At 40.2% G+C, this 144,179-nt stretch overlaps 1 protein-coding gene across 1 annotated transcript; it reads right to left on the bottom strand.

Moving 5' to 3' along the window:
* Nucleotides 1-35,058: 35,058 nt before the first annotated feature.
* LOC126470024 (succinate--CoA ligase [GDP-forming] subunit beta, mitochondrial) lies at nt 35,059-138,500 on the bottom strand. The gene is given in 11 exon segments (XM_050097508.1): nt 35,059-35,358; nt 43,522-43,650; nt 45,522-45,656; nt 57,884-58,142; nt 59,616-59,796; nt 77,929-78,081; nt 87,785-87,809; nt 87,812-87,883; nt 104,294-104,432; nt 132,250-132,317; nt 138,442-138,500. Coding segments are annotated over 11 exon segments (1,293 nt in total). The 5' UTR covers nt 138,467-138,500; the 3' UTR covers nt 35,059-35,251.
* Nucleotides 138,501-144,179: the final 5,679 nt, after the last annotated feature.

The following is a 144,179-nucleotide window of genomic DNA, read 5'->3' as shown; positions in this document are numbered from 1 at the left end:
GTGCTGTTAGCAAAGGCATTCGCGCCGGTCGTCTGCTGCCATAGCCCATTAACGCGTTATTTCACCGCTCTGTCCAGACATACGTTCGTCGTAAGTGCCACGTTGATTTCTGTGGTTATTTCAAGCTGTGTTGTTTGTCAGTTAACACTCACAACTCTACACAAATGTCGCTGCTCTCTGTCGTTAAGTGAAGGACGTCGGCCACTGCGTTGTCTATAGTGAGAGGTGTACCAGAAATTTGGTATTATAGGCACAATCTTGACACTGTGGATCTCGGAATATTGGATTCCCTAACGATTTCCGAAATGTAATGTCCCATGAGTCTAGCTCCAACTACCACACCGCCTTCGAAGTCTGTTAACTCCCGTCATGCGGCCATAATCACGTCGGAAACCTTTTCACAGGAATCATATCAGTACAAATGACAGCTCCGTCAATGTACTACCCTTTTATACCTTGTGTACGCGGTACAACCGCCATCTGTACACGTATGTATCGCTGTCCTGTGACTGTCACCTCGGTGTAAGTAACCATCCTCTTAAAATAACACCTACCTCCACAGTCGTCGTTGTTGTTTAGGAATACGTAACAGCAAATATTTTCGTCAATGTTAGCAGAACTGGTTCGCTACATCTAAATAACAAAGTGCCATTCCTTGTCCATTTTCTCTCCGAATATGAACATTGAGTTGAGCTAGAATGAGATTTTCACTCTGCAGCGGAGTGTGCGCTGATATGAAACTTCCTGACAGATTAAAACTGTGTGCCGGACCGAGACTCGAACTCGGGACCTTCGCCTTTCGCGGGCAAGTGCTCTACCAACTGAGCTTCCCAAGCACGACTCACGCCCCGTCCTCACAGATTTACTTCTGTCAGTATCTCGTCTCCTACCTTCCAGACTTTACAGAAGCTCTCCTGCAGAGAGTTTGGAACGTAGGAGACGAGATACTGCCAGAAGTAAAGCTGTGAGGATGGGGCGTGAGTTGTGCTTGGGTAGCTCAGTTGGTAGAGCACTTGCCCGCGAAAGGCAAAGGTCCCGAGTTCGAGTCTCGGTCCGGCACACAGTTTTAATCCGTCAGGAAGTTTCATTGAGTTGAGCTGGTTATCTCATATGAACTGCAGAGCTGCACATTGGTTTTAATTCAATGTTAGATTCATTCACATACTGAAGGAAGGTAAGAGCATGCTCAAACTATCGCGTGCGGCTTTGACCCGCATTTTGCGCGGGGTTGGCATGGTTAAATCGGATTTGGCATGTTAATATGAAGGGTGGCCAGATGCCCTTCCTGCCGCCACCCCGTACCCCCCGGGACGGAATCAGAGTACCCCATCTGTCTGCGTCTTGTGGAAATCATGGAAAAGTGCGGATGTGTTTCAAATGTCTGTGACTCGTGTAACTGAGGCGGGACGTGGGGACCAGCCCGGTATTCACCTAGAGGGATATGAAAAACCGCCTAAAAACCACATCCAGGCTGGCCGGCACACCGGCCCTCGTCGTTAATCCGGCGGGCGGATTCGATCCGTGGCTGGCGCGCCTACCCCAGTCCAGGAAGCAGCGCATTAGCGCTCTCGGCTAACCTGGCGGGTCTAAGACCATGCTCAAACAATGCCTAGTAAAGAAATATGTTGTTAAAAACAACATTTGGATCGATGAAAGCTTTACTCTGTACTTCATCTACAAATGTTTGCGAGTCAGCATTCTCGACTTCACCAAACAAATTGACTACAATCGTCGGTGCACGATCGTACTGCATTGTGAACTAAAAGCCATGCTGCGGAACAGCCACTGTGTGTTCTTCACAAGAGCAAGTCAAGAAGTGGATGAACCACGTACCTGTAGGATGTACTTTTAACACTACCGACCCTTACCAAATTGGCAATCGCCGATAATGTTAACCTTCTGTGAAGGGTTTACCCTGACCATGACTGTCCCTAATGACAAGGAATCGGATTATAATTTCGCAATCACAAAGCATGTGAAATAGTAACAATAGCAAAACAAACTGGTTTCGAACTGATGTTCTAGTAATACGAAAGTAAACTGTAATTATGTCGCCAGGCTCGTTAGGCAATCCGGTATGAAGTTTTGTGGCCAAGCGGAAATAAACTTCACCTACGGAAACTAAACTCACTTGATACCCTAACTAATCTGTTCTAACACAGATACTCTCAACATTATACAGCAATTTGCCCTAGCAAACAGCACAACAGCTAAGCCTTATACAGAACACAGAATGGCCAACAAATGCAGCAGCACACACTGTCTCACAATAACACTTACTATGGGCATAAACTACTATGCAGTATAATGAACGAAAACAGAAGGGCATATGAAACTACTAACAAAGTCTGACTGACAAGAGCATGAACTACTATCATTTTAATTAACTATCACAAAAAGATCATCATTTGAAACAGTGCTGAATACTATGGGTCAAAAGTTAGCACATATTTGTTCTATAAAAATAGGCAGTACAATTATTATTTATAAGAAAAGTTTTGATGCAGAATAAATGATTGTACAGATTGCTACACTTGCTCAGAAGGAGCCTTTACTTTCATATACACACAGAAGTTAAGTAGCTTATGAGGTCCCTTAAACTGGTGTGGTTTGAAGAACGATAATCAATTGTAAATAGTAACACACAAAATTAAGAAAATGGCAGATACCTTTAGTAACAACTTTTAGTAGAATGAACAACGCAAAATTAGTTCAACAGTTAACAAGGGGACCTAGTAACTAGTCTATGATTGGACTCAAAGTCAAACGGTCTTTGTAAATGACTACACAACCTGAAAAACAACATATACAAAGAAACAAACAATTACAAGTTTACAAACCTGTTCAAAGTGGATTAACATTGATGTCTTTTTATAATTTTTACTTACAGACAGCTATAAGCACTTTATATTTTTGTCATTGATTATTTTAATGGAAGCTTCTTATTCAATGAACACCTTTCTTTATGAACACACTTTAGGGAACTTTAAGATGAAAAATTATGTGGAGTAAATCATTTACTACTGTACAGAAAACTAACAAAACTTCATACTCCACAAAGTTAATAAAACCGCAAAATGTTTTACTGCCAAAATTGTCAGTTTAATAAAAATAGAATACTCGCGGAATTAATTCACTTGGAAAGGACCCTGTCTAGGAATGTGACGGTATAGCCACGGATGTGCACACGCAAGTTACAAGTTCCACAAAAAGTTATTATTCAGTGCATAATACCTGGTATTACGCGCCATATCCACCTTTTCCAATCTCGCCAAACTACTTCCGTAACGACGGGGCTTTACTACAGGTTTTACATTAACTTCCCTACTTATAGACCGGTAAAATATGCAGAGTTTTTTCAAATTATTACATTCACAGGGTGTTGCATATAAAACCGGAGGTATAGTTACAGTATAATTTCTTAAAACTCGAAAATAATTAACATTATTACATATTTACACAACCAAAGATCTTGACTATGCAAATACACTAGTGTACAACGTCACCAGAGGACTAATATGGAATGTACCGGGTGGTTATAATTAAACTTATTCTATTTAACACGTTATAACACGAAATTTAACCATAGTACGAGGACCAAACGTGGTAGAATTAATGTCAGGGACATGAGGAAGAGAAATAATGCTGAATCAACACAGCTGAAACACTTTTAATGTGCATACCATTACATACCGGTAAAATTACTGCTACAAAAGAGACTCCATATGGCGCCCATTAGTGCCGAGAAGAGTCTGAAAGCGCAGGATTGCATTCTGCAGAGCATAACGAAGCATGTCCGCAGGTATGCTGGCTACCTCTCTTGATATGCTGCGCTTCAGATCAGCACATGCGTGAATGTCCTGGTAAACTCTGTCCTTCAGGTAGCCCCATAACCAGAAATCACAGGGAGTGAGATCAGATGATCGTGCCGGCCAAGCATTTGGAAATGATCGACTGATAATTCGATCGTTTCCAAATGTGTTTCAGAGAAGCAGGTGAACTTCACGAGCGATGTGCGGTGGGGCCGCATCTTGCATGAAAACTGTTGAGTTCAATGCGTCCCTCTCTTGTAGGGCGGGTATGACATGCTGGCGAATCATATCGCAGTAACACTGGCCAGTCACACTGCACGTCTTTGAGCGCTGAACTCTTCAAAAAAGAATGTGCCAATGATGAACATAGCCGTGAAACCACACCATACGGTGACACTTTCACCATACAGAGGAACTTCATACACAATGACAGGAGGTGAAGATTGCAATACTCGGCAGTTCTGCGTCTTCACCTCACCCGTCAGCGAAAAATGAGCTTCGTCTGTCCATATTATGATCCAGCGCCAGTCCTCATCAACTTCAGTCTTTGCAAGAAAGTGGAGAGCGAAGTTGTGCGTCGTTGTGCGTCCTGTGGTGCAACCTGCTGTACGATGTGGATCTTGTACGAATACCATTTGCGAATTGTTCGAAGCACCTTCCGTACAGTGGACCACGGGATACTGTCGTGACACACACGCGCTCTGCCTGACGATCGGGAATTGCGCGCAGCGTTGTCTGCCATAGCAACAGCGATTTCATCAGCCACCGGTCGTGTACAGCCGGTGAAGAAAGAGGACCCTTCCGTAATCCTTTCAGCCGTCGATATTCTCGAAGTGCAGCTGCAGCATTAGTGTTGTTTTGATAATAGAGCTTCACCAATATTGCCTTGCTCCTTTCGTCCAAGCTCATGTTGACACGTCAACAAGTGCACTGCGACTGGTCAGATGTGTGAAACTATGGATCACGATGACTGTTCACGGCACCTGGTAGCCATAGTTGGAACTGGACGATGGCACTGTGACGCATGGAAATCACGCACCCCATAGTCTGGACATTAATGCTACGAAGGTTGGTACTTGTACGGTAATTAGTTACCGTGTTATAACGTGTTAAACAGGGAAAGTTTAATTATAACCACCCGGTACATAAATCTTGGCGTTACACACTGTTATGCTGATACAGTCGTCACCTCCGAACTTTTACTCTACTGTATTCAATATACAATGCCACCCGCGAAGTTAGCCGAGAGCGCTAACGCGCTGCTTCCTGGCCTCGGGTAGGCGCGACGGTCCCTGATCGAATCCGCCCGCCGGATTAACGACGAGGGCCGGTGTACCGGACAGCCTGGATGTGGTTTTTAGGCGGTTTTCCACATCCCTCTAGATGAATACCGGGCTGATCCCCACGTCCCGCCTCAGTTACCTGACTCAGACATTTGAAGCACATCCGCACTTTTCCATGATTTACACTAGATGCAGACAGATGGGGTACTCTGATTCCGTCCCGGGGGCTACAGGGTGGCAGCAGGAAGGGCATCCGTCCACCCCTTCAAATTAACATGTCACATCAGATTTAACCACGCCAACCCCGCGCAAAATGCGGGACACAAGCGCAAGAGATAGATAACGATAGATAGAATTCAATACACAATGCCGTAAAATGTGTTCATATCCTTCTGCATTTAACTTTTGCTGTAACGCAGTGAGTGGACCACATAATAATCACGTAAAACACCCCCATACTGCAGCACCTTATTCCATATTCACTGTTGACACTATACATTACGGCAGACAACGTTCTCCAGACATTCGCCAAACTAAAACCCTTCCATCGGATTTCCACAGGGTACAGCTTGATTCATTACTCAAAAACCAGTCATCCGCTGTCCAGTGATGTCGATGTTGACATCACTTTAAGCAATGACTACAGGGATGTGAATCTTATGAGGAGCTCCTCGAGTATTGTACCCACTCTTTTTAACTCCCTATGCAGAATCATTGGGCTAGACGGTAGCACTATGGAGCTCGCGATTTCATGCGATTTTTTACAACCAGCCTCCTTAAGGCTCGACGGTCTCTGTCCATCAGTGCATGAGATCTGTCTGGTCTTGTTTTAACTGTGACTGGCCGTCTGAGTTTCCGCTCACAGTCCCATGACCAACAGTTGACTTAGACAGCTTAAGGGGAGGTTTACTATCTTTTGGTTCAAAAAATAGATTTTTTTTTAAATTGCATTTTTGGATCCATAAAAGTGTTTAGAATGCACCCCTGAAACCGTTTTTCCGAATACGGAACGGAAATGTTTGTTATTCGCGGTTGAACAAAAAAAAAGCACCTGCCTGAAATCGGCCTTTTCCACGCACTAGCTTTTTTCTTTCGGAGGACGAGTTATTGTGCCGGTGCTTGGGAGGAAACGCACAAAATTCAAATGAAAGTTTGAACGCGTGTGTTTGGAAGTTAGCCCCCAAGCATTTGCATTCTGTTGCGAAGACTGTGGAGATTGCGACTTTCCTGACAGTGAGCAGCTTCAACTAAGGGTATTCAGCAATTCTGAAGACCATGACAACGATGGACGTCACCCTGGGACTCTATTCGACGCAGTTCGGCAAGCATTCGGACGACCACCGGATTCAAGCGGCCGAAAACCGCTTGCCACCGGCCGTACGAGTGGCTCTGGAGCAGCGCAGGATGGCCCAGATCGAGCAGAACGCCCCCTATGAGGAAGAGGAAGGACTAGTTTGTGAACCCGGAATAGCAGATTGAACGTAAGTTGCATAATATTGCATTCATATGTAGTCAAAACTTCAAACGCGTCTTTCTCGAAATGACTTTTTTTTATCGCGCGGTATGGTAACTACAAATCTACTGAACCGATTGGCATGATTCTTTGTTTCCGAAGAAGCTAACTAAATTTTCTAGGAGTTGGATCACTTTTATTCCGATCCATCAACTATAAATATTTTTACTTGGCCGACGAAGTCAAAAAATCGATGAAAAAACCCCTTTTTTTTAAATGGCCGCCATTTTGTTTCCTGTGGTCCAAATAATTTAAGCGAGGTACAACTCCTAAAGAATCTTACATACTTTGCTAACGTCAACTCAATTTTAATTCCAGACGAGCCGGCTGACCTGTGACATACCGCTCGTGGAGGTCTACATCGAAATTTTGTTTCGTTTCGACGGCTCTTCCGCCTTTGCTCTTCGACATTTCCGGTCGAAAAAATTCCAGTTTGTAGAGGAAATATCAATAAACATTTTGACCAAATTTGACGTTAACACATCTCGAGAAAAAAATCTCAAAGAACATGCTTTTTTCGGGCCCAAGATAGCAAACCTCATCTTAAGAAGGGTTGAAATCTCCCTGATGGATTTATTTCTCAAGTGACATGTCCAGTCCACATTCGAAGTCGATGAACTTTCCTGACCTACCCATTCTGCAGCTACTGCTTCTCTACTGACAACACAGTACTACCCTCCTCCTTTTATACTGGCTGGTCCGCCTCTAGTGATATGTAGTGAACAGTCCCGCTTTTACATAAGGCTGTCCGAATACTTTTGATCGGTTAGTGTATACATATCACAATGTCTCGAGATACGTGTTCATGGTGCTCATACTTGTATTCTGACGTCAAATACCCACCTCCCATAAGAGCGTCGTCTCCGCCTTTTCTTATTCGTTGGAATCCAGCAAAGAACTTCTTTGGTCCATTGACAATCCATGCCTGGCCTAGGCGCGGACCGAGGCTTGGCTTCTCTGGGACGGGGGGACCACAATTCCTTACTTCCTTCTCCCCCCCTCCCACCCTCCACCCGTAATTTGCTGTCACCATGACTTTAAATGTACCACGAAAACATAGGACTTTTTTTGCTAATATAATATTAATAATATAACATATAAGATGTTTTAATATAATAACAATTTGTTTACGCTAGTGCTCAGTACATTACATCTGTTTAACTTACAAGAAATTGCAGTTAGAAGAATATAACATTTTAAAAGTAATTAGTCCAAAAATCTGAGAAGCTCGTGTTTCGTGCAATTTCTGTAAGAATTACAACGGACTCTCACAACTTCGGCAGTGTCTTAATTTACCAGATAAAAAAATTGAAGAGTGCACTTACTATTACATATTTTACTTAGCACTACGATTGTGACCACTGTGTTGCAGACCATGGCTATGTGAGCATGTGAGTAGGGAAACGCTGTTTTGTTTCAGTCTTTTCAACTTGCATTCAATAAAGTCAGTCTTTCTACTTTTTTCCCCTTTCGGTCTTGCTTGACTCCACTTCCGGTATTTTGCCAATTTTACCTGTGGACTCACGAACTACATCCGATTTGTTATTGGCAACAGGAATGGTCAGCCTGCGGAGAGGTACCTTTCCGTAGGTGAAATGTTCTCCGGGAAGGTATGTTACAAGCGCATTCACGTGACTGCTCCTCCTGCTAGCAACTGAAAAGAATCCTGTGCTAAACACAGTTTGTAACTTTTAGAACTCGTTGCATTGTCGAGATTCTTAGTTTCCATGCTATTTTGCTTTCCGAATGTTATCTGAGAAACTTGGGAAGAAATCATGGCATTCATGCACCATTTGCATCCCCTCCCCCTCCCCCCACCACCGTTGGATCCGTGCCTCGACTCTGGCCACACATACTTCCTGACCACACATACTTCCTCATCACCTTCAGTCAATTTTTATTATCGTGACAACCACATCTTACGCTCAAGTCTGTTCCCATACCTGCATGTTTGTTTTCGTTTATCTCTTTTCTCTTCTTTCTGAACGGATTTCACTTATGAACTCCATGTCTCATTGCCGTAACTCAAAATCCGTCATATACACTGCCAGACACATCACAGCCTGAGTTCTGAAAACTCATGTCTACAATGCGCGACAAAAAAAAGGTGAAGCACCGAGAAGCGGAGAAAGAAACGAAATGAAACTTTGCAGGCAGAGAGGATACGTGGTGTTACTACAGTGATTACAAAATAGTCAAATTTACAAAGAATTTGGCAGTATGAGTCCACTTATCAGTATGACGCTGCTTCCACTCTGGCCCAGATGCATGCACTGATTCGGATGGGAAGGGTGTCATAAAGCCGTTGTGTCGAATCCTGAGGCAAGCCGGCACACAACTGCTGTAATTGGTTGCCGACATCATTTACACTGGCACTGGGACAGAGCTGACGTGAGAGCTGGTCCCACACATGTTCAATCGGCGACAGATATGGGGAGCTTGCTGGCCCCGGGAGTAGCTCGACATCACGCACGCAGTTCTTAGAGACACATGCAACGTGCGGATGAGAACTTTTCTGTTGAAAAATAGCACCACGCGATTGTTACATGAAGGTAACACTTAAGGATGCAGGATTTCCGTGAAGTATCGTTGTGCCGTCAGAGTTAGATCAGTCGCTACCAGCCGTGACCTTAAATCAAACCCTAAGGCTCCCCGCACTATGACGCCAGACGTAACACTGCTGTGGCTCTCCAAAACATTGGAAGAATGGGGCCTCTATCCCGGTAGCCATCATACCTGCTGACGGTGGTCATCCGGTATATTGCAGAACAGCAAGTCATCACTGAACATAATCGGATGCTATTCATGAGCAGTCTATGTTCCCAGTCCAAGCACCACTCCACACGCAGCCGTTTGTGTCGTGGCGTTAACGGCACCCTACGCACAGGACGGTAATTCCCTGTTCCGGCTGCTACTACGCTACTGACCATTAAAATTGCCACAACAAGAAGAAATGCAGATGATGAACGGGTATTCATTGGACAAATATATTATACTACAACTGACATGTGATTTTATTTTCACGTAATTTGGGTGCATAGATCCTGAGAAATCAGTACCCAGAACAACCAACTCTGGCCGCAATAATGGACTTGATACGCCTGGGCATTGAGTCAAACAGAGCTTGGACGGTGTGTACAGGTACAGCTGCCCATGCAGCTTCAACACGATACCGCAGTTCATCAAGAGTAGTGACTGGCGTATTGTGACGAGCCAGTTGCTCGGCCACCATTGACCAGACGGTTTCAGTTGGTGAGAGCTCTGGAGAATGTACTGACCAGGGCAGCAGTCGAACGTTTTCTGTATCCAGTAAGGCCCGTACAGGACCTGCAACATGCGGTCGTGCATTATGCTGCTGAAATGTAGGGTTTCGCAGGGATCGAATGAACGGTAGAGACACGGGTCGCAGCACATCCGAAATGCAACGTCCACTGTTCAATATGCCGTCAATGCGAACAAGAGGTGAGCGAGACGTGTAACCAATGGCATCCCATACCATCATGCCGGGTGATACGACAGTATGGCGATGACGAATACACGCTTCCAATTTGCGGTCAGCGTGATGTCGCCAAACACGGATGCGACCATCATATCATGATGCTGTAAACACAACCTGCATAGCCAACCACTTCTTCATTACTGGGAATAAGTAGAAGTCGCTCGGTGCCAGGTCGGGATTGTACGGCGGATGAGGAAACAACTCCCACTTAAAAGATTCGAGAACTTCACGAGTGGCATTTGCCGTGTGGGCCTGGGCGTTGTCGTGAATCAGCAAAATCTTTGAGCCCAACTTTCCCCTGCGCTTGTTTTGTATTGCTCTTCTGAGGTTGTGCAGAGTTTGGCAATACTTTTGAGAGTTTATTGTAGTGCCTCTTTCTAGGAAATCCACAAAAATCACACCTTTTCTGTCCCAAAAGAAGAGGTAACCACGTGGTTAAAGGCGCAGGCGTCCGAATTTTACGACGAAGGAATTTCCAAGCTCGTCCATCGCTACGATAAGTGCCTTAATTTAAATGGCAACTATGTAGAAAAGTAGTATTTAAGTGTGGCTTTCATCTGTATATATAAAAAAAATTTCCAATTCTTTATTTATTTTTAATTCCAAAACTTAGTGTACTTTGTGGATAGCCCTCGTAATATTCGCCATTGTGTGGCAGTGATAGCAGGTTCTATTGTAACAAATTTAATTATGCTCTGAGGAGATAGCAGCATAGCTTGGAAAACTTATGATACACTTTCAAATTACTATACGTCTTTGGCTCGACAACCGCCCACTATGCCTTCATGATTTTACTGGGTAGGCCTATTCTTACAATATTACAGCTTACTTGAAAGATTCACTACTGCAGTGGTACACCCTATCCTATTATTTCCTTTGTACTGCATACCGTCTTCCTGTTATATCGTCATTTGTTACATTTCAGTGGGCGCAACAATGACATTAGTGCATCTACATTTGTGCTACCAACACTCTTCTAACGCAACATCATTCATACTTCCTCTGATTCAGGGGCATTCAACCATTTTTGCCTACCGTCGACTTTTGTATCTCTGTTATTAGTAAAAAAAATTTTTTAACCGACCTGCAGTTCTACAGTAATGGAGACTTATAAAATAAAAAAGTAACTTTATGTTATAAAATTTATAAAGCAGAGCCGCAGAAAGTTAAAGCATGTAGTAAGAATTACTTAACAAATAATTTATCAAAATTCTATGAAAACCTAATGAAAATATTCGTAATCCCCAACCGCCAACCGCCCACCATGGAAGCTGGAACTTCCACTAGTGTGAGGTATGGACCAGGTTGACTACCGCTGCTCTAGATGATCATATGAGGGCTGTATGGTTGGGTAATGCAATCTAGGTGGCTTCTCCTAGTCCTTTTTTGTATAAATCCGTTAAAAACACGATTCCGCATCAAAATAGCACAATTTTACCGATAAATACGAGCTGCTTAGAGAACAGACTCTGAGATGTGAAACTAGAACCCCATGCTATAGCAAAAAGCGACGCTTACTTCTTCAAATTGTACAGTCACTACTGGACGACAGCGAAGAAGTGATAGGTAGGTCTCACAGAACAATTCCCAGAAACAAATGATAAAATTAACAAGTTCTCTGTTCTCTGCCCAAACTCTCTTTGGAGGGGCGGCAGCAATGCTTGTAGCCAATGTGAGGACCATATACGTGTCTCGGAGCATGAGAATAGAAGGCAGATTAAAACTGTGTGCCCGACCGAGACTCGAACTCGCGACCTTTGCCTTTCGCGGGCAAGTGCTCTACCATCTGAGCTACCGAAGCACGACTCACGCCTGGTAAAGCTGTGAGTACAGCGCGTGAGTCGTGCTTCGGTAGCTCAGATGGTAGAGCACTTGCCCGCGAAAGGCAAAGGTCGCGAGTTCGAGTCTCGGTCGGACACACAGTTTTAATCTGCCAGGAAGTTTCATATCAGCGCACACTCCGCTGCAGAGTGAAAATCTCATTCTGGAAACATCCCCCAGGCTGTGGCTAAGCCATGTCTCCGCATTATCCTTTCTTTCAGGAGTGCTAGTTCTGCAAGTTTCGCAGGAGAGCTTCTGTAAAGTTTGGAAGGTAGGAGACGAGATACTGGCAGAAGTAAAGCTGTGAGTACCGGGCGCGAGTCGTGCTTCGGTAGCTCAGATGGTAGAGCACTTGCCCGCGAAAGGCAAAGGTCGCGAGTTCGAGTCTCGGTCGGACACACAGTTTTAATCTGCCAGGAAGTTTCATATCAGCGCACACTCCACTGCAGAGTGAAAATCTCATTCTGGAAACATCCCCCAGGCTGTGGCTAAGCCATGTCTCCGCATTATCCTTTCTTTCAGGAGTGCTAGTTCTGCAAGTTTCGCAGGAGAGCTTCTGTAAAGTTTGGAAGGTAGGAGACGAGATACTGGCAGAAGTAAAGCTGTGAGTACCGGGCGTGAGTCGTGCTTCGGTAGCTCAGATGGTAGAGCACTTGCCCGCGAAAGGCAAAGGTCGCGAGTTCGAGTCTCGGTCGGGCACACAGTTTTAATCTGCCAGGAAGTTTCATATCAGCGCACACTCCGCTGCAGAGTGAAAATCTCATTCTGGAAACGTCCCCCAGGCTGTGGCTAAGCCATGTCTCCGCATTATCCTTTCTTTCAGGAGTGCTAGTTCTGCAAGTTTCGCAGGAGAGCTTCTGTAAAGTTTGGAAGGTAGGAGACGAGATACTGGCAGAAGTAAAGCTGTGAGTACCGGGCGTGAGTCGTGCTTCGGTAGCTCAGATGGTACAGCACTTTCCCGCGAAAGGCGAAGGTCGCGAGTTCGAGTGTCGGTCGGGCACACAGTTTTAATCTGCCAGGAAGTTTCATACGTAATGTGTTCTGAGGCCATTAGGAAGGCAGGACAGTTTAAGCTGTTAAAGGAAGGGGTTTTACAAAGGTATAAGAAACAGAACTCGGTACTTTAGGGAGAGGTTAAGTACAATGACAAAGAGACAGGGTGAGACGGTGGAGAAATTTGCGGACAGCATGAGGGAAATTAATGAATATACTTACGAGTTGGGTCAGAGTGATGAAGCGAATAGTGTTCTGTTGCAGGAGGCCGAGCAAAGGGCACTTGATGTATTTTTGAGAGGTTTACCGGCGCATATGGCGCGAAAAGTGCGCGAAGGGAAACCGAAAGATTCGGCCATTCAGCTGGCAGTTCAATGTGAGGAAATAGACGTGGCAACAGGGGTACGTGAGAGGCAGACAGTATTTGCAGCGGATATAAAATGTTATAAGTGTGTTCTTACGGGACAAGTGCCGAGGCAATGTACCCAGTCACCAAGGAATAGAGGAACGGGTGGAAATCAGCAGCGTGGAGGACGGAGAAGTGGAGATAGGAGAAGTGGGCAAACGATAAACGGCAGAGGGGGCCCAAGATCCACCTAAGGGAGCTCCCGTTTAATTTCAGTGCTACGAATACGTATGCAGAAGTGGAATGTTCAGTGGTAGGATCCGTAGGAACTAAAAAGTCTGAGATTTTGTTGTATACAGGGGCGCAAGTGTCAGTGGCTACTAAGAACATAATGGGACGAAGGAAGTTAGATCCACCACGTTATAGGTTGCGTGGAGTGGGGGATAAGGAGGTCACGACTTTGGGGTCGGTAACAGTTGACTTTCGCATAGGGAAAGTCCAATTTAATGCATGCGTAGAGGTGGTACCATGGGTAAGCGAGGGATACGACATGATCCTAGGAGTAGATTTCTTGCATCAACATCATACCAAAATTGTCCTTGGACGACGAACTGTGGAACTTGGTGGAATGTTATTTCCGCTAGGTCAATGCAGAGCTGTCACGAGGGGCGTTCAACGTAATGAACAAACCAATTGAACCGCGTACATGAGCATTAAGGCTAAATTTGCATGAGTGTGTGTCTAGTGGAACCAGGAAGTCGCTTTGGGTAAGTGTGGACTCGAATCTACCTGTGGATATGGTATGTGTTATTGAACCAATGGAGGATAATCAAGTTTTGGGTTCACTGGGTTGTTTTTGAAATGTAGTGTTGTACGCGTACAGGAGGGGAACGACAGGCGAGTAGTTCCCGTGAACGTGGATAATTTTAGCACTATAAGCGCGAATTTGAGGAAAGGAGTCTTAGTAGCAAATTTGGTTGTGCCAGATGACGCAGACTGGTGTTCGAGAGGTAGGCGAAGCGATCAGCCACTAACTGCCGATAGAACTGCATTGCGTGACAAAATTAAGCATTTGAAAGGAGGAGAAAGAGAGCATATGGAAGAATTATTGTGGGAATTTAAGTACTTGTTTTTTCCACAAAGTCCGTTGCCAGCAACTCCATTAGTTCAACATAGGATACCAACAGGGAATGAAGCACCTGTTTACCGTAAACTATACAGAATACCGAGGTATTTGCAGCTGATTGTGGAGGATTTCATTGATCAGCAGCTTGCGGACAGTATTATAGAGCATAGTAATAGTTGCTGGGGAGCGGGCATTTTCGTTGTGCCTAAAAAATCTGAAGATCGAACTAAGAAATACAGGTTCTGTTGTGACTACCGATACCGCAATAATAAGACAGTAACGGACGCATACCCCATTCCAAATATATCGGAGACCTTGGATCACATAGGACAGTGCCAGTACTTTTCTACGATGGATTTGACAAATGGTTATCATCAGTTAGAGATGGCTCCAGAGGATCGTCCAAAACCTGCTTTCTCTACACCTGGACGCCATTACCAGTACATTAGAATGCCATTCGGTTTGAAAAACGCTCCGGCAACGTTTCAGAGGTTGCTACGCAGTATCTTGACGGGTTTGAAACCACGGCAGTGTCTTGTCTGTTTGGATGACATTATAATGTTTTCAAGTAGTATGAAGCAACATAGCCCGACAGGGTGGCCAAGCGGTTCTAGGCACTTCAGTCTGGAACCGTGCGACCGCTATGGTCGCAGGTTCGAATCCTGCCTCGGGTATGGACGTGTGTGATGTCCTTAGGTTAGTTAGGTTTAAGTAGTTCTAAGTTCTAGGGGACTGATGACCTCAGATGTTTAAGTCCCATAGTGTTCAGAGCCATTTGAACCATTTTTGAGCAACATAGACAGCGGTTAAGGGAAATCTTTATGAGGTTAAGAGCAGCTCGTTTGACGTAGAGCCTGGAGAAGTGCCATTTTGCATTAGAAGAAGTAAAATGTTTGGGTCATATTATCAGTAAGGACGGAGTGCGAACAGATCCGAGTTTGGTCCAGGCTGTAAGGGATTTTCGGGAACCGAAAACTGTTAATGGGGTGCAGTCATTCATCGGACTTTGCAATTTCTATCGAAAGTTCGTGAAGAGTTTTGCAGATTTCGCACAGCCGTTAACGCAATTGTTACGGTAGGGTGTGAAATTTGAGTGGACCGAAGATTATCAGAAAGCGTTTGACAAACTGAAAGAAGTGTTAGCATCAAGTCCGGTTCTTGTGTTTCCAGATTTTGAAAATGAATTCATTCTAGCATTCGATGCATCGAATCAAGTATTAGGGTGTGTGCTTAGTCAGGAAATTGATGGGAAAGAACATCCTGTAGCCTATGCGTCTAGGCAGTTGAATGCAGCAGAGAAGAATTACTCAACAACAGAGAGGGAGATGCTTAGCATAATCTATGGAATCACATATTTTAAATGTTATTTATATGGGAGAAGATTTCGGGTAGTGACAGATCATGCTGTGTTGAAGTGGTTATTGGGGTTGAAGTATCCGTCCACTAGACTCGCTAGATGGGCTGTGGGGCTTAGTGAATTCGACTACGAGGGAGTGCACAAGCCTGGGAAGAAGCACGGCAATGTGGATGCACTAAGTAGGAAGGTGGCAAAAGTAGAAGTCATAGGTTATGACCTAGCAGTATGGCAAAAATTACAGGACGCGGACAATGATTGTAAATTGCTTCGGACACAGCCACAGTTTAATGTTTACGACGGTCTTCTGTGCAGGGAAACGAAGTTAGGGCCACGGGTTTTAAAGGAAGCACATGATCACGTGTTATCCGGTCATAGAGGGTGTAGAACGACGAATAGGGGAGTGGCAGAGAGGTATTGGTGGAGAGGTAGGGAAGGAAGTGTGGATTAGTATGTCACGAATTGTATACCATTGCGCAGAGAGCAGATTTGAGTCGGAAACAGATACAGCTACAACTATTACTGGAAGCGACATGTCCATTTTCTTTTCTGGGGATTGATGTCTTAGAAACTTTTAGGCGAACATCGTCGGGGAACAGGTTCGTTCTGACAATAATAGACCATTTTTCCAGGTATGTGGAGATGGTGGCTATGCCAAATCCACAGGCAGCAATGGTCGCGCAAGTGTTAGTAAATAACTGGATTTTGAAGTCTGGTTTACCAGAGACCATAATTACTGACCAAGGGACCAACTTCATGTCGGATTTAATGGAGGAACTGTGTAAATTGTTGAACATAAAAAAGTTGAGGACGAGCGCGTTGCATCCACAGGCCAACGGAAGGCAGAATGGGTACACAGAACAATCGGGAAGACGCTGAGTTATTATGTGGATTCTCATCACCATCAGTGGTACGAGTATTTGAAGCATATTGTATGCGCATACAATGCAAAAGTCCATCCAAATACCGGTTTGTCTCCATATGAAGTAGTGTTCGGGCGAAAAATGCCGTCACCGTTTGATTTAGTGAAGCTACAGAAAGGAAGGACCGGTGAATCTGTCCGTCAATTTGCAGGGACAATTCGGGATGTTTGGAAACGGGTACAAAAGGCGAATACAAAGGCTTTGGAAAGGCAGGAAGACGCAGTACAGCGGAAAGGAAGTTTACTGCAGTATAAAGTGGGGCAATGGGTAATGCTGTCCAGCCAGCCCCTATACACAAAAAGGGAAAACGGAGAAGTTCCTCACAAGGTATCAAGGGCCATACCAAGTTGTTGAAACCACATCTCCCGTTAATGTTAAGCTTCAGCTGCCAATTAGAACGACAATAGTACACATGGGGCGGTTACAGCCATTTAAGGGTTGCCCAGATGTGATTCCAGTCGTGTCACAGGAAGGAAAGAGGAAGAAGAGAGAGTGAAGAGAGGTGCTAAGCACAGAGAAAACCAGGAAGATAGAGTACAGCATGAAGTACCGTATGCTTTGCGATCTAGAAGGTAGTAGAGTATTTGTAGGTTTTTTTTTCGTGTTATGTGTCATTGTGTTTGCGTAGACTAAGTAGGCATTGTATTGTCGTATATGTGTTTTCGAGTATTGTGAGCCTGTTGGGGCAGCAGTCTTTTAAAGAGGGAGGAAGGGTAATGGTGATCCCTGGCCTCAGGTTGCAGAAAAGGGTCGTGTAGTGTCTGACGTATGTGGAGTGTTGTTGGAGGAGAAATCAAACGCAGTCTGGAGAAATAAATTCGTCGGAGTAAATTTTGCGGCAAAGCCGTAATAAATGTGTGTTGAACGATGTCAGAATCGTACGATTTATTGTTTAAATTTTTAGTTAACTACAGTGCTGGGTCAGGAAGGTCGTGTTTATTGCACCACTTCGTATAATGAGAGTAGTCACATAATCGGTGTTGAGTTTGAATCAAAAATAGTGAATGTTGGAGGAAAATCTGTGAAGCTGCAAATATGGGACACATGCACCGTGCAGTTATTTTTAGCCAGGGGGGAAGGAATAGACTGTCCAAGGGACATCGTGGAACCCTTGCAACAAGTCGGGATGCATTGGATCTTCTCCACCTACGAGAATTTGGTAGTAGTAGCAAATTGTTTTGAGCGGGGAGTATTTGCAGAAGCGAAACGTACAGAGCTTGAAGGGAGCGGAATTTTAATCAATGGAACTAAGTGTAACCTAATAGGACCAACCTTCCATCTGCCACCACCAGTTTCAGGAGTCACACAATTGAATGTTACGCAGCCACAGCTGTACTGGCCAGAAACCACTTTAGAGTTTTTGCCACGGCAGAATCTGACCTTGTTAAATCAAACTCTGGAGCCAGGTCTGTTGAAATCCGTAAATCAGTCCATTTTAGAGCAACAGCTTGTGCAGCATGTCGCTCAGTATAGGGAAAGGCAAGGGCAAATAACGATCATTTTGAGCACCTCTGTGCCAAGTGTCATCGCAGCCTTAACTTTGTTATGTGTTGTTTTCTTTCTGATCAGGCGGAGAGCCAATTCCCGGAGGGATCCGAGGGTAGCGCAAGTCCCAGTAGATTGGATACTGAGGGCATAGGTAAGGGGTTGAACTAACGTTCAGCGGAGTGGTCATCCATTAAGGATGGTTTTTATAATTTTCCCGTCATGTCATGTGCTTAGGAGCACTGGACTATGTCTAAGTTTTCTAACAGTAAGTAAGTATGTCGTGAGTGCCAATCCAAACAAGTTTAAGAGTTAGTTAAAGGACGAACCGGGGACCAGGTCTTTCCAAAGAGGGGAATAATGTAGCGGCACCACCGTTTGGGATAGGGAAAGTTAGTCTTGCGCGATATTCGGAGCACGAGCTACAGCCAGGTGCGGGCCGGATTGCAGTAAATTATGCATACTAGCATTTGCGAAGGCAAATAGAGGCCATGGGGGTGTAGAACTGCCAGAAAGGGCGCACACAACAGTCTCCATGGCGCATGTCACAGGCAGAAGAGGGCCACTGGCAACCTAAGTGTTATGCATATGTGATGCAAAGGATGCGCTTGGCAAAACAAGGCACACAGCCGAGTACAAATAGGTGCCATTTCCTAACGAGATTCATTCAAATGTGGCAGCTCTCCTGGATGGTGAGGCATGTCACACCACTGGGCTACACGCAGCAACAGATGGGGCGACAGCGTCCCAGTCCACGGCGGGTCGTCGGTTCAAACCCATGAGGCTGACACGATACGCAGCCACCCGGGGCGGACCACTCTTCGGCTCGCTACTGCAGGCAGTCGTCTCGGCTACCGACATACGTCGGAGACTTCCGAGGCGAGGGCCGCAGATCCGGACACCGGATCGCGGGCAGTCGTTGCCACCACGTTCTCAGCTATACCAGCGAGGAAGAAGCAGCAGCAGGGCTGGCCTATGGCTCCCGGCGGAGCAGCACGGCTCACACTGAGCAGTGCTGAGTCGGCTGCTGGCGCATCCATCATGACATCATCGGAACTTAGCAGGCCAGCCAAGACCAGCACAACACAGCGTTGCATTGCACAGGCCGCTGGGGTGCTTCCTCAGCATTGCAGGCCCCTGTGACACTTACTGAGGTGAACAGAGCACTGTAATAGAAACAAATAAATCATTTGGAAATTTCTCTCTGAGTTTTAATATGGCACCTCCTGGCACCCACTCACTACATTTGGTGTCTTCCCGCCACATTTGGTCACCTTGATACATTTGGTGGCAGAAGTCACCACAACATAGCATTGTGTTTTTAATTTCCCCATCCTCCTCATCAGTCAGATGTGCTGGTATTACATCTGAAGGCATCCAGGACAGCTTTTGACCTGAGCATTGTGCCCTTTGGGTTGTGTTCTTTATAATCACGGCTAAAGTCATGGTGGCTTTATCAACAGGCCAGGAAATACTTTTGATGGTATTGCATGAAAAGACAGTGCTAATCATACGGGATGAAAAGAATGTAATACACCACAGAAAGAAAACAGCAGAACAATTAACGGAGAACTTAGAAGAGTAGATAGCAACAGAAGATTAGCAGGGACTGTGTGACATAAATGGATATGGAAGAGGGAAATGTCACATTGAAAGACTGTGCTCTTATGGAGATATTACACAAAGTAAAATAGAGAATGTCCCAGAAAATTCTGAAGTACAAGGACAATTTAAAAACACAACCATAAAAGGATATGAAATAAAATGACTTAATGTTATAACGTCAAGTTGAACAAATATATTTCTAGGACGACCCAATACATGTAAGTCACAGAGCAAGTAAACAAGGTAAGGCGAGTCTACACTGTGACAGTCAAATCAGCACTGATTCCAAGCCTAGCGTCCGCTGGCTGGCTGGCCGCTTAGGTGGCGCGGCTGCTGCATGGCTGGTAGACAGCGCCGCATGTAGAGGACGCGCGTAACTGCGCGGCAGCACTTTGAAAGATCAGCGAGTCACAACACTTAACCCAGGAAGTACTGTACAACTAAAAGGATAATAGGAGGAAGAGCAAAGAAATGAACCAATTCTACGGTTAGATGAGGAGGAAACAGATGAGCACCACATGGCCACATGAATACAAAGCAGCGCAATGAGGGACAATAAAGAAGTCCTCATTAGACAGAAGAAGAAACAAATTGAAATGATAGATGCTTAACAGGGTCAGTTCAGTTGGCAACAGTGTGCTCAAAAGTTTGTTGTGAATTCTGATGTTATAAATAATTAAATAAATAAAATATTAAAAGCTACTATTAAATGATTCTTGTTATAAATATAAGTGTACTTATATTAGCATAAGTGTGAGTTTCATAGTAAGCTAAAAAAATGTGAAAATTATATTTTTCATCTCCCACTTACAGTCATAATTTCAAGCCTAATTTTATGCATGAGAGTCACACAAAGAGTGTAGCTTATGTTAATACTTATAAAATGATCAACCATGTGTGATAAATGTTGATGTTGCCACAGGTTAGTGAAATGGAGTATTTTGTGAAAATTATAAGTTATAATTTCACAGGGGTGACTGCAGTGGGGAAGAGAAGAGGATGCTCGATGATGCTCATCCATGGAATTTTAGATTATGCAAAAAGACTGGAAAATCAAAGAACAGGAGTTATACACTTCAAGCTGAGTTATAAAATACAAAATTTTATTTACAAAAGCCGAAGGGAGGACAAGAGAAGGAGGTACTTGGAAAAGGTTGCAAGCAAAGGATGGACAGTGGGAAATTTTTTTAGCAAATTCAAACTTTGCTAGTCAGTACATTTCACTGGCCTCCATACTTTGATAATGAAGAGCCTCATACAGATGTAGAGGAATGCAGGGTGCAGCAGCACAATTAGGAAACCTGTAGGTAAGTTGAGTTAAAAACAGAACAAGTTAGCAGTCACTGAATGGATGTAGGCCAAAAGTTAAGAGTTCGTAGCACTAGGTCACAAGTTTTGTGAAACCAAGTGTTAGTCCTGACCAGGTAGCAGAAAACATAAAACAAAACAAATGTGTAAGGATTTTTGCAAATGAAAATACAGTATTAGAGGTGATACAGATAAAATAGAAGCAGCTCCTGAGCACACAATTGTGGGTTTTGTGGTGTCATTACCAATCCTGGGCTAACTGTGCTGTAAAGCAAGTAAATATGGAGCTGAAAGGGCTCCTTCAAATAGATGAACACTCTCCATTGATGCTGTAGCCAACACCTGAATGAGAGTGGTATAAGGACAAGTTAGCAAATCCAATTAGCAGAAAACACAAGGGAGCCACTAGTACATGAAGGCAAATCCCTGTGGTTATTGGGGTCAGGAGAGACACTGGTTTTAGGTCTGATTCAAAATTCAGATAGATAGTATTAAAAGAAATTAAATTGATAAAGTCTTGTTCACAAAGAAAAGGTGACACATAAAAAATAACCAGAACAAATAATTATAAAAAAAAACTTTCATATTATAACCAGTTTTGTAACACACCAAGAAAAGATGTAAAAGAACTCCAGGAGTAGTCACATCTTGACTGAAATTGACAGGTCAGGCAACAAAACCAAATCAGTAGGGAATTTTGTCAAAAAGAGAGACAGCGGAGAAGCCACAGAAGATGATATTATTTCTGGTATAGAGAATGTGAGCATTGTAAAAGACAAGTCAAGTGTAGCAGATATTTTTAATAATTACTTTTTAAAAGTAGGTGAAAAAAATTGGTGCAAATAGTTCAGGAGAGAAAGTAAAACAGTACATCAAAGAAGCAGTACAGAGACAATTAGTGCATAAAAATTAATCTCACATCCCCATATTAAATAAGGAAGATCATTATGACCTTAAAAAGTGGAAGTTCATATAGGGTCTCTCAATATCTCCAATGGAACACAAAAAAGCTTTGACCCTATAATATGTAATGTTGTTAGTCACTCATTTAATGCAGCATTAATTCAGGGTTTTCTTCCCACACAGATTAAAATTTGTCATTGTTGCGTAAGACAACACTGCAACTCGTATGAAAATACCTACTTGCCAGAGTCATTCCTTACATCATTTTCTAAAAATTTTGAGACGATAATTAACTACACAATTGTCACCCACCTGTGTAGTTATGGGATACTTAATAATCACAGTTTTGATTACCAAAGGGCCATTCTACTGAGTCAGTTGTTTGTATATTTTCTAAGCACATAATACAATTTTCAAATGATGAAATATCACCATGTGATCATCTGTGACATATCAAAGGCATTCGATTGTGGCAGTCATAATACTCTTACCCTAGGCTACACACACATCACCTTGGTTCTGAGAGTTCTGGAACCTGTACAGAAAATTGGATAGAGATCAACATAAACATCATTTCCACCATTTCACTCACGAAAACCACACATTGCATGTTCTACCATCATACAGTGAGACCTTCAGAGGTGGTGGTCCAAATTGCTGTACACACTGGTACCTCTAATACCCAGTAGCACGTCCTCTTGCATTGATGCATGCCTGTATTCCTCATGGCATACTATCTACAAGTTCATCAAGGCACTGTTGGTCCAGATTGTCTCACTCCTCAACGGTGATTCGGCGTAGATCCCTCGGAGCGATTGGTGGGTCACATCGTCCATAAAAAGTCCTTTTCAATTTATCCCAGGCATATTCGATAGGGTTCATGCCTGGAGAACATGCTGGACACTCTAGTCAAGTGATGTCGTTATCCTGAAGGAAGTCATTCACAAGATGTGCACAATGGGGCGCGAATTGTCATCCAGAAGACAAATGCCTCACCAATATGCTGCCAATATGGTAGCACTATCAGTGGAGGATGGCATTCACGTATCGTACAGCCATTACAGCATCTTCCATGACCCCCAGCAGCGTACATCAGCCCCACATAATGCCACCCCAAAGCAGCAGAGAACCTCCAACTTGCTGCACTCGCTGGACAGTGTGTCTAAGGCATTCAGCCTGACTGGGTTGCTTCCAAACAGGTCTTTGACGATTGTCTGGTTGAAGGCATATGCAACACTCACCGGTAAAGAGAATCTGATGCCAATCCTGAGCGGTCCATTCGGCAAGTTGTTGGGTCCATCTGCATGGTGTCGTGGTTGCAAAGATGGACCTCGCCATGGACATTGAGAGTGAAGTTGCACATCATGCAGCCTATTGCGCACAGTTTGAGTCATAACAAGACGTCCTGTGGCTGCACAAAACGCATTATTCAACATGGTGGCATTGCTGTCAGGGTTCCTCCGAGCCATTACCCATAGGTAGCGGTCATCCACTGCAGTAGTAGCCCTTGGGCCGCCTGAGGGAGGCATTCATCAACAGTTCCTGTCTCTCTGTATCTCCTGCATGTCCGAACAACATTGTTTTGGTTCACTCCAAGATGCCTATACATTCCCCTTGTTGAGAGCCCTTCCTGGCACAAAGTAACAATGTGGACGCCATCGAACCACAGTATTGACCGTCTACGCATGGTTGAACTACAGACAACACGAGACATATTTTGCATATTTTCATTCATTGATGTATCATGTGATAATACTCTGGGGTAACTCTTCACTTACGCAAAAAGTATTCATTGCACAAAAGAAGCTATTAAATTTGTATGTAGGGTTCACACATACATCTTACGGGCATCTCTTAACCACAGTTTCACAGTAAATTTATTCACTTACAAAATTTGTTATCAATAACCTATCTGAGCCTGAGAGAAACGGAGACAATTCTAAGTACAACATTACAAAGAAAAATGATACACATTCTTTAATGAATCTAACTGTGGCACACAAAGCGATGAAATATGCAGTTATAAAACTCTCTGAAAATCTACCAATTAAAATAAAATGTACATTGCAGATGTTTCTCCTCAACAACAACTGCTGTACCATAGAGTAATTATTGAATATACATAATTTATCAGTTATAAAGGGAAAAACTATAAATGCCCAACTTGCATATATGATTCAGTATTTGATCTAAGTTTGTTTGTTGACAAGTTCCACATCATAACATTTATCATGAATATGATCTATGGAACAAATATCTAACTGGCTAACTAATAGTAGACTAAGCTGAATTTTAACAAGACAATAGTTCTCAGAAGCAACAATCCCTACACATCATTTGGTTTAAAAATGACTGTTCTACCTCTTATGTTTACTGATGTGAACAAAGTAATTTATTTAATGACAAACATACAACTGAAAATTCTGACCTCTTCCACAGAAACAAAAAAAAAAAACATTAATTTGCTCAAAAAAGGTATATGACACATATCTATGGTAGTGATTAAGAAGGTTAACAGATATATAATGGTGTCCATTTTAACTTTGTCTCCAACACCTCAAACTTTTGCCACTTGTGTTTTATAATCAGTTCTGTTGTTCTTGTGTGCTTACTGTGCTTGGTTACAAAGAGTTCTACCTGTGGCAATTTGCATCAGCATCCATTTTTCTTTCCCTTTTACTTCATCAGACTACTAGCTACCCTTGATATGTCTCCTGATCTTCACACTGCTACTCAGCTGGTGTAGAACCAATATCAATCATGAGAAAATATTTTTGCTCCCCCCCCCCCTCCCCTCCCAAGACACTGACCACATTGGTCACTCAACAGAACTTCCAAGACTGGCTGGTAGCTGAGTGTCATCCATCGCTGGTAGCATAAGATGCTGTTCCTGATGACACATTGCACTGATAGTTCCTGTGGTAGCCTTGTGAAGGGGAGAAAGTTATGTTCACACAGCTGTACTCAGCTTAACTTGACTGCCAATACTTTTTTTGTGACTATAAACTGTAATTTCAGTTTACAGATATATATTTTTGTTATCACCTTTTGTATGTCTTCCATTTGCACGATTTCTCTGATTTCATGCTTCTGCAGTTGCTTGCCTGTATGTTCAACTGCAGTGCTCAACACTTTCACGACAGCCACTATTTTCTTTGTTTTGGCCTGGATAGCTAAACATATTAAAAAATTATTATTTTCAGTCTGGTTTTTTAATCTAATTCTTAGATTTCTTGTTACCTGCTTCTTGTCTACACACACAACCTTCTTATGACAAGAAAAACAAACTTGTGATAGTCGGCGTTAGCACCAAGAAATGCTGCTGCTTCTCTCTCTCTCTCTCTCTCTCTCTCTCTCTCTCTCTCTCTCTCTCCGTCCCTCCCTCCCTCCCCCTCCCTGTGTCTGTTTTCCCAAGAAACGATAGCATGGCAAAGTTCTTTGTTCATCATAAGCACTTTTTTTTACATAAGATTTCAATTTCACAACTAGTAGGAGTAACTGATACTTTATTAAATATGACTGTTTTAGAATTTTAGATACTAGTCATTAACTACAGTGCTGCCTGTCACTGAGCATCATTTGGTAGAAGGACAGCATAATATATTGTTTGCATGTAAAAATGGAAATTGTCTGCAGTATACAGTCATCACTAAATCACTGCCTTTAGTTGGATCATTTTTGTTCCACATTTAAGACTATGACAGATACTGTTAGCACTTCTGCAATCAAGCCTGAGCATAACTTTGAGCTCAAGACCATGCCTGAGTATAGCTCCAACCATGATTTTCTAGATGCCAAGCCACCTTTCGCTCGGAAACTGGGCTCCTTTTGTATGAGAACATTGTACGTACATTTTTCTACCTGTCCCTTGACAGGTGCTGCCTCATGTAACCAATTTCCACAATTATTTCAGAAGAAGCAGCAGCAAATGCAACAGTTGCTGTAACAACCGGCTCAGCCAATGTGATTCTATTGTCATCAGTTTCATGTATGTACTCATTAGCTTTTACAGTTTGATGTAATTCTGCTACAAATGTGTCACGTTTATTGAGTGAGCAAGAACTTTTGGAAGCTCAAGAGGAAGAAGTCAATGATTCTGGATTGGATGGAGAAATATCTGAGTGGAAACAGTCTCGGGAAGAGTCACATTCAGGTAAACTGCAGTCTGCTACAACTTTTCATCAGTGATATTGTTGCTCCTACTAGTTGTGAAATTGAAATCTCATGATGAAGCAGAATCCAACACAGGTCTCCAGATTTGTTTGGAGAAGATGAGACTATTTGCTGGCAAAGCAACCAAGCATGAAAGAAACAGGTTAGTATTGCCCTGATTGCAACATACCTCTCTGCATACTTCAGATTTTTCCATATAAAAGAGAATTACATGTGAAATTGCTCACTAACTCACATCGCAACTTTTTTAAGGATAATTATACTTTCTGTTACAATTGTTTTAAAGTTTGTTATCTATCAAAGAACTAAAGTAAATATGAAAAATAAATCTTTCTTCAGTTTGTATTTCCCTTTAACATTTAGCAAACTCATATGCACCAGTAACTCTTTAAATAGTGGCGCAAATGGCTGGTTTTCTGGGCCTGAAATTCTTCTAAGTGGCTAGACTTTAAAGTGTTAATTAACATAATTAGCAAAAGTATTTTACAATAACATATTTTTTCCTACAGAAAAGACTTTTTTATACTTCATGTATGAAAAGATGCATCCTGTAAGCAAACACCTCAGATTGTTACAACGGACGGTTTTAACTGGTGAACTGTCTTCTTATCTGAGCAGAAGTAGGTAAAGCATTCATCAATCCAAAGCCTGCTTTAAGCATCAGACTGGTTTACTAAGCATAGTTGTAATGAAACTGGTATCCATTGAGCTTCTTTCCTACAATTGACAGTGATAACTTAGCTAGTTATACAACCTGCCAGTACCACTCAGTGTCAGTGTTATATAGCTTACCTATTAGTGCACAATGCCCAAAAGAATGGTATATATGGTAAAGTAACTGAGTCATGAAAACCATTAATACTTAATATAGAGAATGCTGAAAAATTACAAATTAAAAAATAACAGAAACAAATTACTTGTGACTCAATATAAAAATAAATAACACATTACAACAAAAAGACTTCTTGCCATTGTGCAGATCTGCTGAACCTAACAAATGGCATATGATATTAGGAAGGCCTTCAATTTATATTTCATAATCTGGGATTCGTCACTCACAATTTTTCAATTCAGATGGAAGTATATTGAAAAGGAAAACTGTAAAATAGTGCACATCCTTTCTGCACGAGTGTTAAAGAAGTGTTATCCAAGTGAAATTTCTTTTTCTGTCTAGTGTTCGCTGTCTGTTCAGTTCCTTTAGAATGAGTCCACATTATTAACCATAAATCCCATGAAGGAGTACCTGGTATCTGTAAAAGGATGGTAGAATTAGAATTTAAAGAAGCTTGAACAATGGGCAATGGCTTGCTTAAAATTCTTGAACTGACACTGCAGATTCTTCTTAAGATCCTTTTTTTGTATGAGAACATTCTTTGTTGGTTGGTTGGTTGGTTGTTTGAGGTGTAAGGGACCAAACAGCGAGGTCATCAGTCCCTTGTTTCAAATATACTCCATTCTGCTAACGAGACATCTCAGAAAAGGCAGAACAATAAAACGGAAAAAGGGAAAAACGTAAAAGGGCAGTCACGTTGTCATTGGTAAAAACAAATGAGGGAAGTTGGCAAGAGAAACGAACCCAACACTATGCTGAAGCAGCATAGGCAAGACCACCTGTGACTTAAAAGGTACAACTGCTATAATGCAGAAAGTACGTATGGGAATAGAAAGACTAACCAAGCCTTAAAAAGAAGGGGTAAAAACAGAGTAAAAGGGGAAGAAAAGAGGATTCCAGTCAGGGAGGTGAATCGGGAATCTCTGAACACTGCCTACAGTGGGAGAAACCCAAACACTCACCGCCCTGCCCCAACACCAGAGAGAGATTAAAAACTTTAAAACTGAGAATAAAAACCACTCTCCCAGAGGAAACCGAGTACCAGAGAGACCATCCGCGAATCGTCAGCCAACATCAAAGGTAAAGTGTGGGGGAGTCTGTACTTAACACGCAGAGCTAAAAGAAGGGGGCATTCAACCAAAATGTGGGCCACTGACTGGAAGGCTCCACAACCACAAAGCGGGGGTGGCTCATCACGCAAAAGAAAACCATGGGTCAGCCTGGTATGGCCAATGCGGAGACGACACAGTGTAGTTGAGTCCTTTCGGGAGAGGCGAAAGGAAGAACGCCATGGGCCTGGTGTCACCTTAATTGCACGAAGTTTATTAGACAGTGGAGTAGCCTCCCAAGAATTGGCCCATGACTGTGCGAAGTGGGATTTGATGTGAAGCCGTAAATCCGCTGCAGGAGGGGTTACGGAAAACGGGGGGTAAGTAACTGCTCCCCCAGCCAAACGATCAGCGAGCTCATTACCCGGAATACCCACATGGCCAGGGACCCAAAGGAAGTCAATAGAACAAGCAGCACGGTGAATATCAGCGAGATGGTCATGGATGGCAGAGACCAATGGATGGCGCGAAAAACACCGGTCAATAGCAAGAAGGCCACTCATCGAGTCCGTACATAACAGAACGCGATTTTGTTGGGATTGTTTAATAAAGGTAAGGGCCCGGGAAATTGCCATCAATTCCGCAGTAAACACCCCACATGTAGGTGGCAGCAGATGATTTTCCGTTCCAACAGAGGACGTGAAGGCATACCCAGCATGATCAGCAGATTTAGAGCCATCAGTGTAAAAAACAACAGCATCCCGAAACTCCCATAAAATTTGGCGGAAAAAGGTACGGAACACCACCGGGGGGATGGAATCTTTCGGTCCGCGGCGGAGATCCATCCGAAGTCGAGGCCGAGGAACTAACCAAGGAGGGGTGGAGGGGAGGGAGCGAGGAAGACAGGACAAAGAAGGAAGCTGAAAATGACGGTAAAGAGACGCAAGGCGCAGTCCAACCGGTAAACCCGCCCGAGGGCGGAACATTCTTTGTGAACACACAGAGTTGTCCTTAACACGGACGCTGCGGCTGACACTTATAAGCGTTTCCGCGATCAGCACGCCAGTGCAGCTGATGCTTATAAGCGTTTCCGCAAGACAAGAAGCCAGTGCAGCTGATTATAAGCATTTCCGCGATCAACAAACCAGTGTGGGTAACGCTTATAAGTAGCACGTTCACTAGCTGACTACTCAGTATAGTTGGTTTGGCTGTGCACTCGTGTTAGTACAAGCAACCAACAAAATATCATGTTACGTTTTCCTGTCTGCAGTTGTGTGTTTTCATCTTTAGTCGTCTGTGTTGTGCATTGTTTGCAATGGCACCAAATCAACTGACACCGGGGCCTTCTAACCCGAAAAAGAGTAGTAAGAGTGAACAATATACTGAGCATGAGTTACTGAGTGTGTTAGAAGATAGTGATGTTGAGTTCAGAGGGGACAAACCAGAGGAAGGTGGCTTGAATTTGGAGACTGCAGAAACATACCATAGTGATGACAGTTTGGAAGCAGAACTGTCGAATATGTTTCGCGACAGTTCGGAATTGGATGATACGGATGACGATGATGATGAGGAAATCGCTGACGATAAAGAACCCATGCTCGCAGAAGTAAGCAAACCAGGTGTGACTTGGCATGAAGAACCACATGGAATGCAGTATCATGCATTTACAAAAGCAGAATGTTTGCAGATAAATCCTGCTGGCAATACGCCAATGGGTTTTTTTAGGCTACTGGTTACAAATGACATACTGCAGCTCATACTTGATGAAACGAAAGGTAACGCGCACAATATATTTACGAGCGAAAATGCAAAAGAGGGCTCTAAGATTAGTAATTGGAAACATGTAAGCATAGGAGCAATACTAGTCTTCCAAGGTATTTCATTACATATGGGTAATGTCAAATATGCCCGATTACAAGACTACTGGAAGAAACACCCGCTGTTCAAAAATAGAGGAATAGCGATGAGTACGGGCAGAGACTGATATTTGCTCATCTTATGCTCACTGCACACTGCATTTTGCGAAAAATCCATAGTCAGGGGACCCAAAACCAGATGATCGACTATATAAGGTACACCCTATACTGAATTATTTTAACAATAGAATGTGTCAGGTGATGACTCAGTGATTCATTGCAGGGGACAATTGTCATTTAGACAGTATAAAAAGAACAAAAGGAATAAATATGGCATCAAATTGTACATGCCAAATAATCCAGACGGTTTCGTAAATAAATGCGCTGTGTACACAGGGATGCGTGGTGATATGGTGGGAAAAGGGCATGCTGGACGAGAAGCTGAATGTTGGCCATCACATTTACACGGACAACTTTTACGACAGCTTTGCTTTAGCTAAAACCCTCTTGAATGCAAAAACACATTGCACCGGGACACTAAGGATAAATAGGATAAATACTCCTAAAGACGCGGTATGCGTAAAGCTTGTGAAAGGAGAAACTCTTGCACAATATTCAGACAGCGTAATGATTGGCAAATGGAAGGATAGACAAGAAGACTCCTATATTTCCACAGAATAACCACTGCCCTTTATCAGATATAATAGTTGTATGTCTGGGACCGATGGGCAGGACCAGAAACTATTCTTCCATGTAGTTGACATCCTAATGTTCAATTCATATTACCTATATGATACATATCAGGGCATAAAATAATGTCATAGTATTATAGAATACAAATAATAGGGGGAGTACTTCCACCAATTGACGTTACGAAAGGTGTGGGTAACAAATATTGCAAAGACACACAAGTTGTGTAAAAGTGGGACGCAATTGAAGGGAAGAAGCAAATAATGAGGAAGCGATGTACAACGTGTGTGGAACGGGGCAATCGTACGGATACACCATACGTGTGCATAACATGTCCAAACAAACCTGCATTCTGTTTGAACTGCTGCACAATTACACATCCGTAATGTAATGGGATGTTGTATCTTCAGAGGAAGATCTGTTCATATTTCATTTGTAAAGCGTTTGTATTTGTTTTATTTGATAGCCAAGTAAAATGTCGTTGCATTGATTGCTCAGAACATTAGGTTTCTGTACAGTATGTGGACTTATTTGTGGTTTGCTATAAAAACATCCCCTGTACACCTTGCAAACTTATTTCTTATATGGGATTGGGTTTCCATAGCACCACACTGCAGATGAGTCCTGTTTCTTTTTCTCCATTTGATAAATCTTTTGGTGTTTTCAGACTAATTCTTTCTCAATGGAGCGGATTTATCGCTTGTTTGAATTGCATTTTCTTTCCAATTTGCAATAAAATCAATAAATCAGAGGCGTTGTTAGAATTGTTTGCAATAAATGTGTATGACACTTATAAGCGTCAGACAGCATGCAGCATTTATCACGATTGGCATGCAGCTAAAGTGTACTTGTATTTTTATATCTACCACCACCTGTTGCGCAGACGTTATATTCGCTGTCAATACTACGTATGTGCACAACGTGAACTTAACAGGTTTTGCAAAGGTATGTTTTCAGCTCTCAGCTCATGTGTGCTTATAAGCGCCTGCCTAGAGTGTTAGTGGCCTGCACTGGTGAGTGCAGCGAACGTCTTAAACACGGTATGGTACAAGATATATAGTGAAAGCAAACAAGCTTTGCATTCTAGCATCAGTAACAAAAGACATTATTATTATTATTATTATTATTATAAAATGGATAGCAGCTCTTGGTTTCTGCACAAGATTCTAAATGTTATATATACACAAAAGTTTTTCCATTTAAAAGTTTTGACTTCACTGATTATTTGGGCATCTTTTGATATCAAAATTTAACTTTGACAGCCGGCCGGAGTGGCCAAGTGGTTCTAGGAGCTACAGTCTGGAACCGCGCGACCGCTACGGTCGCAGGTTCGAATCCTGCCTCGGGCATGGATGTGTGTGTTGTCCTTAGGTTAGTTAGGTTTAAGTAGCTCTAAGTTCTAGGGGACTGATGACCTCTGAAGTTAAGTCCTATAGTGCTCAGAGCCATTTGAACCATTTGAACTTTTAACTTTGACAACAATTCTGTTTCAAACTGTATACACCACTTTACATTATATTCCACATCTCTGACAATGACACTTGGGTCATTTGCAAGTGGCTTACGTTTTTGTATCGTATGTCATGTTTACTGGTAGATCACTGTATGTCATTACTAATGGACATAATGTAGTGCACTACTGGATTGTATTTGCACTATACACGCACTTGAAAACCATGTGTGCCACTACATATATACTGGCTATTTAGTGAAGTATGATGTGAAGCTTCAGGCTTGAAAAAGGCAGACAGTCGAAATTAATAGCACAGACAATAATAGATTACAGCCTGCTTGGACCACGTTTTCATTCTTAGATCACTGATACATACCAAGAAAAGCAGTAGATCTACAACAGGATCATGTCGCCCCCCCTGCCGACCCCAGGCTACTACGGCATAACACCTCAAACACGGTCAAACATGTCCACTGTTTGTTGATACTTTGAGAGAGCTTTGTGCATCTTGTTTGTTGGATGCAGGCTGAGCTTTTACCCACTTCCTTAAAACTCCACCATATGTAAAACACATGCACATGGTCAATTCTTTTGATAAATAAAAGAAGGTACTTATAGTCTGTAACTTGCTATTTACCCTTGCACCTCAAACACATAGGAAGAAATTGCTTTTCCTAGAGCTAAACCACATCTGTCAACAGATTATGTGCACAGAGATATGCTATTGTGCCCTGATTCACTACCACCTGAAAAAAAGCTTTCAAGTCTCTGGCAATGAGGAAATTGAGTTGCAGTTGTCTAAATGATCTCTTCCTTCATATACATAAACTGATTTTATTAATGAGTATTTTAAAATGGCAGCATCTGAAAGACATTGTACAGGACACTGATTACCAGTATAGCACTAATGTATGCTGTGTTAAACTGCATACGGTTGCTTAATATTTCATTATACACTGAAGAGCCAAAGAAACTGGTAAACCTGCCTAATATCTTGAAGGGCCCCCGTACGCACACAGAAGTGCTGCAACACAACATAGCATGGACTCGACTAATAATCTGAAGTAGTGCCGGAGGGAACTGACATCATGAATCCTGCAGGGCTGTCCATAAACCCATAAGTACCAGGGAGTGGAGATCTCTTCTAAACAGCACATTGCAAGGCAGCCCAGATATGCTCAATAATGTTCACATCTGGTAAGTTTGGTGGCCAGCGAAAGTGTTTAAACTCAGAAGAGTGTTCCTGGAGCCACTCCTTAGCAATTATGGATGTGTGGGGTGTCACACTGTCCTGTTGGAATTGCCCAAGTCTGTTGAAAGACACAATGGATATGAATGGATGCAGGTGATCAGACAGGATGCTTACATACATGTCACTTGTCAAGAGTCAAATATAGATGTATCTGAGGTCCCATATCACTCCAACTGCACACGCCCCACACCATTACGAGAATCCACCAGCTTGAACAGTCCCCTGCTGACATGCAGGGTCCATGGATTCATGAGGTTGTCTCCATACCCGTTCATGTCCATTCGCACGATACAATTTGAAACGAGACTCATTTGACCAGGCAACATGTTTCCAGTCATCAACAGCCCAATGTTCATGTTGACAGGCCCTGGTGAGGCACAAATTTTTGTGTCATGCAGTCATCAGGGGTACACAAATAGGCCTTCGGCTCCAAAATCCCATATTGTTGATGTTTCATTGAATGGTTTGCACACTGACACTTGTCAATAGCCCAGCATTGAAATCTGCAGCAATTTGCAGACGGGTTACACTCCTGTCGTGCTGAACAATTCTCTTCAATCGTCGTTGGTCCCATTCTTGCAGGATCTTTTTCTGGCCAAAGCGATGTTGGAGATTTGATGTTTTACTGGGTTCCTGATATCTCCAGTATACTCGTGAAATGGTGGTATGGGAAAATCCTCACTTCATCGTTACCTTTGCAATGCTGAGTCTCATCGCTCGCGTGCCAACTACAACACAAAGTTCAAACTCACTTAATGTTGATAACCTGCCACTGTAGCAGCAGTGACCGATCTAACAACTGTGCCAGACACTTGTTATCTTATATAGACGTTACCGATCGCAGCGCCGTATTCTGCCTGCTTGCATATCTCTGTATTTGAATATGCATGCCTATACCAGAATGAGATTTTTCACTCTGCAGCGGAGTGTGCGCTGATATGAAACTTCCTGGCAGATTAAAACTGTGTGTGGGACCAAGACTTGAACTTGGGGTCTTTGCATTTCGCGGGCAAGTGTTGAATTGAAGCTGTGAGGACGAGACGCAAGTCGTGCTTGGGTAGCTGAGTCTGTAGAGCACTTGCCCATAAAAGGCAAAGGTCCCAAGTTCGAGTCTTGGTCCAGTACACAGTTTTAATCTTCCATGAAGTTTCATGCCTATACCAGTTTCTTTGGCACTTCAGTGTAGCAATGCAAGCCTTGCCTCTTCAGAGATTTAATAATAAATTTAATTTCTTCCTTTTCTTGTTTTCTGTTGCTGTAAAATCATTGTTGCAAAGCAACAGAAGTTATATGTCCAGCATACCTGCATAAACCAATTTATAATTACCTTGTCAGTTATTGACAATTAACAGTTATTTAATATTCTGGAAAACATTGGTGAATCACTAAAAGTTTCATTCTCCCACAAAAGAGAAGTAATATGCTAAACACCCTAATGAGTTTTTCACAATTGGCCATTAATTTTTAATTTTGTTCTGAGAGCTCCCCCTTCTCTTGGTGTAATGCAGTGTTTTAATCTGTTTGACAACATTCTTCAGCAATTTGAAATATTAGATGAGGTGAAATTCTGTAACTGGCCTCTGAGTGTTTTTCAAATTATTTCCTCCAATATATTTTCTTTCAGACTGGAAATGAATCCACTAGTAACACACTAAAAGAAAAGAGAGAGATTATTATTTCAAAGGCATTTATGGCTTGTTGCAGTCTCTCTGAAAAAACAATATTGAAAAACTGTTACATGGTAGTGTTCTGAGACCTATCAAGGATAAAATAAAATTCTGATTATTTTTTCAAAAAGTCTTTATTTTTATAAAAAGTCAATATCCCAAACAGTACATAATATAAATCATATTCTCATCATCCACAAACTCACAAAGATTATAGAAAAAATTGTACATAAACAACAGTTTGAAAGAACGTAAAAATATTCCTCAAAAAGTTTTATTTTTCATCAGGTTTTGCAGATAATACTAAATCATATACTTGACGTAACTTTCACAGCAGCATCTTCTAAACTAGATGCCAGCTGTATTGGAAGACCTGACTCACTCAGTATTTTCTTTGCCTCTTCAACATTTGTTCCTGCAACAAAAAATGTCAGTGTAATTTCTGAAGGTGTATTTTGAAATTATAGGAAGAGTGATGACTGTTCCAACGTCTCCAGTCGAAAAGCTTTCAGTACCAAGAACATCGAACTATAACATCACAGTACTGAAGAGGTCTTGTACAGGTGTCCTGGTAAAGTGTAACAACATTCCAAGTTCGTAACAGAATTTACTCTACAAAAGTGTGCAATAATAATGATGTGTAAACTTAATGCAGACCACTTTGCCGAAGTCTCTTCAGTGACCTAGGTAATCTTACACTTGCATGACAATATACATATTCCCTAATGGTATTTGTGGCTAATAATTAAAGTAAATTTAGGATAAATGCTGTAATTCACAACCACAGTAATAGATGCAAAAATAATTTCCACATGGACTATGCAACTAGATTTTAGTTTAGAAAGGAGATTTATACTCTGGTGCAATATCTATATAACAAGTTATTGTTGGGCATCAGGCAGGAAATTGAAAAATCTTCAAACATTCAAAAACAAAGTAGAAGATAATCTCACAGCCATTCCTAAAATTGAACAGTGTATTTGGACTCTGGGATGATAAACTGCAAACAAGCTCAGGAGTAGTGTGAAGCAAATGGTAATAACACTGAACAGTAACTGTAACAACATTCTAATCAAGAGTAATTTCTGAGTTGGATCTAAAAAAAGGAGCAAGGTTACATGCAATGTTTACATTTCCCAAATATGGCAAGTATTGGGAAGCCAATGGAAATTCAATACCAAAAGTCACTATAAGAAATGCCAAACACTGTGGTATTGTAGAGTCACTGGTAAATGTGGAGTTAGATGTGTACAGCAGTGAGATATAAAACTAGTGCTGCACATGACTAGGCATGCAATAAGAAATCTGTGAATAGGGTTCATCACACAAAAACTGGGTCTGGATTACAAAGACACAGAATAAGCAACGTATAATTTAAACGGAGACAACGCTTCACACATTGGTACTACACAAATTTCATGGATAGAAGGCAAGTCAGTGCTTAAGCTGTACTTGTCCCTCTTCCTTCAATTGTAGAGCCATTAATTTCACACGACTTAATGTGGAAAAAAGAAAAATGAAATTATTTGGTTTTTAGATGACCAATGAATATGTATTATTCCATTAATTTCCCTGAATATTTCAGCCTTTAAGTCTTTCTTTTAGCCAATAAACCTGTTAGATTAATAACTGTGACCTTTCACTGACCTACTGCGAGAACATTAATTGTATTTTTATAACAATGTACTGTTACTAGCCCATTATTTTGAGTCAAATTATGTTTTTGTATGTTTCTTTATACAAAAGCATATACAAGTCGGGTAACATATTAATACCTCTTGTTGATTAAATAACTTTGAGAGCATGCAAAAATATTTTATGTAGAATCATTTTACAGTCTATCTTGATTGTGTGTTCTCTAATTCTGCTTCAGAATCTCCATTCTTGCAGAAACTCCCACATAAATTCCTGAAACACCTTGATAACACTCTTGTATTGCCCAAATCAGTCATTTACAGGTCTAACTGCAAACCAATGAATTTAATGTCCCGCATTATCAGCACGACTGGATGAACATAAAAACACACACACATCTCAAAAACTTATCACATAAGGCTCTCACACACAGAATGTTTCACACAAATACCACACTTTTACACAATTTTCTAAACAAATCATATGCATTATAATATATCTAAGATATGCAATACTATTTTCCAGAATGATCACACTAGTTTCCATAAAGAAATATCACAAAGTTCAAGATAGAAAGCCCTCTTTGGTTGTTTGTTTAGTTTTTGTCAACTGGAGTCACTGAACAAAACATGAAAAGGAAGGTTCCTGAGAGGCTCTTAAAATGCAGATTTTTTTCTCATCCATGGCTGACGGTCCCTCATGTTGAATGAAAAACTTTACTCTCAGTCTGAGATATGAAAGCCTCTGGGTAGAGCTCGGATATTTCATTACATGGTGGTCATCTTTTCAGCAAGCTAAAGGTACACCTGAATTGATGGTGGTGCGTTGTTATACGAGCACAAACAGCAGTTCTCCATAATACACAGGAGTTAGTCCACTGCCAGACACAGAACCACTTAGAAGTATGGATACCATTTCTATCTTGAAGCTAAAAAGTTAAAAGTGGTATCTTTTTCATCTACATCTACATTTATACTCCGCAAGCCACCCAACGGTGTGTGGCGGAGGACACTTTTCGTGCCACTGTCATTACCTCCCTTTCCTGTTCCAGTCGCGTATGGTTCGCGGGAAGAACGACTGTCTGAAAGCCTCCGTGCGCGCTCTAATTTCTCTAATTTTACATTCGTGATCTCCTCGGGAGGTATAAGTAGGGGGAAGCAATATATTCGATACCTCATCCAGAAACGCACCCTCTCGAAACCTGGCGAGCAAGCTACACCGCGATGCAGAGCGCCTCTCTTGCAGAGTCTGCCACTTGAGTTTGTTAAACATCTCCGAACGCTATCACGGTTACCAAATAACCCTATGACGAAACGCGTCGCTCTTCTTTGGATCTTCTCTATCTCCTCCGTCAACCCAATCTGGTACGGATCCCACACTGATGAGCAATACTCAAGTATAGGTCGAACGAGTGTTTTGTAAGCCACCTCCTTTGTGCATGGACTACATTTTCTAAGGACTCTCCCAATGAATCTCAATCTGGTACCCGTCTTACCAACAATTAATTTTATATGATCATTCCACTTCAAATCGTTCCGCACGCATACTCCCAGATATTTTACAGAAGTAACGGCTACCAGTGTTTGTTCCGCTATCATATAATCATACAATAAAGGATCCTTCTTTCTATGTATTCGCAATACATTACATTTGTCTATGTTAAGGGTCAGTTGCCACTCCCAGCACCAAGTGCCTATCCGCTGCAGATCTTCCTGCATTTCGCTACAATTTTCAAATGCTGCAACTTCTCTGTCTACTACAGCATCATCTGCGAAAAGCCGCATGGAACTTCCGACACTATCTACTAGGTCATTTATATATATACTGTGAAAAGCAATGGTCCCATAACACTCCCCTGTGGCACGCCACAGGTTTCTTTAACGTCTGTAGACGTCTCTCCATTGAGAACAATGTGCTGTGTTCTGTTTGCTAAAAACTCTTCAATCCAGCCACACAGCTGGTCTGATATTCCGTAGGCTCTTACTTTGTTTATCATGCGACAGTGCGGAACTGTATCGAACGCCTTCCGGAAGTCAAGAAAAATGGCATCTACCTGGGAGCCTGTATCTAATATTTTCTGGGTCTCATGAACAAATAAAGCGAGTTGGGTCTCACACGATCACTGTTTCCGGAATCCATGTTGATTCCTACATAGTAGATTCTGGGTTTCCAGAAACAACATGATACTCGAGGAAAAAACATGTTCTAAAATTCTAAAACAGATCGACGTCAGAGATATAGGTCTATAGTTTTGCGCATCTGCTCGACGACCCTTCTTGAAGACTGGAACTACCTGTGCTCTTTTCCAATCATTTGGAACCTTCCGTTCCTCTAGAGACTTGCGGTACACGGCTGTTAGAAGGGGGGCAAGTTCTTTCGCGTACTCTGTGTAGAATCGAATTGGTATCCCGTCAGGTCCAGTGGACTTTCCTCTGTTGAGTGATTCCAGTTGCTTTTCTATTCCTTGGACACTTATTTCAATGTCAGCCATTTTTTCGTTTGTGCGAGGATTTAGAGAAGGAACTGCAGTGCGGTCTTCAACTGCGAAACAGCTTTGGAAAAAGGTGTTTAGTATTTCAGCTTTACGCGTGTCATTCTCTGTTTCAATGCCATCATCATCCCGGAGTGTCTGGATATGCTGTTTCGAGCCACTTACTGATTTAACGTAGACCAGAACTTCCCAGGATTTTCTGTCGAGTCGGTACATAGAATTTTACTTTCGAATACGCTGAACGCTTCACGCATAGCCCTCCTTACGCTAACTTTGTCATCGTTTAGCTTCTGTTTGTCTGAGAGGTTTTGGCTGCGTTTAAACTTTGAGTGAAGCTCTCTTTGCTTTCGCAGTAGTTTCCTAACTTTGTTGTTGTACCATGGTGGGTTTTTTTCGTCCCTCACAGTTTTACTCGGCATGTACCTGTCTAAAACGCATTTTACGATTGCCTTGAACTTTTTCCATAAACACTCAACATTGTCAGTGTCGGAACAGAAATTTTCATTTTGATCTGTTAGGTAGTCTGAAATCTGCCTTCTATTACTCTTGCTAAACAGATAAACCTTCCTCCCATTTCTTATATTCCTATTAACTTCCATATTCAGGGATGCTGCAACGGCCTTATGATCACTGATTCCCTGTTCTGCACATACAGAGTCGAAAAGTTCGGGTCTGTTTGTTACCAGTAGGTCCAAGATGTTATCTCCACGAGTCGGTTCTCTGTTTAGTTGCTCGAGGTAATTTTCGGATAGTGCACTCAGTATAATGTCACTCGATGCTCTGTCCCTACCACCCGTCCTAAACATCTGAGTGTCCCAGTCTATATCTGGTAAATTGAAATCTCCACCTAAGACTATAACATGCTGAGAAAATTTATGTGAAATGTATTCCAAATTTTCTCTCAGTTGTTCTGCCACTAATGCTGCTGAGTCGGGAGGTCGGTAAAAGGAGCCAATTATTAACCTAGCTCGGTTGTTGAGTGTAACCTCCACCCATAATAATTCACAGGAACTATCCACTTCTACTTCACTACAGGATAAACTACTACTAACAGCGACGAACACTCCACCACCAGTTGCATGCAATCTATCCTTTCTAAACACCATATGTAACATTGTAAAAATTTCGGCAGAATTTATCTCTGGCTTCAGCCAGCTTTCTGTACCTATAACAATTTCAGCTTCGGTGCTTTCTATCAGCGCTTGAAGTTCCGGTACTTTACCAACGCAGCTTCGACAGTTTACAATTACAATACCGATTGCTGCTTGGTCCCCGCATGTCCTGACTGTCCCGCACCCGTTGAGGTTGTTGCCCTTTCTGTACTTGCCCAAGGCCATCTAACCTAAAAAAACTGCCCAGCCCACGCCACACAACCCCTGCTACCCGTGTAGCCGCTTGTTGCGTGTAGTGGACTCCTGACCTATACAGCGGAACCCGAAACCCCACCACCCTATGGCGCAAGTCGAGGAATCTGCAGCCCACACGGTCGCAGAACCGTCTCAGCCTCTGATTCTGACCCTCCACTCGGCTCTGTACCAAAGGTCCACAGTCAGTCCTGTCGACAATGCTGCAGATGGTGAGCTCTGCTTTCATCCCGCTAGCGAGACTGGCAGTCTTCACCAAATCAGATAGCCGCCGGAAGCCAGAGAGGATTTCCTCCGATCCATAGCGACACACATCATTGGTGCCGACATGAGCGACCACCTGCAGATGGGTGCACCCTGTACCCTTCATGGCATCCGGAAGGACCCTTTCCACATCTGGAATGACTCCCCCCTGTATGCACACGGAGTGCACATTGGTTTTCTTCCCCTCTCTTGCTGCCATATCCCTAAGGAGCCCCATTACGGACCTGACGTTGGAGCTCCCAACTACCAGTAAGCCCACCCTCTGCGACCGCCCAGATCTTGCAGACTGAGGGGCAACCTCTGGAACAGGACAAGCAGCCATGTCAGGCCGAAGATCAGTATCAGCCTGAGACACAGCCTGAAACCGGTTCGTCAGACAAACTGGAGAGGCCTTCCGTTCAGCCCTCCGGAATGTCTTTCGCCCCCTGCCACACCTTGAGACGACCTCCCACTCTACCACAGGTGAGGGATCAGCCTCAATGCGGGCAGTATCCCGGGCAACCAGAGTCTTAGTCCGATCGGGGGATGCGTGGGACGAGCTGGCCGTCCCCGACAAACCCCCATCCGGACCCCAACAGTGATGCCCATTGGCAACAGCCTCAAGCTGTGTGACCGAAGCCAACACTGCCTAAAGCTGGGAGCAAAGGGGTGCCAACTCAGCCTGCATCCGAACACAGCAGTTGCAGTCAATTCAATTAAGTTCCAGTAAGTAGAAAAAATTACATGAATGTACTATTCATTTCATGTCACCATATTAGCACATAACAGTCATCTATGAATTCATTGTCATACCACATCCAGATTCATTTCTGAAAATGATATAAAGCTACTCACAGTCATTTCCTGTAACCTGATTATGCCAACACTCCAAGTGAAGTTGGCTGTGATCAAAGAAACCAGTTCACAAATGCAGTTACTGCAATGTTATTTATTTACTGTGACAACTGAAAGTTTTTGCCAGAGCTGTATTTAAAGCTCCATCCCCTGATTATTGTGAAATATTATATTTTGCTTTCTATTTCAAACTACATTGTAAACATTTAGGTACATCTCTTTTCTTATTTACATTGCCTGACAAAAGAAGTGAAGCACCTAGAGGGGGATGAGGAAATGAAATGAAACTTCATGGGTCAAGAGGATATGTGGTGTTACAGTGATTACAAAATCAAGACAAATTTACAAAGAACTCTGCAATATGAGCCCACTTATCAGTATGATGATGTGTCCCCTTTTGCCTGAATGCTTCCACTGATTCAGTTGGGAAGAATGTCATAAAGCCATCGTATCTTCTCCTGAGGCAAGCTGGCCCACAACTGTTTTAACTGATTCTCAATATCTTGGATATTGGCACTGAGACAAAGTTGAAGCTCGAACTGGTCTCACACACCTTCCACCAGGAAAGATCTGGGGATCTTGTTGGCCATGGGAGTACCTCAACATCATGCAGACAGTTCATAGAGACATATGCTGTATGTGAGGGTGCATTGCCTCTTGAAACAGGACACCATATACTTTTGCATGTGGAGTAACACAGTAGGACATAGGATGTACAGTTATGCTATCAGAGTTTCCTCATTCACCACCAACTGTGACCTTGAGTCATACCCGATTGTTTCCAACACCATTACACCAGGAGCAACATCCATGTGTGTTTCCAAAACATTAGAAGAATGACACCTCTTCCTAGGCCACTGCCATACTCATGGACGATGTATCTGAGGTAGTGCAGAACTGCATATCATCACTGAACACAAAGTGATGCCATTCATCAACAGTCCATGCTTCTTGGTCACAGTGCCACTCCAAATGCAGTAGTCTACACATGGGACAGGAATTCCCTAGTCTGACTGCTGATAATCTCTAGCCCTAACTGCCTGATCAAAGTTTAACATTATCTAAACAGCAAATGACCTCATTTTATTTCCAGATTTAACAACCCCACTTCACACATTGTTTCATTCATCATTTCACACAATATTTACAAGGCAACCCTTAGTTTTACCAAGTGCAATGATTGTAGGCACCTAAATAATTATCCCCATGCAATGGGACCATCCTACAGCCCATGGTGTAATTTACTCAACATCTTCACTTGTCAAGCCCTCAAGTTGTTTTCCACAGATACCTCTATAGCCACCTCATGTACGTTTTCTGTCTTCCCATGTCTGTATCGCACATTTACCTCCCATTTTCCCTCTTTCTCTTCCAGTGTATACCCCTAGTTTACCTCCCACATTCTCCTACAGCATTTACTTAAATTTATCACTCCCTGACATTTACATTCCTCATCCCCCCTATAGTGGCATCTGATTACAAATTTAACCCTGCTCCATCTGTTTTAAATTTGGTAATGTAATCAGCCAGGACAATGTAGCTGTGCAAGTGTGTGCATTCTATAGCTCTGAAGGATTCATCCAAAACTTAGCAACATCCTCAGTCTTGTTTATGTGCCTACCGATGAGTTAGTGCCTTGGTTATTTAGCATGTTTTTACCTTTACTACTCCCATTATTTATAAAATGTAAAAGGGGGCTACAAAATCTGCAATTTGTGGAACTTTTCTGATAGTGCTTCACATCTTCTTTGTCAATGAAAAGTTTCTCTTCATTCTGATTGTGAATAATCTACCTGCCTTCATGCATACTAGACCAACTTATTCTTTTGCTATGCTAAAAGAAAAAAAAGTTGAAAATATTACGAAATGATGCATTATTTTGTTTTTCATTGGCCTTATCTATCTTCATTCTTTTAGATGACAACAGCAATGACACTTTTCCTTCATTTTGCAGTTGTTTGTGTTTAATTTCATTAATTTCATCACTTACCTTCTAGACGCACAACCAACGGAATACTCAGTTTGATGTTTCGTGATGCATTTACTATACCATTAGCAATTGTTGCACAGTTTACAATCCCACCAAACACGTTGACTAATATGGCTTTCACATTAGGATCTGCAATGAGATGGAAGGATACATATTATTTATGTATATATGCATAGATGTTTTTATTTCTCTTACATTTTAGTTGCTGTCTTAAATGAGTCTACACGGTGTTTTACACTCAAGCAAGTAGTGAATAGCTATACACTTCTTGTGTACACAGATTCCTTTCATTCAAGTTCATGATACAAGGGACACAAAACATGGGGAAGATCAATTTTCACTTACAGAAGTACAGTTCTCTTCAAATTATTTCACCTGTTACAACTAAAACTGATTCTTTGCAATGACAATTATTTTGCAATCTTAATTTTCCGTATTACTTAGAAAGATGCACTGAAATTATTTGTTGGAATGTTAATTGATGAGTCTTTTCTGAACTATGCGTACCATTTGTTATGAAGTAGGGGTCACCATCAATTCTGTTTTGTTAGCATAAAAGTTAACATTTTGGACAGCCCCATTACTGACATTTAAAGCTAGTTTTAGAATTTCTGGCATAGCACTGACATACATTTGAAGTGCATCTGTACAAAAATGCACAAGTGCATAGCAGTGCTTCCATCTGCCTTGACTGCAGAGGTTCCATCCTTTTTTTAAGTTGGTTGATTACAGCCGAGTTGTTTAGCTTTCACTGGATATTTATGATTCAACTGTGGATAATTATTTTCCTATTCCAAGCCTCAATTTCTTTTCCATGAAACTCCAGACTAGATTCTTAAGTAAAATTAGAAGAAATGTATTTTAGCTCGGCATTACATACTGTCTGGCTAATGTGAATGTGAGAACATTCCTATAATTTTTTTCTAGATATTTAAGTTCTACATGCAGTAATCCTTAAGATTTATTAAGCAGTATATGCGATTGGTCTTCCCAGAGCTGGTTTTAGGCCCAAGTGACACAAACCACTGCGTGCTGCGCAGAGTTGAGAGGGACGCCACAGGCACCATAAATGTAAGATTTCTGTACAGGACATATCACAATTAGTAGATTAGTAGCGGACACAGGAAGTATCAAGCTGAGATTGATGTCGGAGTGCTCGTGTGCTCTGGGGAAGGGGCTAAATGATAAGTCACTTATGTGGAAAATTACTCTCTAACTGGTTTTGGTCGGCTAAGTGCATTCTGTAAATTAAAACTCTCGTCCCAGTTGATTAGGTTGCCTACTAATCATGGTCTTAATTTCTGCTAGGACAAATGCAGTCTTGCATAGAGTGAGGAAAACTGTATTGACCAGATGCACTTCATGATTTTCACAAATTGTAAGGATAAACTTCCCACCTATAAAAGGAAAGGTCTAGACTTAATAACTCTCTATCTGACAAGCTATCTCAGTGTTACTGACTAAGGGGTCCAGTTCAGGGGCTACAACAAGAAACTGAGTCTCTTCCACTTCTTTATAATGGCAAAAAGTTACATACCTAAAAAATAATTGTATAAAGTCATACCTGAGGCAATAGCTTGTATGACCTGGTGAGAGGAAAATAAACAGCAATAACGGAAAGAAATGGAGCAACACTGATAGAGGACTATAATTATGATATTCTCCTGTAACTTTGCAAGTCACTGCCAAAATTCAGCTCCCATTTAACGTATTTGGCGAATGACTAGAAAACTCAGAACGAGTCAGGGAAAAAATAGGATATCACTCACCTCACAGAGACAAAGGAACTGATAAAGAAAACAGATGGAACAGAATTTGCCCCCATGCCTTTGTACCTAGCCAGTTCCATTGCTTGGAGTACATCCCATTCCTTATGTTACAGATCACAGTTTCATCAAGATTAAAGAAATATTCATCACATAACAGACTACCCCCAAGTACATAATGCATGTCAGCTGACAACTATCACCAATTCAGTTAGTGATTGTTTTACAACTAACCTGATGTCAGGATTTTGAAGGCTTCATATACTTGTTCTTCTCTCACACCGCCTCCAACATCAAGAAAATTTGCAGGTTCTCCTCCATGCAGTTTAATTATATCCATTGTGGCCATTGCAAGTCCTGCTCCATTAACTGAGAAATTATTTCAAATTAACATTAAAAACACGACCTATAGAAACATCAGTAATGAAGTATCACAATTCTTCAACAACAATCATAAAGTACAATAAACAAAAATCCATACACTGAGAATAAAGCTGCTGTGACAGGGACAGATGACATTTTCTATTTTAAATTTTCATTTTCAGTGTCAATAAACATTTTGATCTTCAACATAAAAAAACCTGTCGTTTGTTGGAATACATCTCTGTACTTAACTTCTCCTCCCCTTCCTCCCTTTTACACAGTGTCCCAGTTTCTATGTAATCTCCAATAAATGGTTTAGCATGATGTTCAGCCTCCCTCTCCCTTTCAATTATTGTACAACCATTATCTGCATGTAAGTCAGTAACATAATCATTACTGTCAGTAGTAGCGGTAACATTGCTGCAATTTCTACTTAAAATTAGTGCTTCTATTTTCAGTGCCCCTGTATCAGCATCCCTACCTACGTCCTACACCACGGGCGTTTGCCACCATACTTCTGTTCAGTATTGTTTTGCACACCTAACTAGTTACTGCCATCTTTATTTGTTCATCAGCTGGCTAATCTACCCTAACTTGGGTTTCTGAGTGACCTAACTTTCCCCTCCTCACCTTTACGTTTCTAAGGGAGTGAACTTTTGACACTTACAGTCTGATCTTTAGTAATCAAAAGGTGACTAACAATTAACTTGAAGAGAACCTAAACTGCAACTTAGTGAGGATTAGGGGAACAAACCACAGTAGATCACAACATCCAACTGAGTTGTTCATGCTGTGTAGCGGTTAGTACCCATAAGGTAACAATGTAGTTGGCTTCCTTTATGGGGAACAAAAATGGACAGATTGCTTACTGATCTACATTGCAGATCATGCAATGAGTCACAGTTTGATATCCTCTTGACAAAATGGATTACAAGTGACACAAAGATAAAGCTGATTGTTAAACAACAATATTGACTGGTGACAAGGAATCTGCTTTTAATAAACTGCCACTCAACCATGAGAGTGATGACAATATTATCTGTATTGCTCATAGTTCCACATTAGGTAACCTCAAGCCTATGGCTCATGTCATATGGGGATGGCTGTCAGCCCTCTATCACAAATACATACTCAGTACAGTAAACAGACCACCTGCTCAGAACTAAGGAAAGGGCACTATAGACCTGTTTCTCAATGCACAACACCACAGAGTCAACACCACTGAAGGGTATTTCTCCTGGCTACAAAAAAGAATACCATTTTGTAATCCCAATTATGCTCTGACCTCACATTTTCATGCTACTACACAAGGCACAGAGGGGGTAATCGAGGATGAAGATGTTGGCTAGGTGTCATGTATTATGGCCATGCATTGATGTTGACATCAAATACGTGGTCCATGACTGCCAAAAGTGTGCAAGCCCAGTCAGATCTAGTGTCCACGGCCCACTCCTGATCCGCCATGAGACCATGTGTACATCAATTTTGCAGGCCCATCTAAGATGTCTCCCTCTCAGGGGACACCGCCTTGTAGTAGGCACCTTCAGTGCCGGGCGGGAGGGTTTGCGTGCTTCGGTGAAGTCGAGAGCTATGCCGGCGGTAGCATAGCTACTGGCAGGGTCTCCCAAGCCGGACTGGTCCCGACAGAGGAGCCAGACAAAGTGTGTCCCACAACATAGGGCAGGGAGGGCTCTAGAGGCGTAGTGAAGCCAGCTTCCCTAGAGGAGTAAACCTCATACAAATCCTGGTCCTCCAGTTTGGGGGTTGGGCATGGGGCTAATAACCCCATACTGTAAAAAAAAAAAGAATATTACGGAAATTCAACAGAAGCCTCGGAAACTGGATGGAAAGCATGTATCACGACCCCGGCAAAGGAAACGGATAAAGGATCTAACAGTAGCATCATGGAATGTGAGGACAATGCTTCAGCCTGGAAAGATGAAAGAAATAGCTAATGAAATTTTAAAATTCAAATATGATATTGTAGGGCTACAGGAAATAAGATGGCAGGGGAATGGGCAGATAGATAAACCTGAGTACTCGTTGGTATATAGTGGACCAGAAGAAAGAACGGGCCAACTTGGAACAGGGTTTATAATAACTAGGGAAGTTAGGAAAAGCCTTCTAGAATTTGAACCCATAAATGAAAGGATGTGCAGACTCAGACTAAAAGGTAAATTTAGGAATATATCAATAGTTAATGCACATGCACCAACAGAGGAAAAAGAGGATATAATTAAAGAACATTTCTACGAAGACTTGGAAAAAGTATACGGTGCAGTACCTAAATATGACCTGATGCTAGTAATAGGAGATTTTAATGCAAAAATAGGGAGGAATGAACATCTGTATGGAGTTTCTGGAAAATATTCACTACATGAAGAAAACAATGAGAATGGAGACTTATTATGCCAATTCGCAGCAAGGAATAATATGATTATTAAAAGTACCTGCTTTCCACATAAAAGGATCCATCTGGGAACCTGGAAGTCTGCAGCCAATGGAGTAGTCAATCAGATTGATCATATTTTAGTGATTGCACGCCACTCCACGTCAGTTACGGATGTACGGAGCTGCAGAGGACCAAACTGTGATTCAGACCACTTTCTGATAAAATCAGTCTTGAGAGAGAAACTGTCACTAACAAATGGCAACAGAATGGGAAAGATGATGAAATGGAATACAGACAAACTGAACATCCCCGATGAAGTAAAAAAATACCAAGCAACACTAAGCAGAAAGTTGAGCAATGAAGAGACCACAGAAGGAGTAGATGGAAGGTGGAACAGGTTTGAAAAAGCCATTAAGGATGCTGCAGAGGAAATAATAGGCATAAGAAGGAACAGAAGAACCCAGGAGTGGTTTGATGAAGATTGCAGGTCAGCAATAGAGGAAAAGAACAGGGCAAGAACAAAAATGCTACAGAGAGAAACCAGAAATAATGTGGAACAATATAGAGAATTAAGGAGAAGAGCTAACAGACTGTGCAAGAGAAAGAAAAGAGAGTGGAATAAGAAGAAATTTCAAGAACTAGAAGAACTAAAGGAACAGAGTGAAATAAGAAAGTTCTATCATGCCATAGGCAAAATGAAGAATAGATTCCAACCAAAAACAATGGCCTGTTCCAGTAAAGATGGGAAAATGATAAGGGAGGAAGAACAGATAGTGGGAAGATGGGCAGAATATTTCAAAGATACACTAAGCACCAGCCTAGAAGATGAAGAGACAGCTGCACAGGAGGGAAGAGTGGAGCTGGAAGTAGACAATGAAACCAATGAGGCAAGAAAACCAACACTACAAGAGGTCTCCCAGGCTGTGCACAAGTCAAAAAACAATCGAGCCCCTGGGGAAGACAGCATAATTGCTGAATTAATAAAAACTGGTGGTGAGGCTGTAATAAAGGAACTGCACACATTAATATCAGATATATGGGAAACAGAAACTATGCCAGATAATTGGAAAATTGGAATAATAGTCCCCATTTATAAGAAAGGGGACAGAACAGCATGTGAAAACTATAGAGGTGTAACACTCCTAAGTACAGCTTATAAGATCTTCACAAGTATATTAAACGAAAGGATACGGAAGTGTGCAGAAGGCATACTAGGGGAATATCAGTGTGGCTTTCGACCGGGCAGAGGAACAACTGATCAAATATTTGTGATAAGGCAAATGATGGAAAAGTTCTATGAATATGATATAGATCTGCATTTCTTATTCATCGATTTCAAACAAGCCTTTGACAGCATAATTCGGCAAGAACTATACAGAGTACTGAAAGAAGTTGGTATATGTGCTAAATTAATAAGACTAATCAGAATGACAATGACAGAGACAAGAGCAAAAGTAAAGGTCCTTAGCAGAACAAGTGAGAGCTTTGACTTTAATAAAGGTGTGAAGCAAGGGGATAGCCTCTCCACTGTCCTATTCAACATTGCCCTGCATAGTGCAGTAAATAAAATCAACAAAAGAGGCACCATATTTATGAAAACTAGCCAGATATGTGCATACGCTGATGACATTGCTATAGTAGGAAGAAATACCAATACACTCCTAGAAACATACCGGGCAATGGAAACAGAAGCCTTAAAAATTGGCCTCATAGTAAATGTAAACAAAACAAAATATATGGTAATGTCACAATCTGAGGCCAGAAGAACCCCTAAAAACCTAAACATCAATGGGAAATGCTTCAATGGAGTGTCCTCTTTTAACTATTTGGGAGCCCTAATAACAAATGATAACAGTATTGGAAAGGCTATAAGGGAAAGAATACAAGCAGGAAACAGAGCTTACTTTGCAAATATGCAGCTTTTCAAAAGTAGCCTTGTTACAAGAAAAACTAAATTGCTAATATATAATTCCCTAGTCCGCCCAGTTATCACATACGGCTCAGAGGTATGGACATTGACAGAACACGATAAAAATGCTCTAAGGAGCGTTGAGCGGAAAATACTACGCAAAATCTATGGGCCAATAAGGGAGGAAGAAGGCTGGAGAATACGCTACAATGCTGAATTACAGGAGTTAATACAAGGCAGGGACATAGTAAAATTTGTTAAATCACAGCGAATACGATGGCTAGGACACTTGGAGAGAATGGCAGAGGATAGAATGCCAAAGAAAATGATGAAAGGTATGATCCATTCAGTTAGGCGAAAAGGGAGACCTAGAAGAAGATGGATCGATGAGGTAATAATGGATATCAGCAGTATGGGAGTCCGGGGGTGGAAAAGAGCAGCAAATAACCGAGAAGTGTGGAGGAAGATTGTTGAAGAAGCCAAGGCTCACCAAGGGCTGTAGAGCTACTGAAGATCTAAGATGTCTATGTCATCACTTGTTGTGGATGCTATCTCTCTAATTTCCCACATGTTAGGTGGGAGTCATGAATGACCTTAGCAGCTGCAAAGTAGGCCCTAGTGCCTCTCTTCACCACTGAGGCACCACTACACATCGCTGTAACTAACAGGGGCTTACGTGTGCTCTGTTGTTTTAGCCAAAGAAGTGGCATAACACATTACCACCATTTCTTTTCATCCTGTATCAAATTAAAATGCAGAGTGGTTGACCAGGACAATCCAGACCCAAATGAACAAAAATCAACAACAGCCACTTCAGTGGAAGCTCCGACATGCTTCCTCTGTTCACATAGATCCACCACAGTACATGGCTGTTTCCCAATGAAGATTCTGCACAGGCACATTAACCATACCTTTATCAGTCTCCTGTACCTGACTCAGCGAACCCTGTTCTCACAGCCACCCTCAATGGGCTCTCTAATATGGGTACTCACGTATGGCTATACACCAGGTTGGACTCTAGCGGGACGCTGCTGGTCACAGCCATGCACTGTATGGGGGCTTATCGTGTACGTAGATGTAGATTTAGGTGTAGTTGTAGATGAGAGAGGCTCTTAATGTTAGAGTTAGTGCCCAAATATTAGCACCTCATGCTACACTGGCATAGCTCTGACTACAGTAACTAAATTATGTTACACTCCCAATGTGAATTCGTCAGGGCCCAAGTAACTATCCAACAGCACTAACCACTGCCAGCTACGCTTCCCAGCCAGGCCAGGTCATGATTGCTGCCTGCCAGACTTCCACACAGTACCCACCAAAGCTACTAATTTCTGCCATTGCTGACACAATGTTATGATCTCCACCCATCTCAACCCCCCCCCCCTCCTCTCCCCCTTTGACCAGACCATCATAACAATGGACTATGGAGAAGATACAGAGATTCAACCACAGGCACCATTTGAAGAAGATCCGTGCCACAAGAACAAGTGCCCAAGGTCTTGCTCACACCATTAGTTGTGAGCTACCTACTGGTAAACATGCTCGCCTACCCTCCCCTCGTAAATTGCTGTTCCTAGTTCCACCTCTCGTACTAGCAGCCCCACAAACCAGTATAAGTGAGGGGATCTAATATCTCATCACTCCTGAAATGTGAAGACAGTTCGGAGAGTAGTGACAATATTATTCCTGGGCTCATAGTTCCACATTTATAAGCTCTATGCCTACAGGTCACTCTATCAAAAGCAAATAACTGGTATAACAGATGAATCAAACAGTCCTTATTTCATTACTGGAGCCATAGTTAAGCTGCCTCAAATGCAGGAATAAAGCTATTACCTCACATTATAGACCCGAACTCTGATTTGTAACCCTGTGGAGTGTGGCTTTTGTTCATCGATTCTGATTTGGGCTCTTTACCAAGTTTGTTGCTTTCAACTTAGTATTGATCTTACATTCAACAAGCTATATGGTATGCATCTGTTACAAGATTAGCTAGAGCCAGGTCACAACACTTCAATGCTGGCATCTTATTAGGGTGTGAAAAGGTTATGTTGATACCATGCTCCAAGATTCTGAAGTACTCAGGTCCAGCCTGAGACTGTAATTAGCATAGCTGTGCTGTGATTTAGAGCTGTTCACACGTCTTTTCAAACTCCCAAGGCCATGGCAGGTTAGTGTAAAATGAACACGATTGCTCAGAGGCCCTGCTGACTCATGAGTTCCTGAGATGTCAATATTCCAGCCTTGGCGAAAGCTTATAGGGAGAGTTGGACTGAAAGAACTTAGACAATGGCTTCATGCCATAGGGCATGCCCATCTATTTCTTTGCTTGCACCTTGCAACACAAAGTTTGGCTAGCTAGACAGTAACACATACCTTAAAAATTCCTCTGCTTCTACCACTTTTCATTTGGGAACAGTTAACAGCAGAACTCTAGAACCTGATGACAGGTTAACAGAGTTGAAAGAGGAATTAAAGAACATAAAATCAGACATAAAAGAGGTATAGAAATGTGGTGAAGAAATTAACAACAAACTGGATTACAATCAGGATGTGTTTTACTACGGAGGAACAGATAATGAAGTGAAGGCTTTATTATCAACAAAGAATGGAAAATGCAGAATGGACTGCAACAATATCATCTACACATTCTTTCAGAAGAAAACAGACATTGGAACTGCCAAGGACAAATTGAACTGAAAATGAAAATGACTATGTTTTATCACATAATTAAGGAATGATGTGACGTTGTTAAACCACTTTCAAATTGCAAGTGAAAGTAGACTCATAAGATGCATAGTAAAATTAGATAAAAAGTTAGAAAGAAATGTACTAATCAGGCAAGTAGTCTAGGATTGCAAATTTAAAATTTATCAAAGCACAGAGAGAGGTACCACATTAAGTTAAGCAAAAATTTGACGTTTTTGAAAATGAAGGTCATATAGGTAATTATTTAACAAAAATGCCTATTCAAATGGTGAAAGACGTAGCAGGGATGAAGAACATGAAAGGAAAAGTATCAAACGGTATAAGGTAGCTATCAAACAGATAACAACAGTTTCAAGCATACAATAACATGATGATAAGGGCATATGTTGAATTAAATAAAACTCTTAATAAATGTCTTATATAGGATATGACAAGGTGCAATGAAAACTCAACTGAAAATCATACAACTGAAAAATAAAAAATAAAGTAAAATAAAGAGTATGAAGAAAACAAGACAGAAACCAATATTGGTTCCATTAAGGTGGCAAACAGCACAGCAACTAACAACAGAGAAAATGTTGCACAAGCATTCCAAAACTTTTTTAAATGTTAGTATACAAGGGTGGTTTGAAAAGTTCATGGAATCACCACAAGTGGTAAGCACTAGCGCAAAGAGTTGTTCACGTGATATTGATTGGACTGTTGCCTGTAAACATGCACCATGTCAGTGCTCTCGGAAGAGAGTTGTAGTGGTGACATGGCTCTGTTGTTGCTCCTCCATAGTGATTTGCGAAGATGGAGGGGGGGGGGGCGGGGGGGGGGGGGGAGGGGGGCAAGAAAAAACGAGATTCAAGCAGCAATTAAGTACTTTGTAAAGAAAGGTATGAAAGCAAAGGACGTTCATGCCGATTTCCAGAATACACTGGGGGACTCTGTTTCTTCATATTCAACTGTTGCCAAGCGGACAAATGAATTTAAATTTGGTCACGAGAGCTTAGATGATGATCTGCGCAGTGGTCGGCCAAGATGTGTCACTACAACAGAAATCATTGCAACAGTGCAAAAAATGGTCATGGAGGACCGGCGATTGAAAGTGCCAGATGTCATCTGAAAGGGTATATCACATTTTAACTCAAGAACTAGAAATGAAAAAATTACCTGCAATATGGGTGCCGCAACTCTTGACGCTGGATCAAAAATGCATGCCGCCGGCATGGTAAAATTACACGAACTAAGGTATGAATTGTTGCCACAACCACCTTATTCACCTGATATGGCTCCGTCAGACTTCCATTTCTTCCCAAAACTGAAAATTTTTCTTGATGGATGAAGATTCACTTCAAATGAAGAGTTGATAGACAGAGTTGACAACTATTTTGCAGGCCTGGAGGAAACGCATTTTTGAGATGGGATCAAGGCACTGGAATATCGTTGGACCAAATGTATTAATCTACAAGGCAACTACATTGAAAAATAAAAAGTTTCAGAGATGTAAGTATTTTTTTCTATTCCGTTCCAAGAACTTTTCGAACCACACGCATAGTTCACATGACGAATCAGAAACACAAATAGTTAATAATGAAAGTGACATTGTTCTGTAAGTATTGGCAGCTGAGGTGTACAAGCTCTTCAAGGTGTGTGAAAAAGATAAATCCCTCAAGGTGGCTGAATCAAAATGATTAGTTAGCAGAAAATTTATCAAAAAGAAACTAACAAAGTTTTTACAGTATTTTTATAAAAGAAGATAATTTCTGTAAACTGTAATAATGCTATAATTTTTCTACTTCACAAGAAATGGGACAGATAATATCTAAAAAGAACTATATACATATAAGCTTCTGAACTGTAATGTTCATGATATTAACTAAAATTATCATGAACCATTAAATAATTATACTTTAAACAAGCGAAGGAACAAGCTGTCTTTAGAGGTTAATATAGCACAGAGGGCCATTTGCATGTCGTTATCTAAATGACTCAAGAGAACAACGAGTATGGAAAGGCCCTTCGTCTGGGTTCCATTTATTTTGAGGAACTTTTTGAGTCAGTAATACCAGTTTTTATTTATGGTAGTGAGTTGTAGTCTTATAATGTGGAAACCATTCAGAAACTGGAAGTTCCTGAGTACACAATGGAGAGATACATGTTGGCAGTTTTGAGGTAAGTGAGAAAAGAAATGAATCAGTAAACAGACTGGCATGAGACACTTGTGGAGTACCATAATGAAAATGAAATTGAGATGGTCAAGACATGCTGTTAGACAAATGAATGTTAGACGGGCCATAGAAGTTATCCCTTTGATTTCCAGACATAAGAAAAGTGCAAGGCAATAACCTGATGGAAAATGGGTGAATAAAGGGCACTAAAAACTTGCACAAGTTCCATAGATGTGTATAACAGAAGACTGTATGGTATGGAAAATTCTAGAAGAAGGCCTTTTGACCAGCAGTGGCTGTCAAATAGTTGATGATGCCGCTGCTGCCGATGACGACCTGTGTACCCAGTAGGTCCATGTTTTATTACCTGGTATTAGTTCACCACAATACAGTGATTCCTATGACAGTGTCCTAAAAAAGCCTTGCAATTATTATTTGCCAGTCTTTTATCTAATCCTCCACCTAACATACAGAAATGTTGCCTGTAAAAGGTAAACTGCTCTCACAAATGTGATTGCTAGGCTGAATAAATGTCCAAAGGACACTCTTGCAATCAAAACTCAACAGGAACTACACTGACAAAACATTCATGGTACAGCTTTTACTTCCAAACCTCTTGCAAACCAGGCAAATGCAACGAATAGGCTTCTGTCATGCACAAAGAGATTACCCATACTACAATCAATACATACATGTAATATTGTCCCTGGATTCTACTTTTCCACTGTCCCCTGTAATAGTAGATGATAATATACTGAGAATACCAGATGTAGCATGCAATCCAGATTGTCTTCTTTCGTATGCAAAGAAAGGTGCAGGTTTTAATGGTTTCAGCAGTCATATTGTGATTTTAGTGGGCCTCTATACTGACAATGAAAGGAAATATAAGGCCTGTGTAATCACTTTAGGCAACCATTTTCACTTAATGTTGCAGGTGGAGGCCTTGTTTCCTGGAGAAAATTGCAAGTTCCCAGACCATGATGGCCCTACTCATGATGAGGAAGCTGACCAACTAACATATCTTCCTTCAATTCCACAACTACCATATTTACATATTATTAATCCATTGCATGGAAGAAGGAAAAAAAAAACAGTTAATGACCTGCTATTCTATTTTAGCACCTTTCAAGGAATTTAAACAAATCCTTTGTGAGAAATATTATAAGATTCATCCACCATTCCCAGGTTCAAGTCCCAGTCCAGCACACAGTTTTAATCTGCCAGGAAATTTTAAGAAACAGTGTTGGTTGCAGTGATCCAAAGCAGAGACTCATTTACACTTTGTTAGTTTTGCAAATAGGAATTAAATGCATCAAGTCCCACAAAGATTTAGAGCGTTTTCAATATCAAATATGGCTTTACATTACCTCATATATCTGTTTATGTTATTTTGTCAAACTCCTGTGTGCAATACAAACCAAGAAAAATATTTTTTCCTTCTGTAAGGCCAGCAGCATAATACACATCAGATAAAGATGCACCAGAATAGCTCCTTATAACAATTAATCTTTATTAATGTCAGACTGTTTTGACATTTATCATCGTTAGGGAACTGTCTTATAACTGTCAGTGCTTTGACTAGATGATAAATGAAGTAAATATACTGAAAATAATACATTAATTACGGCTTGACAGTACTTTGACAATTCTACTCTTATGGCATTATGTGTTTATGTTGAGAGTAGAACTGTCAAACTACTGTAAAATGATAATTAATGTATTATTTTCAATATATTTATATTATTTACTGTCTAATCAAAGCATAGACAGTTATTAGACAATTCACTAACAACATAATGTGGATATCACATCATTCTAGATGAACTTGACAATGGCGATAAATGATGGAACAGTCTCTCATTTGAAATGGAAATGAAGTCCCATGCTTCTTGACAGAGCATCAGGGAACAATGAGGGAGACCCACACCGCCGTACTAGGCAAGGTCCTAATGGAAGTGGTTTACCGTTGCCTTCCTCCGACCGTAATGGGGATGAATGATGATCATGAAGACAACACAACAACACCCAGTCATCTTGCGGCAGGTTAAAATCCCTGACCCCGCTGGGAATCGAACCTGGGACCCCATCCTCGGGAAGCGAGAATGCTACCGCAAGACCATGAGCGGCAGACTGTCTGCCTGTCATTAATAAAGATTAATTATTATAAGCAGTTATTCTGTTGAATCTTCCTACTAATCAAGGAAAATATGTAACAAGTGAATGCCAGGGCAGTAGTTTTATTAATTCCCTGTTCCAGCTGAAGTTAGTCACTAGCCAAATAATAATTATTGTCAACATCAGAAATTACAAAAGGATGTATAACCAATTGTGTCACATTGTACCAGCCTTAAAAAGAAAATATAACACAAAATATTGATGTCTCTTCACTTTCCATTTTACACTTATTTTCAAATACCTGTGCCCCCTAACTAGAAGAGCACAAATCAAGATTTATCAAACATTGGAAAATTCAGGATGGAATGTAACAATATTATGAGAAGGAAAGTTGACACTCATTATATAGCGGAGATGTTGAGTCGCCAATAGGCACATCAAAAAGATTTAGGCACATCAAAAAGATTTTAACACTTAAAGCTTTCGGCCAATGGCCTTTGTCAACAATAGACACACATGCACGCAAACATACACTCATGCAAACGCAACTCACACACGCGACTGCAGTCTCAGGCAACTGAAACCACACTCAGTAGCCTGAGACTGCAGGTGTGTGTGTGTGTGTGTGTGTGTGTGTGTGTGTGTGTGTGTGTGTGTGTGTGTGCGTGCGCGCGCATATGTCTCTATTGTTGACAAAGGCCATTGGCCAAAAGCTTTAAGCGTGAAAATCTTTTTGTTGCGTCTATCAGTGACTCAGCATCTCTGCTATATGGTGAGTGGAAACTTTCCTTCTCATAATATTTTACAAATCAAGATTTAAATTTTATTTGTTCAAGTGTGTGTCACAAAGATACAACTAAAGTTTGCACTTTATGATAACAAATCACTACATTTATTTTAAATTTATGCTATCATACAACAGACTTTGCATTAGTTCACCCAGAAAACTTACCTAAGCAACCAATGTTACCCGACATTCCAATGTAATTTAAATTATACTTTGCTGCTTGCACCTCTCTTGGATCAGTTTCAGACGTGTTGTCAAGCGCAAAAATATCTTGCTGTCGAAATTTTGCATTGTCATCAAACTGGATTTTTGCATCAACTGCAACAACATTTCCTTCAACAGTTTCAGCCAGAGGGTTTATCTCCACCTGAATTGCATCCACTTTAAGAAAGAAGTCCCACAGCCTTTTAATTTCTGTTGCAGCCTATTAAATGTACAAAAATTTCAACTTTAAGGAAGATTATCATAAATAGTTTGTTTTAACAATTATATTAATGAAATATCTCAAAATAAAGTGAAAAAAGATACCTGTCCTTAGAGAGGCCATCAAACTAACTGATCACGATTTACTATGTAAGTGAGATGGTAATTAGTTACATGTTTATACACTTCTGAAAGGTGAATTATGCCTGTCAGAATCCATATTACTACGTGTTGAGCTCAGACTGCTGCAGTCATTATTTCCATATTTCTAGCACATGAATTTTTCACACTTTTGTATGATTAACATTTCAATTAGTGTCATTAGCTAGTAGGTCTCATTGTAAAGTCTTCAAGTGTGGCCAACAGCAAAACACTGCACTAGCAGTCTTCTTTCACAATTACATCAACGAGAACCAATGAACAGTACACATAATTGTATTTTAATTGGATTGTGTGGTCAATGTCTACTGCTGCTCATCTCTCAATCCCTCTTCATTAAAATGCCACTCTTGTTTGCTAGCACTTGGAACTCAACTTTTTTCCAGAAATAAAAAGTTAGCTTCTTTTTAATTATTGGCTGTTGATGGTGAAAGAGTTAATGTTCTTAGAATGAGAAGATGAGGTACTGATGAAAATAAAGCTGTGACGGCAGATAGCAATTCGTTATTTGGTTAGTTAAGCTGGTAAAATATTTTCCTGGTAAAGACAAACCTCAGATTCAATTCGCAGACCAGCATACAGTTTTAATCTGCCAATAAGTTTCAAGGTTTAACATTGGTTGTATTGATCCACATGCAGATCATTTACACTTCGTTAGTTCTGCAAATGACAGTGTGTTCCAGCAGTGCTTATGGCAATTAGTTTGTATCTGAGAGACTGCTGCTACCATCCACACTGATGTTTCCCATGGTTTCCATACCTTTCTTCAGGCAAACACCAGAATGGCTCCTTTTGATATTTAATGGCCAAAATCCTCCTGAATCTTTTCCAATTTGAGTTTTTTTTTGTGCCTCTAAAGAAGTTGCTGAAAGCATTCACTCACCCACCCACTCTCCCACCCACCCTTCCTTCCATGAACAGAGCTAGTGATATGGTTTACGTATTTGTGTTGTGCATTACCACACCAATCCACAAAACTGACTGAGCTGCACTATTGATCAGAAACCTAAGAGGCTTTTTTATAATGTGGGGAGTGGTCAGTACTGAATGGATTCAGAATAATTAGTCTCCACGTCACAAGCACTGGAGTTTCATGCACGGTGGGGCCACGCCACAACATAACCCAGCTGTTTTCACTTTTCTTGACGAGTCCCTCAGTAATCAAGTCATTGGTTTGGACTGGTCAGCAGAGAGAGGGATTGTTCTCCTGTGACCACTTTTTCCTATCTCAACAGTCTTCCACCAAAAAGTGAGATTCAGTCATAGAAAAATCTGGTTTACTAATTTTTTTATTTCTTTTAGAAAGATGTCTCACCTTATTTACTTTAGCACCTTCAAATCCGAGGAATTTTGCTATAGTATTAGCCATTTCATCACTTACACCTTCTGATATGTTAACTGGTACAGTTTTTATAAGATGAGGTGTCTTTTCTGCCACATTTTCAATATCTGTGCCACCAGATGGTGACGCAACAATAACTGGACCATTGTGTTCCCTGAAAAAGTCAAGAAATTCTGATCATCAAAAAGTAGTTACAGAAGACTTTTGCAAATATTCACTTCTTAAGTAACTGTAAAAATGGTCCATTATTTTCTACAAAAATATAAATACTCGCCTCCAAGGAGACATAATCACAATAGAAGAGTTTCAAGCATAGAAAAAAGGGGAATCCATAATGTGCTGGGTGCTGTAGCTGTGCAGCTAGGTAGTACAACAACAACAACAACAACAACAACAACTACTACTACTACTACTACAGAGCCAAAAAATAAATGGCTCTTCACTGGGAAGTCAAACACAAATTGTCCATCACAAAAAAATAAAGAACAAGTGAAGTTTATCTGACCTGACTATCAGCTTCCCAAACAGAAATATCTATGATCATCATCATCGTCATCATCATCATCATCATCATCATCATCATCATCTACCATTTTAGTCATCAAGCCAGCAAGATGTGAGAGTCAAATTATAAGTGTCATATCTCCACTACGTGGAATCAAAAATTCTTAAATAGGACTACACTGTGAGCACATAATAATCTGAGGCTAGAACTTACAGATTTTTTAGAAATTTTAGATCTCTAGAGAAATATAATCCCCACACACCACACTCAAACTCTAACAAATGAATATGCAGCTATATTTGGCTCATGATAAACAACCTTCACTCTTTTCACCCTTTGCTCCCTCCTTAGGGCTGGAAAACAAAAAGTTCAAGTTCCCAATATCAAGTGGATGAAACGGGTTCAGAAAAGAACTCTTAAATGCTATAAAAGACAAGGCTGGAGAATTCACACTCTTAAAAGTACCTACCGCGATGCCTCTGCAAAGTTACATTCTCTGAACCATTAACACAGAAAAATTATAATCAGAGAATCACAAAGAGAAACTGCCAACAGAAGAGAACAGATGGTAACCATTAAACAAACTCACAACAAAATAAAACAGGTGAACAGAATTCACTACAAAACTACAAGCAGTATAGTGTGCATCAAGAAACTACATCAAAAAAGCAATAAATAAAAGTAACAAACTGAGCCAAATACGGGTGTTTCACGGGTATGACATCATACAAAAAAGTGCTATGAAAAGTCATGCTGTAATGGTGCCTGTGATAGTATGCAGAGATGTATGGTGGGAACAGTACGGTGGGCTGCTAGGTCTAACATCAGGAGGCTGTACTTGGGAGGAAGGTGTGTTTCGGGGGGCGGGGTGGAGAGGAGAGAAGCAGAGAAGGGTAAACGACTATGCTGGGGAGGGGAGTAGAAGTCTTGCGTCAGGCTGGAGTGGAGAGAGGGAAAGGGGTAGAGGGAGGTGGAGGCTGATGGCTTCACCTGAATCTTACAGCACTATTTCATTTTCATACAGCTGAGGCACTGTCTCTTACTATGATGCTTCCATTTAATGTGCGGAGCTTCATGAAATATTTTAAGTATATCTCACGCAGTATTAAAAAGTTTTACAAAAACAGTTACCTGTGCAACTAGCAGTAAATTCCCATTTAATTGTTGATAAACTGAATCATACACAACTGCTGCAACATGATGATAAAATGCTGTTTTGAGAGTCTTCCCCGAGTATTTTTCAGTTCCAGGTCCTATATGCGAGATCTATACCATACACCCTCCCACTACTGCCTACTCCAGTCCCATCGCAGGCATATCTTACCCCATCAAAGGAGGGCCACGTGCAAAAGCAGCTACGTAGTCTTATCAGTTTAGATGCATCCACTGTGTAGCTTTCTATGTGGGCACAACTAACAACTCTGGTACCGCGCGCTGCGGAATTTGAATCCGCGCCAGACGTCATGGACATCGAAGACCCATAGAGGTCTCTGCACCATAAGCTGTGGCGGCGCGCGCCTCCTGGCCCGCTTTCAGTGTGGGGGCGCCACAATGGAACACGTGGCCCCAGCGGCCAATAGCGGCGCCCCCGAGGGCATACTTAAGCGCCGGCCACTCACTCATCCAGTCAGTCTTATCTCGCTTACGTTGGTTTACACCTCGCTTGAGCTAGACTGCGTTCTTCCTGGTTCGTGTACGAGTTTGTTTCCTTGTGACTCTGTTGTTCGGTCTTGTCGTATTCGTTCTGTCCTATGTTGGTCGTGTCCGTCCTTTTCCGTTGTGTTGTTGTTCGCGGGCCTCTCCACGGGTCCCGCTGCGCCTTCTGTCAGTGCTACCTCACCACTGTCCTGGTCGCAGTTACAACAACAACCTCTCTGTCCTCATGTACAGCCACTGCCAAACTGTGGCCAAGAGAAAGCTGTACTACCCAGTTGCTGAGCATGCAGTTCAACATAGTGTGCTTGACTTCAATTACTGCCTTACAGCTTATGCCATTTGCCTTATAGCCTATGTCATCTGGATTCTTTGCACCAATGCCAGTTTTTCTGAATTGCTCAGATGAGAATGCTCCCTGAAAAATACCCTTCGTTCCCGTAATCCTCAGGATTCCTATCCTCCACATCCCTCTACCCCTTTCCCTCTCTCCACTCCTGCCTGACGCACGACTTCTACTCCCCACCCCAGCATAGTCCTTTCCCTTCTGTGCTTCGCTTCTCTCCGCCTCCCCCCCCCCCCCCCCACCCCCTCCCGCCAAAAACGCATCCTCCTCCCAAGTACAGCATCCTGATATTTGACCTAGCAGCCCACCGTACTGTTTCCATCATACATCTCTGCACACTACCACAGGCACCATTACAGCATCCCCCCCCATGCTACACTGCTATCCCTTTCCTCCCCACTTCTTATCTCTTCTGTATCCCTACTACCCACCCCAGCCAAAATTATTACTCACCCAGGCGGGCCACACTGCCCTAACATGACAGTGACCACGCGCACACCCACACGTTTTATTTGTCTGATGAAAGGCTTGGTCCGACAGCTAAAAAGTATCTAACAGTCTATTTTTAAAAGCGACTGTCCACTGCTTAATGTCTCCTCTATGTGGTGTGCTGCAAGCTATTCTTTACTATGAGTCCAGCCTACATTTTCCATTATAGAAAGTATTTCTCACTTAATATACTCCAATCTTCCATACACCGTATTGTCTCCCTCACAGCAGAGAATGTTTTAGAAGCTCCAGTAAGCTTATACAAGCTTGTTAACTGATAATAGGAGACTTAACAGGAGGCAATAGAAAGTGTTTGCTGTAGTTAAAAAATAAGAAACGAAATACTTTTCTACTAGCTGCACTGATGACTTCCAGTTACTGAACGCATTCTTCACCCAATATAGCAGCTCATGTTTCCCAATCACCTCCTCAGTTGTGCAAAAGTGCTTAAAGGAGGAACATAATTTTGATTTACATACAGTAAAGCATTTAGAGATTTGCAAGCTAGATTAGAGAAATATGAAGAAAAAAAAAAACATTTTGAGTTATTGAGTAACAGCAAGTCACATAAAAATACAACAATATACTGTCAAAAATATAATTACAAAAGCTCTTAGGGTTCTATTTTCGTTGTTGTGAAGCACTGTGGGAAATGGAAAGACCCTGAACACGTTGCTCGTTGGGGAGGAAGGGGGGGGGGGGGGGAGGGAGAGAGAGAGAGAGAGAGAGAGAGAGAGAGAGAGAGAGATATGCTGAGCTGGAAAATTAACGTCGAACTTTTAACTATCTCATTCAACTAAAGTGTTCCGGCATTGTACACTAGGTATAAATCAAATGAAGTTGTGCATTTTTAAAGAAATTAGCCTCATATTCATAAGAATGGAGGCTCATGCTCTATCCTACCATCCTGATTTAGGTCTCCAGGCTGAGACAAAAGCAGCCATGTGTGTGTTTCTTTCTAAATCTGAAGAGGAACTGTGTCTAACAGCTTAATCTACTTTTAAATGCACTTTTAATGTCTCTGTCCACTGCTCAATACCACTTCATGTGGTGAATAGCAAACCATCCTATACCATATTAATGTCAAAAGATGAAGTATAGTTGCAATGCAAATCAGAAGCTGGTTCTTTCAAACATGAAATTCTGGATGTGAGTAATTTCATTCATAGATACACCTTTGCAGGACACATTATATCACCTGGTGACATTAATGATCATCTTAATTTCACACAAAATACCTGCACTTAAATACCAGTGCAGACTGTTTTTTTGCATGAAATTTCTATGCTGCCTAAAAGTAACTTATTTTGCTAAAATAGTTGTCTTAACACTGCATTTATGTTTTAATGGTTTTTGGAATTCCTCATGTAGCTATCTATTTTACATATTACAGATACAAAAAATTGCTTCCTGTTTACAATGTTTTGCTGTTTAATATAAGCTTTACCTGTGAACTCCTGAGAGCATCTTAGAAAATATTTTGGGAAGTCCTGGTGGAATGTAAACAATTTAAGAAGTAAACATTACAACTCACTGAATATTAGAGGAACTGAGTCATCAAAAGGCATATAAACAAAACTGAGAACATTGCCAGCTTTTGGGCAATGCTTTTTCTGATGAATAGTGTATACATACACAAAAACAAATATGTACACACACACACGCCCACACTGCTACATTGTGGCAGCCGAGTCACACAAAAAAGAAACTGTTTCCTGCTCAAGATGTTTTGCTGTTTAATATGATCTTTACCTGTGGACCTCTGAGAGCATCTTAATTAAACAAGTAATATCATGACCACAAAAACTAGGAGCATTCTTAAAAATAAAATAATAAAATAAAAATAAAATGAAAAACTGCAGGCATACAGGCGTGTGTGGACATATGTATGTATGTTTATTCTATAGATCACAAAAAGGATTCATCCAAAAGCTAGCAAAGTTCTCAGTGTTGTTTATGTGGCTTGCAAAAACTCAGTGTGTCTACTATATGGTGAGTTGATAACTTTACTCCTTAAATTATTAAAAAATGTTTTACTATACACAGAGTACTTCTTTCTTACTCTGACTTTTATTTTCTTAATATATTCCACTGCCTACTTAATGCCAGAGATACAATAATCAAGAGGCCTTTCTCACATAGTTTTTGACCAATTTTTGTTCTAAGAGCACTAACAGCTCCATTTCATTTCAGTGTGTGTAAACAGTTTGTACAACATACAAGGATTGTAATATAGGCATTTCCTGCATTCACATTCTGCTATAAGAATACTAAAAGCAGTCTTCTCATGCTATGTGTATCAAAAGCTGTCTACATAACAAGATGGAGTGAAAGGGTTTGACACCACTGACGTTTCAAATTCCATTCCAGGCACATTACAGCCACCACATCCCAAAGCATACATAGAAGACAATATAGTCATCATCAATTGTGGGTTTTTGTGGATACCAGTCATCACTTTCTGTACTTCTACAGGGCGTCTCAAACCTTTTGGATCAAACTGAAACTGGTGATAGTGGGTCCACAAGCGATTATACTGAGATAGGAAACCAATGGTCAGAAATGCACATTTATTGTATACACACTGTATACACCACATAACAACAACATAGCTCATAGTAATTTTTCAAAGCAACAGCCCCATCATGATGCACGTGATGCAACAGTGCATGCAGTTCAGCTGCACTCTCTCAGTGATCCCAGTTGCCTGTTGTACACTGGAAAAGGCAGCAGGTGATAAACAACATACACACCTTACCACCAAACAGACATACTGTACACAACTTAGTCCATAGCATGTGTGTATGACAGCATCACACCAGCACATTAACCTGTTCCGCACGTATACCACTATACCTGGCATCAGTTGTCCATTGCATCAGACAGCTTGTGGTGTGTCCGTGGTGAGGTGCGCTGCTGTGTACAGCGCATGACACATAAACAGAGATGAAATGACATGAGAGTTGGCAGACATGCATTAAATGTACAGTGTGGCAGGATGTAATGCCTGTAAAGCAGCACGATTGTACAGAGAATGCTTTCCCAATAAGCATCATCCTAATTGCGAGAAGTTTCTCTCTGGATACCAACTTACAAGAGATGGGGTAGTTCACACCACAGATAGCCAGCAAGTTTCCCGCCAAAGGGATGTCCAGACACCAGACTTTGAGGAGATGGTGTTGGGTCTTGTGGCCAACCACCCAACAATAGACATCCACCAACTTGAAAATTCCTGGCAGATTAAAACTGTGTGCCAGATCGAGACTCGAACTCGGGACCTTTGCCTTTTGCGGGCAAGTGCTCTACCAAATGAGCTACCCAAGTACGACTCACGCCCAGTCCTCGCAGCTTTACTTCTGCCAATACCTCGTCTCCTGCCTTCCAATCTTTACAGAAGCTCTCCTGCAAACCTTGCAGAACTACCACTCCTGAAAGAAAGGATATTGCGGATACATGGCTAAGACACAGCCTGGGGGATGTTTCCTTCACTCTGCAGCAGAGTGTGCGCTGATATGAAACTTCCTGGCAGATTAAAACTGTGTGCCGGACCGAGACTCGGGAACTTTGGAAGGTAGCAGACAAGGTACTGGCAGAAGTAAAGCTGTGAAGATGGGTCGTGAGTCGTGCTTGGGTAGCTCATTTGGTAGAGCACTTGCCCGCAAAAGGCGAAGGTCCCGAGTTCGAGTCTTGGTCCGGCACACAGTTTTAATCTGCCAGGAAGTTTCGTATCAGCACACACTCCTCTGCAGAGTGAAAGTCTCATTCTGGATCCATCAGCTTGCCCGTTTGCACATTTCAAAGGGTACGGTGTGATGAGTATTGGTGCAGCAGGTTTTCATCCTTGTCATAAAAAACAAGTGCACAAGCACAAGGACCAACAGATTTTGAGTCCCACGTTCACTTTTTCAATGGATTTGCCACCCCAGTGCTGTAGTGCTGAACTCTGTACAGTTTGTATTGCTCACGAATGAGGCCTCATTCACCTGTGATGGTGTTTTCAACAGCTGCAACAACCATTTCTGCCCCACATCACATACATTGGTGGTCACCAGCAACACTTCTCTGTCAATGTATGGGCAGGCATTGTCAAAGCTCACTTACTAGGACCTTATTTGCTGCCTTCCTGTTTGATTGGTCCACATTAGCTGGTGTTCCTGTGAGATGTACTGCCACAGTTCTTGGTGACTGTACGCCATGTTGTCCATGAAAGGATGTAGTTTCACATTAGCTGGTGTTCCTGTGAGATGTGCTGCCATAGTTCTCAGACACTGTATGCCATGTTGTCCATGAAAGGATGCCGTTTCACATTAGCTGGTGTTCCTGTGAGATGTGCTGCCACAGTTCTCAAAGACTGTATGCCATGTTGTCCATGAAAGGATGCCGTTTCAACATGACAGTGCACCAGTCCACTTTGATGTTAATGTTCACGAGCACCTGAACAACACAAACCCTCATCGCTGGATTGGAAGGGGAGGTCCTGCCTCATGGCCAGTGCAATCGCTGTATCTCACGTATATGGACTTTTTCCTCTGAGTCTATGTCAAGATGTGGGTGCATGAAACCCCCATAGAAATGTATGATGACCTGTTTCCTAGGGTCCTAGCTTCCTATCTCCTGATATAACAGACACAAGGGATCTTTGAGAGAGCGCAGCATATCTTGAAGCACCATTGCTGTGCATGGATTGAGACTGGCAATCTCCACTTTGAATAAGTACTATGAGCTACACTGTTGTTAAGTGGTGTATGCTGTACATGTCCATAACACAATAAAAATGCATTTCACACCACTGGTTCCCTATTTGAATACAATCTGCTGTGGGTCCATTATCACCTGTTTAAGTTTGACCCAAAAAGTTTGGGACACCCTGTATGTAGCAGCGAAAAGCCTGCAGGATGTTTTTTTTCTTTCCAGTGAGAATTACAACTGGTGAGGTTGCACATGAATTGTTATTTAAGCTTGTCAAAGTATGTTACTTACATAAACAAGTAATATTATGACCATAAAAGGTACAAGCAGTCTCCAAAAAGATACCAGTTACACTGTATTATGCAATGTATAAAACAAAAGTGAGCAACACACTTATGTTGTTGCTGATTCATTAATAATAAACATTGTGTATGTTGTATGGCATTATACTAATATGTATATTAATATACTTAAGAGAAGTATTGTGTGTATTCTCTTTCCCTCCGGCAACCCCCTTTAGTAAATCACAATAAATACTGCACAAGATATATATAAGCAACATTTCAGTTTGTCCTCCCATCTCCCTCTATTCCACTTGCATAAGAAAATCGTCGTGGGAAGAGGAAAGGCACAGTATACTGATAAACGAATCATTCAGTTTCAAGCCACAGCCTAAACATAAGATACCCCTTATTGCCTCAAAATATGAAGGTCAGAAAACAGAACAGGTTAACTAACGATAGGCAACAGACACACCTCTCTTAACACATCTTCTGCATTCCCCATTTCTGTAGAACCATTACAGCTGAATAGCTGTAAAATATTTCTTCTGTTGTGTAATTCATAGCTAAAACTGATGTAACCTGTGCACACACAAATAAGCATGTAATGAATTAACAATGATAAAATTAGCTGCGATGTGTTGGCTGGAAATGAAAGAGTGTTATACAGTGCCACACAAATTATGGACAGTGGTGAGTATCTACAAAAGTATGGCAACACACTGATGGATGCAACTTTCAACTGGGAGCAATATCAATATCGCAGTTCCTCTTTCTTAAAGTTTTCATTTTGCATGATCATTTATTCCTAGACTAATAAAGAGACCCTTCAAGTTAATCTCTTTCAAAACTTGAGATATTTAACCCTACTTTTATTTCAATGACAACAAATTGCCCCAAATAATTTTATTTCAAACTAAATTGAAAAATCATGTTTGAATAAAACTGATCAGTGGTCACCTGAATCATACAATACAAAAAATGATACTACAATGAATAAAGTACTTGGTTAAATAGACATAAATGTATTGAATTTTCTTGTGTAAGATTTTGATCATATCACAAACAATTTCTCTGCTGACTATACAACTGTTTGATGGTCCTCCATATCTCAAATGTGTGGTACCATAAATGAATATGACTGACAGTCCGAATCACAGTGAGAGAGGAAAAAAGAACAAATTTGTGTAAGCAATTGCATGAAGATGTAAAACAGGGTCAAGCACTCCAAAAGTACTCAAAGGTTAGTGCTACTGGTTAGGATTTTTTCCCCTCTCCATGAGTTCTTCATAATGACAACAGCCACCTGTATTTGTACCCAAATTGGCTGATCTTATTTTACATCATGATGCGGTCATAACTTTTACTCAATAGTTGTGAACCATCTTTCTTACAGTACTATACATGGTGTAAACAATAACTGTTTACGACACACCACAGTGGTGTAGATGAAGACAAGACGAACAGTTTGCATTCTGCCAAGCCAGTAAACCACCTCAATCTGGCCTACAAAGTCCACCTTAGCTACAAGCATGTGCACCAGGCGAGATTTTCAGTACCCTCTCACTCTCTTATGCTAATGGCTTAGCCTGCTATTTCACTAATATTATCACTTTAAGATTTCCCATGAGGGTAATGAAAAAGGAAGTCTTTTTTTAAATGTTATACAAAAACTAATTTTTTTACAGTTGCATCTAAATTAACCATTACGAACACAGTAATATCATAGTAAAAACAACAGACAAACAAAACTATTTAATTGCTAAATTTATGCTGCTAAAATTAAAAATATTTAGAGGTAAAATTTACACAAACGTGAATTTTATGTTTTGAACATGCATGAACAAAGGGTCTTTTAACCCTTTTGTCACTGATGTGACACATATGCCACTAAAGTAATACACAGTTTTAAGTACTGAGACATCTATGTCTCATATCCCTCTAGTGCTAGCATGTAGCGAGATGCTTTCAAAACTTGGAGAAAAATACTACGGCCCATTGGGTGGATATATAGAAGGCTGAGTGAGATCATATTGAGCCGCATGCATATATATATATACATATAAAATAGAGGGAAACATTCCACGTGGGAAAAATATATCTAAAAACACAGATGATGTGACTTACCGAACGAAAGTGCTGGCAGGTCGATAGACACACAAACATACACATGAAATTCAAGCTTTCACAACAAACTGTTGCCTCATCAGGAAAGAGGGAAGGAGAGGGAAAGACGAAAGGATGTGGGTTTTAAGGGAGAGGGTAAGGAGTCATTCCAATCCCGGGAGCGGAAAGACTTACCTTAGGGGGAAAGAAGGGGTATACACTCGCGCACTCGCGCGCGCGCGCGCACACACACACACACATATCCATCCGCACATACACAGACACAAGCAGACATTTGTAAAGGCAATTGCAAACTCTTGACATTTGTAAAGGCAATTGCAAACTCTTTGCCTTTACAAATGTCTGCTTGTGTCTGTGTATGTGCGGATGGATATGTGTGTGTGTGCGCGCGAGTGTATACCCCTTCTTTCCCCCTAAGGTAAGTCTTTCCGCTCCCGGGATTGGAATGACTCCTTACCCTCTCCCTTAAAACCCACATCCTTTCGTCTTTCCCTCTCCTTCTCTCTTTCCTGATGAGGCAACAGTTTGGTTTGTTGCGAAAGCTTGAATTTCATGTGTATGTTTGTGTGACTATCGACCTGCCAGCACTTTCGTTCGGTAAGTCACATCATATATATATATATATATATATATATATATATATAAATATAAAAAAACAAAGATGAGGTGACTTACCGAACGAAAGTGCTGGCAGGTCGATAGACACACAAACAAACACAAACATACACACAAAATTCAAGCTTTCCGCAACAAACTGTTGCCTCATCAGGAAAGAGGGAAGGAGAGGGGAAGACGAAAGGAAGTGGGTTTTAAGGGAGAGGGTAAGGAGTCATTCCAATCCCGGGAGCGGAAAGACTTACCTTAGGGGGAAAAAAGGACAGGTATACACTCGCACTCACGCACATATCCATCCACACATACAGACACAAGCAGACATATGTCTGCTTGTCTGCTTGTGTCTGTATGTGTGGATGGATATGTGCACGAGTGCGAGTGTATACCTGTCCTTTTTTCCCCCTAAGGTAAGTCTTTCCGCTCCCGGGATTGGAATGACTCCTTACCCTCTCCCTTAAAACCCACTTCCTTTCGTCTTCCCCTCTCCTTCCCTCTTTCCTGATGAGGCAACAGTTTGTTGCGAAAGCTTGAATTTTGTGTGTATGTTTGTGTTTGTTTGTGTGTCTATCGACCTGCCAGCGCTTTCGTTCGGTAGGTCACCTCATCTTTGTTTTTATATATAATTTTTCCCACGTGGAATGTTTCCCTATATATATATATATATATATATAGAGAGAGAGAGAGAGAGAGAGAGTGTGTGTGTGTGTGTGTGTGTGTGTGTGTGTGTGTGTGTGTGTGTGTGTGTGTGTGTCTCCAGGAAAATCAGACAAAATAGCCATCTTCTCTATTCCAGGAATGCCTGAAGTAACTAATTGTTTTTTATACATCACAGACATTATTTTAAGACATTACTACATACCTCAGTAATTCTGCTAGTTCGTACATAATTTGTGTGTAATGGGACATACAGGGTGGTTCATCTGAAGTTTTGGATGAGATTATCTCGAAAACTATACATTGGGTAAAAATAGTGGGTAAGACAAGTTCGTTAGCTCAAAGGGGGACATCAAATGATACTACACGTGACCTCCAGCCCCCACCCCCTTGGGTGGGGCAGGGGTAACTTTTAAATCTTAAATGGAAACCGCCATTTTTCATTGCAGACTCAGATTCTCCACAAAAAAAGTAATCAAGTTTTGTCTGAAACATTTTTTAAACCGATGACAGATGGCGCTGAAATCGAGAAAAAAGTAAAATTGGGGGAGAACTCTGATTTATTTAGAATTATCCGAGAAAGACGCATCAAATCAATAAAAAATATGCACCAATTCTTTCGTTACACCAAATTAAGCTATTTTTGTACAAAATGTACTGTATCCTACTTTTAGCGTTACCCAGGAACAATGACATGGAGGTAGTAGAATGATGTTCCCATGGGGTGCTTCATTAGTGTGAGTCCCCTTGCCTCTCACAATTTGGGGTGCTTAATTAATGAAATTAGCCACTAAGAAATTGTTCAAAATTATCCCCATTTGCTACAATGCATAAAGTCAAACATCTGCGAAAGTTGTCCACAGTTTTGAGCAGCACATCCTGTGGTATGGCTGCACATGATCTTCGAATGCATTGCTCCATATCGTTTCTGGATGTGGGCTGTCTTTCATAAACAATTTTTTTAAATAACCCCACAAGAAAAAATCAGGAGATGTTAGGTCTGGTGAACTTGGAGGCCACTGAATTGGTCCGCCGCGTCCTATCCACCAAACAGGGTGCCGTAAATTTAAAACGTTCTGCACATTTTTAGCATAATGGGGAGCTGCTCTGTTCTGTTGAAACCACATTCGTTGCCTAGTTTCTAAATCAACATCTTCCATTAGCTTCAACAAATCATCACGGACAAGTTGTAAATAAGATTCCCCAGTAACATTTCGGTTAAAAAAAAATATGGTTCTATCAAGTAACCGTTTAAAATTCCACACCACACCATTAATGACCATTTGTGTTGATTGTCAAAGGGTCTGTGCCAGTGTGGATTGACAGGGGACCAATAATGACAATCACGATGATTTAATTCACCATTGTTTTTGAATGTGGTTTCATCAGTGAACATAACATATATAAGAAAATCATTGTCACCTCTTATCATTTCCATTGGCAGAAATGCACGCATACTTACATATCTTTCGGCATTAATGCCTGTGTCAGTGTGATACGATACGCATGATAATTATGTGCCTTCAAAATCCTCAAAACAGTTGATTTCAGTATTCCAGTTTGTCTCTGAATCGCGCGATCCAGTTGAACACAGGCGAGAACAGTAAGGGTACGAGCCTCATTTTCATTGTATTCGCGATGACGAAGTCGACAGTGCATGTATCCACTTCAAGCTCATTGAGTGCAATTTCGAATAATGTTTCCACTTGGATGTCGTCTGTTTGGGAAATGATCCATATACAATTGCACAGCTTCAGTGTAATTGTTATGGCAGTCACCTAAAATTATCATCATATCAACAATCTCTGTACGAGGATAGTGAGCCACGTTTCGCTAAAGAGTAATTTACTTTCATCAGTTCATGTTTACGGTTCAGAATTTGAAAGTGAAGTGACGTCTGATCGCATTGTATCGACCTTTATACTGAGCCATAGTTCACAGTTTGGCCACAGTAGTGCCACAGTCAGGTGAGTAATGCAATTGTGAAGACTTCCCTAATGAGATTTTAATACCATTCCGCCTCCCTCCATCAAAAACTGTGATGAGTAGGTTACATTTTGTAAAAAAAGTAGCTTAATTTGGCATAATGAAGGAATTGGTGCACATTTTGTATTGATTTGATGCATCCTTCTCCAATCATTCTAAATAAATTGGAGTTCTTCCCCAATTTTAATTTCTCTCAGTTTCAGCGCCATCTGCCAATGGTTTAAAAAAAATGTTTCAGACAAAACTTTATTACTTTTTTATCAAGAATCCGAATCCGCAATTAAAAAAATGGGGGTTTCCATTTAAGATTTAAAAGTTAAACCCCGCCCCACTCAAGGTGGCAGGGGCTGGGGGTCATGTGTAGTATCATTTGATGTCCCCCTTTGAGGTCACGAACTTGTCTAAGCCACTATTTGTGCCCAATGAATAGTTTTTGAGACAATCTCATCCGAAACTTCAGATGGACTACCCTGTATATGCCACAGAAAACTTCACAGAATGTAGAAAACATTGATGTCTGTCGTATGCCAAAGCCATCTTCAAATGGTATGTTGAAAACTTGTGTGCAATATTTCATGTTTTTCATTGTCAGGAGAATAAATGTGTTTTGGGGCTGATTTGTTACTCTTTTTCAACAATTGCCATCCTGATAAAATCATTCTAAAATTAAATATTTATCTCTGAAAATCATGGGTTCACATGGAAACATGGAACACATGTGTACCATTTCACCAATTTTTAAAAATCAAACAGATCACATTTTTTTGGTACTGAAAATGTATTATTTATCACAAAGGGACATGGGTTTTGACCTTTTATTTTTCAAATACGTGCTAATTATAGGTAAATTTTAACCATGAAAGGGTTAATATCCAAGAATGATTTTAGCCAAAACTTCATGTGGTGTGCATGTGATGTAGCTTACATGGATTTTCTTGAACAACATGAAGCTGTTTCTTGGCTTGATAGACTGCAAGATTCTTATATCCAAAACACATCATATGAACAATAAAGTCATTCCTTGCTTCACGTCTGACTTTTACCATTTCGACCCAGTCAGCCATTATGCAGAACTACTGATCACAACTTTATATCACATTTATATTATTTCACTGCAAGTTGGGTCATTAGGGAGGCCAAGTTGTTATACGGCTTCAGAACACAAGTGATGGTTATAGTCGACTACAAATTAATTTCAATAAAAACTCTTTAGTGAGTGGTCTCATCCCAAATTCAACAAAACTTAAATTTAATTCTGTGGTATTAAGTGCATGTAGTGTCAAGGTAAAATGTGGACATCAATTCATAAAAAGCAAAATTTACATGGTGCATAGATTCAGACACTTTGCTGAGACTACAGGTACTGACTTATCTAATCCCTTGTCACACATTCTTACTGGTTTTTTGTTTGTGATCTATATGATTTGATTAGTAATGGTCTTTTCTTGGAACACAATGTTATTACTAGAAGGCACAACCACAAACTATGGGCACTTGTGGCAGACCCTGGCTAACACTACTGAAGTTGTCAATGTTAACAAACACTCTTTTGAGATAGAGTAGTTCATATTACGGACATTAATCTTTCTTATGATGAAAATTCTTTGTTACAAAGGACCTAAATTTCAACATTCCCAGTAAAGTAAATACTAATACTACTAAAAGAACTGTGGTCAAAGTAAAAGGCATATGTGAGATGCTTAGGGTCCCACAGCATATACAGGTCCAGATTGCTATGTCTACTCAAAAAGCATTTTGTAAACCTGTTCCTATAGGCTCATTCTCAAAGTCTCTTTGTGCCATCATCAAAAGATTGAATGCAAAACTGCTTGAAAATTAGATAATTATCACAAAGAGAGATACAGCTAGCTCTATCGTCCTTATATCGGGCACCGATTAGGTAAATAAGACATTGGATTTCTTTTGTTCTAATGACATAGCTAAAAGGAACCTTCTTCCTAAATTTATTACCAAGTTGAAGAAATGTGTAAAAGGTTCCAACTTTCTTTTTGCATCTGAGTAGGCTAAATGCAGACAAATCCCCAAGAATCCAAAACTACCAGTTCTTCATTCACAAATCTATGTAAGAGCCATTCCCCAATATGTCCAATTGATGGATGCCAAGGTCCTAATTATAAAATTAACAGTTTCTGCTATGCTAAGCTAATAGCTGCATTCACTTTTGAGGAAACATAGTCCGAAAAAAAAAAACAGCTATGAGACAGCGATGTTATTACGAGAAACTAAGATTCCACGAGAGACTAATGGGGTCTCTGGATATAACCAATTTGTACATAAATGTTCCAGTTGAAAAGACTTTCGAGATTGTAAGATTGAATCTTCTTAAGTATATGAAACTTGCAGTACAGGAAATTACTGAACAGTTGCATTTGTTGCATAAAAGACTAACTTTTAACTGTTTTATTTTCAATGGTAAGACTTATCTTCAAATGGCTGGCACGGGCAAAAGGTTGCTGTCTTTCTGTGTTTTTGACTGACATTTTCATTAATTACCTAGATAGAAAATTCTTTGCAAATAATAGGGCCATGTCTAATAATATAATTTTGTATCGAAGATATGTAGGTGATATTTTTATTGCACTTACAGCAACAGAATCACACATTTGGCAGACTCCCTCAGTCTGCTGCATTCAAAAACACACTTCATTGTCGAGTTGGAATCAAATAGGGAAGTCTTAACTACTTCGACTTGAATACTACTAGGCAATCTAAAGATTCTTGTTTAGATGTTTTCAGAAAACCATGCACCGCGGATGTAATTATTAATGTAGAAATGGAAATGATCATATGGCATTGTTGGCCGAATGTAGACTCTTGCCACTCGTGCACTTAAGTGTGTGCATTCTTCCTGTCAATGCTCATGTCAATGTTCAACAGGCTAGCTAAACTTGTCTTAAGCTCTGCATATGTTAGAAAATCATACAAATCACACAAATATGTCTGAAAAATGGTTACACTGAAAGTGCAATACTATTGCTATTTATCAACTGGTATTCAATAGAAGGGAAAAAAATCTATTCCTGGTCCTCCTGAGAACCTGCCTAAATATGCATCTATATGCTATACAGGGAATTTCTGCGAACAAACTGTCAACGCATTTAAAAAAGCCAGTATACAAACTGGCTTCCAGATGCTCAAGAAACTTAAGACAGTTTTGCTTACACCTGTTGACAACAAGCAGGATAAATTTACAAAGTCGAAGGTATATATAATCACTTGTGGATCCTTTGATAGTGTTTACATTTGGCAGACAGGGCATGACTTTTTAACCAGATTCAGGGAACACCATAATAACAACACTACTGCTAAGGGTTGTCATCTCAGTGATCAGAAGCATCATGCAGATATGACTGAAAAATCCCTAATGATCTTTAACATAAAGCCAAAAGGCTTAGATTTAGACATTTTGAAAGAAACTGAGATATATAAGCATTTTAATGCTAACCAACATGGAATCTTGAATGAACACATTCAATATTTTTCAGGATTTGTTATGAGCACAGCTGTGTGACACCAATGTCTGATTCTGAGAAAAACTCCAGCTTCCATTTAATTTTTATATAGTGCGCCTCCCCTACCTAACCCGCTTTCCTCCATTCCTGTCCCTCCCGCCCAATCTAATTTCTACTGTGCCTGTTTCATATTTTATAGTTTAGGCTGTACAATTACTTATGTATTTTATACTTTTGCTTTACAATTTTTGTAAAGTGCAACAAGATGACACGATTTTAATGTTTGACGATCTATGGTATCAAATAATATTTCTTAGTTATATGGACATGATGGGTAATCCCACCAAGACTGATTTTTTTTATACTACTTATACTGAAATACGTCCCACGTTTCATTAAAAAACTGGTTGTGTTCATTAGCAGAATTTTTTCCCCCTATTTGATGTAAGTGCAATGGTGTACATTGAGTACTTTCATTTACCGATTTGGGTCAGCCAGATGGACTACCCTAGTTTTAAAGAAAATATTGTATTCTCCTTCCCCTGTCTTACTGCCTATAATCAAATTTGTGGCATATGTTAGTACTGCTATTGCATATTTTAAGTTTATGTGACTTGTCATATTGCACAGTTGTTGCGATTGTAGCTTTTGACGATGTGTGGCACCATGTAATACTCTTGAATTTAACTTAAAATTTAGTAACTTTTTATCACTGTCAAGGCATTGCCACTTGTATAAAGCAAATATTTATTATAAAATAAGTTTGTTCACAGCAACCAGACACATCGTATAATAAATGTATAGTAGTTATTGAGCATTGGCAACACAATATGTTTTGTAATGTCACCTGGTGGCAAAAATGTCTTCTTGGTCTGCACTCTGCAGAATTATGTCAGTAGCCTGTGAATGTTTGTTTCGTGTACAACTGAATACATATATCTACGTGCAGCAATAGTGCCTGGATAGGTGTATTATAATTTGTGCCAGGTGTTTTTAAATCAAATTGGAATGATTAAGGCATCCATTACTATGTCTTAAAAAATATTTCTGGAAACAATTTTCTGCATATGTCTGATGGTGCACAAATTCCAAAATGTGTCATAAGCAATAAAGTCATTCCTTGCCTGATGTTTGACTTATCATTGCAACTCAGTCTGCCCGTAGGCAGAACTACTGATAGTACTATCAATTTATTTGTCTCAATTTCATTTACACCACTGTGGTATGTTGCTAACAGTTATTGTTTACACCCATGTATTGAAATTTATCTTCCATCTCCAATTAAAATGGGAAATCAGACCATACTAACCAATCTGGTACTACTATAATTCAAGTTAATGCAAACACAACAACAGCTCTCTTATTTTAGATGAATAAATAATGAAAACTAACGAAAGACATAGTTAAAAACTACTTAAAGGTACTCTTAAACTGAATATAAAAGATGTACAGCTTGTGATCTACAGACCTGTCCATCAGTATACAAACATAGGTCTCCCGCTTAATGGTAACAGACTCTGCTACCATAACTTTCTTAACTAGAATGCCATCCTTTGGAGTCTGCTTGGTGATAAGTCTATGCCCAATCATGTTTCCCAAAATGGCCTCAATTTCTGCTGGCCTGAAATAAAATAAGAGTATTAATTCTTCAATTTAACTGTTTCCTGGAGGATACAAAACACACACTGTTTAAAACGAATGGATTAATCCATCATTTGAGAACTTTCTGGGATGTAAGGTACAGTGAAGCGACTCAGACACCCTCTCCCATGCAACTGTCAACCTCACCTTCCAGTGGTGTACCCCGTTACCATGGCTATGACGGCCGAGTCATTGTGATATAACCAAACCACACAAAGGGAATTGTAGGAAATGATATTCTCTGCCCACCTATAACATCTTCACTGGGAGCAAGTGTCAATGCTCAGAGGTGGCAGCCCAAACATGGCAATGTGCTGATATACTTTAACTACCCACAACTGCTTAAAATCAATACATTAAAGAAACTAAGAGAAGCAGCTAGATGGACCTAAAAACAACAATGACAACATTTGGCATAAAGAAGGACATGATTATCAGATTCCGAAACGTTCAAAACTTATACCAACCTCAGAAACTGCCACCACGTAGAGCAGCAGCAGAGATATATAGACTCAGCATCCTGGCAGTAAGTGAAGTGAGATGGAATGAATTTGAAGAATTGAAGACCTTGAGTGGGCATACATCTCTGTATTTTGGAAAGCTAAACAGTGATGATCCACATGTGGAGGGAGTGGGATTGCTCCTAAAAGAATGAACAGCAGCTTGGGGAAGAATATGTCTTCAAAAATTCTCAGGACAAGATTCAAAGGAAGAGTGAGAAATAACTCCATAGTGCAATATTCTGCAAAAACTGAAGAAGCTAGAGAGGAAATGCCAATTTGTATGTAGAACTCCAGAAAACAGTCAAAAACACCACCAGGAAAGTTATTTTAATTATGACAGGTGATTTTAATGCAAAGATAGGTGCAGACAATCCTGGAATGGAGCAAGTGATGAGACAACATGGAGTCGGCAACATGATTAACAATGAAGAGGTTTTTGTAGCTTTCTGTGAAAATAACGATCTAATTATTGGTGGCACAATCTTCTCTCATGAAAAATGTCAAAATATCACAGATGTCTCCAAATCTTAACATTACAAATCAAACTGACCACACAGCTTTTAGTAGAAAGTGGAAAAAAATCCCTCATATAATTGAGAAACCGAAGGAGAGCAAACATAGGAAGTGGTGACCACCTTATGGTTGCACATGTTCGCATCAAGATAGTCATTAAAAGAAAGTGTTTCCACACATTGATGTAAGAAATAGAAAAATTAAAGTAGCAGCCAAGAATTCATACTATAATCAAGAAACCGGTTTCAGGGCCTTTGCACAGATGAAGAAGTGGGCACTGATGGAAAATGGGAGAAGATGAAAATAGCTGCTAGAGGCACAGCTGCAAAAAATTGCTTGCTTCAGAAAGCCAAGAAGAAAGGAATGGATGTCAGAAACAACTTGGAATTGTCGACTATTTGCCTTCCCTTCCACAGTTTTCACATGCTCATTCCATCTCATATCGCTTTGCAATGTTACACCCAGATATTTAAATGACTTGACTGTATCAAGCTGGACATTAGTAATACTGTACCTGAACATTACGGGTTTGTTCTTCCTACTCATTCACATTAAATTGCAATTTTCCACATTTAGGGCTAGCTGCCATTTATCACAGCAATTGGAAATTTTGTATAAGTTGTCTTGTATCTTCCTACAGTCATTCAACTTCGACACCTTACCGTACATCATCAGCAAACAACCGACTGCTGCCCACCCTGCCCAGGGCACACCTGACAATATCCTTGTCTCTGATGAACACTCACTGTCGATGACAACATACTGGGTTCTATTACTGAAGAAGTCTTCCAGGCACTCACATATCTGTGAACTTATTCCGTATGTTCATACCTTCATTAAAAGCCTGCAATGGGGCACCATGTCAAATGCTTTCTGGAAAGCTAGAAATATGGACCCTGCCTGTTGCCCTTCATCCACAGTTCTCACTATATCATGTGAGAAAAAGGCAAGCTGAGTATTGCATGAGAAATGCTTTCCAAAACCATGCCGATTCGTGGTCATAAGCTTCTTAGGCTCAAGAAAGTTTATTATATTCAAACTGAGAATGTGTTCCAGGATTCTGCAACAAACAGAAGTTAGGAATACTGGTCTGTACATTTTGTGGGTCCATTCTTTTTACCTTTCTTAGTGTAGTCACCTGCACTTTTTTCCAGATGCTTGGGACTTTGTGCTGGGTGAAAGATTCACGATAAATGCACGCTAGGTAAGGGGCCAATGCTGTAGGGTACTGTTTGTAAAATCAAACTGGTGATTTATTTATTTTCAAATCTTTAAGCTGCTTCTCCATGTCAGGTATGCTTATTTCTACGTCGTCCATACGGGAGTCTGTCCGATGGTCAAGTGACTGTATTTTTGTACAATTCTCCTGTGTAAACGATTTCTTGAATGTGAAATTTAAAACTTTGGCTTTCATTTTGCTATCTTCAACTGCCACAACAGATTGGTCAACAAGAGACTGAACGGAAGCTTAGACCCGCTTAGCGATTTCACAGATCTCTTCACAGACGCACGAATCTCTACTAATCTTCGCTTGACATTTGTGCATCCTCTTTTGAACCTAGCCTTTGCTTCCTCAGTATCTTAAGAATTTCGTTATTAAACTGTTGGTGGGTCTTTTCCATCCCTCATCCACTTAATAGGCACATAACTCTCCCAACCACGATTTAGAATCTGCTTAAACTTTGCCCATAATTCCTCTACATCCATCTTACTGGTTCTAATATGTTAATAACTGCTTATCTGGTCTATCTAGCAGAAACACTGTCCCAGCCTTATTGACTGATTTATTAATTTTTGTCATCATAATTGCTGTAACGACAAGTCTATTTGTAGCTACAAGGTCTAAGATAATTCCATTGCATGTGGGCTGCCGAGCTAGCTACTCAAGACAATTTTCAGAAAATGTGTTCCAAAGTATTTCGCATCACTGACTGTTTGTCTGTACCCCCCCCCCCCCCCCCACAATTAATCCGTAGACATCCCAGTCTATACTCAGCAGGTTAAAGTCGCTTCCAAATAGTATTGTATGATCGGAGTATTTATGCACTCTTAACTGTACACTATCTTTGAATGACTTTAGGACTGCCATAGTGGAATCAGGTGGCCGGTAAAAACATCCAGCAATTAACTTAGTTTCACCTACACCTGTTATATGTGACCAAACAACTTCAGTGTCACATTCAACTTCGACCTCAGTAGAGAGAATATTTTTGTCAACTGCAATGAAAACTCCCCCTCCTATGGCCTCTAATCTGTATTTCCAATATATGTTCCACGACTTGCTAAATATCTCAGAGCTTTCCACTTTGGGTTTCAGCCAGCTCTCAGCCCCAAGAATAATTACAGTGTGAGAACTTTCCTGAAGGGCAGTAAATTTGGGAACTTTATAACGAATACTTCGACAGTTTACTCATAAAACTGTGAAGATTCCCGCCAAAAAGAAAGTCTCCTGAAGTCATCCTGTAAGGAGCAAACAAGGACATCTCCTCACCAACAATGATGCACAACATCCAAGATGACATGAGCACTTTATGGAGGTGCTGAATAGAGACAATGAGGGAGAGTCTAAACAAAAAACAGCACCAAAAGATGAAGATGATCCTGAAATATTAGAAAATATCATTAAATTGGAGCTGCCTCCAAAGGAAGAGATCAAGGCAGCAATCAAGCAGCTAATCAATGGAAAAGCCCCATTCATTGATAACACAAGACCACAACTTCTGACCACTGAGCCAGACACAGCCACTAATATTTTCCACACTGTTTTGACAACGATAAGGAATTTGAAGAGCATGCCACAGGAGTAGAGAGAAGGAATTTTAATTAAATTGCCAAAAAAAGGTGAAACCACCAACTGCCATAATTGGAGTGGCATTAACTTGCTTACAATTTCAAGCAAAGTGTTGGTGTGAATAATCCTTAATAGAATTAAGGGCCAAGCTGAACTGCAGCTAAGAAAACAGCAAACCAATTTTAGAAGTAACCTTTCTTTTCAGATCAAATAAACACTCAGAGTCATCATCAGACAACCAAATGAATTCATTACTTGTCATCACATTCTTTTTGTTGACTTTAAAATGTCTTCAACTCCACTACAAGGAGACCTACATGGAAATCTTTGAAAATGTACATTACCACAGAGAATAGAGTGAAGGTTGTCAGGAAGACTTACAATAACTACACATGCCAATTCATCAATGAGTATAAAGCTATGGAGGGCCTTCCAAGTTAAGTCTGGAGGTCGCCAACAATGTGTTTTATCTCCAACTATCTTTTTACTGGTGCTTTATGAAATTACGAGGAAAGTGGTGGAGAAAAAGGAGAGAGTGATATGCTGGGGATTGAATGAGCAATTGTAAGATCTTAAGTTTAATGGTGACATTTGCCTCCTCTTGCAGAACTATGTTGACATGGAAAGAACACTGCAGGACCTTGAGCATGAAGCCAAGATTGTCATGCCGAAATTGGAGACTGCCAAGATGAAGATTATGAAACTCAATAAAAAGAAATATGAGAAAGTTGGAAACTATGAGGAAGTTGAAATGGTAAACGAACTCGCACACTTTGAGAGTGTAGTTACTGAAGTGTGAGGAGTAGCTGCTGATGCTGGAGCAAGAACCTAAAAGGCAAATGGGGCCTTCATACAACTATATCCATTATGGAGGGCAAGAGATATTTCCATGACAACTAAACTATGAATATTCAGAACAAATGTGAAAGCACTGCTGCTACATGAATGCGAAATTTGGAAGATTACCTCTACAATCACCAATAGTTTGCAAGTCTCCCACAGTAGATGTTTTAGGAAAATCCTAACACTTCGACTGTTGGAGGTGTGTTAATTCATTATGCATCACTGTACCCCTAGTGTGCCAGATGTGTTTAAGCGCAGCCCTTGGGTTTTCCCTACCGCAGTAAGGATGTGTTGATGCATACCGTGCCACTGGCCTTTTCAGCGCTAGGGACAAATTTAAGCACACTGAGTCACAGCTACCTGAGCACGGCAGACGTGTAAACACACAGAGCTGTCTTTCCGCCCTGCTCTTTCAGTAGCTGTTCAGTGGTCTGACTGTATAGTACGAGAGTGCCTATATGTTTGTTGCTGTGTTCCACTTTTGCAGAATTTTACTTTGCTTCCCGTGTTTTTGTCAGTTTTGTTGTTTTCTATGGAAGAAATGTCACGTCGCCCTGGTTGCACTGATAAAGAGATCCTGGACATGCTCACTAGGAGCGACAGTGAATGGGATTATCTGATGTTGCTAGCAGTGATGAATCTTCAACAGAATCTTGAATCTGTAGTCGTCAGCCCTTTACATCAGGGGGAGAGAAAGAATTACGGTCAGCAGTTTGTTCGAATTCGAGTAATCAGAAAGTGACAGTGAAATGGTTCGGAAAAGAAAGCACGTAAGTGACAAGTTTGACTGGAAAGAAACCGATTTCTAACCATTAAGCCATTACTTTGATGACTCGACTTCAGGCCACAAATAGTGATCCAAGCATTCTTTCATTTTTTCTGATATTTATGTCTGAATAACTGTTGCAATTTATTGCAGATGAAACAAATTGTTTTTCCATTTACACCAGAGAAAGTACTACAGAATCTGTGATTTTTCAACTCTCAAAGTGGAAAGACACTGCATTTGAGGAAATGTATTGTTTTGTTGCTATGTGCCTTCTAATGTCACAAGTTAAGAAGTTAAAATTAAGTGATTATTGGTCCAGCGATACACTTCTGAAAACACCAGTTTACAGCGAAATGGTCCTGAGACCATTTTTGTCTACTCCCGAGAATGCTACACTTCAGTGATAACTCAGAGTACTGGAGGTGACAGTCTATTTAAAATTAGGATGACTGTTGACAAAGCTCTTAAGACGTTTTGTAATTAATTCTGTCCACATCACAAGCTTTGTATAGATGAAAGTATCTTGCCGTTCAAAGGACAATTACCTTTTAAGCAATTTACTCCAACCAAACAAAGTAGATTCAGAATAAAGACATTTGTACTGTGCGACTGTCAGAGTTCCACAATTTAGGAAAAAGTGGCGACATAGTGGCAACTCTTATGGGACTGTATCTGGAACAGGGTCATATTCTGTGTCGATAATTGGTGCTCCAGCCTGGACCTGTTCCTCTGGCTTCACAACCACGGAACAGCCGCACGTGGCACTGTTTGTAAGTATAGGCGCAACATGCCAAAACTGCGGAAGAAATTAAAATGAGGAGAAACTGAGTTTAAGTCCACTGACAAGATCCTTGCTATCAAGTGGTATGATAAGAGAGAGGTGTGCATGTTCACCACAAGTCACACAACACAAATGGTTGAAACAGAAAAGACTGACAGAAATACTGGCGAAAAAATATATAAACCACAATGTATCGAAGATTACAATTCGAGTATGGGTGCAGTTGACCATTTTGACATGTTACTGATCTCTGTGGGATCAGAGCGTAAGACTGTGAAATGGTACAAGAAACACTTTTTTCACATTCTGGATCTGTACATTCTAAATGCTCATGCTCTCCACCAGTCGGTAACAGAGTGGAAAATAGTGCTTACGGAGTTTTACCTTTCTATTGTACACGAGACTGTAGAAAAATATGCTACAGAATGGAAAAAAGCTGGTAGAGGAAGGTGCTATGATGACGAGAATCCTCTGCGATTTACAGGGAGACATTTTCCGGCTGTTAGTATGAGTGAACATTCGCAGAAAAGTACACTAATGTGCAGATGTGTGTTTTGCATGAAACACAATCTGCACCAGGAAACTAGATTGTAATGCAGAACCTGCAATATTCCATTATGTGCTGCACCCTGCTTTGAGACTTATCATACAAAGAAGCATTACTAATCATTGGGAACTAAACCTGAGAAAATTTGTTGACACTTCTGAATGAATTACTAAAAAAAATCTATTTTTAACTCCGCCAGTGCCAGTCCAGTGTCCGGATCGAAAAGAAGTATGGGAAATAGATGTAACAGATGTAAAATTATTCAAACAATGCCTGACTTCTTCATATGTAGCAGTTTGCTAGCAAATGAAAGGACCTGGTGATTGAGAGGGCGCAATATGTGTACTGTGAAAAATGTAAATATATCTAGTACATTGTGTGCCAATAACCCATATATTAATCTACATATGATACATTTAAATTATTAACATGTGACATAGACAGTTATATTCCTTTATCCTTAGTAGTACAAATACAGAGCACATTCAGTCCACTTGTAAAAAACCAGTTTTCCATAACTGATTTCAAACACCTTTGATCAACAACGAATAACATGCCAAAGTTAAAACTCTGTTCTCAGTGTGATTTTTCTTGATACTTTGCCTCTGTTGTTAGCCAATATTGGAAATTAAACTCTCTCTCCTGGGGATGGTGGGAGGCTTAAAATTGGTTATTCGATTGAGGCTGGCTCTGAAGCATTAACAGAAACCGGTATTTGTAAAATATGTTTCGAATATACCCTGCTTTTATCTTTTCATAAGAATCAACATCTTTTTGACTAATTTGTAGATTATTTGAAAATAGTAGAGGAATAAAAATTTTGATTCCATATCTTTGTCTAAATTTCATTTTCATCATGTGTTCACTCTACTAGATATGTGAATTGGAAGTTTACATTGTTTTTGGGCACGATTTTCACGCCCAACTTTCATTCCAATTATACAGCTTGGAATGTTTTATAGAACATGGTTTTTCAGCAAAATCAGAACAAAAATATCACATTTTTTACATTTTTACAAAATCTTCAAATTCGCACTTAATTCAGTCAGTACTGGAAAGTGCTACACAAATGGAACTTTATATTTGAGAACCTCGTGTTGTTAGGTTAATACATGCCAAGTTTCACGTTCGTCATAGCATTAGTGCTGGAGACACAAAAATCCAAATTTGAAATTTTTTCAGGCACCTATTTTTTTTGGCCAATTTTACCTACAGTTTTCTGGCTCAAAATGACTCATCAGATTCTTTTCATTGTTATTCTTAAGATAATGCATAAAGTTGCACAAGATGGCCAAATTTGATTTGTTTACAAAAACTTTTGCCCGAGATATTACAGCTGAAAGTCATCAAAAATTCACACTGGCTCTGTGCAAGTTGTAAGCAGTCCAGAAGTTTTCAGCACAGGGCGGGTCAGGCCGCATGGGCCGCTCCGCTCCCCACGGCGGCTCCACGAGACAAGCACTTAGCACAGGGAGCTATTAGCACGGATTACGCCGCAGGCTGTGGCGGTTCAGTGCGCCAAGAAGATGGTGTGCCTCCAGCAGTCAAAGGTTTAAAATCTCTCTCTTGGGCAAATGTGATCTCCAATGAAGACCTTTAGAACAGAACTAGAGAAGAACCAGTCACCATCCAAACCCTGAGAAGGAAGTGGAACTGCATTGGACACATCTTTCAAAAAAGCCAGGATGCTGTAAAGACAAAAGCTCTTTGCTGCAACTTACAGGGTAAATGGAAACAAGGAAGACCAAAGATCAGAAGACAGGGCAGGAAGAGATCAAGAAGGAGAGGAAAACATTTTCAGTTGAAGATTGTTGCCCAAAATCAAGTGCGCTGGTGGAGCTTCATCGAAGCCCTAGATGCTCTGCAAAAGAGCAACAGGAAATGAAGACAATAAAGACAAGAATTTCTAGTCTAAAATAGCATGTGGTGACATACATCACAGGTCTAAATGAAATTACATTCTGTTAAAATCTATGCCAAGAAGAAGAATTTACCAAAAAAATTTTATGACTACCACATCCACAGGCCATGGAAACTTCAATGGATGGCGCACAATCTTTATTGTATGCACAGAAATCAACAGCGATGAACAGATGTGCCATTCAAATATTTCAAGATAGACTGATGACCATAGGAAACAATATGAATGATGTCATTCCTTTCTTTTATTTCCTCAATAAGCCATAGTATTTCTCATATTATCTATGGCTTCTTCACTTCTGTCTTTGTTATACATGGGATAGACTCTTAAGACATACAGTGTTTTGTCTGTGATTATACCACATTTGTTTTCCTATCACACAATTCCCAAAGTTTTTAATTAGCTCTGTGTTTCTTATCTAGGAAAATTTACAGTTGTATCCAATTATTTATCAATTAAAGGTAATTCATTCATTCTTGATGCAATATCTGTTGACATATTCTGAACACAAACACTCTTACGTACAGACCACCACGACAGGATGTAATTTTTTTTTTTTTAATTTTCTTAATGGCATCATTAATACAGTAGTTCTGTAATACTGTCCCTAAGCACACACAGCCGCTCTGAAAGTGAAATTTCAACTTGAGGTCACATACACAATTGGCTGCATGGGTAAAGAGTATTGTAATATCATAAATAGAGTGAAAATTATCTGCGAGTGCAGAGGCTAGCGCATAGGAATATCAAAAAGGTAGTATGAAACTAAGTATCAGATTAAAGGAAATAAAGATTTTATAGCCACTCTTTGTGGTTTCTGCCCATATGAGTTTTAAATATTTCTTAATAAATCAACATCCTACTTCCTCATACCTTACGACATGCTACTTCCAACAAAACAAAAAAACTATACTACAGAAAGTTACGAATAAAAAAAGCACTAATATACCACACATTGTACACAAGCTTTTATCAACCCAATATTCCACAAGAAATACTAACAACACAGACTTACTTCTTTGTTATGTGAACACCGCTTTAAATCCATTATCAAAATGACCAAGCCCTCGACCACCTGCTAGCACTTGTGCTTTTATGACATACTCAGGAACTTCTGAAATTAAAATGGTATTTTTTCCTCAATATAAATATAACACAATCAAAAAGCTATCTGTAATGCAATTTGAAAATTTTCAGTGCATTTTTTGCACAATCTAATTCATTCTGTGATACTGTAAAGCTACTTGCAGCCTATACACATACTGATAGTTTTTTGCTTACTGGATCCACTATCTAATTTTGTTTGTAGGTAAGATAGATGAATGTATTTATTGACTCATTATGTAAATTGTTAATGTAACACATATTAACTTGTATGGTTTCTTTGAGTATGATTCTTTGATTATGATAACGATCCAGGCACTACTGGAACAATATATGGAGATTCAATGCTTAGATATTCCTGGTAGCAAAATGTATGCTTATTTCAAAATATTTAATTTTAAAGCACACTTAAAATCTTCTTTCAAATAATGCATCCACTTCTTACTATGCACTGAAAGAGGCTCAGCATTTTACCACCATTTCTTGATGTGATCGGAGATTGATTGGATTACAATGCATCATTCGATGTATCAATGCAGTGATACTATTCTAGAACATTATTCGTAGGTTCTCCTTAGTTGAAAATCTTAAATGCAGCCAGTGATTAAGTGTTTAATTGATTCAGTTGTGTTAAAGACCAGTAATCTTGTTTCATAGAATAAAAAATAATGTATATGTACTTTATGTTGAATACTAGTGCAAATATCAAAGTGAAATAAAGAAATACATGATAACTCATGAATTTTAAAACCATGTAAACTACGCACATAATATGTCTTGCAACATTTATTCCTCTTCTATTATTCAAAACAGACAAAGCTTCTGACATGGTACACACTGCTTCATAAGCACCTACAATGAGGTGAAAAAAGTCACGATATAGTGATATGCACATATCTAGATGGGGGTGTATCGCATACACAAGATGTAAAAGAGTGGTGATTTGGGCGGAGCTGTCATTTGTACTCAGGTGATTCATGTGAATTGTTTTCCCCAACATGATTATGGCTGCATGATGGGAGTTAACAGGCTTGAATGTGGAATGGTAGTTGCAGCTAGACACATGGGGACATTCCAATTCGGAAGTCATTAGGGAATTTAACATTCTGAGATCCACAATGTCAAGAGTGTGCCAAGAATACCAAATTTCAGGCATTTTGTCTCATCACAGACAGCACCGTGGCTGATGGCCTTCACTTAATGACAGAGCAGCGGCATTTGTGTAGAGTTGTCACTGGTAACAGACAAGCAACACTGCATAAAATAACTGCGGAAATCAATGTGGGATGTACAACAAATATATCCATCAGGACAGTGTGACAAAATTTGGCATTAATGGGCTATGACAGCAGACGACTGAATCAAGTGCCTTTGCTAACAGGACCCAGATGACTGGAAAACCATGGCCTGATCAGATGACTCCTCAATTTCAACTGGTAATAGCTGATGGTAGGGTTCATGTGTGGCATAGACCTCATGAAGCCATGGATCCTAGCTGTCAACAAGGCACTATGCAAGTGGTGGTGGCTCCATAATGATGTGGACTGTGTTTATATGGAATGGACTGGGTCCTGTGGTCCAACTGAAATGATCATTGACTGGAAATGGTTATTTTGGGCTGCCTGGAGATCATCTGCTGCCATCCCTAAACATGTCACCAGGCCACAATTGCTCACGACTAATCTGAAGAACATTCTGGACAATTCAAGTGAATGATTTTGCCACACCGATCACTGAACATGAATACCATCAGACATTTATGAGACATGATTGAGAGATCAGTTCATGCATAAAATCTTGCACTAGCAACACTTTCGCAATTATGGACAGCTATTGGAGCAGCATGGCTCAATATTTTTTCCAGGAGACCTTCAACGACTTGTTGAGTCTATGCCACATGGAGTTGCTGCACTACGCTGGGTGAAAGGAGATCTGACGCGATATTAGGGGATATCCGATGACTCGTCACCTCTGTGTATATTGTATGGACAATGTCTCACACTAAAACTCTGTGATGAAGTATTTACAATATTACAATAGCCCTTTCTTTTTCTGACTGAATGCTCTGTTGTGGTATCCATTAAATCCACCCTCTACAATCTGTCTGATCTCTTTGTTGTTTGATTTTACAATCAGTTATATGAATATAGCTGATTCTCCAATCTTATTTTCGTTGCACATTTCACATGCTTGCTTGATTTATAACCAAATACCTAACAGAAGCAAGAAGGGAGTTTGAAAATGGTTGTAAAATTAAGCAGCATTTAACATCATATTATAGTTTCAGTAAACGTATTTGCATATTGTCTGCATACATACTGCTGCACAGGAAAGGGGAAAATTGTAGAAAAATTTCATGTTCTTAAGGACTGGCACCTAAATTGGAAAAAGAAACTAAACACATTACCCCACCCTTGTAACAGACTGGAGAGAGGGGAGAGAAGTGTTGCAGGTGTCAGTGTTGTCATATAGCAACATGGGCAGAAATAATGAGATGGTAATTAGGTCAGAAGATGATATGCTGTAACATTTCGGTTGGTCTTATGTGACAGTTATCAGTTAAATGCTGCATGGAATGTTGTAAGAGTATTCTATCCACCAGGGCAACTGGCACTCATTATCTGATGAATAATGTCTTTTAACCATTACATCTATGGTGCCACATAAATTTCCATTTGTGTATGGTTATAACAGAACTACTCAGATTACATTTGATTACTGTTGTCACAGTATTACCAACAATAATTATGTCACCTTGATTTTTTGTGGACCATCCAATGATCTGCATGATCAAAACTGGTAATCAAACATTTTTACTCCAGCAGCCCTTTAGGCTGAAGACACCACGTGCGCTGATTGACTTTTCCCTACATGTGGATGAACTTAAATGGTTTCTATTTCAGCTATATTGCTGAATCTCTCTGATTTTTCTCTGACCTAGCCAATCACATCTTCCTCTGTAGAACACTACATAGACCATGAAAGAAATAACTGTGTGAAACTGCTCACTCTCTCCAAGAGTTACAGCACAGCACAGGCTGAGAATATGTTCCTCAACTTTCTAAAGATGTTCAAGATAGTTTGAAATGCCTGGATAGTGAACAAAACATGAGATTACCGAATATGTGTAACTTTGCGAATGAACTGAAAACATCCTGGATTTTCTTACAACTATCTGGGTATTGGAAATGCAATGACTGTAAACAGTCTCACTGAAGGTTTGATATTATCAAGCAGATTACTTTTATCTGTTTCTGTAACATTTCCTCAGAAGACACCTGAAGCTGCTGCTCCACCTGACAGTTTCTCCCCATTGAAAAATTGACACCAATTTTGTTTTGCTGAGCAAGATCTGAAAAGGATTGGCACTTGTTGCAGGGACGGGTAGTCAACGTTCAACTTAAACAAATGTATTGTATTATGCATAAATAAGGAAAAAAAAACTCATGTTATAGTTTGTTGCATCATCAGCGATGAATCACTGGAAATAATGCTAACCATCTAGTTGTATGTGTCCAGACTGATTTAAGGTGAATTAACAGCACAAATTTAGATGCAGAAAAGGCAAGTGCCAAATAGATTCACTGAACGAATCCTGAGTAAACTTAATTTACCTAAGAGACATATGTATGTGTCACCAGTATGTGACTTACCATATAGGATTAAAAAAGGAGATAGAAACGATTCAAAAGAAAACGGCAGATTTCATCACAGGTTTGTGTAACCTGTGGAAGAGTGTCATGCAGCTGTTCAACCAGCTTTAGTACCAGACACTAAGTAAGAGTCCTTGGGAATCAGATAAGCTTCACGTTAAAAAAATTTGAGATCATAAATTCCGAGAGGAGTCAAGCAATTGATTATATTCTCTCACGACACATATTTCACAAAATGATCATGGAAGAAAAATCAGAGGAATTTTTCTTTGAAGGCAAAAATGGTACACAATGTACCCTCTACTAAGCAGGATAATATTCTTGAAGGAGATAAATGTAGATTTAAATGTCACATAGTGAATTTTTTCATACAATTATCTGATTACAGGCACAAACTGGCTAAGCCCACTGTCATTAACTGCAATTAATAATGTTCTGCGACAGCAGTTACGGAGACTAACAATGTTAGATGAGACCTGTCCATCATCCACAGCATTCGAAAATGGAGCCCCTAATCAATGGCTATGTTCTTTCCTGCTATGCACGAGACTTAGGACTTGAACTTTCTTTTCATCTTGATACATTAGTATTTGAGAAAGCAGTCCATGAAATGGAAGCTAATTTGACTTCCACAACCTTAATCCACTGAAAAATAATATGACGTGCGGGCATACCAATGCGCACGCGGACCCACACGTGCACGCACACATGCACACAGCACTTAATAGGGACTACCAGCATACTCAAATAGTACATTTTACCAAAAGGCAAGGAATACATTAACTATCTTTAGAACGTCAGTATCAGAAAAAAGGGCCTTTTTCTTAGTGGATACCACAGTTATAAATTTACTAAATGAAGGCAGTACCTTCCCACTTAGGCTGTATTTATTTAGACCTCTTCTTCATTGCACAACTTGTTTTGGCTTTACCAGTCCATACTGAGTTTTATTCTTTGGTCAACATTATATTGTTGTCCATTTCTCTTGTCTTAAGTGCATCAACTATTTATCAAACAATCAAGAACAGTACAATATGTAAAGGAAAATGACCACATCTATATCATATGAATATGCTGCCATTTTCATAGATATGGCAGCTTGTTCTACGTAACTATCTTTCACTTAAGTTCACACTGTGTGTGCTCATTTCATGATGGTAATGCAGTGTGCTATTTTATACAGCTAACCACACAATAATAGCTTAACAGAGAAACTAGTTGTGGAATGAAGAAGAGATCCAAAAGTGGAAAAATGCTGACTTCATTTGTGAAAAAAAATGATGCCAAAGTGACACTACAGAGGATGTTTGCTATTATGAGCAATACAGGACAATACATTCAAAGTTCACTAGAAATCACTATGCTAGTTTCTGCGGAAGTTGTCCATTATCGTAGGTTCAATTGTGATTAAAGTTGCTTGGTTACCTTTTTAACAAACTGAACTGCAATGCCATGCTCCTGCAGAATCCAAAAAGTAGGTCTATTTAATGATAAAAACCTCTCAGTTGATGTGTGGTTTTTACCCAGTAAAACAAATGATTCTGTTTCCTAACAAAGATGGTGCTGCAGGCTAGCAACCATGTTACTAGCAAGCAAGTCAGTACTGAAGGGGATACGGAACATGTGATCTACAAAACTGTGCATCTGCGGAAAGACAATACAGTTTTGGAATTATTTAGAAGAAACAGTTGAAATGCATATTTATCACATTTCCTCTCTATGGACTACTATATTAACTAGGTTATTTCAGAAACACCTCCACACAGTTCACTGGTGAGTAGGAATCTAATGACTATTGTTATGGGGCTGGCAAGGATATAAGTGCTAGTTTTTGTGTTTTTTGGTAAATTTAAAATAGCTACAGCATTTTATTCTAACATTAAGTATGTGCCAAGTCTTCAACAACAAACTTAACAATATTAACTAGGTTATTTCAGAAACACCTCCACAATGTGCAAAATTTTTGGTGAACAACAGAGTAACAATAACAGACCAATGGACAGATATGTCAGAACAATGCTACCCCAGGACAGCTTAAGATGCCCTGCATTTCATCCAGGCCACCTTATTTTGAACAGCACCACTTGATCTGGTCTGTGTTCAATAGAATAAGGACAAATAGTAGCAGCTGTAGTGACTCAATGTACAAATGGGGATTAACATCGCCAAACTCTGTTTGTGGCACAGAATGATAAACTGTTCAGCATATCATAAGTGTGTGCCCAAACCAATAATTTCCTGGCAATTCAGAGTGTAAAGTAACAATCTGATTTTTCTGTAGTCTCTGTCACCTCCTTGGCAGCACCTCAGTTTGTGTTTTTGAAGCTGAAAATCTTACTCGGTGTTTGATGGTGTTTGATCAAGAAAAATGTACACAATAATCCAATGTAGGTTGCAATTTTTTGGACAATGACCAATTCTCCTCCTTCGTGAAATTGTTAGTGCTTAATATAAGGTCAGCACTTACAAACAACAAATTCCAGTGGTAGTATTACTCTTACGATTTCCAAAACTATAAAAAATGCTCATTAATGAAGCACTGTCCAATAATCAGTGGTAGTTCTAACCAGTCCCTAAACTAAGTAATTAAGTGTGACAGGAAACACTGTCCATACTTACACAAGACATCACAGTTTGCATACCATACTGGTGTTTAGTAATCTGTCAGAGTAAAGTACACTACAATATCTCACATAGTTCACTCAGTAATTAAAGTCATGACACTCAATAACAGCTCGCTCATGTGACAATGATAGCTCAAATCACCTACCCATCACAACACAATTCAGTCAAAATATACACTCAAAAATCACTTTAAGGTTTCTGGGCATCAACATTACTTCATTTCTGTGGCTGTAAGTACAGGTATTCCCATGAAAAAATCGTTCATACCAACAACATGAGCAAATATCGGGAACAGAGGTGTTACATGCTTGTTATCTCGACCAGGACAAGGCGCAGACTGACTCATTTTGAGTGACTTCCAACTATTTAAAGGCTGGAGTATGAACAGACTGTTATTTTGGAAATTATACAGTCATTTAAGAAACATCCGTGAGATAAAATTTTGCTGATTAGGATGTACCATAAATATTGACAAAATTTTGGTTTACAATGTGGTAACCTAGGAATTTAGAAAAGCTCATGAGATTACTTTATGCATACACATTGGGAATAACTCATGAGTACAGGTGTTGTACTGCAAATTATTTTCGATAAGAGTAAATTATTCAAAATCTTAATTAGTGGCTAATTTAATTAGTGAGGGGGGTCATTTGATAGAACAAGAAAGGTACAGTATCACAGTTCAGAATTTAATAAGCCTAATGGCAAAATTGGCAATAGAAATTATGATGGTATGAAACTTTAATGTCAATTATCTATACTGTTGGACTCAGAAAAGTCCAAGTTAAGTTTTCAAGTATTTAGGTACATGTCATATACATACAGAACACATAACAGTACGATAATTATTGTAATTACTGGGAAGAAAAATTATTACTCATCAGGGGTGGACGTAATCACACATGGAATAGTTCCAACTTGCTATGTCACAGGAGGATTGGTTTATTGGTTTAAAGGGAGGGGGGGGGGGGGGGGGGGGGGAAATGGACCAAACTGCAAGGTCATCAGTCCCTTGTTCCCGGTAGAACAATTACCCAAGAGAAAGAAGAAAACAAGGAAGACATACGGCACAATACAGGAGAAAAGAAGAACGACGGAAGGACAACAAATATTACAATGGGCAAAACAGGACAAGAAAACCACAGAGAGATGCAAGAAACATGGAGAAGAAATTAAAAACAAGAAAGCAGAATACCATGGCTGGCTGACCATGAGAATAAAAATGGAGAAGCCAGCCACTCTGTAACGCATTAAAACCTCCACCCTAAAAGCCCTAGGGTGGAGGACACAGAGGGACAAAGGGTATGCGCTAAAACTCAGATCAAATGATGAAACCCACCCTCATGAATAAAACATAAAACTAAAGCTGCTGTTGAGGCATTTTTGCCCAACACTGCAGGTAGGGTGCTGGTTAAGTTTAAAGTCCACCGCAGAGCAGCTAAAAGTGGGCAGTCCAGCAAGAGGTGGACGACTCTCATTTGGGAGATACAGCAACACTGAGGTGGGTCCTCGCAACGGAGGAGGTAACCATGTGTGAGCCACGTATGGCCAATGCGGAGCCGACAAAGGACAACTGATTCCCTATGACAAGCCTGCAGGGAAGACTTCCACACATTCACAGTATCCTTAATGATACGCAGTCTGTTGTGCATGCTGTTATGCCACTCTGCCTCCCAAAGTTGAAAAACCTTGCAGTGTAAGACAGAACACAGGTCACACACAAGATTATCAGTGGTAGAGCGACCCTGGTGGAAGCTGCCCAGACAAGGAGCCAGTACGCCACGTGACTCCAGGAATCAACCCAATCACTGACACACCATACGTTCCAGCAACTTACAGAAAATGTTGGTGAGGCTGATGGGCCAATAGCTACCCACATGAAGCAATTTTTACCAGGTTTTAGCACCACAATGATGGTGACCTCCCGCCATTGCGATGGAAAGACGCCATCGCACCAGATCCGATTGAATATGACGAGGAGATATCGCTTGTAGTCAGACAAGAGATGTTTAATCATCTGACTGTGGATCCGATCCAGTCCAGGAGCTGTGTTGGGGCAATGTGCAAGGGTGCTGAGGAGCTCCCCCTCTGTAAATGGGGCATTATAGGGTTCACTGTGGCGTGTAGTGAACGAGAGGACTTTCCTTTCCATCTGCCGTTTGAGGGTGTGAAAGGCTGGGGGGTAGTCTCCGGCGCAGAGGCTTGAGCATAGTGCTCACCAAAGTGCTTGGCAATCGTGTTTGCATCAGTAGATAACATGCCACTGATGTTAATGCCAGGGACACCTGTTGGGGTCTGGTACCCAAATAGATGTCTGATCTTCATTCACACTTAAGAAGGTGACGTATGGCACCCAATGGTAGACACGTACCTCTCTCAACACTCCTGTTTCCGTTGTTTTTTTAAGCTGGCACACACGGGAAGGAGCCACTTAAAGGCTATGAGGTGCTTAAAGGAAGAGTGCCACTTATGTTGCTGTAGAGCTCGCAGACACTCTTTAATTGCCTCAGCTACTTCTGGCGACCATCGAGCGATTGTCTTTTGCCAGGGGCAACCTAGAGAATGAGGGATCACACTTCCTGCCACAGAAATTATCGTCGTAGTGACCTGCTCAATCACAACATCAATGGCACCACGTGGGGGAGACTCAACGGTGACAGCAGAGATGAAGGCTACCCAGCCTGCCTTGTTTAAAGCCCATCGGGGTAGGCGTCTGTGGGCATGATGCCAGTGGGGAAGTGGTCACTACCACACAGGTCGTCCTGTGCTCTCCAGTGAATAGATGGGAGAAGTCCTGGGCTGCAAATTGATAAAACAATAGCCGAGTAACTACCATGAGCCACACTGAAATGTGTGGCGGCCCCAGTATTTAAGAGGCAGAGGTTAAGTTGGGACAGTAAATTTTCGACATCTCTGCCACAGCCAGTAAGCACGTGTAATGTCTCTTGCAGCGGTCTCTCCGCAACATTTTCAGAAATTTTATAAATTATATAACTCAGTACATATCTCGAAATATCTCTTCTTATCTTACGATTCCTAAACTTATACGATGATTATCAATGCAAAGCAGTTTCAAGCCCTATTATTCCTTGGAGCGTGCATTTATTCCATGGAATAGCTTCTCTGCTATCTATGTTTTCTCTCATGAAAAGAATGATTCAGATCTTGCCGATTAGCCGTGAAAGAACGAAGTTGTATATGTATGTATTGTTGAGCTAGTCGCCATCTTGATGAGATTCTGTATGAGGAGGAATTTAATACATGAACTAAACTAAAGTAAGTGTGTTCGCATATTATTTAACTGATTATTATTGACAGTGTCTGCTTACTCCGCTGCGTTGCACGGGATCAGTGGGGAACGTCTGATTTACACTGGACGAACCTGCCGTTTTGTACGCTCAAGATATCCAGTTTATTACTTTCAATAAATGGGCTAACACGGTCTTACCAGCAGATCTCCGGTCTTCCCCATGTGATCACCGAAAGTTAATAATTATTACAAATGTTTTCAGGAGATCGACTGACAATTTTTGTCACACCGAGACTTCAAAATTGCTTCACTGCCTTATGGAATTTAAGTTAAACTCAATTTAATCAGGATAGAACAGTAATGAACTGTGTGAATGTGATAAGCCTGCTTTGTGAATGAAAATTCCCTTAATACACACATTTTTTTTTTTTTTTTTTTTACCATCCTGATCAGTGAAGCTAAATCAGGCCGGTGTGAGAGATGTTTTTAAATTTCAGATCCCACAAAAATATTAAACATGGAGCTACCCCAAAAGGGGTTATGGGCATTAAAATCTCCCAAAAGTAGGAAAGGTTTAGGGAGTTGATCAGTCGGTGCAGCCAATACATTCAGGGGTACCGCACCATCTGGAATGAGATATACATTGCAGACAGTTATTTCCTGCATCGTCCGTATCCTGACAGACACAGCTTCAAGAGGAGTTTGAAGGGGCACAGGTTCACTACATACCGAGTTCAGGACATCGCAAAATCCACCTGAAACTCTATTATATTCGCTACGGTTCTTGTAATATCCCCTGTAGCCGTGAAGGGCAGAGGTCCACACTGCCGGTAACCAGGTTTCCTGAAGGACAATGCAGAAAGCAGGTGTGAAGCTTAACAGTTGCGTAGCTCATCCAGGTGGTGGAAAAAACCGACGCAGTTCCACTCGAGGATGACGTTATCATGAGACTGCGAAGGCATGAAACGCTCAATGAGGCAGCCTATGCCTCAGGGTCACCTGCTCCCACCGACTTATTTCCTGAACAGGCTATATCCATTGTGTCTGAGGGTCTGGCGAGATCTAGATCCTCAGCGGACGCCAGAATCTTCACTTCATCCTCACACGCAGAGCTTGTAGGCAACGGTGGTGTGGGTGCCACCGCAATTCCCTTGGGCTTGGGGGTCTTCTTTCTGGATTTCTCTCACTGATCCTTGGGTTTCTCTGGCTGTGAGGGCTTCACTGATTCAATCTCTGGGACTGAGGGTGATTGTGAAGCCCTAAGACCAGTTGCTTGTGGGCACTTCAGCCACTGGTGGGCATCATCTTTCCCACTAGCAGAAATCTGGGAAGGGAGTGGGGAGTGACCCAAGGGACCCCTTCCTCCTTCCTAGCGAGAGGAGCTGAAGAAGACTTATGCTTCTCTGGCTGAGAAGTGGGGACTGGTGTCCCCAACGGTTGGGAGGACAGTGCTCGTGAGGTACGTGCTCCTTCCTAGCAAGAGGAGCAGCTGAGAAGTGGGGACTGGTGTCACCGATGGTTTCGGGGGGGGGGGGGGGGGGGGGAGGGGAGACAGTGTCCCAGAGGTAGGTGGTACAGGAGCAACAGGGAGGGAAGTGGCCCCCACCATCAAGGGGGCAGGTGTAGTCTTCCGGCTCTGAGAGCCGACTGGAGCTCGCTGAACTGATAAGGCTACAACTGTTCCCTTAGCGGTGGGAAAGGAGGTCATAGCCACAGGATGTAGGCGGTCAAATTTCCTCTTGGCTTCAGTGTAGGTCAGTCGGTCCAGAATCTTATATTCCACGATTTTTCTTTCTTTCTGTAAAATCCTGCAGTCTGGTGAGCAAGGGGAATGATGCTCTCCGCAGTTGACACAGATGGGAGGTGGGGCACATAGAGTATTGGGATGGGATGGACGTCCACAATCTCAACATGTGATGCTGGAAGTACAGCGGGAAGACACATGGTCGAACTTCCAGCACTTAAAGCACGGCATTGGGGGCCAAGATGAAGGCAATGGTGGCAACCTGATTATCCCTCAGACCCCGATGGATGCGCCGGACGAAATGAACTGCTTGTCGCTTTAAGTTGGCACGCAGCTCGTGGTCGGACTGCGAAGGAAGGTCCCTGTGGAATATAATACCCTGGACCATGCTCTTATCAGGCATGATGGTAACGGAAACATCCCCCAGCCTGGCCACGTTTTGAACAAGCCCTCCACCTCTCCAAACTTGTCCTCTAAATGCTCTACAAAAAACTGAGCCTTCATCAAGACAAAAGATGTCTCCATAAGGTTCATTGCCATCCTTAGCCTTTCATTACTCCCATGGTGTGGCCAGGGAGGGGAACAACTTAGGATCATACATCCTTGCATTGTACTGAGACTTGGAGCACTTAGAAACTGCTGGTGTTTGATCACCAGCAAGTGATGATGTGGTACGCTTCATTGCACGTCATCCGCCATGATGCCACCCACTCCGACCTGGGGACCTCCTCAGGGGTGCCACCCAGCCGCAGCAAAGGCTACCTGGCAGAATGGCCATTGCCAGGAGTCCCGATGCCCCAGGGTGACAGGCATCTACTCCTTGGCATAAGTGAGGAGTTAATGGCGCAGGCATAAGCAGAGCGATCCCTGTGTGGTCAGGGGCTACAATCAACAGGGTACATGGTGGTCCGACCACAACAGACTGGCTACCGTGCTGGATATGAGGTGCAAAGAATTCCATGGTCACCATCGGCACAAAAAACGAAACTGCACAGTGGGTGGAGGAAAACACACCAAGGAAGGTTTCCTCGCTCAAGAGATGGAGGATGAGCGGGACTGCAATGCCACGACGTGAAAGTGGGCTATACATCTCAATACACAATGGACATGTTGCACCATGTAAAGTGCCCTTCCCCAGTTGGCTACCTCTTTGGGAAAATTTTGAAAAATGGAGGTCAAACCCTACAGGGGATCATCAGATAAAGGCCGAAATGTGAGAGAGTCCTTTTAGTCACCTCTTACGACAGGCAGGAATACCTCGGGCCTATTCTAAGCCCCAGGCCTGCAGGGGGGTGTCACAGGATGGGTTCCTGATGAAACCAAAGCCATCAGTTTAATATATGTCTGTGACAGTCTGTGCTTTGTAAATACCGTAAATTTAGTTAACTTACAATTAAAATTTTTCTAATTTTTTTTTTCTGTGTGTTAAATAAGTGTACACATGTTGTTAAAGAAAGTTTTTTGTGTGATGTGATACTAGCCAAATGCTACATAATAAATAAGCAATTATAATAAATAAGTAATTAACATGCTACATGCACTCTTCATTATCTCATTATCACAACTATACAATCATGACCGCAACATTAGACTACACGTATTTATTAGTTTTCTCATTTGGCAAAAGATTTCAACTTCTTATCATCAAAAATAGGTACTTTATCCAACCAGGAACATTGTGGTGTAATTTTTTTCACATTAATTTAATTAATTCAGGGGTATCAGGATTTGAAGATATCATAATGTCATCAGCATACAGAAATACATGTGTCGAACTTGAAACCTAAGAACAAACAGCCTACTTTGTACACCAATTGTTCACAATTCCAAAAAAAAAGATTATTCTAGCTTAAATTTCTATAATTTCAAAGTTGCTAATTAATTAAGATATGATCTCAATGTACCAATATTACGATGTCTTGAAATATTTCGAAATTATGTTCCGATAATATTTAAGCCCAGAATTTTCCAAACACAGTGATGATCTTAGATTTTTCATATTTTGAGTTTTAAAGGAAATATTCAAAATTTAAACTTCTTAAATAAATTATAAATGGTGGCTCTCATCGAAACCACCACATTTTTGTTGAATACGGCAGTATGGTATCATTACAATATCAAACAACAGTGCCTTATGTTTCTGTGAAACACAAGGAAACAAAACACTGAATGTATATGATGTAAATGATTCTAAAAAGCCAGGCTGGTCACCTTTATAATCTCACTTTTGTAAAATTAATTGCTGTAGCATTCTCTGACAAATCACTAAGATCCATGAAGTAAGGCATTACCACCAAAGGATGAGATTATAATAGCCAGACATGAGCTGACAGCAGTCAGTCGAACTGTGAATTCATGAAAGCACAGACTATGTCAATATGCTGTAAGCCTAATGTGATGCATACCACACAGGAATACTACCAGAATGATCAGTAACTATGTTAATGTAACGACAATGGCGAGCAAGCGATATTAAGCACTGAAACTTTAACCATCCAACTGCTTGACACAGTAAGAAATGCACACTATAAATGAAAACATTTCAAAATCAAACTCAGATCACTCTGCTCCACACAGTTTGTGCTTATTTAAAATAATCTGATAATCTGATAGGTTGTGTAAAACAACAATGCATTTCTCTGTAGACTAGAGGTAAAGATAAAGCTGTCATACAACGCAGAGGTTGGTTTGAGCACCACAATACTTTAATAGACATTGTCCTATTGAGGGAGGTATGCTGTCCTCCTCTGGCCTATGAGCTAACTGACACAACCAGTTGTAGGGGGAGCTGCAGTTTAATATGCACTCCAGACAATAGAGCACATGCATGATAAGTTATTGGTTTTCATTAATCACTTCAGCTGTATTATTACACATTCACTGTGTTACAAGAGGTTTCGTCCTTTGAATATCTCCAGGTTGCCAAGATGTTCAAAGAATAAGACCAATTGAAACACAATAAATGTGTAATAATATAACTGAGGTGGTTTTTATTAATCCTGAACAGTGTCAGCTGTGGTGCTCAACATAATCAAGATTAGTGATAATCGATAAATAAAAAACCTGCGAGCAACCGGGTATCGAGTCCAAGATTTTTGAATGCGAACTCTGACACTTTACCACTGAGCAGCAAAATCAATAGAATGCAGCTCATAAAAAAAAACAATAACTGCCTAGGAAACCTATGCAATAACATAAAATAATGCACATATAACAGATAAAATAACATTTATGATCAGAAATAATCGGACCTACACAGGTGATACAGCAACAATAAGCAACAAAGAATAAATAATAATGACTGAAAGTTCCAACCTAAATCAGAAATCCTTGACACTTTGTATAACACAGATTTCCACAATAAGGTTTTCAGTTACATATGAAAATCACAGTATGAATAAGTTAGAAAGATGGTAAGAAGAAGAAGAAGAAGAAGAAGAAGAAGAAGAAGATTAAGATAACAGAGGAGTCGTGCAAAGGAAACAAGATAACAGAGGAGTTATCAAAAGAAAACAATCATACAAGATAACGTAATTTGATATAAAAAGAAACTTTTTCTGCACTGCTAGTCTTCGTGAATTGAGACTCCTCCCTTGTCTGGAAACATTAAGCCCACCAATTTTCTTGGTGTAAAATTTCATATTTACACTGGAGAGCCAAAGAAACTGGTATACCTGCCTAATATCATGTAGGGCCCCCGCAACATGACATGACATGACATGACATGACATGACATGAACTCGACTAATGTCTGACATAGTGCTGGAGGGAATGGACACCATGAATCCTGAGAGCTGTCCATAAATCTATAAGAGTACAGGGGGGCTGGAGATCTCTTCTGAAGAGCACATTGCAAAGCACCCCAGATACACTCAATATTTTCAGTCTGGGGAGTTTGGTTGCCAGCGGAAGTGTTTAAACTCAGAAAAGTGTTCCTGGAGCCACTCTGTAGAAATTCTGAACATGTGGGGTGTCACATTGTCCTGCTGGAATTGCCAAATCTGTCTGAAAGCACAATGGACATGAATGAATCCAGGTGATCAGACAGGATACTTACGTATGTGTCACCTGCCAGAGTCGTATCCAGATGTATCAGGGGTCCCATATCACTAACTGCACACGCCCCACACCATTACAGAGCCTCCACCAAGCTTGAACAGTCCTCTGCTGACACGCAGGGTCTATGGATTCATGAGGTTGTCTCCATACTTGTTCGCGTCCATCCGATAATACAATTTGAAATGAGACTTGTCCGACCAGGCAACAAGTTTACAGTCATTAACAGTCCAATGTCGGTGTTGACGGGCCCTGGCGAGGCGTAAAGCTTTTGTGTCATGCAGTCATCAAGAATACACGAGTGGGCCTTCAGCTATGAAAGCCCATACTGATGATGTTTCATTGAATGGTTCACACACTGACACTTGTTGATGGCCCAGCATTGAAATCTGCAGCAATTGGTGGAAGGGTTGCACTTCTGTCATGCTGAACAATTCTCTTCAGTCATCATTGGGCCTGTTCTTGCAGGATCTTTTTTTGGCTGCAGCTATGTTGGAGATTCAATATTTTACCGGATTCCTGATATTCACAGTACACTTGTGAAATGGTCATATGGGAAAATTGCCACTTCATCACTATCTCAGAGATGCCGTGTCCCATTGCTCATGCGCCTACTGTGACACCACGTTCAAACTTACTTAAATCTTGATAAACTGCCATTTTAGCAGCATGCTGACTGCAGTGCCATATTCTGCTCTGTATTTCAATATGCATGCCTATACCAGTTTCACTGGCACTTCAGTGTATTTGCACTATCATAAATATCACATTTAATTCACCATGTTTCACAATGAAAATTGTAGTTTACAGACACTGCTCAGAAGTTATTAATTTTTCTTACTATAATGACCATAGTTGTTACACAAGCCCCTACAAGAAGACACCATTGGGGAAACTCGAGGAAGTCAATGATCAGTTTGACCACTTGAGATTTGTTAGGGACTGTGGGTGTGAATCGTCTCTTACTTTATACTACAGGAAGAAAACAATCTTTTAGCCTGCATGAATCATAGATGAAAACTGTTTCACATCAACAGCAATAACCACAAGAAAATCATAATGGATGAAACAACAGAATGTTAACCCACTTACTTAATTTCTTAGAAATATCCACTGCATCTGCTGGATTCTCAGCCATCAAAAAGTTCTGCACAGTAACTCCACTGTTTTGCAACAGTACTTTGCTCTGGTATTCCATAAGATTCAAACATCTTTGCTGGGTAGTAGAAATCTGGAAACAAAAGATTTTATATGAAAAATTACAGTGTGGAACATCTGCAAATGAATATGCATTTCTTACAGATAATATTTTATAAATTCATCTTTTTCACAAAAAGGTATTGAAGATGTTCAATTTATGTTATGTGATAATTCTGGAGAGTCACAGTACACAAAAATACAAGATAGCAGAAACATTGCACAAATGTTCTTTTCAAATAGTCAAAAACACGGCATACGGCATCAGAAGTGTTGTCATAGTGGGTAACAGAATTTAACAGCATGGCCACATGTCCTGATTAAACTGCAATTGAATGAGTAATAAATTATTACTTTTCTCCATATCATTTTCATGTCAATGAATGATTACAAGCTGTTTGCCCTAAGCACCAAACCAGCAAGGTACCATCAATATGGACTACATGAGATTGATACATCCAGACAAAGAATTTATGGTGGAAGGACATCATCTATGAATGTCTTAACTGAGCACCATTAACTCATTCAGTGTATTATGAATCAAAACACATCAGCTAATAGTCAACTGAGTAATTTCTGTTGACTTTCTTATAATCAGACAGGTACCGTTTCCCCCCACTGGACTCACAAGAAAACTGAGCAACAATCATTCATGCTTAGGACAAGGATAATTTACACTACATATTGCCAGCTTGACAGAAACATCTTGATAATGAGTAAATATTCTACACTACAGTTTTCATAAACTCAAGCTCATATGAATTCAGGACTGCAATGATTGCTAAATAAATGTAACTCTAGATACTAACCATGGGAAGACGACATAAAAAGTGGTCTATGTAATTCTTTGCAGTTCACTGACAAGCAGCAAGATAGAATGTACATTGATAAACCACGAGAGCTACACAATTGACTAGCCTTCATCAGCAACAACAGATAAGTTCAAAGCAGGCAGATATATATAGCAACTACGCTGCTGGAGGTTGCAGAATCCTGACTCCACATTTGCTGAATATGTACTAAGTCATGGCCACAACTATCAGTCACAGTCATATGTCATTCACTTGGCAAAACAAAGGCCAAAGGCCTCTGCTGGAGGTCCTGGAAATCAACCAACACCTAGCTCACAGCCCTGATCTAATCTTAAATGACCAAACACACCTTAAAATTTCCCCTCTTCTAAACTTCACACAATCCTCCAGTTTTCCACTACTTGCCACACTGCCTGTTCCTTCACATTTCATTTCCTGTATTTATTGAAATTGCCTATGTAATCAACATGTTCTATTGTTACAATTGCTAATTCTTTCTTTTAATTGGTTTCTATATTACCTCCCATGTTAATTACCTCTTGGAGTTGCCTAATCATATATTTTATTTTACTTGGTACGTTTATTTAAGTAAAGTGTTGTTTATGCATGGTTTTCGAGTATAGTGTTAATATTTTTCCTGAATGAAATTTTCACTCTGCAACAGAGTGTGCGCTGATATGGAAACTTCCTGGCAGATTAAAACTGTGTGCCGGACCGAGACTCGAACTCGGGACCTTTGCCTTTCGCGATCAAGTGCTCTATCAATGAGCTACTCAAGCATGACTCATGACCTGTCCTCTCAGCTTTAATTCCACCAGTACCTTGTCTTCTCAACTTTAATTCCACCAGTACGTCATCTCCTACCTTCCAAACTTCACAGAAGCTCTCCTGCAAAGCCATGTCTCCGCAATATCCTTTCTTCCAGGAGCGCTAGTTCTGCAAGTTTCGCAGGAGAGCTTCTGTGAAGTTTGGAAGGTAGAAGACGAGGTATTGGTGGAATTAAAGCTGTGAGGATGAGTCATGAGTCGTGCTTGGGCAGCTCAGTGGTAGAGCACTTCCTCGACAAAGGCAAAGGTCCTGAGTCCGAGCCTCAGTCTGGCACACAATTTTAATCTGCCAGAATGTTTTCATATTTTTCCTGTTGCTCTCTTTACATTTATCTTTTATCCAACTTTTTACCTCTTAAATTGAAGTGCAACAAAGTGTTTATTTCTCAGTTTATGTTTGGAAACATCTTTTCCAATGTTGTTTACAAACAATGTAACTTCTTTGTTGACAATAGTCAGCTGAAGTCTGATGACCTTGTAAGCTGAAAACCAGTTAATGTGATAAATTAACCCTGTAGATCATAAGCAATACAGGGTGCTTTTTAAATATTATCATGATAGACTTCCAAGAATAGATGGAACAATCAGGTAAAATGTTCATTATTATGGCCAACCCAGTAATTAAGAGGTACTCAATTGTGTATACTGTTTGACCAGTCTGAATACACATTTAAGAAGTCTTACTTATAAGCTAAGTTTAATCAAACATTTCATTTAGTGTCATGACTGTTCATTGATAACTTCTTTGTGCAAAAAAAAAAAATGCTACACATATAGTATGTAACTCTATGGTGACAAACATAAGACACTATGCTATATGTTGGCTGCAAACATAAGTGCTAAGTTTTACGTAGCTGTGATGGAAGTGTCATGCCACAGCATGGTCTATCTACACTGAAAAGCCAAAGAAACGGGTATACCTGCCTAATGTCGTGTAGGGCCCCCACGAGCAAGCAGTAGCTTCGCAACGTGATGTGGCATGGACTCAACTAATGTCTGATGTAGTGCTGGAGGAAATGTACACCATGAATCCTGCAGGGCTGTCCATAAATCCATAAGAATACAAGGGGATGGAGATCTCTTCTGAACAGTATGTGGCAAGGCATCCAAAATATGCTCAATAATGTTCATGTCTGGTGAGTTTGGTGGCCAGCAGAAGTGTTTAAACTCAGAAGAGTGTTTCTGGAGCCAATCTGTAGTAGTTCTGGAGTGTGGAGTGTTGTATTATCCTGCTGGAATTGCCCACAACCGTCGGAATGCACAATGGACACGAATAGATGCAGGTGATCAGGCAGGATGCTTACATACATGTCACCTGTCAAGAGTCGTATTTAGATGTATCAGGGGTCCCATATCACTCCAACTGCAAATGCTCCACAGATCTTCTACCATCTTGAACAGTCCCCTGCTGACATGCACGGTCAATGGATTCATGAGGTTGTGTCCGTAACTGTACATGTTCACCTGCTTGATGCAATTTGAAAAGAGACTCGTCTGACCAGGCAGCACGTTTCCAGTCATCAACAGTCCATTGTCAGTGTTGATGGGCCCAGGCAAAGCGTAAAGCTTTGTATTGTGCAGTCATCAAGAGTACACGAGTGGGCCTTCGGCTCCAAAAACTCATATTGATGATGTTTCGTTGAATGGTTCGCACACTGATACTTGTTGATGGCCCAGCACTGAAATTTGCAGCAACTTGTGGAAGGGTTGATTTCCTGTCACGCTGAACGATTCTCTTCAGTCGTCATTGGGCCCATTCTTGCAGGACCTTTTTCCAGCCACAACAATATCGGAGAGTTGATGTTTTACCAGATTCCTTATATTCACGGTACACTTGTGAAAGTGTCATACAGGAAAATCCTGTATCATAGCTTTCATTGTGGATACCGACAGTTAATGATGCCAAACTCTGGCTGGATACTTCCGGCAACATTCCCAAGAAGAATAGAACTATAGTAAAACAACAACTGACTATTCATAAAACCAGCTGCCTTTTATGAATAGATGTGAGCTCTGTAATAAATGGTTTATCAGAGTGTGAAAATTTATCAGAATATTTGGACTAGGTTGTTGTTGTTGTGGTCTTCAGTCCAGAGACTGGTTTAATGCAGCTCTCCATGCTACTCTATCCTGTGCAAGCTTCTTCCTCACCCAGTACCTACTGCAACCTACATCCTTCTGAATCTGTTTAGCGTATTCATCTCTTGGTCTCCCTCTACAATTTTTACCCTCCATGCTGCCCTCCAACACTAAATTGGTGATCCCTTGGTGCCTCAGAATATGACCTACCAACCGATCCCTTCTTCTAATCAAGTTGTGCCACAAATTTCTCTTCTCTCCAATTCTATTCACTACCTCCTCGTTAGTTATGTGATCTACCCATCTAATCTTCAGCATTCTTCTATAGCACCACATTTTGAAAGCTTCTATTCTCTTCTTGTCCAAACTATTTATTGTCCATGTTTCACTTCCATACATGGCTACACTCCATACAAATACTTTCAGAAATGACTTCCTAACACTTAAATCTATACTCGATGTAAACAAATTTCTCTTCTTCAGAAACGCTTTCCTTGCCACTGCGAGTCTACATTTTATATCCTCTCTGCTTCGACCATCATCAGTTATTTTGCTCCCCAAATAGCAAAACTCCTTTACTACTTTCAGTGTCTCATCTCCTAATCTAATTCCCTCAGCATCACCCGATTTAATTCGGCTACATTCCATTATCCTCATTTTGCTTTTGTTGATGTTCATCTTATATCCTCCTTTCAAGACACTGTCCATTCCATTCAACTGCTCTTCCAGGTCCTTTGCTGTCTCTGACAGAATCACAATATCATCGGCAAACCTCAAAGTTTTTATTTCTTCTCCATGGATTTTAATACCTCCACCAAAGTTTTCTTTTGTTTCCTTTATTGCTTGCTCAATATACAGATTGAATAACATCGGGGAGAGGCTACAACCCTGTCTTGACACCGTTACTGTACAGACAGCAGATAGTCTGCTGTACAGTAAATGCTGTGTTCGAAGTTTGGTTTAGTCTACTGAGTTTTGTTTTTGGCCTTTTTTGTGACTCATACTGATGACACATCACCATGATGAATTATTATGGGTGGAGGTTACACTCAACAACCGAGCTAGGTTAATAATTGGCTCCTTTTACCGACCTCCCGACTCAGCAGCATTAGTGGCAGAACAACTGACAAGGGAACCTCCCCATCGCACCCCTCTCAGATTTAGTTATAAGTGGGCACAGTGGATAGGCCTTGAAAAACTGAACACAGATCAATCGAGAAAACAGGAAGAAGTTGTGCGGAACTATGAAAAAATAAGAAAAATATAGAAACTGAGTAGTCCATGCAGACGATAGGCAACAACAAGGATGATGTGACCTGAGGAGCACCGTGGTCTCGTGGTTAGCGTGAGCACCTGTGGAACGAGAGGTCCTCGGTTCAACTTTACCCTCGAGTGAAAAGTTTAATTTTTTGTTTCCAGACAATTATCAAAGTTCAGGCACTCACACATCAATTTCGCTCTCCAAAATTCCAGGACATGTTCAGATTTGCTTGGACATATGCAGGATTTGACGGTCTACACAAGGAAAAATTTGAAAACGTTAAAAACATATGTTTTGACAGAGCACAGGGAAAACTGTACGACTGTGAAACTGTTGCATTCATTTGTTGCAGTTTGTGTGGCAAACTCTTATGTTTTCATCACTTTTTTTGGGACTGATTATCACATCCACAAGAAAACTGAAATCGGGCAAGGTAGAATAATCTTTTTACCCATTCGCCAAGTGTGCAAGTTAGGTGGGTCGACAACATATTCCTGTCATGTGACGCACATGCCGTCACCAGTGTCGTATAGAATATATCAGACGTGTTTTCCTGTGGAGGAATCGGTTGACCTATGATCTAGCGATCAAATGTTTTTGGTTCCTATTGGAGAGGCACGTCCTTTCGTCTACTAATCGCACGGTTTTGCGGTGTGGGCGCAAAACACAGACACTAAACTTATTACAGTGAACAGAAACGTCAATGAACGAATGGACAGATCATAACTTCGCGAAAATAAAGAAATTAAAATTTTCACTCGAGGAAAGATCTGAACCACGGACCTCTCGATCCGCATCTGCTCACGCTGACCACGGCACCACGGCGCTCCTGAGCTAGTAGTGTCCTTGATGTTACCTATCTTGCGCATGGACTACTCAGTTTGTATATTTTGCTTTTTTTTTCATAGTTCCACACAACTTCTTCCTGTTTTCTCGATTGATCTGTGTTCAGTTTTTCAAGGCCTATCTACTGTGCCAACTTATAACTAAATCTGAGGGGGGTGCGATGGGGAGGTTCCCTTGTGAGAGAAAATTTGGAATACATTTCACATAAATTTTCTCAGCATGTTATAGTCTTAGGTGGAGATTTCAATTTACCAGATATAGACTGGGACACTCAGATGTTTAGGACAGGTGGTAGGGACAGAGCATCGAGTGACATTATACTGCGTGCACTATCTGAAAATTACCTCGAGCAATTAAACAGAGAACCGACTCGTGGAAATAACATCTTGGACCTACTGATAACAAACAGACCCGAACTTTTCAACTCTGTAAGCGCAGAACAGGGAATCAGTGATCATAAGGCCGTTGCAGCATCCCTGAATATGGAAGTTATTAGGAATATAAAAAAAAAGGGAGGAAGGTTTATCTGTTTAGCAAGAGTAATAGAAGGCAGATTTCAGACTACCTAACAGATCAAAAAGAAAATTTCTGTTCCGACACTGACAATGTTGAGTGTTTATGGAAAAAGTTTAAGGCAATCGTAAAATGCGTTTTAGACAGGTACGTGCTGAGTAAAACTGTGAGGAACAAGAAAAACCCACCGTGGTTCAACAACAATGTTAGGAAACTACTGCAAAAGCAAAGAGAGCTTCACTCCAAGTTTAAACGCAGCCAAAACATCTCAGACAAACAAAAGCTAAACAATGTCGAAGTTAGCGTAAGGAGGGCTATGCGTGAAGCGTTCAGTGAATTCGAAAGTAAAATTCTATGTACCGACTTGACAGAAAATCCTAGGAAGTTCTGGTCCTAGGTTAAATCAGTAAGTGGCTCAAAACAGCATATCTAGACACTCCGGGATGATAATGATGGCATTGAAACAGAAGATGACATGCTTAAAGCTGAAATACTAAACACCTTTTCCCAAAGCTGTTTGACAGAGGAAGACCGCACTGCAGTTCCTTCTCTAAATCCTCACACAAACGAAAAAATGGCTGACATTGAAATAAGTGTCCAAGGAATAGAAAAGCAACTGGAATCACTCAACAGAGGAAAGTCCACTGGACCTGATGGGATACCAATTCGATTCTACACAGAGTACGTGAAAGAACTTGCCCCCCTTCTAACAGCCGCGTACCGCAAGTCTCTAGAGGAACGGAAGGTTCCAAGTGATTGGAAAAGAGCACAGGTAGTCCCAGTCTTCAAGAAGGGTCGTCGAGCATATGCGCAAAACTATAGACCTATATCTCTGACGTCAATCTGTTGTAGAATTTCAGAACATGTTATTTGCTCGAGTATCATATCGTTTTTGGAAACCCAGAATCTACTCTGTAACAATCAATATGGATTCCGGAAACAGCGATCGTGTGAGACCCAACTCGCTTTATTTGTTCACGAGGCCCAAAAAATATTAGATACAGGCTCCCAGGTAGATGCTATTTTCCTTGACTTCCGGAAGGCGTTCAATACAGTTCCGCATTGTTGCCTGATAAACAAAGTAAGAGCGTACGGAATATCAGACCAGCTGTTTGGCTGGATTGAAGAGTTTTTAGCAAACAGAACACAGCATGTTGTTATCAATGGAGAGACGTCTACAGACGTTAAAAGTAACCTCTGGCATGCCACAGGGGAGTGTTATGGGACCATTGCTTTTCACAATATATATAAATGACCTAGTAGATAGTGTCGGAATTTCCATGCGGCTTTTCACGGATGATGTTGTAGTATACAGAGAAGTTGCAGCATTAGAAAATTGCAGCGAAATGCAGGAAGATCTGCAGCGGATAGGCATTTGGTGCAGGGAGTGGCAACTAACCCTTAACATAGACAAATGTAATGTATTGCGAATAGATAGAAAGAAGGATCCTTTATTGTATGATTATATGATAGCAGAACAAACACTGGTAGCAGTTACTTCTGTAAAATATCTGGGAGTATGCGTGCGGAACGATTTGAAGTGGAATGATCATATAAAATTAATTGTTGGTAAGGCGGGTATCAGGTTGAGATTCATTGGGAGAGTCCTTAGAAAATGTAGTCCATCAACAAAGGAGGTGGCTTACAAAACACTCGTTCGACCTATACTTGAGTATTGCTCATCAGTGTGGGATCCGTACCAGATCGGTTTGACGGAGGAGATAGAGAAGATCCAAAGAAGAGCGGCGCGTTTCGTAACAGGGTTATTTGGTAACCGTGATAGCGTTATGGAGATGTGTAGCAAACTCAAGTGGCAGACTCTGCAAGAGAGGCGCTCTGCATCGCGGTGTAGCTTGCTCACCAGGTTTCAAGTGGGTGTGTTTCTGGATGAGGTATCAAATATATTGCTTCCCCCTCCCCCTACTTATACCTCCCGAGGAGATCACGAATGTAAAATTAGAGAGATTCGAGCGCGCACGGAGGCTTTCAGACAGTCGCTCTTCCCGCGAACCATACGCGACTGGAACAGAAAAGGGAGATAATGACAGTAGCATGTAAAGTGCCCTCCACCACACACCATTGGGTGGCTTGCGGAGTATAAATGTAGATGTAGATGTAGATGATGCAGAATGTGGCAGTAGGTTCACTAATAAGATACATTTATTCAGTGAAAATATGGCTAGCTGTGGGCCATTTACATAACTGTATCATTTACTTTAATCTTAATCTACAACAAAATTGAGTAGATGTAACCCAGCCACATAAATACTGTCTACTGAGAAATTTATTTATGGAATAGAAGTATTTGGCAAGTAGCAATGATTTCAATTTGTTATTAAAATTTTCATTTTCAACCAGCACCTTTAATTCATAAGGGAGGTGGTCACAAATTTTCATGGCTTTATACTTTGCTCTTTCCTGTGCAAGACAGGTTAAGTTGCAGATGGTGGAGAGGCTACTCTTCTCCCTAGTTTTATACTGATAAAAACTACTATTGTTTTTGATCAATACCTGTTTTTTTCAAACACACCTAATAAGGGAGTAAATGAAGTTCAAGGATGGATATCAGACATTATTATTAGTATTTCTCTGTGCAATGAATACTTTGTGCCAAAGTGTGGAATTGCCCCACAAAAATATTCATATAGTGTCAAAGAGTGGAGGTACAAAAAGTAAGCTAATACAGTATTCTGATGCTTTCATCATCAAAATTAGAAAGTGCATACAGAACAAATGTTTCTAACCTGATGTGTTTGAGAAGATTCACGAGACACGTTCAGAAAGTGAAGTGTACTGTGACCATAGGGGGCTGTGGTCTTTTTGTTCTTCGAGTGTTGGCAACACTGAGTGCTAGAGAGGGATCCCTTGACCAGAGTGATCATTGCTGGAACATGGTAGTACATAAACTCACATCGTAGTGACCAGTTGTGTGAAAGATGTCGATGAGAGATCCCGTTGAGTGTGAGTCACATGCTGCGATCCATTTCCTACTCGCAGAAGGAATAACATCTACTGACACTTTTTCACAGATGAAAATGGTTTATGGTGAAGGTGTTGTGAATACAAAGTGTGTTTTTGGAGTTTAGAGGAGGCACAACAAATGTTTATGATGAACTGAGGTGTGGAAGACCTTCCACTTTGACTGTTGAGTTGGTGCAAAAAGTCAAGGAAACTGTTTGTGAATAATGTGCTGATTGACAGTGGATAAAATTTCTGCAATGTCTTCACAACTCTTCAGAACATTCATATGAGACATTCACAGAAATCCTGGAATACTGGAAACTGCATGTGGTGGGTCCAAAAACAAGGGAAAGAGCAGCACAAGAAAACTCGGGTCAATAGTGCCCATGAGTTCCTAGAGCAGCTTGAATTGGAGGGTGAGGATTTTCTGAGCTCTATTATTTGCTTTGTTTTGTTTTAGGGCGCAAAAATGACTAGGGTCATACGTGCCCATGTCAGATCCGTAGAACACAAAGACAAAAAAGGAGTTAAAACGACTACATGTTAAGCCCAATCGACAGAAGGAAAGACCGCTAAAACCAAGGAACTTTGAGAAAGGTCCATAAAATACATCGTAGAGAAACGGAGGCCCTGAACTAAAGATAATGTCCCTCACCATACTGCTATGATGGATAAAAAGTAAAACGCAGTCGACAGCCCATGCATCACTCACTAAAATGCAAAAATACATTAGAAAGTAAATGGTTAAAAAAAGGGTATTTTATCAGGAAATGGTGAACCATCAAAGGTTGAGGGCAATGAGCACAAAGTGGTGGGGGAGCACCACTTAACAAATGCTGATGGCTAAAAAGACAGTGACCAACATGCAACCTAACCAAAATGATCTCCTCATGGCGAGAGGGCCGAGAGGAGGTCGTCCAAGCCACTGGGAGAGGCTTAATTCACTGCAGCTTGTTCCCTTGAAGGGAGGACTAGTAGTGATGCCAAAGTGACACCACCTGCTGACAGATAGCAACACACATATCATCAGAGGGAATGGAAGAACTAGCGGGCCGAGGTACGAGGACTGCAGCCTTGGCAGCAGTGGCAGCAGCCTCATTTCCCATCAGGCCGACGTGATCAGGAACCCACATAAACATCACAGTGACTCCATCAAGAGTGAGCAAGTTACAGCTTTCCTGGACCCTTTGCACTAAGAGATGGTGGGTGTACAGGATACAGACCCTCTGAAGGGCACAGAGATTCGGAGCAGATGGCTCAATTGAAAAGCCTGTGTTGTTAGATGTATTGCATTGCCTGGTACAGGGTGAAGTTCTCTGCTGTGAGTACTGAGCAGTGTTCCAGAAGCCGATACTAAAAAATAATCGGTGGTAATGACGAAGGCACACCTGACACCACAGTCTGTTCGAAAGCCACCAGTGTACACAAAGGTACAATAACAAAGTTCCGTGAGAAGGTCGTGAAACTTATGGTGATAGAGCAAGCCTGGAGCTGTGTCCTTAGGAAGCGAATGAAGGCCAAGGTGAACACGAGCTGCCGCACAAAGCCAAGGTGGTGAAGGGCTCACACCCATCAGGAAAGTGGCAGGTAGCAAGAAGTTAAGCTGCCAGAGCAAGAGCTGAAAGCAAACTCCAGGAAGTAAAAGAGAAGAGCAACATGTCCCATACTGGTGATCAAAGGAGTCATCAAAGAAGGAGGTGTAGGATGGGTGGCCAGGCATGGCAGACAAACAACGTGTGTATCTGCTGAGGAAAAAGTCACAACGGTACAAAAGTGGTAGTTCGACAGCTTTGGCATACAGACTCTCAACCAGGCTAGAGTAAAACATGCCAGTAGCCAAACAGATATCACGATGATGGTTAGTATTAAAATGCCATAAGAGAGATGGATGTGATGATGCAAAAACGAAACACCCATAGTCTAGTTTCGAACGGACATGGAACTGGTACAAAGGGAGGAGAATGGTCTGATCCACTCCCCAGGAAGTACTGCTGAGGACACATAGGACTTTGAGGGCCTGCGTACAGCGGGCGTCCAGGTAAGACATATGGAAGAACCAAGGAAGTTTCCTGCCAAGCATGAGCCCCACGAATTTCATAGTTTCAACAAATGGAAGAGCAACAGGCCCAAGATGTAAAGACGGTGGAAGACACCAATTGTGCTGCCAGAAATTCATACAAATGGTTTTGTCAGTGGAACAGTAAAAGCCACTGTCAATGCTCCATGAGTACACAACCAAGACACTGCTGAAGCCGGTGCTCAAGGAAACAAGTCCACAGAGAATTGCAATAGATCGCAAAATCATCAATGAAATGGGAGCTAGAGATGTCCAGCACAAGACAGGCCATAATAGGGTTAATGGCAATAGTACAGAGGACAACGCTCAGGACAAAAACTGAGACAAGCCGTTTTCCTAGCTAAACGTGTCCAACAACGCAGAACCCACACATGCGTTGAAAACTCGATCTTTTAAAAATTCCTGAAGGAAGCAGGGCATGCGGCCATGGAAGCCCCACGTGTAGAGAGTATGGAGGATACAAGTTCTCCAGCAGGTGTTGTAGGCTTTCTCCAGATCGAAAAACATATCCACAGTCTGGTATTTCCACAGAGAACAAGTCATGACGAGGGTTGACAAAGTGACAACATGGTCAGCTGTAGAATAGCATGCTCAAAATCCACACTGTGCAGTGGTTTGTAAATTTCGAGACTCAAGCCACCATACCAACTGGGCACAAATAATATGTTCCATCTTCTTGTGAACAAAGCTGGTGAGAGAAATGGGGCAATAACTAGAAGGAAGGTGTTTGCCCTTACCAGGCTTATGTATGGGTATGACAGTTGCTTCATGCCAGCAACTGGGAAACTTGCCCTCTGGCCAGATGCGATTGTACGTATGAAGGAGAAAGTGCTTGTCCACAAGAGAAAGGTTCTGCAACATCTGAATGTGAACATCATCCGGCTCTGGGGTGAGGCATCAGGATGAAATGAGAGCAGGATTTAGTTCCCTCATAGTAAAAGTAGCACTCACTATTCTGAGAAGAGAAAGGCATCACCCAAAAGACTCCCACTTGTTTCCAATGGAGGAAGGCAGGGTAATAGTGGGTGGAGCTCAAAATCTCCACACAATAGCAGCCCAAGGTGTTCAAGATAGCAATAGGGTCCACTATGACATCATCTGCTACTGTCAAGCCGAAAATTGGGGAATGGACCTTGGTCCCAGAGAGCTGTCAGAAGTTGGCCCACACAACAGAAAAGGGAGGGGAACTGTTAAAAGAACTAGTAAAATAAATCCAGCTAGCTTTATTGCTATCCCGAAGAATGTGACAACACAGTGCACGCAACTGTTTACAATGAATGCAGTATGCCTTTGTAGGATGACGGCTAAAAACGCAGAAGGCACATCACTGCACACAAATTTCATCACAGCATGCCTTAGTCCACCAAGGGACCGGGACATGGCGCGGTGAAGAGGAAATGCTAGGAATGGAACATTCCACAGTGGTAAGGATAATGTTTGTAAGATATTCTATCTGGTCATTACGAATGGGGAAATGTTGGTCACCAAAGGTTCCCAAGGAGGAGTAAAGTCTCTAGCCGGCCTTAGAAAGCTTGGGTGTGCATGTACATGGGTGCTCCCGTGTTAAGGCAGATGAAGTTAAGTTGATCGAAAAGGAGAGCCAACAGGGCACCTCTCTGACAGGTTCTGTGAAAGCCCCAAAGGGGATGGTACACATTAGTCACCGAGCACCAGAAAGGGGTGAGGGAGTTGTCGATTACACTGGAGGAAGCCAACCCTGGTGACACTAAATGACAGAGGAATGTAAACGGAACAAAGGGGAAAGGTGAAGTGAGGAAGGAAAATTTGGACTGCAACTGTTTGAAGCTAAGTAGTCAGGGATATAGGTTGACTATGAACGTCATCCCAGATGAGCTGCATGACTCTCCCTTGAGATAGAATGCTGTCCTCAGGGGGCGAAGGTCAAAGCGGACCGGGAAGAAATGTGAGGTCTCAAAGTAATTATGAGGACACAATTTTGTTTTCTGGAAGCAGAAAACATGTGGATGCTGTGATTCCAAGAGCAGCCATACGTCCTTTTTATTGGATCGAAGGCCGTGAACGTTCCTTTGGAGGAGAGTCATGACGAGAAAAGGGCAGGAGTGAGAAAATGAAGGTGTGTCACCTCCACGCTGCCGACTGCCAGCCTTTGAAGACTCACTGCTACAAGATACAGAGGCTGAAGGATCCTGCTCCATGAGATCTACAGAGGTATCGGCATTCTCTTTCTGTAAGTCTGTGGAGTCCAGGGCAGAAAAACGGTTGACAGCGCACACCAGTGACCAGAGGTTGGCCAGGTGAGGGTATCATATGGTGACACAGTGAAAGAGGACATCCACGTCAGTGAAGGAGAAGACCCTTGAAGTTTTCCCGGCGGACATAATGTTCCATCATCTTTCGGGTGTGCACTCGGGACAGCGACAATTCTTCTTGCGATATTTCAGCTAGAAACCTCCCAGCCATCATCATCCCAGCCTTAGTCTCCGACTCGCCTTGAAGATGGCTGGGAGGTTTCTAGCCGAAATATCGCAAGAAGAATTGTCACTGTCCCGAGTGCACGCCCGAAAGATGATGGAACAAGGAGAAGACTGTTTGCCTTTGATTGATTTCTTGGAGCCTTTCCGGTTAGCAGAGGAAGACTCAGATGATTGTTGGCAGGAGGGACATAAGAAGTCTTCGTGGGAGTATTCCATCTGTGCTCTCAAACCTGCCGGTTGTGTAGCAGGTGATTTTGCCTTGTGAGGGTGGCTTGTTGCACAGCTGGAGGAGCATCCAGGAGACGGGGATGCTACAATGACACTGGGTATTTTACAACTGTGGTGCTGAATTTGAGGTCACGTCTGTGTGGCCATATCCTTTGTGGAGTGAGATGTAGCAAGAACAGTACTGTAAGTGCCAGATGGTAGGTCGCAGGGCTTCCGACTAGCCAACAATTTGCGAGCGACTGGGTAAGGCACTTTTTCCTTCACCCAGATCTCATGGACAGCGCGCTCATAGAGACACACAGGACAATCTCAGGAGGCGGCAGCACGGTCGCCATCACAATTGATAAAGCAGGGAGAAGGAGGTGGACAATCACTCTCATGAGCATCCCTACCGCAGGTTACACATTTGGCTGGGTGTCAACAGGACATTTGAGTGTAACACTGGTAGCAGTTATCCGACTGTGATAACTCCGTACCCTGCTTTGAACTTTGATGGTGAAAAAACAGTGCGTGTGGGCACTACATATGCATTCGCCTTTATCGTCATCCAATGGACGACAGTGACACCCTGATCAGAGAAGTACGTTCAGTTTTCTGCCTCAGTCAGACCATCGAGCAGCCTAGTGTAAATAACACCATGTGAAGAATTCAATGTTCGATGGGCCTCAACACAAATAGGATAGCCGTGGAGGAGCAAGGCTGCGAGCAGTGGTTGTGCTTGAGAATCGGAAGTAGTCTCCAAAAACAAAGTGCCATTGCGTAAATGAAAGCAGGATTTCACAGGGCTGGCAACTGCATCAACACCTTTCAGAATAATAAACATATTTATCATAGCAAAGACTGACCATTTTCAGTGCATGAAACCACAAGGAACCGTGGTGCAGCTGGGAGGTTCTTTGAATCATTAGCCTCATTCCATTTACGTTTAGTAGACATTGACAGTGAAGGCGAAGATTGAAGATTGGTTCACTGCCCCCAAGATTGCCAGCATCTCTGATGGTGTGCTCCTTCCAACTGCCCCCCCCCCCCCCCTCCCATCTCAGAGGGGAGCACATCTGCCTTAGGTGATCGTTCACACCGTAGGTCACACCTCCCCAACACCTGACAAGAGGGTCCAATCGGCAGTTTGAGAAGGTAGCAGCCTGGACTTGGCCTGTACCAGGGGGTACATGCGAACCCTACCTGTCGACCCGGGGCTGGGAATTACGCGTTACCCGGTCACCTGTTACTAGTCACATGCATGGCCTGGCCTTCAGGATAACACAGGGAGGAAAAAGAAAAACCTCAAACACCAAAGCAGAGGAAGGATACGAGAAGGGTAACGAAGAAAGAAAAAAAGGAACAAAAAACAGTGGAGAGACTGTTCTGATACCGGCTACTGAAAATGCAAAACACATTTCCGAAAGCATCCTGGACACCTTCTCCAAAGGAGGGGAAAAAGAATAGCAAGAGGATAAATATGCATCATGGAAGGGAAAAGAGCCGGAAAGGCTGAGGCCCCGTGGTAGCCAAGCACAAACCTACCAAAGAGTTGTGGTTGTGAGTCCCCTGGGGGGCGGGAAGCTCTCTTGTGACTGGAGATGAAACGTGGGTGGCTCATTAGCTGCCTGAGACTAAAAGACAGTCACCACAGTGGCGTCACACCAGTTCCTCATCTGCCAAAAAATTCAAAACCACAATTTTGAGCAAAAAATCATGGTCTCAATGTTTTGGGACCAAAAGGATATCATTTTGGTTGAATTTCTTCCTCACCACCAATTCCCAACATCGTGAGACTCTAAAAAACACAAAAGGAGCAGTCAAAACAAAAGGAGAGGATTCTGACAAAGGGAGTGGGCTTGTTGCATGACACCTCACACAGCCTTAGCCACCAAAGTGCTCTTAGACTCCCCACCCCCATATTCCGCTGTCTTTGTGCCTTCATATTATCTTCATTTCACCTCCCTGAAGGCCCACCATGAGTGGAATCAAATGTTTAACTCAAGAGCAGGTGCAGAAAGAAGTTCAGAGGTGGAGGACGGAGCTGGCGGAAGAGTTATTCAAGGAAAGCATCAGGAAGCTTGGGATGCAACTCACCACATGCACTGAATGGGACGGCGATTATGTGGAAAAATAGTCAAAAAGTGTATCAACAATATCTCTCTTTTTTTAAATATACTTTTTCTACAACAGATATAAAAAATTAGCTCACTTAATTTCTGAAAATGTCTCATGTAATACAGCATGTGATTTCCAATTCAAGTTCTGATCAATATGCCCAACCAGGAATTCTGAACAATCGATTTTACATATTTCCTTTCCCTGTTCTTTATTGATATTAAAGATAACATATCTGCCCTTGCACAGAATGGAAAAATTATTTTTCCTTTATGATACACAATTTACCAAGAACCAATCAACAATATTTTATACTCATTCTATTGTTGCAGCTCTTTGGGCTTAATTATGAAACTTACACCAGCAAAGAGCACAATTTTTCCTTTATCGGTGCACAATTGGTGACAGATGCTTGAAATCTGGTGTGGACTTCAATGTGAGTTGTTTTAAATAGTTTTGACATGGAAACTCTGTCTTAAAATCTGCACGACAGCAATGGTAATGTTGCCAACAACAGCACAACTAAGGCGGAGTTACTAAACATGGTCTTCCAAAATTCTTTCACCAAAGAAGATTCAGTAAATATTATAGAATTCAAATCAAGAATAGCTGCCACTATGAGTAATTTGGAAGTAGATACCCCTCAGTGTTGTGAAGTAACTTAAGTCACTTAATACAGGAAAATCTTCCACTCTAGTTTATATACCAATTAGGTTCCTTTCAGAGTACTCTGATGAAATAGCTCAATTTTTAGTGATTATATACAACAGCCCACTCAACAAAACGGACCCATGCTCAACGACTGGAAAGCTGAACATGCTACACCAATACACAAGAAAGGAAATAGAAGTAGTCTGCTGAATCATAGACTGATATCACTGACATCAATTTGCAGTGTGGCAACATAACGAAATACCGCAAAGAAAGCTATATACTGACACACAACCAGCACAACTTGCTCGTTATTCACGTGAAATAATAAGCACTACTGATGAGGGATCTCGTAACAATTCCATATTTCGAGCTTTCCAGAATGACGTTGACAATGTTTCTCATAAGTGGCTTATTATCCAACCTACGGAGCACTGTTTCAGTTTTGTGACAGAATATGTGATTTTCTGTCAGAAAGATCACAATTTGTAGTAATTCATGGGAAGTCAACTAGCAGAACCAAAATGAGATTTGGCGTTCCCCAGGACGGGTTGTAGGCACTCTTCTATTCTTAATGTATATAAACAATTTAGGAGACAATCTGAGCAGCACTCTTAGAATGTTTGCAGATCATATTGCCATTTACCATCTAGTGGAGTCATCAGAAGATCACCACAAATTACAAAATCATTTACACACGATATATTCATTGTGCGAAAAGTGACAGTTGACCCTGAATTATAAAAAGTGTGAGGTCCTCCACATGAGTATGACAAACTGCACAAATTTAAAGGGTGCTGGTTTAATTGAATGCATTGTAATTACAATTAAGAACAACTGAAATTGGAACCATCATATAGAAAACGTTATGGGCAAGACCGTTTTACTGGTAGAACACTTAAAAGATGTAACAAATCTACTAAAGAGACTATCTACACAATACCTGTCCATCCTTTTCTGGAGTACTGCTGCACAGTATGGGATAGTTAACAGATAAGATTGATGAAGAACATCAAAAAACTTCACTAATACGGAAGACAGTGTCACTGATATGATAACTGAGATGGGGTGGCAATCATTAAAATAAGCTGTTTTTCAATGTGGCGAGATCTACTCATGAAACTATGCTCATCAACTTTGTTCTCCAAACGTCAAAATGTTATGTCGAATTCCACTTACATCGTGATAAAATATGAGAAATCAGAACTTGTATGGAAAGATTTAGGTCTTGATTTTTTTCCCCCACATGCTATCAAGGTTTGAATTATACAAAAACTGTCTGAATGTGGGTCTATGGACCCTTCGTCAGACATTTAAGTGTGAATTGCAGAGTAATCATGCACATGTAGATATACACAGCAAGAACAGGAATGGTCCCAGAACTGACCCAATTGGACTGTCAGTAGTTATTTGTCCACATTCAGAAGAAAATTCATTATGAGACCTGCACGAGCTACATAATATGACCCTTTATTTCCTATCAGTTAAATATGAAGTGAGCCACTTATTTAGTATACCTCGAAATCCATAAACTTTAAGCTACTCCAGAATAATGTGGTTTGACAATCAACATTATACGAATTAATTGGAGAGGTCCTTCTAGAATCCAAATGGTGACCAACTCAGAAACTTATATTTCCAGATATGCTCAACCATTCTTCAACACACTATCTGTTACAGCACCTCTGTGAATTGATTTATTAGTGAACCTAGTCAATACTTATTAATATCTCTCCTACTACCTTTCTGAAGGAGGTGTCTAACAATAGCATACGTTAAGTCACATTTACATCTGTATGCATTGCACCTAATTGCTGTGTGCCTGTGCTTGCCCCGCATGCATGCCCCTTTCTCAACATGAGTGCACAAGTGACTGCATTCACACCTACGGAGCAGTGCACACACTACTACTTAGTTCAAGCTGCAGTTGAGGTTAAATGTGCCTGTGTGGCTGCCAGTGGGTTTGTTTACCAGGTGTAACTGCACTGTGCACCCGCGAAGCTGCAGTGTTCTACAGCCAGTATCACTTATAAGGAATCCTGAGAGGAACAAAACAGTTGCTAGATTCTGAACATTTACAAATGAACAGATAAACAATATGTACGTAAATGTATTTTATCTCGCAAGACTTGTAATCATAATGATGAATTCTAAATACAAGAAAACTTTATATTACGAAAAAAGTAACAATCATCAAAGTGACATGTTTGTAAAGTCTTCAGTTTATATTACTAATGCATATTTTTCTTCATTTGGAGAGCTCATAGACTAAAGCATTAGAAAGATTCTGAAACATGTGGACATTTTGCTGTTGCTCCAATTAATTTAATTCATGGGCTAAGCTGAATGCATTGGGATCTCCAACATACAAGGACTGGCTGATGGCTAATGAAGAAATACCAGAGATTAGATGCTGGGTTTCCGAGTCAATTCGCAAATAAAAAAATTACTTTATTGATGCGCATTTCTACCAGAGACTGGAGCCATGTGCTTCTAAGGTTCCTAATTTTTTCAGAAATGAATACTCCAAAGGAAGTATGTCGATCGCTGTTGTGAAACTTTAGAGCCACCGAGCACAGCAGCAGGGTAAGGACCTCATCATTTGCAAGGTCTACACCATCAGTTACTCTGCTGTTGTGTTTTAGACAGAGGTGGGAATTTGTTGTGGTGTTTATCATCATGTGTTGGGTCATAGATAATGAAGGAAAATACGAATTACAGAGGCAATGAATGAGTAGTAACAAGATTAGCTCAGAAGACTGAATTGTTGCTACCAAGCACAATTACACCAGTCTGAAGTTCCAGTTTGAAATCTATTATCATTCTAGACATTTACCAGGCTCCCTGGAAAAAGTGCGCGCGCATATATGTGTGTGTGTGTGTGTGTGTGTGTGTGTGTGTTCTTTTCTGACAGGTTGTGGGAGAGGGTCTTATTTTGCCAAAAAATGTTTAATTAGATCATTCAGTTCCTTTTTTGTTTACCTTAGTTTGCAAACCCTAGTGAAGAGAGTCAAACAAGTGGTGCTCTGCACATTGCAAAAAAACACACACCTACACTGTAATCTGCCCAATGATTATTAATTTTATTGATTGATCATCAGTAGCATCTGCATTACAAAATACAAAATACCTTTTGAATTACATTTATTTCTATTGTACAGTGTTTCATATTCCTTAATGTGACTGCACAATGTAGCAACCACATCAAGTAGCTAATATGAAACACTATACATGGAGATAAACGTAACTTGAAAGATATTTTGTCTTCTGTAACACAAATGTTGCTGATAATGGGCATGTGCCTCAGACTATTAATACAATAAATAAAAGTAATCTCTATTGGGCAGTATATATAATGGCTTTCCTTCCATGCCACAGCTCTGTGATGTTTTCCTTTATTACTATTCTCTAAAGTATTACTCTACCCAGTATGCATTATTTCTCTTCGTTCCTACAGTTTTTCATTGCCTTCCAAACACACTCTGACATCTGAGTCACACTGTACCAAAGGTCTTGTCCTCACACAACACACAGCTACGTGACAGCGGGGATTGTTGGTGCAGCGTCTCATGCCCTCATGCCCCAAATTCTTCCTGCTGATAATTATAATTACTCCTTTCAATCTCATTTCCTCCTTCATTCTTGTACGTTTTTCCATGGTGTTTTCCACATCTACCAATACCACACAAACTAGTTAACCTTGACCTAACCAATCCCTCCATCCACCTCCCCCCCCCCCCTCCTTATATACAAGATGGTGGCAAGTGTAAAAGTAAATCGTGCTTCTCTGTGGAAAAAAGTAAATTTCGGTGGTAAAAAGAGAATGTGTGTAAATTGTAAGGACAAAATTTCAAGGCTTAATGAATGAATTTCCAGTTCACAATTTATAATCAGTGCTTTAAAAACGGACATGAAGAAACTTCAATCCCGAATACGTGAGACGCTGATGAACAAAGAAGATTCATCAGAAGGAAACAAGTGAAAAATGGAAGAAAACTGTTCCCAGGAAGTCCAATCTTGTTCCCAGAAAGTCCAATCTCAAAATAACACTAAAACTACAGTGTGTAAAAACAGTGAAACTTTAGTGCTTAAAAACAGTCAATCACAAGTGCATAAAAACTTTATTGTGCACACTGCTGCAGATTCATTGAACACGCCTGTCGGAGCCGAAAACTTTGGAAATGAATCACAAAAAGTAAGCACACCGTAACTAATTGATCCTCTGAGTGCGAAAATTGGAAAACGCGAGAAGATCTGTGTATTAGGGGATAGTTACGCCCGGGGAATTTCTGCAGTGTTAACGAAAAAATACAATTTCAGGGAATCTGGATTCGTGGAGCCTGGGGCCCCATTACAAGAACTAACAAACCTAACAAAATCTAATGAAGTAGTTTGACGAAGGATGATTTTGTTGCTTTGCTCAGAGGAGCTAATGAAGTTTATAGAAATGAATCATACAAGGCTATCACAGAACTGAGAAATTGTCTAAATAACTTGACTCATACAAATGTTCTCTTTGTGGATGTCCCACACCGTCATGACTTACCGAGATGGTCATGCGAGAACCACGAAATTAGTGTCACTAACAAGAGTTTTGCGGAAATATGTACTCACTTCCAGAATGTTGATGTTATAGACACAAACATTTTAGAGCGAAGGTTCTATACAGCTCACACCCTTCATTTAAACACATCAGGAAAAGATGCTTTTGCTGATAAAATATTTACTAATATCTCACCTGACAATGAAGAAACCAAGACAAGTAGCAATTTAATGCAAATTACAAACTGTTTTTGGCGAGCAGCAAACAGTAAAGCCCCCAATCAGTTGAAAATCACGAAGTGATTTAAACCCAGTAGGCCAGAAACGAACAATTAAATCATAATACAGCCTCAAATTACGACATGGTTCAATCCAGAAAGGATGAAATACACCAAGATTTTTTTACGCATAACGTCACCTGCAGAAGAAAAAGAAGCAACAGAAGAAAACACAACAGCCAAACAGACTGCACATGGAACAACAAGTAGACAGAAAGTAGTATGCCCACTACATCTTAAAGATTTTTTAACTACAGGTACAAAGAACAAAAGCACCCAAGATAAGTGATACCTCTACAAACAAGGCTAACCTGTGCATCTTTCATCAAAACATAAGGGGACTTAGCAGCAAAGTAGATCAGCTGTCAGTTAATATAAATGACAAATTGTATAAACAATGCTCAAATATTATACTTTACAGAACATCATATCACAAAGGGCAGTAACTTATTACATTTAAATACTAACTACAACATTGCAAGCTACTCCTCTAAAAACAACAAGGAAAGAGGTGGTGTAGCTATTTTTGTTAAAAATAATGTCATATTTGGAGCTATAGATGTAAGGAAATACTGTCTTGAACAACTATATGAAGCCTGTGCAACTGAAGTTACAGTAGATAGCTCCCCCGTAATAGCAGTGGCAATTTACAGGGTAATTGGAACTAACTTTAGGGCCTCTCTGATGCAAATAGAATTAAAAGTAGAGCTCCAGCATCTGATGAATTCATATAATCTTATTACAGTAGTTGACTTTCCCACCAGAATCACACCTGAGAGTCAGTCTTTGATAGACAATATTTTTATAGATTTAAGTAGGCACCATTGCTTCACTGTCACCCTTGTCTTGAATGGTCTGTCTGACCATGATGGACAGCTGCTCACTCTGCATGAAGCTAACCCCACCAGGAAATCTATTACGACAATGACTAGTGATTCACTTGAAGTCCTTAAACACAAACTGTAACAGATGGACTGGAGCCCAGTATGCAGGGTGGATGATGTTAATGCCAAATTTAATATATTCATAAATGAGTTCTCAGCCTTATTTGAAGAGGTATTCCCAAAAAAGTTTGTTAGAAGCAAAACTGGTACATCACAGACCAAACCCTGGATCACAAAGGGAATTAAACAATCATGTAAAACAAAGAGGGAACTTTACATTGCAACTAGAATTTCTAAGGACACTACAAAAACTAACCATTACAAAATGTACTGTAAGATACGAAAGAAGGTAATACAAAAATCACAAGCATTGTATTATGATCAAGAAATTGATAACTCTCATAACAAAATTAAGACTATCTGGAACATTGTTAGAAGGGAGACAGGGAAAACCATAAAAACTTCTGAAGAACTCAAAATTAAACGATGGTAATCTAGTACACGATCCTGATAACATAGCCAATATTTTCAACAACCACTTCTTGTCAGCTTCAGAACAAATAGGATGCAAGGGCTCTGTTAATGAAGTTTTGAGTCATATGCAAAAGACTATACCCAAACATACAGGTAAAATTCACATTACACCTGTCACAGCATCTGAAATTAAAAGAATAATCATCTCCCTCAAGAATTCTTATTCCACTGGGGTAGATAATATCTCTAATAATTTACTAAAACAGTGCTGTCCTTACTTTAGTGATGTACTTAGCCAAATTTTTATTGCATCCTTATAACAAGGAACTGTGCCTGACAGACTCAAATATGCAGTTGTAAAACCCCATTTCAAGAAAGGTGACAAAACCAAAGTCACAAATTACAGGCCAATTTCCCTTTTAATGGCCTTTTCTAAGATAATGGAAAAGCTTCTGTATACGAGAATTTTGGAACATCTAAATAAATATAACATTCTCAGCAAAAGTTGATTTGGATTCCGGAAGGGATGGTCAACTGAATAAGCAATTTATGCTTTCACAAATAAAGTTCTGGAATCAATCAATGACAAAATGGTAACAATTGGATTATTTTGTGACTTGTCAAAAGCATTTGACACTGTGAACCACCACATCCCATTACAGAAAGCAGACCTATTAGGAATAAGTGGCTTAGCAAATAAGTGGTTAGAATCACACCTCAAAGATAGGAAGCAGAATGTAGTAGTAGATAGTACCAATGAGCTCCATAGTGGTGTGGTTTCATCTGAATGGAGAATCATTAAATGTGGAGTGCCCCAAGGATCCATTTTTGGTCCTGTACTATTCCTCATGTTTATAAATCACCTACCTCAATGTACAATGTTACAATGCTTTTTTACCATTTCTGCAGATGACACCAACATTGTGATTGATGGTTATACATGTGAAGATCTTCAAGGATCTGTTAAGAATATTCTTACCAATTTAGTGAAATGGTTTAGCTTCAATAGACCCCCCCACTCAACTTTAATAAGACTACTTATATTCAGTTCACTGCAACTGCTAAAATGGAGGATGAATTAACTGTGAAATGTGGAACAGAGTCAACAGAAAGAGTTGAAACAACAAAGTTTTTAGGCATTTTAATAGAATCCACAGTAAACTGGTCTCATCATATAATAAATCTTCAGAAAAGACTCAGCTCATCGATTTTTGCCCTACGCATTCTATCCGAGAGCGGAAACATACATACAATGAAAGTAGCATACTATGGATATTTCCATTCTCTTATAACATATGGTATTATATTTTGGGGGAACCAAACACTAGTAACGAAAATACTCTTGGCCCAGAAACGTGTTGTAAGAATAATGAGCAGTGTTAGACTTCAGATGTACTTGTAGAAACCTTTTCCAGAAAGTAAAAATTCTTACTGACATGTCCCAGTACAAATTTTCTCTTATGGGGTTCATCAGCAAATATACTCAGTTTCATAAAAGAAATAGTCAATACCATGGATATGATACTAGGAGAAAGCACGATTTCCACAATGAATGTAAAAACCTGAGCATGGTGCAAAAGGGTGTGCATCTATCTGGTGCAAAAGTTTTTAATGCTCTCCCTCCAGATATTAAATACAAATTTGATAACCATTCCTCGTTTAGGGAGCACCTAAACAATTTCTACTGGAAAGGTCATTTTACAGTTTAGAAAAGTATTTTTGCCACAATGAAAAAACCATCTAGGTCTGTGGATCAGATATTTTGATTGTGATATACCATAGTCTAAGTTTGAGCAGTGATGTAGGTACCATACCATGTAACATTCATAGTAATTTTCACTGGTTTTTAGTTTGTTTTCACTTTCTATGTGTAATGTTTGTTGTAATCTGTCACTCTTACCACATATATGTATAGCAAACATGTCGTATTACTTTTGACTGATTGACTGCTTCACTACTACCTTTGCATTGATTGCTTACTGGCACACACTATATCCTTGTGAGTCTATCACAGTTGGATAGATGGGGTGATAAATAAATAAATACAAAATAAATTCCCTTACACCAACACGCACACACTCCCAAACCTCATTTGCTCCATACATTTTTCTGACATTTTTGTGCTTTCTTATGTATTTGTGCATATTTTTATACATTTGTCTATATATATTTACACGTCTGTACGCATTTTCGTAGATATTTTTCTGTTATCTAGCTCCTCTCACAACCACCTAACACCTTCACTTGCCCACTTCCTATGTCATTTCCCACTTTCCCAATGCCATCCCTGCCACAATGGACCATGGCTGCATCTTTCTGCATCATTTCAGGAAAGTATCCCTTTCTTGACTAAAACCCAGTTACACATCCTGTTCCTTAAATGCTGCCTAACCATCGAATTCTCCCTAATGAATTAACCACAAAAATCTGTGGATCCCATCCTTCCTTTCACAATGACCTTCACCTTTTCAGATTCCTTCGGTCCCTGACCCTCACAAACCTGGTACTGCAAAAACACATCTCTCTGGCTTAGGCATCCCAGAACCACCTCTGCTTCTTCTATAAGATACTGCTACTGTGCAGAGATTAGATTAGATTAGATTTACTTTCATTCGAATTGATCCGTAGTGAGGAGGTCCTCCAGGATGTGGAACATGTCAGAAAAACAACAATACATGACAAATATTTACAACTAAAACAAATAAGCTAATGTACCATTCCACAGGTCCCAAGTGGAATGATCGTGATTTTTTAATGAACACTAAGAGCCATTTTACAAATACTAATGCACTGAATTTAAAATAAAAAAGTTTTTTATTTATTTATAAGGTAATAAACATGTAATACAACTACTGTAATACTTATTTACAATGAACACATTACTGCACTGAAATGGTGCAGAAGTTAGATTATACTTACTTACTTACTTACACACACACACACACACACACACACACAAATTTCCAATGAACACATTACTGCACTGAAATTGTGGAGAAGTTATGTTGTACTTATATACAAATCAGTTGGTTTTACTAAGAAATTCATCAATGGAGTAGAAGGAGTTGGCCACCAATAAATCCTTTAGGCTTCTCTTAAACTGAATTTCATTGGTTGTTAAGCTTTTTATGGCTGCTGGCAAGTTATTGAAAATGTGTGTTCCTGAATAATGCACACCTTTTTGTACAAGACTAAGTGACTTTAAATCCTTGTGAAGATTATTCTTATTTCTAGTATTGATTCCATGAATTGCGCTGTTGGTTTGAAAAAGTGATATATTTTTAATGACAAATTTCATTAAGGAATAAATATACTGGGAAGCAGTAGTTAGTATCCCTAGTTCCCTAAACAGGCTTCTGCAGGATGTTCTTGAGTTCACACCACATATAACTCTTACTGCACGTTTTTGTGCCCGGAAAACTTTAGCTTGGCTTGATGAATTACCCCAAAAAATAATCCCATATGACATTATGGAATGAAAGTAAGCACAGTATGCCAGCTTTTTCATTTTTATATCCCCTATGTCTGACAAAATTGGCATTGCAAACAGAGATTTGTTAAGGCGCTTCAGCAGTTCTGTGGTGTGCTCCTCCCAGTTGAATTTATTATCAAGCTGTAATCCCAAGAATTTAACACTGTCCACTTCTTCTATCTTCTTGTCATTGTATGTTAGACATATACTCTTGGGACACCCCTTACAAGTTCTGAACTGCATGTAGTGTGTTTTTTCAAAGTTTAGTGACAAAGAATTGGCTAGGAACCAGTGATTAATGTCCACAAATATTTTATTGGCTGATCTTTCTAAGACTACACTTGATTTGCTATTTATTGCAATGTTTGTATCATCAGAAAACAAAACAAACTTGGCATCTGGTAATGTTACTGATGAAAGGTCATTGATATACACAAGAAAAAGTAAGGGCCCCAAAATGGAACCTTGTGGGACCCCACATGTAATTAGTTCCATCTTAAATACATCACATCTCTGAAACTGAATCCCTTGTTCTCCACCACTTGGAAGAGCATTGCAGACAGCACCTCCAGAAGTCAGCCAACCTTCTGACATCCTACTTCTCCCTTGGGGCACCACTATCCTAACCACAGTGTTCCTTGAGGTTAACTGCAAAACAATTTTACTGCCACCAACATGCATTTTGTGTATGGACCATGAAGATAACAGAAATTAGGGCTCATGTAGAGACACATAGACAGCCATCCCTCACTACATTTGTTGATGGAACAGGGAGGGAAATGGCTGGTAGTGGTACAAGATACTCTCCATCATGCACCATATGGTGGCTTGCAGAATGTGGATGTAGGCATATATGTAGATGATTAAGATGTTCTTGAGCTTTGGTGATGTTATTTTCTTGAGATTTTTGTATACATATAATGTGTACACATATTCTAGCTGGTCTCACATAAAAGCTTCATGAAAACGGAGTAGATTGCTCTCAAAGACCTGTGACAAGCACTGAAAGATGTTCAATGCCTTCAGGGATGTTCCTTCATGTTATGTAAGTTTGGTAACCACAGAATCTTGAAATAAATCATGAAGCTCAAATAAGCTCAGGAAACTGGTTAGTTTCCTTCATTTGCAAGCTAATTACAAGCAAATGACCACAAAAACCCTGATCACTGTGACTCCAATTAGTCATATGCTTGTTCTGCATCAATAAATATTTTTATTAAATGCTGTCTTCAAAAGACTGTTGTATAATCACTTTCAGCAATCACAGTTTCATGCTGCATGAAGGTGTAAAATGTTGAAGCATTCCATAAAAATAAACACTGGAACTTTTAAATGTTAACAGGTACTCAAACTTAAAAAATGTATATTACTAAAAATGTAAATTTACACTTACCATCCTCGCAAAGTATGTAAAGCTGCATGGTAAGTTCTTCAACATCTTCTGGGCAGCTGCCATGGCTCCTGAAAATACAAAAATGATTAACTATGAGCAACACTAAAGTGAAATTGACAGGTTAATGTTTCACTCTGCTTCGTAGTTTCTTCTCAGCATTTGCATACACTACAGTATCTGTTACTGTATTTAAAGTTTTCATTTCAAACTACAGCATTTCCTTGTATATTTGTATCAAGTTTTTCAGTGCTAATAAATCAGAGCTAGATATTCTAAAAGGAGTTTTATGGTCTAATTAACAGATACACAATCTCAAATAACAAATAAACACTAAAAAGGTGTAGTGAGAAATCAGACACATTAACAGTTCATTTAACAATAAACATTCCTCAGACAAACTGAAATGGCAGTGAATAAATCAAACCATAGCTACAACACAAATAAGAGAAGATAGAAAGGAGCATATAAACAAATTCAAAAAGTAAATACACCAAAATTCAAATACAAATATGCTAAAAATGTTGCTCAAGTCTACATATGGTATGCAATGAATTATAACCACCTCAGTCAACTGCTAACTCAGTTGTAAGTCCACATAACATCTGAAACAAATATTCATGCAAGATCACTGTATATAATTATAGATTTGCCACTCTGTAGGTAGTGAGTATTCACGCATGATTAATCTAGTGTCACATCATAGTTCATAATTAGTGCATGAAGCATTACAGTTGGACTGATGACAATCAAAGACCAACTGTGTTGAAAAATCACTGTTTTTTAATCCCTGTGCGGGTTACCACGTGTTATTGGGACAAATAAATGGTGTCCTCAGTGCAGACTGATGACTGCAGCTGTATGGTGAGGGGATATCTACATAGCAAGAACTTTAACCTCTAGTGTTGACAGAAATATATTGCTCATTTCTGGTACAGTCATTTCCTTGCAGAATGGGTATGTTTGACACTTTTGCATTCTTTTTCAAATGATGATGATATATTTCAAGACAATTTACCTAAGAATCTAGCAAATGCTATGAGGAATGGTTTGGAGATCACAGTGTTGACTTCCACAATCTTATGTTACATCTAGACCATCAATAGAAACCGCATTACAGCTCTGCCACTTAGGATGGAGTACCAGAGTGTAAACAAAAGCTTGCATGAAATAGGTAGCTGTCCACAATTCAGTAATCACACAGTTTAAAAACGGCCAACAAATTAAGTAACCTGTTCTCCTCAAATTTTAAAGAGAGATTTTCCTATGCAGCAGACCTGATATACTAAAAAAAAAATCATTTTCAACACTCATACAACTCAAGCTGGATCCCTAATCAAGTAATTGTAACTCTGACACGTCTCCTGTATATCAGAATGTTCTGAAATTCTGTATGTAATGAGATAAATAAAACACATTTCACACCAGTACAGATTTTCCAAAGGAAGGAAGACAAGTTTATTTAGGATATTGGAAAACCTCAATCAGGTTAGCTAAACAGTGATCTGAAGCTTCAACATTCTGAATATGGATGGAAAAAGGGGCCATGGTGGCTATAGTGTACTTCTTGATTATTACACTTTGTCGAAGATTTTTCCAGTAAGGACCTTCCACCTCTGATGAGCAGTTGTGGAATGTCAGCAAATAAACCTCCTCAATGACTCTAAATGTTCTCCAGACATAATTTTCTTTATATATGGGATTAAGTGTAAGTCAGAGAGTGTCATATTTGCTGAATATGGTGGCTGTCCCAAAAACTTCACACTTTGAATCTCTTAGTTCTTACATTTTGAAAACACCTTAACTACAAAATGCATTATCCTAACATTTTTTCTTTTGCAATCAAAGATTTTTCTCATTAATATCTTGGCTAGATGGTCCAGAATATTTTTTTACAGTACTTCATCTGCCATATTCTTTCTGGCAGATGAAATTTAATTTTCCTTTATTGGGCAGGAGGACAAGCTTCAACACACTGGTTTAATTGCTCTTTCAGTTTTAGCACGAAGAAACTGAGCCAGATATCACTTACAGTAACAAATTGTTGAACAGAATCAGTTTGGTTTCCTTAAATCTGTTCAAATATTGTTGACAAACACATTTTTGCATTTGTTTTTGGCCAGAATTCACCAGATGTGGCACCCATCTTGTATTAATGAACAACAGGAGCCATCAGTATATTCTTTTAAGTGTGATATCATATGTTACATTATTGGTGTCTGTCATGTTTTAGTTGTAATGTGATTTAGTTATTGTGGACCATAGCTTAGATAATGTTGAATACTAGACCTACATGTGTGTAGTGAAGATTACAGTTGTATTACAGAAGGCAAAACTGCCATTTTGCTTTGCACTTTTTTATGGCAGTTGTCGTGCCTGAAGTCTAGGTTCAGTTGTAAGCTGATACTTTGGTTTGATTGGGAGTTGGTGAGGGCAACAAATATTTAATAATAAAAAGTTATTTTTACAATGAAGACATGCTGACAGACCTATTTGTAGCATAGCCCTAGCCTTGGGTTAGGTTGGAAAGGGACACCTTTCTTTTATTCCATAGTTACAATTACATCCCTGGTGAAAACTTATACTCTCCTACTGTGGTCTGAAATTTCAGATTTTTAATATGTTACAAAGCCTTAATCACAACAGCCCATCCTATGAGTTCATCATTTTTAGTTTTGCTGAAATTTTTGTGTTGTTAGTGCCATCATCTATTGGTCATTTCTCAAGACTCATATCTCTATCATGGCAATAACGTCATCGGATTGTAGGCAAAGTATCATGTTTTTTATTAATCCCACTTTTTCTTGGCTATCATTCACAGTATGCTGATGATATTGTTTCGTACACCTTTATTCACTCTTAGTCCAATATTATAGCGTACACTTTCTTCAGGTATTCATCTACAGCTACAGCTTTGGGATGTTCCTAGCTACATCATATTCAACATCTTCCAAGTACAGCACATTAACAAAATACACACAAAACAAGATATTTTGAATGGCATATAATCAAAAGCAATCTGTAGATCAATTTCACTTGCACTACTGTGAAAACTGTGCCAACATAAATTCATTAATTTCAATGCCAAATGTATACAAATAATCCAACCCGGCTTTGAATGAATCCAGTGTCTTAATCACAGTCCTTTCAGGTTCAGTACCACGAGCTTATCTACAGGAAAGAGTCCACATTACTTCAGAATTGCAAGCAAGAGCTCAATTCTCTGAACTTTATCTATGCACATTACATAAGCACATTCTGTAATGTTAACACTATAAATTATTCAGGTGCCAAACCTTTTGTTTTATTTAGTATTATCAGCCCTTGAAAGAGCAGGCTTTTACTGTGAGCTAAACTTTTCCCTTCATACAGTTAACTTCCTTCATGCTATAAACCTGCTACAGAGCACCATCCTCAGTTTTAAGAACTTGATGAAAGTTTGAACCCCACATTGAATGGATCAATCGGCTGCCAAACATGAACAATCACAAATAAAGGACATTCAAGATAGACAGCATTTTTGCTACATCCTAATGGTAATAATTTGCATTTTTTAAACTTTATATAAAATACACGTACATCGCATCCACCAAAATGCTTGTTGGGCATTTATCTATTACTTAATACAGTAATTCAGTTTAAGAGAAGCCTAAAGGATTTATTGGTGGCCAACTCCTTCTACTCCATTGATGAATTTCTTAGTAAAACCAACTGATTTGTATATAAGTACAACATAACTTCTCCACAATTTCAGTGCAGTAATGTGTTCATTGAAAATTTGTGTGTGTGTGTGTGTGTGTGTGTGTGTGTGTGTGTGTGTGTGTGTGTGTGTGTGTAAGTATAATCTAACTTCTGCACCATTTCAGTGCAGTAATGTGTTCATTGTAAATAAGTATTACAGTAGCTGTATTACATGTTTATTACCTTATAAATAAATAAAAAACTTTTTTATTTTAAATTCAGTGCATTAGTATTTGTAAAATGACTCTTAGTGTTCATTAAAAAATCACGATCATTCCACTTGGGACCTGTGGAATGGTACATTAGCTTACTTGTTTTAGTTGTAAATATTTGTCGTGTATTGTTGTTTTTCTGACATGTTCCACATCCTGGAAGACCTCCTCACTACAGATCAATTGGAATGAAAGTAAATCTAATCTAATCTAAACAGCTTTTCTGGAATTACCTTACAATTTATGTTTCTATAATGAAAAGTGTGTTATTTATGGCACAAAAGTAGATATTGTCCAACACTACAGAACAATATGTTACCACAACTTTTATTCTGCATTCACATTTATTAGCCTTGCCACGGTGGCACTATCACACTCTATACTCAGATTAAAATAACTCTATGATTGACAGATTGCAGTGGCAGAGGGCAGTGTTGTCAGAATGCAGCCTACCACCAGGTAACACAGTGAACATTTGGTGCTCGGGAAAGAACTATGATTGGCTGGCGGCTGGCTTTACCACTAAATTTGCTGAAATGCCCATCACAAAATTATTTTTATCAGCATATAGCCCATACTAACTGCAAGATATGAAGGAATATAAATATTGTAAGAGACAGTGTCATTGAAATTTCACTCCACAGTCATAAGGATTATGGTTAAATTGTATTCAATGAAGCAAGGTCTTCTAGTACAGAGATTCCAAGTACTGTGTCCCAAGAGGATATCAGGCCAGATATTTAAGTTTGTTTAGTAGGTAAATGCTGTACCCTCATTCTGCATCAACTTTAATGTGTTTTCACCACCTATCTGACAATAATTCCTGGTGTGAGTTACCTAGAAGTATCAATCACTCTTTCAGTAAGTTGTACCACTTATACAGATGTGGTCTATGAACAGCAAAACAATTCAGTTGCAGAAAAGACTAGTGGTTAAAACAAATGCAGATAACCCTAGTGATGTGGAGCTGCCAACTCAATCAATCTGGTACATGGGAATTACTGTTTGTAGAGGAACATATCTGTACAAGAAAGGATTTATGTGCACTGAAATGAAGATTGGTATGCTGTAACAGTGACACACTTAAACATCAGCCGGCATGAAACTGCAAAAACGTTTGCACGACCAAACATAAGGGGAAATTTTTCTCGTTTTGCACATTTTCGTGACTTAATAACATTTATTGTGAATTGTTATACATGAAGTGAAGGGTCAATATTGACCTGGTTGTTCTGGAATCATTAAGATTGTCCAACAATAATGCTGCCACGCAGAAAACAGCCTAATCAGTGAATAGTCTCTCTGCTCATTCTACTCATAAATTAATTATGTATTTAGTTGATAGCATGCAGGGACAGCGCCTTGCAAGAGAACATCCGACAGACACGTTTTCCAGTCTACTTTTTTTTTTTTTTTTTTTTTTTTTTTTTTTTTTTTAAATATAAATCGTTCATCGACACAAACAAGAAAAGAGGTTGATGGCTATGGTCAATCTTCCAACACACTACAAATGTTGAGACTGACTGGTTTAGAAGAATACTCTCAGTGTTTCCGTGAATATGTTAAGTGCAATTTGTAAACGCGCTCATTACTCACTTATTTACGTTTTTACTACAACAATGAGTAATAAAAAAAATGATTTCGTACAAAAGTGTACTACAGACTTCAAATAAATTTGTAATTTCCCGCGTAACAAATCGCGGAAAAATTTCTCTACCATTCGGTGTCATTTTAAACGGACTTGCGAGGCTACTTTCTCTATAAGACCCCCCAGAGCGAAAAGAATCTCGTGTTGGAATCTGTCAAAGCATCCATTAACATTGTCCGTACATACCCACAAAAATAATGTAACTTTTAAGTGTTCATACCTTCAACGTGCTGGTACAACAGTGCGGAACGACGGAACTTAAATTTTTTGTTGACAAATATATTCCTCTTATTAAAGCGCACGCTATGAATACACTAGCTATTTAACGTCGTACCTCCCCGCATCTTGTTTACATAAATGTAATGTGTTATCTAATCTTGCGTAACAGTCTCACAAAGTTCGTGTCTTATCTATCTATTTGTCGGCATAGCATATGGACCCTTAAATTACTTATCGATAGTTTCAAAAGGTACAGTGTGTTTGTGGACAGATTTGATCCTGTTTTGTTTTAGTCATTTCAAATGTTCTACACGGTTGGCGACGTGCGTATCTCACAACAGACAACCGCGCATCCCTAGTAGAGTTTAATCTCACCTTCACGCGATACCGCCTTTTCCATAGACAAAGCTCATAAGTCTTTTCCTGTTCCGTGTTCCCTCTCCGGACAGTAATTGATGCCTGTTTTTCGTCTTTTGGTCTCAATATGAAGACTGAAGACACATGGATATTAACAGTAGATTTTGGAATTAAAAACGTCAATCATAACACGGTGGTTCTTGCCTCTCCCGTCAATATTTTTCTTGGTCACTCTTTGATAAACAATTTGCCGAAGTTATTGCAGAGTAATGGCTGATGATAAAATACTATGATTAGATTCTCTAGCTAAACACAATTGCAAAATTTTTATTGGTAATATAAGATCATTCGCATTGTGTTCTTTTTGCAAATAAGCATTACAGCATCAAATGTAGCAGCATCACTGTAATTGGGTTTGAAAATTACACTCATAAGCCAGAACATTATGGAAACCTGCCTAATAGCCGGTATGTCCACCTAAGGTACAGACAAGAGCGGCGGCGCGTCGTGTCATGGAAGCAACGAGGCGTTGATACGTCCCTGCAGGGAGGTGGCACCACGTCTGCACATACACGTCACCTAATTCTCGTAAATTCGCCACGTTCAGCCACATTCCAAATGTGTTCAGTCGGGTTTATATCTGGCGAGTGGGGGGTTTGGGGCAGCACATCAACTGGAACTCGCCACTGTGCTCTTCGAACCATTCCATCACACTCCTGGCCTTGTGATATGGTGCATTATCTTGTTGAAAAGTGCCACTGCCATTGGGAAAAGTGATCTCCATCAAGAGGTGTCTGTAGTCTGCAAACAGTATACGATACTCCTTGGCTGTCATGGTGCCTTGCACTAGTTCCGTTGGACACATAAAACCCACATGAATGTTCCCCAAGGCATAATGGAGCCACTGCCAGCTTGTTTCCATCCCACAGTACAGGTGTCAAGGAGCTGTTGCCCTGGAAGACGATGGATTCGCGCCCTCCCATCAGCATTGTGGAGAAGCTGTTCGGGATTCATCAGGCCATGCAATGCTCTGCCCATTTCAGTTGTAGTTGCTGATGTTGTGCTGTTAATATCGGAACATACATGGGTTGTCGGTTGCGGAGGCCCATTGTTAAGAGTGTTCCGTGCACTGTGTGTTCAGGCACACTTGTAGTCTATCCAGCATTAAAGTCTGATGTTAGTTCCACCACAGTTTGCTGCCTCTCCTGTTTTACCAACCTGCTCAGCCTATGACGTCTGACATCTGTAATGATGGGTGGCCGCACTACCTCACAAAGTTTGGACGTGGTTTCACCTTACTTTCGCCATGTGGTCAAGACACACCACAGCACTCCTTGAACACTGGCCAAGTTGGCAATTTCCGAAATGCTTGTGCTGAGCCTTTGGGCTATCACAATCTGCCCTTGGCCTAACTCAGATAGATCATGCCCCTCCCCCATTCTACACACAGGCAGCATTCTAGAATGTGCTTTAGAAGTGACTTGTAAGAAATCTCCTTTGTAGACTGATTGCATTTCCCCAGTATTTTACCAATAAGCCAAAGTGTGCTGCCTGCTTTACCTGCTACTGTGTGTGTCTCACTAGCAGTTGTTCCTCGCCACGAGACCCTGCCATGGCCTTGATGGGTTTACATCGGTAGTAGGTCGGCGGTTATAATGTTCTGACTGATCAGTGTATAGTCATAATGGTGTAATTAACATTTTATGAGACAAACAGTCGCAAGCACTTTGGCGTGGCGTGATATTTACACAGTAAGAGTTGCTTATATATTTTGCTGTTATGATGATAATTTAAGTACCGTACAGTTTGTTTAGAAGATATAAAAATTTTGGTTTTGTCGTGCAATAGATGAATCAATATTGGACCTACTTCATTGCGCATAAATTCGTATAAGTTTAAGTTAAAAATTTATTTAGAATGTGTAACAGGTGTGTATTTTACATCAAGACAGTCATACGTCAGGGATGCCGGCTGATGTTTCACTAAATATATTGTGCTCGTGGCAAGGAAGCCATCAAGGCCATGCTACGGCATGCAAGGTGGGAGGTGGGTGTTCCACGTCCCTTTGATCATTAGAGACGAAACACAAGATCACATTGTGAAGGAAATGGGGTGCATCCATTTCATTGGAATTATACTATTTCAGCAATATAGGGAAACTATGGGAAATCTTGCATGTGGACGACTGGATTAGAATTTAAAGTATTATTCTCCAAAATATGACACCTTCTCTTCTATGGACGAACAGCAGAGACAATAAGGACTTTTACATTTCATGTATGACATCACACATTTCAGGTTGGGTGGTAGTGGTCACTCAATCTCAGTGAAGTTGTTGGATGAATACACTGAATTTTTGTAGATGATAAGTACAAGGCGCTAAATTCCACCATGATAAACTATCTGATATAAATGAAGTGTCCAACGGTTATATCTCTCCTGTTAGAACAGAGTATAAACAATTATTTTTTTCAAATGTAGTTTATGAGACATGAAATAGTGAGCACCATTCTACCAACGTTTTAAATGTTTCGATTTCGTTTTATTATCACAAAATTTTATCTAACATTAACAGGGTAAATGAAAATAAAAAAATTACATCTTACTCTTGTAAATGATTCTGAAAAGTCAGCTAAAACATTCGAACAAAGCAGAAGACTATAGCAACATGTAAGATTTAATTGAATAATTAAACATACTGGTAGTGTAAGTGTTAACAATGAAAATAAGTTATTTAGTTATAGTAGGGCTTCTTCCCTTTCCCTTCACAAATGGGGCAAGGGAAAAATGGTTGTTGAAATGTCTCTGTGCATGCTGTAATTAATCTAATCTCATCCTCACTATCCTTTTGTGAGCGACATTTAGTAGTTTGTAGTACATTCCTAGAGTCATCATTTAAATCCAGTTCTTGAAACATCGTTAGTAGACTTTCTTGGAATAATTTATGTCTATCTTCAAGAGTCTGCCAGTTCAGTTCTTTCAACGTCTCAGTGGCACTGTCCCACAAGTCAAACAAACCTAGCAGCGTTCTGGTACATTACCATCTTATATTTTATTGTGACATTACAAGATACACAGCCTATTGGTCAAAAGAAATTTTAGTAATTGAAAATGTTATTTTTTGTAATCCAGTCACACACAAGATGATGGCATTGAATGGAGAAGAACTCAAAGGAAATTTTTATGATCAAGAATTACAAAAAAAAAAAACACAAAGTATCCTGATGTATATATTGTTGAGAAAGTTTCGTGAAAGAAAAGACAAAAAGTACATGTGAAATTGTTGGATTCTGACGAATCACACAATAATTGGGTAAATAAAAAAAATTATAAAATTTGTATATATGTGAATGGAATTTATAACTGAAAATTTAAAAGTGTTTGGTACTTATTATATTCATAATATGAAGGCTTTCACGACCGGATGAAATATCTTCTGGTAAACCTTGCGGGATGTAAGGTCGTGGTCCATGAAACTCTTCAGCTCCTAACGTTTCGTCCAGTGCTTCGCTGGCAAGACTCACTGGAGGAGAAACACCCCTCTGAAGATGTCCAGCGAAGCACTGGACGAAACGTTAGGAGCTGAAGAGTTTCATGGACCACGACCTTACATCCCGCAAGGTTTACCAGAAGATACTTATTATATTATTAATTCTGCTGACTATGTTATTAAAGAAGGGAAAATTTGTTTTGATACTAAATAAAAAGTTAATAAGAATGATATAAGATCAAAATCATTTAGTATTTTAAATTCGAGTTTACTAAATGAAATGGATTTAACATGAATAGTTTATTAGATGTATATAAAACCATTATGAAAGTTATACAAAATTTGATTATGAAAAAACGAATTTAGTTTTTATTTTTATTGAAAATAAGATGACATAACTTAGTGTGGCACTTAAATTTTACGTTTGACTACATTGACTCATTCTATATCATTTTGTTTCTCTTAATTTTATATCCTTTTAGTTCAAGAAGGTCTTCTAATCTAGGGTTTGGGAACCCAAATCATAATTTTTCAGAGTATATCCTCGTATAACCTGCAATACCATGAAACCTGCAGGTCTCAAATATTTGTCATCTAAAATACCATTAGTTCTGTTATCAATACTTTTTTAAAATAATCTTCAAGGTCTAGCTTCCCAGAACTTGCATTAGTACTTACTCCACAATGAGATAAAATGTAGTAATTTGCAAGATATGGATCTTTGTCCTTTGGAGTGATATTTTTATAGTAGCTACACCTGATGAAGATTTATTAAACCGTTACTCAAATCTTCTTGTTTGTAGCCATCCAAAATATTGAAATCATTGCAGTAGCAAACAATGTGTAAATTTTCTTTCATTCTCTGGTTCAAGTTTATTGAGGTGGGATCATAATTATATCCAGTTCTTCAAAATCTGGATGTATGGCTCTAATGTTGTTGAGTGTTTTGCAGACTTATTTGTGCTCTACTCACATTAATTATATTCATAATCATTATCAAATGATTTTAAAAGAATGAATGTCGGTCTTAAATTTTCATTATTGATTGAGGAACAACACACGGGGCCATTTCTTCAGTTACATTATTTCTTTGTGTTAACAATTATGTAGCTAAATCAAATCTTTCGTCTGATTTTTGTATATAATTGTCCTTAATTTTATTCAGATCTCTTAAGTCATCTACTTGTTCTTCATTGTTTTTTTTCTATATGCTCCATTAGACCTTCATAAAGTTGCTTTACATCATTCTTTAGTTTGTATTCACCATGTTTCTAATTGAAGGCAAAACTTCTTGTGCAGCCCATCTTCTGAATTGTGTACCTTCTTCCTTTTTGATTCAAAAATTTAGGAATATAAGCCTGGTTCATTGATAAATATTGATTATTTTTCACTGCCTCTTAACCCTGAGGAATCCTCTGGTATTAAATTTTCAAATATTTTTTGCCTACTCCATCAGAATGTTTTCTTGCTGTATAACCACTATCTTTATATTCCAGTATTTCAGGAAAAACTTTAGCTTTAAGCTATGGATTATTCATTTTATCAGCTATCACTAAAACTTCCTTACCATTGCATGCAAGCTTGTTGTTCATGAAGAAGTTGCTGAAGCAGCCTTTAGGCTATGCCAGATCTATGGTTGCATGTATTTTGTATAACACTTTTTATTAATTAAAGTTTAAATATACAGTAATAAATGAGTTGCTGTTGCTCTCTTGATTCATGTATTGACAAAAGTATTGTATTGTTGATGTATCTGTCATCACTACTGTTCGTTATTTGCTTCTCTCATATCTTTACTGAAATCTATCATAATGAACAAATGAAGGCAAATGAAAGTAGTATATTGTTAACAGAATTCTATGACTTCAAATTACCCAAAGCTAGTGTATCAATGAATAAATATTGAGCACCAATATTTATTTGTTGATCGTTTTGTAAATTTATATTTCACGCAATTTTGCCTCTGTTACAACACATTCAGCTAAATGAACATGTAACACGTCAGCCTCAGTTGCAAATAGAAACCAAGTTTGGTTCCTATTTGCAACTGAGACTGATGTGTTACATGTTCAGTCATCACAGTTGCTGACAGTGCTGCACAATGTTAAAAACTCTTAAATCCAGCTAAATCACAAACATTTATACCACAATGAAGATAATTAGCTTTTTATTTTCCCAAAATCTATTATGTTTTTATACTGTTAATATTGTCATGGTAATAAATTAATATAAATAAATTTTCAATTTCTCCTAATTCTTTTTCAAA

This window comes from Schistocerca serialis, chromosome 3 (assembly GCF_023864345.2).
Source record: "Schistocerca serialis cubense isolate TAMUIC-IGC-003099 chromosome 3, iqSchSeri2.2, whole genome shotgun sequence".
Classification (NCBI taxonomy): domain Eukaryota; kingdom Metazoa; phylum Arthropoda; class Insecta; order Orthoptera; family Acrididae; genus Schistocerca; species Schistocerca serialis.
The sequence above is the reverse complement of the archived record's forward strand: the minus strand, read 5'-3'. Positions and strand labels throughout refer to the sequence as shown.